Below are 134787 nucleotides of genomic sequence, written 5' to 3' on the forward strand. Positions count from 1 at the left end.
CTATGTGTCTATAAAAGGGTTAGGGTTAGAGGGTTAGAGGGTTAGAGAGCTAGTTCGTTGGTCGGTTGAGCAAACAGGCAACCAGCCAGAGCGGTGGTGGAATATTGTCGGAACCGAGGGAGCAAGGCTGCGTCAGGTGGACTTCAACGGACGACAGCAAGAGTGATGAGGTCGACGGTGAGTCATCCACCATTGAAGCCCGAGGGCCTACGAGGTGAAAAACATGACATTTTGACTGAATATGAAGGCTTCATTCTGGGTAAAAACCCTTCAGTGAAACACATTATCAATACTCGCTCCAGTCTATCCTGAGTACGGGAATTCCTCCACATAATGTCAGAGGGCAAGACCGATGAAGGACTGTGTTCCACGGCTAATTACAGACGTGTGTCTGAGTGGTATAGCCAATGTGAAGGGTGTGGTTTGGCACCATCCACGTAAAAAATGTATCGGGCTGATGTACTAAGTTTTCTGAAGTATCTTCTGCAGTACCGACTGAAAAGTCGGCATGCTAAAGCCGGTGGAATTTGAAGTGTGTTACTCTGCTTGGCAACGATGAACTGGGATTTGCGGCAGACCCAGGCAATGCACAGGGCAAAATTTCGCAACCGCTGTTGAGACGAGGTGCTCAGCGATGAGGAGTTAAGCCGGTTCGTCGAGCTAAGTAGAGGCGATTCCTTCGGTTCTCAATAGACTGGAAGTCCGAGCCACCTGCTCTGACAGGCATAGGTTTGCGGCTCTCATAACCAACCGGTTGGCCATATTTAATGGCACGAGGTGATCCCCAGTCACCATGTTCCATGAGAGGGATTTTATGGAAGTAACCCAGGAAAGTGGGGGTTACCAACTGTGCGTTGCAAGCCACAAAACGAACTATAGCGTCGGGAAGTGCAGAATTGTGATGTTGGAGGAGGAGTACTTGGCTTAAACACTTCCATCAGATCAGGCCTCATCTGAGTGGCTTCAGCTCAGACACGGAGCAGTTCTTTTTCACGTCCTGCGGCAAAACATACGATAGTCTCGGTGAGTATGTTGCCCAGATATTTGCTGAGTTCGGCATTGGAAGTAAAGTGACCTTTGGTACACTTCGACGAAGCGTTGCTACAATTATCTTTAATCAAGAGTTGGTTACAGACCGCGGAGCCATGGCCGACCATATGTCTCACTCTCTGGCTACGCAGGCACGGTATTACCGGTACAATAATTTGTCTCGTAACTCCAGCCTGGCCCGGTCACTAATCGAGGGACATATCAATCCATGATTCACTGATAAATAAAAGTACATTTCTTTGAAATTCACCCTTGTCTGTGTGTGTCATTTGGTCACGGTTGAGAATGTATGGAGGCCTGGGGTTCTGAAGGACCAGGGTGTTATAAAGATACCAGGTGCACCGAGCTGAAGGAGAGCAGGCAGGGCAGAGAGAGTAGGCCCAGAGGCATGGAGGTCTGGAGTTAGCCTGTGGAGGCTCGACACCTGGTAACCCATTCAATCACCAGGTGCATGGCTGGACTTAGTCTCTGGAGCGAAAGTTGAACTGTCATTTTTAGAAGATCTTTTGAAAAACCACAAAAATTACCAGTGGCAGGAACTGGATGGGGGGGGGGGGGGTGCTCCCTACCCGGCCATGGACCTCCAGCACCCCCCTGAAGGCATTTAGAGTTGGGTTACCAGGTGCAAATTTGGGATGGCTCTAAATGCCTTCAGGGGGGCATGGACGGCTGGACTGATTTTTTAAATAATTATAAAAAAATACTTCGAGGGTCTAGAGATTCCAAATCCTGACTCCTACTGTCTCTGGTGATGGGCTACAGTTACCGGGTGGTCAAATATTTTGATTAAAAGGTTTTGATTAGATGGAAATGCGCGTCTAGGTGTGCCCTTTCGTGCAAAAAGTCCTTCCAGATTGGACTTTAACTTTGAGGTATTAACAGTTAAAGACGAAAACGGGGGTTGAGGGATTTGACCCCCGACGGCGGAACACTGAAGCCCTGCGGGTGACAGGTACCGGCGCGATTTCAGAAACCTGGGTTTCGACAAACAGAGAACCTTGTCCTAGAGATCCGGGGACGGTGGCAAACTTCTACACCCATGCGGTTATGTAGAAACGGGCTGTTTCGAGGGTTCTGGGTCCTTCAACGACCGATTGGTGGTTGTTTAGCCCCAGGGAGGGCAAGGCTCTTGAGCCCAGTCACCTGCTTGGTTGCAGGTGGATATTGAGCTCTGCTCTATCCCCACGTTCACCTCACGTCCCCATGGTTCCTCTCTGTTGTCTACCCAGTTTCATTCCTTCTGACCGATTGGCATCCGTTTTTCACCTGGGAGGGCCCCCGTCAACCGGTCACTGGCCAGTGTTCTGACGGACGGTTCCTCCCGCCCCATGTGGATTCACCTCTATCGGTGGAGCCTCTTTCGGAGACGGTTCACCCAGTTTCTCCAATACACTCCAGCCGAGCCCTGCCCGAGCAATACCCAGCCAACCCATCTGACCCAGTGGCCCTACATTGATGTTCCGGTGCGGGGAGTGGCATGCCCCGGCAGCGATGTCTGTAGCAGGGGCCACTCCGCTATGCACCGACGCCAGAGACATGTGTTTCTCAAACCCGGTTGTGCGTTTCCTACTAAACCCTCCAGCTAGACAAAGACCTCTCGAGCGGCGCCCAGCTCCCGTGGTTCCAGCCGCTGGGCGCACGGTGGATTAGACCAGGGCCTCCTCCCCTTAAGGGATAGGACCGTGCCCTGGCCGTTCTCCACTCAGCGTGCCCAGGTACAACCTCTACGTTGCGGGTGGCTACCTGGTTGATCCTGCCAGTAGCATATGCCGTGACGAGTAGAAGGGCCGCTGATGTGAGCATGGAAGCCTAAAGGTACAGAGAGATCCTTGATGAAAACCTGCTCCAGGGCACTCAGGACCTCAGACTGGGGTGAAGGTTCACCTTCCAACAGGACAATGACCCTAAGCACACAGCCAAGACAACGCAGGAGTGGCTTCGGGACAAGTCTCTGAATGTCCTTGAGTGGCCCAGCCAGAGCCCAGACTTGAACCCGATTGAACATCTCTGAAGAGACCTGAAAATAGCTGTGCAGCTACACTCCCCATCCAACTTCACATAGCTTGAGAGGATCTGCAAAGAAGAATGGGAGAAACTCCCCAAATACAGGTGTGCCAAGCTTGTAGCGTCATACTCAAGAAGACTTGAGGCTGTAATCGCTGCCAAAGGTGCCTCAGCAAAGTACTGAGTAAAGGCTCTGAATATTTATGGAAATGTGATATTTCAGTATTTTTTTATACATTTGCAAAAATGTCTTAAAACCTGTTCTTGCTTTGACATTATAGGGTACTGTTTTAGAAGGCTGTAATGGAACAAAATTTGGAGATATTCAATGGGTCTGAATACTTTCCAAATGCACTGTATAAATGCTTATTAATTGTAAAGCTTGTTTATGTATTTATTTTCAATGATAAATGATTACAATTAATGAAATACTAATTTAGTAATAGTTCCCTGTCCTGCAGATGGGAGACACAAATATAAAGTAGAGACAGGATAAAGGAGAGCATTTTATGTAATTGCTGTCAAAGGTCCCTCAACAAAGTTATGAATACTTATGTAAATGTGATATTTCAGTAAATTTGTAAAAATGTCTAAAAAACGGTTTTTGCTTTGTCATTATGGGGTGTTGTGTGTAGACTGAGGGGGGAAAACAATTTAATCAATTTTAGAATAAGGCTGTAATGTAACAAAATGTTGAAAGAGTCAAAGGGTCTGAATAGGTTCTGAATGCACTCCTTTATTTCAGTTGTATTTTTTCTAGTTTTTTTTCAGCAGAATGTGGTACTACAGATTGGGCAGTCTTCCCATACCAGATAGTTGGGATATACTTAAGCCACAGAAGAGACTGCCAGCTGTAGCTCAACCATGGGCCATAAAGTGACCATGGGTCACTAAAGTGAAGTTGAGTTTTCAATTTCAACAACTAATTTCCAAAAAATCCGGGCCGGTAGCATAATGTTTCACAATGGAATGAAAAGGACTAAGTAAGTAAGTAAATAAGTAAAACGATAGATTTCTCTTCACCAGGCTTTAATACCCTTTTTATACTTCTGAGCTGAGGCGAACTGAGCGGAACCAAGCTGCACTAATCACGTATCAACCCTAGTTAACGCAACAGTGCTGGAAAGAACAATACAGTTGAGATCGGCAAATCGTGTGAAAAGTGCATGACTAGATGGCAGAAGAAAGAAGAGAATTGTGGAGTGACAGACAGGTACACAGCACATCAGACCAGAGAACACTTAATGGCATTACCTGGCTAATTAAAGGCTTTTACACACGTTCAAGTAAACATTTTTTAAATATAGATCTGTATTTCATTAAGTAAATATTCAAGGCTAACCCTGACCAACCCGCTACATGTAAGCACTTCCCCCTGACCTCTAACCCCTGCCCGTGTGAACCTCGTCATGGAGCTTCGAGGACACAAGATAGAAATGTCGTGTACAATAGACATAACTCTCTGTGTTAGATATTTGATTTCACAAAATGTACGAGAATGACCGTTATAATGCACTGGAAGGATGCATCATAGCATCCTTTATTGTTGCGAAATTGAATGGTAGATTTTTCCGAGACACTCTCTTACTAGGGCAGTTCACCAAACATGAGGGCTTCTGATTGCAGCCAATATCAACTGATTCCAATTGGTTCACCTCATTGTCTTACATTAGATAGCACAACTCCATCTGCATTTGAAGGAATAGTGTTGCGTTGTAGTGTCTTGTAGTGAAACAACCTTGCAAAGTGCCGACAGGAGCAACTAGAGATAAAGCAGTTACATAGCTTGATTGAACAAGAGTCGAACAGTAACCCGATTAACAAAGGTATCCTGTACCCACCCTGACTTACGAACAGACAGTCTGCAGCACTCTGGAGTGGAGGATGTACAAACAAGGAGTTCTTTAGAAACATATCCCTTCCTTTAACATATCCATTCATTTCAAATTAGTGTTTTTTGGGGGGGGGAATGTGAGGGGAAATCACTGCAGCTGACTTGACATTGTTGATAGTTCAGTTTAAGTGGGGATGAATTATCAAACACCCGTGCACAGATGCACCCACGCACAGAGACACATACAAGCTCACGCACACGCACACACACCCATGTGCATACACACATATGCACAAATTATCCTTTCACAATGAAGCTGACAGCTTAAACACAGTAAACATCAAGCTTTGAAGGCTGTTCATACACACACAGTGAACATCACTCCCAGAGAAACAAATAATCAACTGGACACTAGGAACAAAACAAACAAAGATTTTTTGGCAAAAAAAGCAGTTTTAAAAATGAGAATCTCATTTCAACTTTGTCAACTTCAGAATATGCCAATAACAACAACAGCAGCAGCAACAACTAAAACACAAATAAGCAAGTGGTGAGTGTCCTTACAACCGGTGTCACAGCCAGTCCAGCACTGTCTGTAGGTCCCAGAGGGACATTTGCCCATCTTGTGGTTGGATGCTTTAGGGTGATGTTACCCCTAAGTACAGATCTATGATTAGCTTTCCCTCCCCCAATCTTAACCATTAGTGGGGAAACTAAACCAAGATCAGCGTCTAGGGGCAACGTCACCCTTCTCATGGTTGGATCAACATTGTTAAGTGGCTTTCCTATGTACCCTTTCCTATGTATTCAAACTACTCGCCACCGATCTTTAAGAAATGGGATAGCTATAAGTGATATGGTGGCAAAGCCTATCAGTAGGCTTCAATATTGCTTTCAACAGGTCCAGTGATTTTGCGCAGTAGAACATTGTACATCGGAGAGGAGGCAATTTTTTTTGTATTAAGTTCCCCCACACCTGCTATGAGGTCACAGTGAAGCACCTTCTGTGGATTCATTGTGATGTCAATTTGTCCAATTTGTAAGTCGCTCTGGATAAGAGCGTCTGCTAAATGACTTAAATGTAAATGTAATGTCACAGAGGGTGCTGAGTAGTATCTTTGAGGACCCACAGAAGCCAGTGCACTTCCTGTGAAGCAACAGAGAAAGAGAGCTGAGTCTTAATGGCTCCATCTCAAATGACACCTCATAGGGCACTACTATTTACCAGAGCCACATTGTACTATGTGTATACTATATAGGACATGTAGACCAGAAGCAGTGGTGCTCTCTTGTGGATGCCTTATGTGCCTCAAGGCAAGTAAGTAATATAGGGAATAAGGATGTTATTTGAGATGAAGCCATATTGAATGTTCAATCATTGTGAAGTTTCTGTACTTCCTGTGAGGTCACAGAGGCAGATGAACCCATCCTGTGACGTCACAGCCACGTTTCTGCGCTTCCTGCAAAGTCACAAAGGCAGCTGAACCTATCGTGTGATGTCATAGTGCCTTCAGTGAGAGCCCTGAAGTCAATAGAGGGCTCTGGTTTAAATTGTAAACAGGGCACACAGCGAGGACAGCGACAACACAGTAGCATAGAGAAAGGTGAGGGGATAGACAGTCCCTAGTGGCTCCTCCTCCCCGGCCCCCTACCAAGTCCATCAAACAATAAATAAAATGTGCCTTTGTGCCTCACCGGTGGAGGGTGGGGTGGAGAAAGAGGAAAAATACCCTAACACTGGAATTACACACACATCAGCAGATGACAACATTTCTCTCCACGCACATCCCTCTCCCTCACCTGGAGTTGGTCCTGCTCTACCCACAAACCACTAGTGATCCAGTATCATGTACAAACAAAAGAGAACTAGAAGGGGGAAAAAATCTGATGATTAGTTAGAGGTTATTCTCCTCCTCTTGTTTCTCCATGTAGCTTCCACAGACAGCACCCCCCACTGGTTCTCACAGGCCCTACCACACCACACAGCGGTGACCTGAGTTCATAGGGGAGCCAGTGGGGCACTGGAAGTGCTCAGCAAAGTCTGGCGAGTTGGAGAGGGTGCCGATGACGCGGTATTTTGGGGGGCTGTGGGGGTCCGTCATGAGTCCTTCGTGGGCGCTCTCCGGGGTTCTCACGGAACACCACACCTGAGAGAAGAATGGGCTCTCAATAAGTAAAACAGGCAGTAGCAAAATTATTCTCCTATCGGGCTTCCCAACTGTTGCATATTATACTCACTCTGTTTCCAAAATTGTGTTTTATTTGTTTGTACTCATGTTTGTCCGTCCACTTCTCCTCTCCAACAGTAGATGTAATATTCCAATCTTACTATCACCCTCAAATGCATGTGAATTCACTCTCATTTCACCTTACATCATGATATAGGGCCTGGAGTTCATCCTGAGAGTGTGAACTGACTAGGAAAAACTCTGGCCCCAAGTTTTATAGCTTCTGACATGGTCAGGCAACCCTTAAACATGAGTATTTGATACATGAACTCTATCAGGATGTGTGTAATGCATTTTGTTGACACTCCCATCACCCACCTGTGCAAATCCCACAAAGAATAGTTGGTCATTGGTCAGGTTGACCGCTGGCAGCCTCTTCTCCTCACCGTTCTCCTGCACCCATGCCTGGTACGCCTGAACACAACAGAAAAACCCCATTACTATAGAAATATTAACCACCACTCTGCTACCCCTGAGGTGAATTATAGTAAGAGTATAATATAATAAGAATCATGCTGCCCTAGATCCCACCACTGCCACCATGGGAAGTAACACTGTAATAACTGTAGTAAAAGTAGCAACTATGTAATTGCTTTATAATTACATAGCAATGGATTTGGCAGTAATGGGGTTGAGCAATAACCGCTCAACTGTTACAAAATAACAGAACTATACTACAGCTAATAATTTCTACAGTGATTACTAAGTTACTACAGAGACCGTATGTGACGAACTAAATGTAATGTGTTATCAAGTAGGGAGACTCACTCACATTATAGGCTGCCTTTAGGCCTCCGTTGTCAGCAATGTTCTCTCCCAGCGTCTGCTTGCCATTTATATGCTCCCCATTGATGGTAAACCCGTTGTACTGCTCCACCATGCATTCCGTGCGGTTTTTAAATGCTTCCACAGAGGAATTTTGCCACCATGGCCGAAGGTTCCCGTCTTTGTCGTATTCCCTGCCTGATTAAGGAAAAATCATCTTTAAAAAAAAAAGAACTATCTTGACAAACATGCACACCTAGTAATCAGTGTGTGTTAGTCAATGGGTGTTTTGTGAGGATGCATCCATGAGTTCTGTGGAATCTGTTAAATGCGGACACCAACCCTGGTCATCAAAGGCATGAGTGAGCTCGTGTCCCATCACCACTCCGATCCCCCCGAAGTTCAGTGCTCTGCAGAGAATTTACATGGGGTCAGAACAGCAAGCAAGCAAGCACACACACACACACACACTCACTCACTCACTTGGGGTGATTCTGGGCATAAAAGGGTGCCTGGAGGATTCCAGCTGGAAAGACAATGCCATTCTTGGTGGGCATGTAGTATGCGTTGACTGTGGGAGGGGTCATACTCCATCTAGAAGGAAGGTGGCAGAGACGTGTTTAAAAAAGAAAACGTGTGAAAGTTGTTGAGAGTAGGACTGCTAATTGTCATTTCTGGAATGGGACGAATGGAATGGTATGTGGTTTGATAATGTTCCATTCAAGCCAATAAAATGAGCCAATCCTCCATGACACCAGACACCACTGGAGCAAACAGCATCCCTATTAATGTAGTGTTTGACCAGAGTCAAATTTGAGCACGTTATAGGGAATAGAGTGCAAATTCCGATCGAACGATGATGGTGATAATGATGATGGTGATGTTGATAATGATGGTGATGTTGATAGTGATGGGTGTAGCTGATGAAGACTCACTGGTCTCTGTTGGGCGGCTTGCGGAGCTGATCGGCCATCACCCTGGCGGAGAAGTTGTAGAAGTTGAGTGCGTTCTGGAAGAAGTGGTCTTTCGAGACTTCATACTGTGGAGAGAGAGAGAGACAGGGGCAATAGAGAATTACTCACTGATCAGAAACATTTAAAAAATGCCTTGTTTAAAGAAATCACAGGGTTCAATGTGTGGTTCAATCATGACACAACTCAACAAAAGGCACTAACTCACCCCTTCATAAACATCATCCAGTTCTTTTTGGTCCAGGATGAAGTCAGGAAATCCAATCATGTCATAGATGGCGTCCGCCTGAAAACCAAAGGAGCAAAAACGATAAGAGGTCAAGAAACTTCCTGGTTCCGTTATTTGGAGGTCTGGACAAAGAGGGCTCTCTCAATCTATTCCAACTACTGTATTGTAACCTGTTAACCCATATTACTCCCTCTCCTCTCTCTCTCACACACACATGCACAGGGATGCACACACACGCACAAACACACAGAGATACCCTCTGGCACCCATACATAGCCTATCCAGTAGGTGACAACGTAGGTGACAACATATCTGACCTTGTCCTTGGCTGCCTGACGCGTTTGTTTGTCCATCCACTTGAGGTGATCAAGAGCATATTTGAAGGCAGTACGGATCTCATTGATCATACCCTCTGCCTGATAGTGGGGTGAGAGACAGAAATTAAATGTAAGATGTAGATCCTTCTTTTGCAATTACACTCAGATATGGACTAAATACGAGGCAATCTGAACGGGCCCATCTCTCCCGAATTATGATAAAAACCAAGAAAACTTGCGTGTGACCGTCTATTTCCAACCTGTATAAACTGCCAGTCCTCCCTCTGTGCCTCCTCTCTCTCCCCTTCCACATCTTTCTCTATTTCCCCTCTTTTCTCTACCCAATAACAATCTACCTGTCACGCTTGCTCCCTCTCTTCCCCCCGGTGCTCGAGGGCGCCAGGCTCCCCAGCGTTACGCACTCCTGACACCATCAGTACGCACACCTGCCTTTACCTGTCACGCGCATCAGCGTATTATTGAACTCAATCACCTGTTTATTACCTCCCCTATATTTGTCAGTTCCTCATCTCTGGTCCCCGCTGCTGCGCTGATTGTCGAATGTCGTTGTTTTGCCCGTGTGCTGACGCTGTGCCAGTCTTGTTTCATGTCTGTTCCTTATTAAAATGTTGACGTCGGTCCTTACACTACCGTTTAATGTCCATTTTTTTTGTCTCCTTTATCCAGTCTCTACTTTCTCTATATTGGTCTCTCCCATCTGCAGGACAGGGAACTATTACTAAATGAGTATTTCATTAATTGCAATCATTTATAATAATTGAAAGTAAATATAACATTATAAGCTTTACAATTCATAAGCATTTATACAGAACATTTATACAGTGCATTTGGAAAGCATTGAGACCCCTTGACTTTCTCCACATTTTGTTACATTACAGCCGTATTCTAAAATGGATTAAAAAAAAACAATCCTCATCAATCTAAACACAATATCCTATGATGACAAAACAAAAACAGAATTTTATACATTTTTGCAAATTTATTTAAAAAATAAAAACAGAAATATGACATTTCCATAAGTATTCAGAGCCTTTACTCAGTACTTTGCTGAAGCACCTTTGGCAGTGATTACAGCCTTGAGTCTTCTTGAGTATGACGCTACAAGCTTGGCACACCTGTTTTTGAGAGTTTCTCCATTCTTCTCTGTAGATCCTCTCAAGCTCTGTCAAGTTGGATGGGGAGTGTAGCTGCATAGCTATTTTCAGGTCTCTCCAGAGATGTTCGATCGGGTTCAAGTCTGGGCTCTGGCTGGGCCACTCAAGGACATTCAGAGACTTGTCCCGAAACCACCGAAGTCCTGTTGGAAGGTGAACCTTCACACCAGTCTGAAGTTCTGAGTGCTCTGGAGCAGGTTTTCATCAAGAATTTCTCTGTACTTTGCGCAGTTCATCTTTCCCTCGATCCTGACTAGTCTCCCTGTCCCTGCCACTGAAAAACATCCCCACAGCATGATGCTGCCACCACCATGCTTCACCGTAGGGATGGTGCCAGGTTTCCTCCAGACGTGACGCTTGGCATTCAGGACAAAGAGTTCAATCTTGGTTTCATCAGACCAGAGAATCTCGTTTCTCATGGTTTGAGAGTCCTTTAGGTGCCTTTTGGCAGCAAACTTTAAGCGAGCTGTCATGTGCCTTTTACTGAGGTGTGGCTTGAGACTTGGTGGTTCCAAACTTCTTCAATTTAAGAATGATGGAAGCCACTGTGTTCTTGGGGACCTTCAATGCTGCAGACATTTTTTGGTACCCTTCCCCAGATCTGTGCCTTGACACAATCCTGTTTCGGAGGTCTACAGACAATTTCTTTGACTTGTTTTTTGCTCTGCTTTGCACTGTCAACTGTTGGACTTTATATAGACAGGTGTGTGCCTTTCTAAATCATGTGAAATCAATTGAATTTACCACAGGTGGACTTCAATCAAGTTGTATAAACATCTCAAGGATGATCAATGGAAACAGGATGCACCTGAGCTCAATTTCGAGTCTCATAGCAAAAGGTCGGAATACTTATTTAAATAAGCTATCTGTTTTTCATTTTTTTTAATAAATTTGCTAACATTTCTAAAAACCTGTTTTCTCTTTGTAATTATGGGGTATTGTGTGTAGATTGATGAGGGAAAAAATGTAATTTAATCTATTTTAGAATAAGGCTGTAACGTAACAAAATGGGGAAAAAGTCAAGGGGTTTGAATACTTCCCGAATGCATTGTAGGTCTTCATAAACATTTATAAGCATTTAAAATATCTTATTAATGAAAGTTACAATAATATCTTAGCAAATAGGATCCTCTTATGATGACCTTTCATTAGGCCTACACATGGTAACCACTAGGGGACAGTCATGTATTGTTCACCATGGTAAAACACTACTGAGACTTGAAAAGATGTAAATGCAGTTGTGCGCCATATCATACTCACAATCTCTTTGCTGTGTTTATCAAACGTTGCTTTGACAAAGAGTGCACCCAGGGCAAAGCCGAGCGTGTCATCTGTGTTCCCAATGCAGGTCTGCCATCGAGGTGTGCAGGACTGAGCGAACACACACACACACACAACCGAGATAAGTCTCACCAGCTGTTTATATTTTTGGTTGTGAAAAGTGTGTGTACTGTAAGTGTGCTGAGGTAGCACACATTGCTTGTTATGAGCACTCACGGTCTCACATAAAAATCACCTGACTCCGATCAAGCCTAGTCCTGGACTAAAAGCATGCTCAACAGAGAATATCCATTGAAATATATATATTTTCCAGCATTAATCTGTGTCTGGGAAACCAGCCCTAACAAGGTATTTCCTTAATAAGGGCTAATTAATGACATAAGTAAGAATACGCCTGTGTCCCAAATGACACCCTATTCCCTAGTGCACCAGCCCTAACAAGGTATTTCCTTAAATCAGGGCTAATTAATGACATAAGTAAGAATATGCCTGTGTCCCAAATGACACCCTATTCCCTAGTGCACTAATTTTAACCAGAGCCCTGTGGGGCCCAGTCAAAAGTAGTGCAATACGTAGGGAATAGGGTGCCGTTTAGAACCCAGACTAAAAACACACCTTCTTGGTTCCATACAGGCTCTCTAGCAGCTTGTCCTGGGCGTTCTCAAAGCGCTGGTCCAGACTGGACGCTCCCTTCTGCACCAGGTTCCAGATCATGTAGTTGTTGAGCAGGCTGAGAGACGGCGAGAGACGGGGAGGAAGAGGAAACATGAAGACAAGGATGACGAGGATAAGCAAAGAAACTACAAAGACAGTCAATGGTTGGGGTTTCCTCATGGGCAGAACTGGTCGCAGGGACGTCATTATGACGTATTTCATGAGATTATGGTCAGGTCAGATATTGATTGTATAAGGAATTTTGGTAAAACTTTATGAAGACCATATGCAAAATGCACTATACAGCAATATACAGTTGAAGTCGGAAGTTTACATACACTTAGGTTGGAGTCATTAAAACTCGTTTTCAACCACTCCACAAATTTCTTGTTAACAAACTACAGTTTTGGCAAGTTGGTTAGGACATCTACTTTGTGCATGACACAAGTCATTTTTCCAACAATTGTTCACAGACAGATTATTTCACTGTATCACAATTCCAGTGGGTCAGAAGTTTACATACACTGAGTTGACTGTGCCTTTAAACAGCTTGGAAAACTCCAGATAATTATGTCATGGCTTTAGAAGCTTCTGATAGGCTAATTGACATAATTTGAGTCAATTGGTGTACCTGTGGATGTATTTCAAGGCCTACATTCAAACGCAGTGCCTCTTTGCTTGACATCATGGGAAAATCAAAGGAAATCAGCCAAGACCTTAGAAAAAGAATTGTAGACAAGTCTGGTTCATCCTTGGGAGCAATTTCCAAACGCCTGAAGGTACCACGTTCATCTGTACAAACAATAGTACGCAAGTATAAACACCATGGGACCACGCAGCTGTCATACCGCTCAGGAAGGAGACGCGTTCTGTCTCCTAGAGATGAACGTACTTTGGTGCGAAAAGTGCAAATCAATCCCAGAACAACAGCAAACGACCTTGTGAAGATGCTGGAGGAAACAGGTACAAAAGTATCTATATCCACAGTAAAACGAGTCCTATATCGACATAATCTGAAAGGCCGCTCATCAAGGAAGAAGCCACTGCTACAAAACCGCCATAAAAAAAGCCAGACTATGCATGTGGACAAAGATCGTACTTTTTGTAGAAATGTCCTCTGGTCTGATGAAACAAAAATAGAACGGTTTGGCCATAATGCCCATCATTATGTTTGGAGGAAAAAGGGGGAGGCTTGCAAGCCGAAGAAACACACCCCAACCGTGAAGCATGGGGGTGGCAACATCATGTTGTGGGGGTGCTTTGCTGCAGGATGGACTGGTGCACTTCACAAAATAGATGGCATCATTTTGAGGAAGGAAAATTATGCGGATATATTGAAGCAACATCAGTCAGGAAGTTAATGGGTCTTCCAAATGGACAATGACCCCAAGCATACTTCCAAAGTTGTGGCAAAATGGCTTAAGGACAACAAAGTCAAGGTATTGGAGTGGCCATCACAAAGCCCTGACCTCAATCCTATAGAAAATGTGTGGGCAGAACTGAAAAAGTGTGTGCGAGCAAGGAGGCCTACAAACCTGACTCAGTTACACCAGCTCTGTCAGGAGGAATGGGCCAAAATTCACCCAACTTATTGTGGGAAGCTTGGGGAAGGCTACCCGAAATGTTTAACCCAATTTAAATAATTTAAAGGCAATGCTACTAAATACAAATTGAGTGTATGTAAACTTCTGACCCACTGGGAATGTGATGAAATAAATAAATGCTGAAATAAATCATTCTCTACTATTATTCTGACATTTCACATTCCAAAAATAAAGTGGTGATCCTAACTGACCTATGTCAGGGAATTTTTTACTCTGATTAAATGTCAGGAATTGTGAAAAATTTAGTTTAAATGTATTTGGCTGAGGTGTATGTAAATTCCGACTTCAACTGTACATGTACTCATAATGATGATGATAGAGTACTAAAGCAGTATTTAGTTATACAGTAGACACACATAAAGACTCATATTTCTATATACCAATATTTTAATCATAACCACTTACAACGTACAGCAGCATAGTGCTTCATAATTGCTGGTCACTTTTTCCTCAAGAATCATACAGCAGTATAATGACCATCAATGTAAGGCATTTATAATGTTTATGTCAACGAGCAGCACATTATTACTATATCATAAAAAAAATGTTTTACCCATTTTTCTCCCCAATTTCGTGGTATCCAAATTGGTAGTTACAGTCTTGTCCCATCACCTACATAAGGGACGCAAACAGAATTTGCTGTATGATGGATGAGGATCTCCATATTGCAAATGTACGGTCCCTTACTAGACGTCCGCAAATGATTTTAAAATACGCCGACGGCCTCAGGCCATGCCCCACGGCCAGATCTTCCGGGAAGTCATCAAATAAAGTTTCTCGAACATTTGGTTTCCGTTTTATACAATTTTCAAATTTGTCATTTTTCCGCTGTTCCTGAAGATTACACCAAATGGCGAATGGCTGCTTATTGCAAATGTATAAAACATAACCAAAATGACATGGCCATTTCTCCTAAATGGAAAAGACTTCGAAGACGAAACTTGGTGAGCACAAGTTTGGCCTAATGGGCTGTTTGCCATCTTGTAACTGGGCTTCGCGGTCTCAACGCTTTTTGAGTTAAGGCCATTTTTCTGGGATTAAAGGTCAAAAACGAAAATAGAGCATACATGAACCTACGGTGTCAGGAAAAAAAGAACCAGCCATTTATCTATCGTAATTTACAAGAAATTGTACAATGTACAATTGGTGATGGTCAGATTTTTTTCTTCTTTTTCCTAAAAGTTAGATCCAGTTGCGGCGTGTTCAGATGAATCCGTTAAGGCGGGTTTCGGAGCTCTTTGAGCTCTCTTTTTTTGTCATGTTATAACAAACAGCACATTTCTTATTTGATTGAGCGTCATTTAGGTTAGGTTATTTGATCGGGGAAAGCTGCGTGATGTAAAAAATGTCCGTCTCATTACATTGTCATACATTTTATCTCCAGAAAAGGCCACATACTTTTTCTACCATATCATATATTTGTGACATGATTAATGTTAGATCATTTTTTTGAAGGAACGTTGGTGGAGCACCGCATCGATGAGTCTCTCCAACACCACCCTGGAGAGGCCCACTGGGAATGGACAATCAAAATATTTTGCTCCACAGCCTTTGACAAAGTGGGCACTGCTTATCACAGGGCGGCATCAGCGCTCACCTAAAAAACCCATATGCCACTGGTTGAGAGAAACAAAAACGTCAGAAATGCATCACACTGATGGTCATTATAATGCTGTATGATCCTTGAGGAAAAAGTGACCTGCAGTTATGAAGCACTGTTACATTATAAGTGTGTCTAACTATGCTAATACTGCATTATTCTTTTATCATGGTGTATTATAATGCTGTATAATGCATTATGCATACTGGCTTCATAGAAAGTGTTACCGTAACGGTAGTTAACAACTGTTAGCAACTGGAAAAATGTCTTTATCTGCTTGTGATGTGAATATTTGACCAGATAGCAATAAAAAATTACATTTCCCATGACGTCTTGATCTTGTCATGAAAAATACCTATTTACCTGGTTGTAAAAGAAACCACTTAGTTGTAATCTGGTTATATTATGTCTTGTCTATCAGAAAACCAGTTGACAATCAGAAAATCAAGTCATAAATCTTGGTCACTAAAATCTGATTTTAAACCTAACCTTGTGTAGCAGAAATCGCTCAGTTCTGCCTCCAGGACAAGACAAAAAACTGATAGAGCAGGAGTTCTCTTGTCAGATTATGCGGTCAGGAAAAACCTCTGGCCCTTAACACGGTGCATGGCAGCCCATTCAGCTATGACATAATGTATTACGGGTGGGGCCTGGAGTATTTCCTGACCATGTGACCTGATCTTTGGCTGTCGGGGGATAAGGACAACCAGGTTGAGTTCCATCCAGGTCCTTACCTGCGCTCGGTCTTGTTAATCAGGTCAGACACCTGTTGCAAGTACTCCTTGGCATATAGCACCACTGGCTCTGTATCGTTCAGGTCCAGAGGGGACAGTGCCGAGGACAGGTAGTCCAGCCAGTCCACCGCTGGAGCCAGCAGCTGAGGGCGAGAGAGGTTAGAGGTCACCCTTGTGAAAAAGACAGTTCAACACAAAAACAAAGTTTATAGACATTTTCAGAACTCAAGTTGCCTCATGTTGAAAGGAGTCCATGTCCCACATAACTTCCTCTTTTCACATACAAAATTGTATCTATCTATCCGATTCATGAGACATATTGGTGAACCCACAAAACAGATCAACTTTTTTTTTTTTTTAAGCAGTTGGAATTCCCTCCATATAGATGGTGGACTAACCACTATACCACCCACGCAAGATAATTCGACTGTATTTCACGATAGAAACAGTCTGACAAACGCAGATTTTTTTGTGCGATTTAGGCTACATTACGATTCTATTCCCTTCTCCCGAAATTTGCACTCACAGACTCCCCGTCTTGGATTTAAAAGGAATGGACTGGTGTAAGGAATATGGTGGAAATTCCCTTCAGCCATGCTTGCTCCAATCCAATGCATTAGTGGGAGTAAACAAGTGCACACTTCTGGAGAAGGGTAGAGAATCTGAACGCAACCTTTGATTTGTAAACTACCCCTTCAAACTGGACCAAATTATCCATCATATTTAGACAGAGAGAGAGAGACAAAACAGTAAGAGGAGCCCTCATATTTGCGTTCCAGGTCTCAGACTCAATTAAAGTTGCCCTTATCCTGGAGGGTCTGTAGGGGTATTACAGTAAAACCATCAGCCCTCAGCCCCAGACACTCATCCCGCTGCCTTAATCCAGAGCCGAGCACAGAGCAGGGAGGTAAGGTAGAGAGATGATGGGATAAAAACATGTTCTGGGCTGTTTAAATGTTTGGTCTTTAATGCAAACCAAAGAGACTGCGACAGTTAGTACAGTACATACAGTAGGACTACCTGTTTTTTTCTGACAATCCTTACGATGCTATGTAACATGTTTAAAGATTAGGGTTGTCACGATACCAGAATTTTGACTTTGAGACCGATATATTAACGCCACACCGGCAGTCATGAGTAATGACCGCAGTCAAATTCCACGTGACCGTAACTAAGCATCTCCAAAACTGCGCTCTGACGCTGCTGATGTTCATTAGTGGCCTACCAAACTTGCTAACGGCCAGTCGCTTGTGGCCTGGTACTCAGTGCTCTATTGTCCCTTTAAATCACTATGACATCAATGCAAATGGATTCGAAAATGAAATCAAACACTTCATGAGAGCCATGGCAAGGTTTGAGTTGAATAGGATCACCTTTTGCGCAGCGAGAGCCAGCTTCTCATAGCTGGTTGATGCATGGAATGAAATGTGTTCCTATAAACCCATGGTGACAACATTTCTATGCAATTTTGTGATAAAACAGTTTGATGGCATCTATTAAAAAGAAGATGCCATCAGCTTCTATAGGCTAGGCCTACTATATTTATTTCTCAACATTCCTAATTTAAAAGCACACCTAGCCTAAGATCACCATGTGCAATGCCAAGCGTCAGGTGGAGTGGTGTAAAGCTCGCCGCCATTGGACTCTGGAGCATTGAAAACGTGTTCTATGGAGTGATGAATCACGCTTCACCATCTGGCATCCCGACGGACGAATCTGGGTTTGGCGGATGCCAGGAGAATGCTACCTGCTCAATGCATAGTGCCAACTGTAAAGTTTGGTAGAGGAGGAATAATGGTCTAGGGCTGTTTTTCATGGTTCGGGCTAGGCCCCTTAGTTCCAGTGAAGGGAAATCTTAACGCTACAGCATACAATGACATTCTAGACGATTCTGTGCTTCCAACTTTGTGGCAACAGTTTGGGGAAGGGCCTTTCCTGATTCAGCATGACAATGCCACCACACACAAAGAGAGGTCCATACATAAATGGTTTGTCAAGATCATTGTGGAAGAACTTGACTGGCCTGCACAGTACCCTGATCTCAACCCCATCCAACACCTTTGGGATGAATTGGAACGCCGACTGCGAGCCCGGCCTAATCGCCCACCATCAGTGCCCAACTCACTAATGCTTTTGTGGCTGAATGGAAGCAGATCCCCACAGCAAGGTTCCAACATCTAGTTTAAAGCCTTCCCAGAAGAGTGGAGGCTTTTATAGCAGTAAAGGGAGGACCAAGTACATATTAATGCACATGATTTTGGAATGAGATGTTTGACAAGCAGGTATCCACATACTTTTGGCCATGTAGTGTATATTAGTAGGCTCTATGTAAAGACCAGATTAAATTGAGAATAGTTAGATGGGTGAGAATGTTATCAAGCACTTGTCAAATTGTGAATGAGAGACTAATGATGAATTGTGTGCAACCTGCGCAAGAAACAGAGCAGAGCTCCTTTCATGAAACTTTTTTCAAATCATCATTAGAGTTGCATCATGCAGGCTTAGAATGTATTAGATATCAAAAAATATAGCCTAAGGTTTGCATCACAACTAAAGTTGCATAAATAACTCTAAATTGACCATATAGGAGGACCTGTTATCACTTTGTTAACCACTCAACACTGAATAGCTGCATTGTGCGCACTACCTCGGAAATCGTTTGGGGAAAATATCCTTTCCATTTTATTTCAGCCATGTTCAATTGTACTCTTCGTACTATAAATAATGCCACGCGAATTATAAGCAAATCTTGTCTGCTAAATGAACTATTAGAGCCCACAGGCATATGACATAGCCAGATCAGTGTCACACCCTGATCTGTTTCACCTGTCTTTGTGATTGTCTCCACCCCCTCCAGGTGTCGCCCATCTTCCCTATTATCGCCTGTGTATTTATACCTGTGTTGTCCTTTGCAAGTTTGTTTTGTTTCATCAAGCCTACCAGCATTTTTCCCTCTGTTCCTGTCTCTTGATTGTTCCTGGTTTTCCCGGTTTTGACCTTTTCTGCCTGCCCTGAGCCTGCCTGCCATCCTGTACGGTTGCCCCACTACTCTGCATTATCGACCCCTGCCTGCCTTGACCTGTCGTTCGCCTGCCTCTGTTGCTGTAATAAACATTGTTACTGCGACAGTTTGCATTTGGGTCTTACCTGAAACGTTGATAATCAGGGCCTGAACATAATGACTCAGAATATACTATTCTGTTCTTCTGAAATAGGCTACATTTTCTTCATATAATATTTCTTTAGACCTGCCTAAAATAAATCATGGATTTATTGTGATGGTGTAGGCTATATTAAATGGATTTATTAGACTTTTTAAAATGTAGATGTTCCAAAAGGTCTGCATCAGTGGCTTGTAGGGTACGAGTAGAAGCCCGGAGATACTAAACGTGTTTGTTAATTCAGCATGACCATGAGACCGGCAGTTATTTGCATGTAATTTACTACCTGACAAATTTTCATGATGCCACAGCCCTAATACTCGTGCCACGGCAAAAAAAGAAAGCGGAGAGAACGACTGATTTTTAGGCCTAGTGCAGACAAAAACGTGACTTCCCTGTGTTTTATATACATTTACACACTATGAGGTTGGAATAATACTCTGAAAATGATGATAATGCCCTTTTAGTGTAAGAGCTGTTTAAAAAGATGGAGGTTTGGGATGCCTGGTGACATAGACCAATACTAAAGAGTTCCAAACCTCAGCCAATACCAGCTAGCTTTCAGTTTACCCCTCCCCACTCAGACCACTCTCAGACAGTCCTAGCTAAATTCTTGCTTGAAAAATTGCTCTTGCTAAGAAGTTGTTTCTTTTTTAACTTTTAATTGAAAACAATGACAGTAAGGTACTTAAAGTGGAACTGACATTGTTTTAGCAACATTTCAACATTTAAATCTGTTCATATACACCCCCAGGTAGAATGACACTTTTTTGCTTTACATTTTCTGACAAGCAACCACTTAGATATGGTCATTTTCACGTTTTCATAAATTCATAGAATGTTTGTAAGGCATTTGTGAAAATTCTACAGCAATATAGAGTGGGAAAGCGGCCATGCGTTTAGACAATTGATAGACACTGCAGTAGATAAAACATCTGTCTTGTCCAGGACCGGAGTCTACACAGAGCGGTGCGGCGTAGCCAATCAGAGCTACAGTGGGCCATATGCAAATAAGCCATTTGTTACACGGACCTTTGTCGTTCACTTTGAACTGGACTGTGTGTTTACAGGCAGAAGCAACAGCGCAACTTTAGAACGCATTCGCCAAAAGCCACAAAATACACAATGGATTTCTGCAAATATGTAAATACCACTGGAGTTCTCTTACATTTGGGAACTTCACAGTCCTACTGATCAAACAACTATGAAAAGGTAGGCTATGCACATCAACAACAACAAGATCAACAACTAATGTTAGTCAGAGAGAGATAAGCTAACATCTAAAAAGGGAACATTAGATAAACCTTCTAAAACTAGTTGGCTGTCAAAATTGCACTGAAACAATGGGGAATAGTAGCCTGCTCATCTTTCTGCAGCTCGCCTGCCAATACAGGCTTGTCCCAACCCACGTTTTGACAATTGAATGGGCACTTGCCCTCCTGCTCAATGCCAAATGCATTTGAATGACAACTAAGAGATATGCTAACTGTGGACAACAGTCGTTCAAGTTCAGCATAGCTAGCAAAGTGATTCACATTTCTTGCGAGCTAAGCAAATGACGCCCGCCTCTCTATCTGTAGCCACCGAAAAACAATATGAAGGGAAAAAGTCAGTCACTCACCCACTGTCACGCCCTGGCCTTAGTATTATTTGTTTTATTTATTATTTTAGTTAGGTCAGGGTGTGACATGGGGTATGTGTGTATTTTGGGGTATTATATGGTAGAGGGGGTGTTGGTTGTAGTTTATGGTTTTGTGTTGAGTGTATGTATCTAGCTGTGTCTATGGGTGTGTAGTTTACTAGGAAAGTCTATGGTGGCCGGAATGGGTTCTCAATTAGAGACAGCTGATTTCTGTTGTCTCTAATTGGGAGCCATATTTAAGGCTGCCATAGGCTTTAGCTGTTTGTGGGTCATTGTATATGTATATGTCGACGTAAGTAGTTTGTGTGTGCACTTGCGGTTTAGGTTTCACGATCGTTTGTTGTTTGGTTAGTGTGTTAAGTGTTACGTGTTCATCTTCGTCGTATTAATTAAAGAAGATGTATTCAAGTCATGTTGCGCCTTGGTCCTCTCTTTCACGTCAACACGATCGTGACACCCACTCCTCCAATGACATGGCATTCTCCCAGCAGCTATCTAAATAAATAGATACGCTAGCCCAGGGGTGTCAAACTCAATCAGCATATTAAAAAAACTGCACATTTGCTGTTGGGGCGACCCAAACTAGCCATTGTTTGATTAGAAAAAATATGTCCCTTTATAATGTCCACTTATATACATAGGATGCGGTATATAGCATTTTAATATATTAAAACAAAATATAAACACTATTTGTCCAGCCTTTACTGCTATGCTTGCAGTATGCTGAAAAATATTTAATATCAAAAACATAGCTATAGGTTGTAACATTTAAACGTATTTTTTTTTTTTTTCAATTACACTGTATCACTGGTGCAGTTGAATGTATGATAAACTCAAAATGTAGCTATTGTGGTTGAGTAGCCAGCCTAGGCTACTGCTCAAATGTTGCTGTAATAGGCCTACATGTTATCTCCTTTGCATTTGTTTTTTGGTTATTCATTGTCAAGCTTTAAAAACCGAAGCCAGACTGCAACATTTTAGTAGCACCGCTGCGTGTTGTATATGGGACACTTGAAAGCAGGGCAATTGAAGTTGAATTCACCTATGCGAGCTCATCAGGCTATAATTTCATATAGTAGATGACTCATTTATACTCGCTTGTGTGTCCTATTCGGCCCGCGAGCCTTGTGTTTGACACATGCGCTATCCTATTAGTCACGTTATGACTGACTTGTGATCATTGCCCTTGCTAGTTTTATTGTATTGAAATTCCCAGCCTTTGTCGTCCGTTTTGTGCCATTGAAACAGTGCATCTCGAATGGGTGGCGGCAGAAAACAATGTACCAGGCCAGCTGTGATTTACAACCTGATTACAACCGTATTTTTTGGACTACCAAGAAATGTATTGGTTAAATATATTAATCATGCATTGAACTGCATCCATCTATTCTGCCAACAATGTCTTACTGTACTTCATGGAATTTTGAGTCAAATAGAAACTATTTTTAAAACCTCTTATAAAAGTTGGTTTTTAAGCCTGGGAATTTTATATTTGACTGATATGATTGTCTGTTTGTTCCATATCTGCAAAGTAGTTAAAACGCTGTCAGTTCCACTTTAATTGTTACGCAGAAATTATTTGACATGGAGATAAAATTGGCTGCATTAGGGTCCACTTTTGAAGTCTGGGAAAAATCGAAGAAATTTAGATTTTAATGTAGTGGTTACCGTTTAATTCAAGTGTGCGATCACTTAACTCCATTGTTCGGTTGTCTGTGTTTATAGTCCCGTGTAGCTCAGTTTGTAGCGCATGACACTTACAATGCCAGGGTTGTGGATTTGATTCCCACAGGGAAACAGTATGAAAAAAGTATGCACTCAGTACTGTAAGATAGCTCTGGATAAGAGTGTCTACTCAAATGTAAAATGTTTAGCGCACATGTGATGGAGTTCCCACATCACATGGCCACTGGATTGATACAAATAATCATGATTCTGCCCGGAAGGCTTAGACTACTTTGTAATTAACAAAGTTTTTGGGAAAGCCTGAAGATGGTTATCATTATCATCGCTAATGGCTACACAAAGTGATAAACATGCGCACCACACACACACAGACGGGGATTCCAATACGGTTGCCTCTTCAGAAAGTTGCGGGGAATACAATTCACTGATGCATTCTATTAATGTCTTATGATGAATGTATTTGCCCAAGTTTTTCTCATAAGTTCTATACATTTCGTTGATTTTCAAATGTAAGACACATTTGAAAACTCTGGTACTGAACATGTTTTTCAAGTACTGACGTTTCGGTGTAACGTGCAACACTAGTAAGGGTAGGATCGTAGTAGCTCCCATTCCTTTACGGTATGCCTATGTATTCCAGAGTTGTAGTAGAAAATGTTAGGGGCCTGTCGTGTCATCATTAAAAGCTTTGCTCATCGATCGCTTACTCCCCATTTTTAAGGGGTCATTGGGAACAGGGTCATGTTCAGCACAGAAAACATTTTGCAACAGACAACGACAGCTAGTCCTTCCCTGTTTCAAACCATTTGCTTCTGTTTGGTGCCTAATGAACAGGACCCTAGAGTTTTAATGTAATAATCTAGTGTTTAGAAAAATTAGAAACAGAACAAATTATCTATGGCATTGCCATTCAAAGTCATGCCTCATCAACGCGACTTGTTTTTGCAGGCTTAAGGTTAACATACTGATTTTGTAGATTAATTACATTCAGTTGGTCGGTGGTATACACAATCTACCCATTACCACCTATTTCACGGATTCAATCCATCCTACAAATGCTGACATTCAATTCCTATGAAACAGAGAACCATCTCTGTTTGTTGACAAAAGGCTCCTCGATGTCCTCCAACCACTTGCATTCCCTTCACGATCTCTCTCACGAGTTCTGCTGCTGCCGTGGAGATAGAAGGGCTTAGCAACAGTCACCTTGGCAACCAGGGGAACATTCAAACAAAAAAGAGGACAGCAGGAGATGCAGAATAGAATAGTCCTCAGAGGAGGGATAAAACACAGACAAAGGTGTGAAGAGGCTCAGGGTTTCAGATGGTAGTGGTGAGTTGGTGTGGGAGAGGCTGCGAGAAAAAGCCATGCATGTTTTGAAACTAATGGAGGCAGGAGAAAAAGTGGGAACAGACTGTAATTGAATAAGAGTCAACTCCGAGAGGCTTTAAAGCCTCACAAAAAATCCACATAAAATCCACCTCACATACTGTATGTACCTCTCTTGCCCTTTCTCTCTCTCATACATACTCACGTCCAAGCAACTGCTTGCACATGGAAGCCCACATGCTCTCTCTCTTCGTAACCCCCACCCGACAGACGCACCTGCAGCTCGGCGATGGTGATCTTGTGGTAGATCTTCTCCTCATCTCGACGTTCGTCCTGCGGTACTGTGATATTGGCGAGCGCCGTTTCAAAGTCCAGGATCTGCTGCATCTGGCTTTGTGTGGAGTTCTTATCCCCACCCAACAGCATGCTCAGCTCCACCATGTATTCCAGGTACGCCTTCAACACCTGGGAATGGATACAGGATAAGCTCAGGGTCGTGTTCAGTCACCACCAAATGTAAGACAACGGTCCGAAACAGAGCAAAACGGGTAGGTACCATCTGAACTTGTTCAATGATAAATGCCCTTTTTTGTTTTCCATTCCAAACCCTTCACCTGGATTTTGTTCTAGCCCTGCTCTAATTAGTGTTAACACACCTGATTCTAATCAGCGGCTGCCTTAGAGCCTTGATTAGCTTAATCACAAGTGTCATAGTAGGTCTGGAACAAAAGACTGCACATCTAGTCTCCAAGAGGAGGGTTGGCCACCCCTGGGTAATGCTGCAGACTAGAGTAGGGCCAGGAGTTTTTCTTGACCACATGACCTGATCAGAAAAAACACTGGCTACAGTGACTATAACTATAACTAGGGTGAGTTTTTCCTAGTGAAACACCATTGGTTAGTCAAAGTTGGCTCTACTCTGGTGTGGTACAGTCACAAGAGAATGAGAGCTATCAAAATGAAACACCTGCCGCTGGCTTTATTTCTGCAGAAGGTTTCAGTCTTTCTAGTTCATTGTAAAGTGACCACTACTATTCTCTCAGCCAGTTATGGTAAAATATACCTGGTATGTTTCAGAGCGATTTGTGACAGGCTATGTGGAGGGGAAAGTAGAATGGAACAACAATATATACACGTCAACATTTAGATAAACAGATAACGCATGATGCGAGCTACCCCCGCCACGGAAGCCTGTGCAGATACAGCAGGAGGGGAAGCGGCCATCTTCTACAGACAGTACGACATGATATTTTGTGTTTGAAATTGAAATGCTTGAAATGCCAAACTAAATTCCCAACGCTTGGGATAATAAAGGTGTTGTATTTTACAGTAATCACAGGCGGCCGGTGGCACCTTAATTGGGGAGGACAGGCTCATAGTAATGGCTGGAATGGAATCAACGGAATGTAAACCAACACGTCAAACACATGGTTTCCATGCGTTTGATGCCATTCCATTTATGCCATGCCAGCCGTTATTATGAGCCGTCCTCCCCTCAGCAGCCTCCTGTGACATTAATATATGTTAATTTATTACGGTACCTCATGTTGACAGCCAAAGGTAGGAAAAGACCCGCACCCAGTTGGCTGGCCCGCACCCAGCTCACCCCTTCCAGCCACCAAACTTGACTCACCTTTTCATTGGCTGTCTTGTTGAGGTAATAGTCTCGCGAGGGGAGGAAGAGCCCCGATTGGTCCACCTGGCGGAAATGTATCAACAGGTGAGCAAACACACTAATCATAAGGGAGAATGAATTGCAGTGTGCAGAGTCCATTCACTATCATATTCGACAATATACTCAAAAGAATATGTCCCTTCTAAAACAATTGAATCCCGACAGTTTAGTTTATGACTCAGGAAAGAGCAAAAGGGGAACCATACCACCGTATAAAAAAGATTAAATGTGTCTGTGTGTGTGTGTGTGGGTGGGTCTGTCTGTGTCTATGCATGTTTATGTGTGTGTGTGCTAGTACATGTATTTTCATTTCAAAAGAGCCAGAGCAGCTGACCTGGATGACGTTACTGTTGGAGTTCTTGGGGTCCACGCTGACGCCGATGGTGAAGAAGGGCTGGGCACGGTAGGGGCCCGACACTGTCTTCAGCACCTCCATAAAGTTGTCCTTCTCCCAGGGCCCTGTTATGTTCCAGCCCCCTGTCTGCAAACACACACAGACAAAACAGAGGGACGACAAGCTCAGACAGAGATAAATCTATTATTATTTTTATTGGTATAAGATGAAGTTGCCCCTAGATGCTGTTTTTGGGTCAGTTTTGCATTTCCCCCCACTAATGCTTAAGGTCAGGATTGGGGAAGGGAAGTTGATCCTAGACCTATACCTAGGGAAAAAACGTCACCCCGGAGCATTTTGATATCTCTACATTATAGTATAGCATTTTCTTCCGATTAATGGCACCACTTTTGTCAATTTAAAGACAAAACACACACACATTAAAATAGTATAGTCAGATAAATGGCGTCTTGTCACAGAATCTGAGTAGCAGGATGGGGTGTGAATTTTTCAAGGCCCATCCTAAGCAGAGTTTGGAACAAGGACTTGATGACGCAGTAGCACAAGACTGGAAAAGTGAAAAAGTCCAGACCAGCTATTTCTTCAAATCATAACTGACAAACAGATATGGATTGATGGATGGGATGGATTGCTGCTGACAGCATACACACAGGCAGCAGCAGCCAGTCAGTCCATCACTTCAGTTCTCATCAAAATGCAGATTACAAAGGAGACAGTGAATTTATTGCTATTTCTTTCTTCATTCCTTTCTTCTTACATTTCTTTTAATCACGTTTTTGATTTTTGTAACTTTTTTTAATCATGATTTTTAACGACAATTCCAAAGCCAAAAATAGTGAACATTCAATTGCCAAAACATTAAATATTCTATTGTCTCTGTCAGGTACCTACACAATGGGTAGACATCAATAAAAAATATAATTTCACTTTCCTTAAAGTCATCATCTCACCTCTGCTCAGGCAGTAGCAGCCAAACAGACAGACAATGTTATCTCTGTGCTCCCCATACTGTAATGTCTTGAGTCATCCTATGTAGCTAGGCTAGTCTGCCTAAGCAAGCTGCAGAACTGTCTGACAATCATTTTTACTAGTTCTTCAAAGTAGATAAGGCATAATCTATCTCTCTAATTGTTGTGTTGTGTACATTCCTCTCTCATGCGGTCTATGTGTATCTAACCTAACGTAGAATGTGGCTGGCGTAAAAGTGTATTCATCTCTGAGCCTAAAAAACTGGCGTCATAGTAGTTAATTACCACGTCTATTTGCTTATTGAAAACTACAATTCCCCTCAGCCCAGCGTCTCAAATAGTTATTGACTAGATTTATCTCATGAATGACTTGATTTCTCTCTGGAGAAATGGTGCATTGGATTCAGAAAAAAACTGAACTAAAATGTTGGTTCATCGCTCATTACTACCTTCAAGGCTACATGGAGTGCGTGGTTGGTTGTGTCCCAATAATATCTCCTTCCTCCTGAAGTGTGCTCTTGTTCACTACTCCCCACAAATGGAAAAGCACTGGATAGGTGTAGGCAAGGCCTAGAGCAGTGGTCACCAACCGGTCAATCTCTAACGCATTCCTAGTCGATCACCAAACATTTCCTTAAAACATTTTTTTTTTTTATAAGCCTTGCATTCCTGTTTTTTTTATTTGTTTCGCGCTGTTGGCGGTAGGTACACTTGATTCAGTAGCATTAGCGCCGGGAAGACAAAGTGCTCCCATTTTGAACCATTTCATGTCTCTGAAGGTAGAACTCCGCCTAGAACTCTGCCAGGCCCAGGGAGCAAATTTGAACCATTTCATGTTTCTGAAGGGCGAACTCTGCCTACCCAGCAGGCCCCAGAGAGCAAATCAAGCTGACCTTTGCAATGAGGTCAATGAGAGGCGTGGCTCCCAGCTCCTCGATGTGCTGCTCGTCGAGGCAGGACATGTAGTAGAACTGGGCCTTCTTCTCGGCGTCGCTGCTGGAGTTGAACGTGCCGTTCTCTAAAGAAGGAGGGGAAAAGAGGGGGAGGGAATAAGAGGAAAATATGGATGAGGAGGAGGAGAACAGAGGCTAATGTGATTGTGTGAGGCAGAGACAAGACCTCTCATTCCCTTCTATTATACACTGTAAAAAAAAATATCTAGTTGATTCAACTAATATTTATTTATTAACTGGTTCCACAGCCTTGTTAAGTTTATTCAACTTTTCAGTCAAAGTGTTAACTGAACTTAAAATGTTTAGTTGGCCCAAACTTAGATCCAACTTGAGAAAAGGTAGGTTTTGAGAAAAATTTGATAGGGACAACCACAGTGCGTTTACAATACAATGTTTTCAACATGCATATTTGACACATGCTGACATTGTGCATTCTCATTTATAGAGTCATTATTATTCAATATGTCCATCTGGGATTTGATCTGATCATCCTGCTATTCAACCATGTCTGTGCCAGTAACCATGTCTCTCATCATTGATTTGATTGAGTTATTTTAGGGTTCTGTTTTAATGTTACTCCTTTATCACTATGATAAACACAATTGTTTTTCTTGAGTGTACTTAACAGACCTGAGACTTACTTTGAAGTGCAAAGTGTAGAAATGCAGGTGAAAAAAGTAATAGACACAGTGATACTGGCGTAGCAAGAAGATTGGAATGCTGAGTTCAGGTAACAATGACCGAAAAGTTAAGTAAACTGAAAAAGGCTGTGGAACCAGTTACTAAATAATAATTAATTAAATCAACTTAAAAAAAAAAAAATGTAACAGTGCAAGTGATTTACCATGACAGGAGATGAGAACAGGTTTGAAGCAAATAACAGGACGTCATGGACAGTTAAACCGCTGTTGAACCATGGCTGACTGTTCTGACAGTTAAGGAGCTGGGGGATTGGACCATGACCGCTGTGGGCCGGTTGGGACACGCACACACATACATACAGTATATGACTATGGCCAGTGATGGTGTCTTGTGAACGACTCACGTATGGCCTTGTGTTCATTTCGAAAGGTTGACTAAGTCAGTAGCTCTCAATTCTCTCCTCAGGGACCCCCAGCCGTTCCAGAGCTAGCACACCTGATTCAACTGGTTAATAAACATAATAATGAAACCTATGGAATTGTAACAATATAATATGGCTATTAAACCATTTAGAACCTAATGAGTATGGGTATTTATAGAACCTTCAACAACAAAAAAGGTTCCACATAGCAACAAAAAGGGATCTGCTATGGTTACAAGCCAAAGACCCTTATTTGGCACTATATAGAACCATTTGTTTTTAGTGTGCAGCCTTCATCTGTTTCAATGGAAAAAATAAACACTGAAGATCCATAGAGAAGGAAATGGAGATAGAGACAAAGACAGAGATAGAGGGAGAGAGAGAAAGAGCGAGATGGGAGAGAGTCAGAGAGAGAGAGGGAAAGGGAACGAGACAGAGAGGCAGAGGGAGAGGTAGAGAGAACGGGAAAGACACAGGAAGTTAGGGGTTTGAAGCAGAACGCTTTAGAGTGCTACCAACAGGGGAAATGTAGATGTGAAACAAGTGAGTAAAAAACACGAGGAAAGGTGTTAAGAGAATGAGAGGAGGAGATCGAAGACAGGATAGTTTTGGTAGGATAGTTTTTTTTTAGTCACATGCTCGTCTCCATCTCCACAGCGACGGAAGAAGTCTGTTGTTGTAGCCCCCTCATGCGGTTACGTCGGAAGACCAGTCGTGCTGGATCAGCAGGTGTCCGTGCAGTAAAAGGGTTCAGGCCAATTGGCAAAATAGGAATAGTAGCCAAAGAAATTGACTGATGGACCACTACAGCCAACAGTCCGGTATGCTCTAGATAGCTAGCGGTCCGCGGCTAGCAGATGGGCATTCAGGGGATGTCGCGACGAAGGAGCCAGTTGAAAAAAAACCTCGGGCGGATTACGTTGGTAGTTCAGACAAGTTGGATCGGCGGGGCTCCGTATCGGCAATACAAGGGGTCCAGGCGAATTGGCAAAATAGGTATTGTATCTCAAGGAGTGGCTAATCAAATCAAATTTATTTATATAGCCCTTCTTACATCAGCTGATATCTCAAAGTGCTGTACAGAAACCCAGCCTAAAACCCCAAACAGCAAGCAATGCAGGTGTAGAAGCACGGTGGCTAGGAAAAACTCCCTAGAAAGGCCAAAACCTAGGAAGAAACCTAGAGAGGAACCAGGCTATGAGGGGTGGTCAGTCCTCTTCTGGCTGTGCCGGGTGGAGATTATAATAGAACATGGCCAAGATGTTCAAATGTTCATAAATGACCAGCATGGTCAGCATGGTCAAATAATAATAATCACAGGAGTTGTCGAGGGTGCATTAAGTCAGCACCTCAGGAGTAAATGTCAGTTGGCTTTTCATAGCCGATCATTAAGAGTATCTCTACCGCTCCTGCTGTCTCTAGAGAGTTGAAAACAACAGGTCTGGGACAGGTAGCACGTCCGGTGAACAGGTCAGGGTTCCATAGCCGCAGGCAGAACATGGTCCTCTTCAGCTAGCCGGGAGATGGGCGTAGCATAGGCTAGCTCCAGGCTAATTGGTGCTTGCTTCGGGACAGGGACGTTAGCAGGAGAAGCCAATCGGATAGCAGCTAGCTAGCCACGGTGATCGAGGTGAAGAGGTTCAGAGCTTGCAGTAGGAATTTGGTGGTATGGAGAAAAAGGAGTCCGGTAAGCTCTGGGTTGAAACTCACTGTACAGACAGGAGTTGTCCTGGCTAGAGGTTAGCTGATGACCGCTAGCAGTGGCTAGCTTACTACTAGCTAGTAGTTAGTTAGCTGGCTAGCTTCTGTTGGGGTTTGCGGTTCTGAGGTCAAGAAAATAGCAGATCCATACCACATTGGGTGAGGCGATTTGCAGGAGAGTATGTTGAAGTTGGGGTTAAGAAAAATATGAAAAAATATATAAAATTATATATATAAAGATATACTGTATATACGGGACAAGATGAAGACAAAAGATGTCTGACTGCTACGCCATCTTGGATGTTATATGACCGGCCAATGCTGCAGAACAGATCAACTAATTATCATACAGAAGCTATAACTCATGCCCTTTTGTCAACAATACAAAACATTTTTTTAAATGGGTGTGACCTCAAAGGATGCTCTGGTCCATCTCACAGATGGTTGCAGACATGATTAAATTAAATGACTCAGAGCTGGAATATTCCGCCAGTAAGTTAGCAGCAGAACATACACACAGGCACGTACCCAAGCACGTACGCACGCATGCACATACGCGCAAGCACGCACACGCACTTCACTGAGAGGACAACACACACTTTGCTGAGAAGACAACTCAGGTTACGTCCCAAATGGCACCCTATTCAAAAGTAGTGCACTAAATAGGGAGCAATTTGGGACACGGCATTAGACTGGCACTGCTTCCTGACTGTTGTTGATGAGGGGTAATTCTACACCAGCGCACAGTTAATTTAGTCCTGTTTGTTTTTTCTCTGTGTGGTCGAACAAAAAGACACCGTTGACAAGCTGCATCAAAACAGACTACTGGGAGAAAGCCATATCTCTCTTCTGAATCGCTAACACAATCACATTCGGACAAGCATAATATTGTTAACTGTACGGATATACACACAAGCACAAACAAGTATACACACATGCACGCACACACAAGCATACACACACACACACACACATACACACACATACACACTCCCTCATTAAGCTTCAGTGGCTTTCCTGCTAGTAGGGCAGCTAAAGGGGAACAAACAGGGTCACAGTAACCTCTGGTACACACACACAAGTATACACACAAGCATACACACATGCACGCATGCACATACAAACATACACACACACACACACTTAAACACTTGCTCGTTAAGCTTTAGTGGCTCTCCCGTTAGTAGGGCTGAAGGGGAACAAACAGGGTCACAGTAACCCCTGGTATAGTGGAGTGAGACTGGCATCCCAGTACTGAATAGTTTTAGTTCAACATTCGATGGAGCATAAAGTTCTGCATGCACCGGAAGCAGCAAGGTATTTACCAGAACTGCACTGTGCGTGGCCCTCAGCCCCAGGTCTAGGTTATGTCCATTCCCTTCATAGTGCACAAGGGCCCTGGTAAAAAGTAGTGCACTATAAAGGGAATAGGGTGCCATTTGGAACACATCCCTGGTCTGCCCACTTAGCAAGACAAGCTGATTCAGCTGGCCTCAAAAACCACACAGCACTATAGATGCTGACTAGCCTGGTCCAGTGGTGTAGGTAGAAATTGCTGTGTGGCTGTGCATGAGTAAAAGTGACTGGGACAACATTTTCCAGCAAAAATACCCTGACATATTTAAGTGAAAATTTGTGCAATCACATTGCATAATTTAACACATAACACAGGATAAATGTGACCACAAAGTTCCCTTGGGAAACAAGCCCGTTATTAGGCCTATTGCCAAGTAGGCAGCGCAACTACACAAGTTATAATTACTGTCAACACCACTGAAAGAAACAGGCTGACTGTCCGAGTCCGACAGTAAACAAACATAATGAAATAGGCTACACAACGTCTCACAACGTGAGTTCCATGTTCGGGGAAGCAGCTTAACACCAGCTAGAGGAAAACAGTTTTAGGAGGATTCGGGAAAAAAATGTGGCTTTTATAAACACATTTTGTGCAATTCTACGACACTTTACATGTCTGGAGACACTATCCGAATCTTTAATAATAGGCATTCTACAAAAATAACAGCGTAGTCCTACTCTGCTGATACTGACAAACTGAGATCAAGAAAAACGACCTTGTCTTGAATGCAACCATCTAATCTAGGCCTACAAAAAAGGGAGACACATATTATACAATATGAGGAAATTAGTGTTCTAAACGTTCCAGTGACTGACTCATTCAATGATAAAGACAGTATGTGCATTCTGTCACACCCTGATCTGTTTCACCTGTCCTTATGATTGTCTCCACCCCCTCGAGGTGTCACTTATTATCCCTGGTGTATATATCCCTGTGTTTCCTGTCTCTCTGTGCCAGTTCGTCTTGTTTGCCAAGTCAACCAACAGTTTTCCTTGCTCCTATTTTTCCCCAGTCTCTTTTGGTTCTAGTCCTCCTGGTTTCGACCCTTGCCTGTCCTGACTCCGTACCCGCCTGCTTGACCACTCTGCCTGTTCTGTCTTCAAGCCTGCCTATCCCCTTGTACTGTTTGGACTCTGATCTGGTTACTGAACCCCTGCCTGGCCTGCCCTTGAGACTGCCCTTCATCTGGTACTGTTTTGGACCCGGTTTATGAACTCTCGCCTGTCCCCGACAACACTGTTAACACATTTGGGCTCCTGAGTGGCGCAGTGGTCTAAGGCACTGCATCTCAGTGCTTGAGGTGTCACTACAGACACCCTGGTTCGATTCCAGGCTTTATCACAACCGGCCGTGATGGGTGGCGTACGATTGGCCCAGCGTCATCCGGGTTTGGCCGGTGTAGTCCGTCATTGTAAATAAGAATTGGTTTTAACTGACTTGCCTAGTTAAATAAAAAAATTATAAAAAAAAAAAAATTGCCAACACTCTCTCAACATTGTCATGAAATAGTGTGGTATGTTTACAGTATGCACTGTGTCTGTGTATTGTGTACAAACAACTCACCCAGCAGGTGTTTGAGGAGAGCCTGGTTCTGGTCCCAGATGCTGTTGAAGGTGCTCCAACGAGAGCGTCCGTCAGGGAGAGGGTTCTTGCGTACCCAGCCCCCGCAGGCGTACTGGTAGAAGTCATGGCAGGGGTCAGCGCTGCGGTCCAGGGCCTCTACGATCTTACTGGCCACCGTAATACAGGCCTCAGTCAGACACAGGCTCCGCGCTGGGTCTGGTTACAAGGTAGAAAAACAGAATTCTATGATGCTTTAAAAAGCCTGCTGGTACAGTATAATGCTTTATGATGTGGTTATAATGGAAGTTAACAAGACTTTTTTTCACAAGCATGTATGACTCCATAATGTCTTAATAATCACTCATAACGATAATGCTAAACACCAGCCAGCTGAAATGTTGATACACAGAGAGACATAACATATTATAAGCCTTATTATAAGACATAACACTTGTGTGCTTGTGCGCTTGTGTCCGTGCGTGTAACCAAAGGCCTCGCCTGTGTTGTAGCGCATGCCCAGCGTGACAGCACATCCGAACAGGGCGAGGAGAGAGCAGAGCAGCACACCAGCCAGCACTACCTCCATTTGCGTCCTCCTGCCCAGGGGACCGAGGAGCTGGATGCCGCCCTTCCGAAAGCCAACCTGTGGAAACACATGAGCCAGAGACAGAAGAGAGGATGGGATGACATCACATGTATCACAGACATAGTCAAGTCCATTCGTGCAGAGCTGTGGTGAAGTTCTAACACTCCCGGCACATGTCACATATCCAAATCTCCCCATCGGAGACCGGGGTTCAATCCCTTCCCACCGTTTTTTCCCCACCTGCCTGTATCCCCTTCTGATTTGCATACTGTCTAAATAAATATATCTAGTGCATTCGGAAAGTATTCAGGCCCCTTGACTTCTTCCACATTTTGTTACGTTCAAGTCATATTCTAAAATGGATAAAATAGTTTTTCACCCTCATCAATCCACACACAATACCCCATAATTGGGCGGCATGTAGCCTAGTGCTCGAATCCCCGAGCTGACAAGGTAAAAATCTGTTGTTCTGCCACTGAACAAGGCAGTTAACCCACTGTTCCCCGGTAGGCCGTCATTGTAAATAAGAATTTGTTCTTAACTGACTTGCCTAGTTAAATAAAGGTTACATTTTAATTAAAAAGAGGCGACTCCGGGATGCTGGCCTTCTAGGCAGAGTTCCTCTGTCCAGTGTCTGTGTTCTTTTGCCCATCTTAATCTTTTCTTCTTATTGGGCAGTCTGAGATATGGCTTTTTCTTTGCAACTCTGCCTAGAAGGCCAGCATCCCGGAGTCGCCTCTTCACTGTTGACGTTGAGACTGGTGTTTTGCGGGTACTATTTAATGAAGCTGCCAGTTGAGGACTTGTGGGGTGTCTGTTTCTCAAACTAGACACTCTAATGTACTTGTCCTCTTACTCGGTTGTGCTACGAGGCCTCCCACTCCTCTTCATATTCTGGTTAGAGAAAGTTTGCGCTGTTCTGTGAAGGGAGTAGTACACAGCATTGTACGAGATCATCAGTTTCTTGGCAATTTCTCACATGGAATAGCCTTCATTTCTCAGAACAAGAATAGACTGACGAGTTTCAGAAAAAAGTTATTTGTTTCTGGCCATTTTGAGCCTGTAATCGAACCCACAAATGCTGATGCTCCAGATACTCAACTAGTCTATTTATTGCTTCTTTAGTCAGCACCACAGTTTTCAGATGTGCTAACACAATTGCAAAAGGGTTTTCTAATGATCAATTAGCCTTTTAAAATTATAAACTTGGATTAGCTAACACAAAATGCTATTGGAACACAGGAGTGATGGTTGCTGATAATGGGCCTCTGTACGCCAATGTACAGTTGAAGTCGGAATTTAATACACTTAGGTTGGAGTCATTAAAACTCATTTTTCAACCACTCCACACATTTCTTGTTAACAAACTATAGTCTTGGCAGGTCGGTTAGGACATCTACTTTGTGCATGACACAAGTCATTTTCCCAACCATTGTTTACAGACAGATTATTTCACTTATAATTCACTGTACCACAATTCCAGTGGGTCAGAAGTTTACATACACTGAGTTGACTGTTCTTTTAAACAGCTTGGAAAATTGTACATGTGGATGTATTTCAAGGCCTACCTTCAAACTCAGTGCCTCTTTGCTTGACATCATGGGAAAATCAAAAGAAATCAGCCAAGACCTTAGAAAAAAAGGTCTGGTTCATCTTTGGGAACAATTTCCAAACGCCTGAAGGTACCACGTTCATCTGTACAAACAATAGTACACAAGTATAAACACCATGGGACCACGCAACCACGCTCAGAAAGGAGACGTGTTCTGTCTCCTAGAGATGAACGTACTTTGGTTTGAAAAGTGCAAATCAATCCCAGAACAGCAAAGGACCTTGTGAAGATGCTGGAGGAAACAGGTACAAACGTATCTATATCCACAGTAAAACGAGTTCTGTATCGACATAACCTGAAATGCTGCTCTGCAAGGAAGAAGCCACTGCTCAAAATCCACCATAAAAAAACCAGACAACGGTTTGCAACTGCAAATGGGGACAAAGATCGTACTTTTTGGATAAATGTCCTCTGGTTTGATTAAACAAAATTAGAACTGTTTGGCCATAATGACCTTTGTTATGTTTGGAGGAAAAAGGGGGAGGATTGCAAGCTGAAGAACACCATCCCAACCATGAAGCATGGGGGTGACAGCATCATGTTGTGGGGGTGCTTTGCTGCAGGAGGGACTGGTGAACTTCACAAAATAGATGGCTTCATGAGGGAGGAAAATGATGTGGATATATTGAAGCAACATCTCAAGACATCAGTCAGGAAGTTAAAGCTTGGACGCAAATGGGTCTTCCAAATGGACAATGACCCCAAAGCATACTTCCAAAGTTGTGGCAAAATGGCTTAAGGACAACAAAGTCAAGGTATTCGAGTGGCCATCACAAAGCCCTGACCTCAAACCTATAGACATTTTGTCGGCAGACCTGAAAAAACGTTTGCGAGCAAGGAGGCCTACAAACCTGACTCAGTTACACCAGCTCTGTCAGGAGAAATGGACCAAAATTCACCCAACTTATTGTGGGAAGCTTGTGGAAGGCTACCCGAAATCTTTGACACAAGTAAAACAATTTAAAAGGCAATGCTACCAAATACTAATTGAGTATGTAAACTTCTGACCCACTGGGAATGTGATGAAATAAATAAAAGCTGAAATAAATAATTCTCTCTACTATTATTCTGACATTTCACATTCTTAAAACAAAGTGGTGATCCTAACTGACCTAAGACAGGGAATTCTTACAAGGATTAAATGTCAGGAATTGTGGAAAAACTGAGTTTACATGTATTTGGCTAAGGTGAATGTAAACTTCCGACTTCAACTGTAGATATTCCATAACAAATCAGCCGTTTCCAGCTACAATAGTCATTTACAACATACTTTACAGCACTGCTTATATAGACAGGTGTGTGCCTTTCCAAATCATGTCCAATCAATTGAATTTACCACAGGTGGACTCCAATCAAGTTGCAGAAACATCTCAAGGATGATCAATGGAAACAGAATGCACTTGAACCTAAAAAAAAATAGGGATTTAAAAAAAATCAATTTCAGAATATGACTGTAACGTAACAAAATGTGGAAAAAGTGAATAGGTCTGAATACTTTCCGAATGCACTGTATATATATTTTTAACCCTCCATACCTCTTTCCGAGCGACTTTCTAATGAATGAAATATCACTATAAAGTTCATCTCGAATACAATTGAGAAAGTTCACAGAGAATACAATTTTGCAAGAGCACAGGCCAGCTCTCGATTTGGCAGTCAGTCTTTCATGAGGGACTACTATGAAGTATAGTGTAGTTTAGTGTAGTTTAAGAAAATGTCAAAAGTTTAAAAAAGGACATTGTTTGCACTTAGGAAGGGTGGATGTGGGGATTGAACCCCGGTCTCAGCTGGGGAGTTAAAAATATAAATAAAATTACTAGAACTGGATTTGCAGATAGTAATTACATTATTAAAAAAAAAAAGCTATGACAGAGATATGTAGTTATCCCACCTAACCGTCTTAAGACGAATGCACTAAATGTAAGTCGCTTAAATGGGGGTATTATATGTGACTCAGAGATTGACATTTAAGTCTGAAAGGCAATTCCCAACAGGGCAAACCAGGAATATTTTTTGGTTGCCCGAAGATTATGATAACTTGCTTGAAAATGTAAATTAGCAATTTAACGTACAATCATTGGATAACAAAATAAACAAGCTACGATCACGAATATCCTACCAACGGGATATTAAAAACTGTAACATCTTATATTTCACAGAGTTGTGGCTGAACAATGGCACAGATAAAATACAGCTTATGGGGTTTACGCTGCAACGGCAAGATAGAACAGCTGCCTCCGGTAAGACAAGGGGTGGCGGTCGGTGTATATTTGTAAACAACTACTGGTGCAAAAAATCTAATATTAAGGAAGTCTCGAGGTTTTGCTCGCCTGAGTTAGAGTATCTCATGATAAGCAGTAGACCACACTATTTACCAAGAGAGATTTCATCTATATTTTCCGTAGCTGTCTATTTACCACCACAAACTGATGCTGGCACTAAGTCCACACTCAATGATGTAACGGCAGTCTAGCTCTTCCTCCTCCTCAGACGAGGAGAGGCGAGAAGGATCAGAGGACCAATGTACAGCGTGGTAAGTTTCCATGATTTAATGACAAGAAAACTAGACAAAATACAAAACAACAAACGTACTAACCGTCACAGTCCCGTGTGGCACAAACACTGACACAGGAAACAACCACCCACAAAATCCCAACACAAAACAAATCACCTATATATGATTCTCAATCAGGGACAACGATTGACAGCTGCCTCTGATTGAGAACCATATTAGGCTGAACACAGAAACAGACAAACTAGACACACAACATAGAATGCCCACCCAGCTCACGTCCTGACCAACACTAAAACAAGCACAACACATAAGAACTCTGGTCAGGACGTTACAAATGAGCTGTATAAGGCCATAAGAAAACAGGAAAACGCTCATCCAGAGGCCTGTGCTCCTAGTGGCCGGGGACTTTAATGCTGGGAAACTTAAAATGGGAATCCTTTTTACCTAATTTCTACCAGCATGTTAAATGTGCAACCAGAGGGGAAAAAACTCTAGACCATCTTTACTCCAAACACAGAGACGTGTACAAAGCTCGCCCTCGCCCTCCATTTGGCAAATCTGACCATAATTCTATCCTCCTGATTCCTGCTTACAAGCAAAAACTAAAGCGGGAAGCACCAGTGACTCGTCAATAAAGAAGTGGTCAGATGAAGCAGATGCTAAGCTACAGGACTGTTTTGCTAGCACAGACTGGAATATGTTCCGGGATTCTTCTGATGGCATTGAGGAGTACACCACATCAGTCAATGGCTTCATCAATAAGTGCATCGATGACATCGTCCCCCAGTGAACGTTCGTACATACCCCAACCAGAAACCATGGATTACAGGCAACATCCGCACTGAGGTAAAGGGTAGAGCTGCCGCTTTCAAGGAGCGGGAGACTAATCCGGACGCTTATAAGAAATCCCGCTATGTCCTCAGACGAACCATCAAACAAGCAAAGCGTCAAAACAGGATTAAGATTGAATCCTACTACACCGGCTGTTACGAATCCCTTTGGCCCGACAGTCTAGGGGGGATGGTAACGAGACCCGTAACATAACTCACGCAAAGTGTAACAGTGACAAAGTAACGGTGAGAACGAAATGACACAGACAACTTAATTACCGTCAAACACTCAGGGTTTATTTCTAAACACACGGTAAAGGGGGGCAGGAAAATGGGCTGAGCTGGACCCAAGGAAAGAAATAATAAGTATCCAAAAATACCCCTAAGTTAGACTAGCCTACTTCACCAACAGCTAACTAACTAACCAAAAATACAGTGGGTGGTCCGCCCAGGTCTAACTAGTGTATTTAACAGAGTTTACCTACGGGTAGTGTATGCCCATGGGCGACCTGTCTGGTTACCCCCTTTTCCCACCACAGGTGGGGACAAAATGACATGTATCCTAAACCACACAAGAGATCTACAACATATGGCATTTACAGAGAGATTGAGCTCTAGAGAACACAACTGACAGGGTTTTTAAACCAAGGGAAAGGGACTGTGATTGGGTAAGGGAAAAGGAGCAGGTGTCTTCCGATTAGCGACTGATTGATGACTGATTGGGGAATGATGATTGTCACCTGTGAGTAGGGGAGAAGGAGAGAAAAGAAATACACACAGGATACACACAGAATACCTGTATCCGTAACACCGGCTCTGACGCTCGCCGGATGTGCCAGGACTTGAAAACTATTACGGACTACAAAGGGAAACCCAGATGCGAGCTGCCCAGTGACGCAATCCTACCAGACGAGCTAAATGTATTTTATGCTCGCTTTGAGGCAAGCAACACTGAAGCATGCATAAGAGCACCAGCTGTTCTGGATGATTGTGTGATAATGCTCTCGGTAGCCGATATTAACAAAACCTTTAAACAGATAACATTCACAAAGCAGCTGGGCCAGACGGATTACCAGGACGTGTACTCAAAGCATGCGCGGACCAACTGTCAAGGACTAAACACCTCCCTCTGCATCTGGATCCTGGACTTCCTGACGGGCCACCCCCAGGTAGTAAGAGTAGGCAACAACACATCCGCCACAATGATCCTTAATTAACACAGGGGCCCCTCAGGAGTGTGTACTTAGTCCCCTCCTGTATTCCCTGTTCACCCATGACTGCGTGGCCAAACACGACTCCAACACCATCATTAAGTTTGCTGACGACACAACAGTGGTAGGCCTGATCATCGACAACGATGAGACAGCCTATAGGGAGGAGGTCAGAGACCTGGCCATGTGGTGCCAGGATAACTTTCAACCGGTTTTCCCCATTAAGCAGCGAGTCGGAGTCTGAGGCTGAGCCTTCTCTTGTCTCTACTCCTCCCGTTACGGGGTCTGAGACGCCGAAGCTTCCCACCATTAGCTCTGACAAATTGAAAACCCTAGTCATTGGCGACTCCATTACCCACAGTATTAGACTTAAAACGAATCATCCAGCGATCATACACTGTTTACCAGGGGGCAGGGCTACCGACGTTAAGGCCAATCTGAAGATGGTGCTGGCTAAAGCTAAAACTGGCGAGTGTATAGAGATATTGTTATCCACGTCGGCACCAACAATGTTAGGATGAAACAGTCAGAGGTCACCAACATAGCTTCAGTGTGTAAATGAGCTAGAAAGATGTGTCGGCATCGAGTAATTGTCTCTGGCCCCCTCCCAGTTAGGGGGAGTGATGAGTCTCACAACACAATCGCTGGTTGAAAACTGTTTTCTGCCCCTCCCAAAAGATAGAATTTGTAGATTGGCCCTCTTTCTGGGACTCACCCACAAACAGGACCAAACCTGGCCTGCTGAGGAGTGACGGACTCCATCCTAGCTGGAGGGGTGCTCTCTTCTTATCTACCAACATAGACAGGGCTCTAACTCCTCTAGCTCCACAATGAAATAGGGTGCAGGCCAGGCAGCAGGCTGTTAGCCAGCCTGCCAGCTTAGTGGAGTCTGCCACTAGCACAGTCAGTGTAGTCAGCTCAGCTATCCCCAATGAGACCGTGTCTGTGCCTCGACCTAGGTTGGGCAAAACTAAACATGGCGGTGTTCGCCTTAGCAATCTCACTAGGATAAAGACCTCCTCCATTCCTGCCATTATTGAAAGAGATCGTGATACCTCACATCTCAAAATAGGGCTACGTAATGTTAGATCCCTCACTTCAAAGGCAGTTATAGTCAATGAACTAATCACTGATCATAATCTTGATGTGATTGGCCTGACTGAAACATGGCTTAAGCCTGATGAATTTACTGTTAACTGAGGCCTCACCTCCTCCTATTTACGATAGCAAATTTCAATTTACAAAAAAATAAATATGTTTTTGGTCTTTTGAGCTTCTAGTCATGAAATCTATGCAGCCTACTCAATCACTTTTTATAGCTACTGTTTACAGGCCTCCTGGGCCATATACAGCATTCCTCACTGAGTTCCCTGAATTCCTATCGGACCTTGTAGTCATAGCAGATAATATTCAAATTTTTGGTGATTTTAATATTCACATGGAGAAGTCCACAGACCCACTCCAAAAGGCTTTCGGAGCCATCATCAACTCAGTGGGTTTTGTCCAACATGTCTCTGGACCTACTCACTGTCACAGTCATACTCTGGACCTAGTTTTGTCCCATGGAATAAATGTTGTAGATCATAATGTTTTTCCTCATAATCCTGGACTATCGGACTACCATTTTATTACGTTTGCAATCGCAACCAATAATCTGCTCAGACCCCAACCAAGGAGCATCAAAAGTCGTGCTATAAATTATCAGACAACACAAAAATTCCTTGATGCCCTTCCAGACTCCCTCTGCCTACCCAAGGACGTCAGAGGACAAAAATAAGTTAACCACCTAACTGAGGAACTCAATTTAACCTTAAGCAATACCCTAGATGCAGTTGCACCCCTAAAAACATTTGTCATAAGAAACTAGCTCCCTGGTATACAGAAAATACCCGAGCTCTGAAGCAAGCTTCCAGAAAATTGGAACGGAAATGGCGCCACACCAAACTGGAAGTCTTCCGACTAGCTTTGAAAGATAGTACCGTGCAGTATCGAAGAGCCCTCACTGCTGCTCGATCATCCTATTTTTCCAACTTAATTGAGGAAAATAAGAACAATCCAAAATTTCTTTTTGATACTGTCGCAAAGCTAAGTAAAATGCAGCATTCCCCAAGAGAGGATGGCTTTCTCTTCAGCAGTAATAAATTCATGAACTTCTTTGAGGAAAAGATCATGATCATTAGAAAGCAAATTACGGACTCCTCTTTAAATCTGCGTATTCATCCAAAGCTCAGCTGTCCTGAGTCTGCACAACTCTGCCAGGACCTAGGATCAAGAGAGACACTCAAGTGTCTTAGTACTATATCTCTTGACACAAAGCTGAAAATAATCATGGCCTCTAAACCTTCAAGCTGCATACTGGACCCTATTCCAACTAAACTACTGAAAGAGCTGCTTCCTCTGCTTGGCCCTACTATGTTGAACATAATAAACGGCTCTCTATCCACCGGATGTGTACCAAACTCACTAAAAGTGGCAGTAATAAAGCCTCTCTTGAAAAAGCCAAACCTTGACCCAGAAAATATAAAAAAAACTATTGGCCTATATCGAATCTTCCATTCCTCTCCAAAAAAAAAAAAAAAGCTGTTGCGCAGCAACTCACTGCCTTCCTGAAGACAAACAATGTATACGAAATGCTTCAGTCTGGTTTTAGACCCCATCATAGCACTGAGACTGCACTTGTGAAGGTGGTAAATTACCTTTTAATGGCGTCAGACCGATGCTCTGCATCTGTCCTCGTGCTCCTAGACCTTTGTGCTGCTTTTGATTCCATCGATCACCACATTCTTTTGGAGAGATTGGAAACCCAAATTGGTCTACACGGACAAGTTCTGGCCTGGTTTAGATCTTATCTGTCAGAAAGATATCAGTTTGTCTCTGTGAATGGTTTGTTCTCTGACAAATCAACTGTACATTTCGGTGTTCCTCAAGGTTCCGTTTTAGGACCACTATTGTTTTCACTATATATTTTACCTTTGGGGATGTCATTCGAAAACATTATGTTAACTTTCACTGCTATGCGGATGATACACAGCTGTATATTTCAATGAAACTTGGTGAAGCCCCAACATTTCCCTCGCTAGAAGCCTGTGTTTCAGACATAAGGAAGTGGATAGCTGCAAACGTTCTATTTTTAAACTCGGACAAAACAGAGATGCTTGTTCTAGGTCCCAAGAAACAAAGAGATCTTCTGTTGAATCTGACAATTAATCTTGATGGTTGTAAAGTCGTCTCAAATAAAACTGTGAAGGACCTCAGCGTTACTCTGGACCCTGATCTCTCTTTTGACGAACATATCAAGACTGTTTCAAGGACAGCTTTTTTCCATCTATGTAACATTGCAAAAATCAGAAACTTTCTGTCCAAAAATGATGCAGAAAAATTAATCCATGCTTTTGTTACTTCTAGGTTAGACTACTGCAATGCTCTACTTTCCGGCTACCCGGATAAAGCACTAAATAAACTTCAGTTAGGGCTAAATACGGCTGCTAGAATCCTGACTAGAACCAAAAAATTTGATCATATTACTCCAGTGCTAGCCTCCCTACACTGGCTTCCTGTTAAGGCAATGGCTGATTTCAAGGTTTTACTGCTAACCTACAAAGCATTACATGGGCTTGCTCCTACCTATCTTTCCGATTTGGTCCTGCCGTACATACAGTGGGGCAAAAAAGTATTTAGTCAGCCACCAATTGTGCAAGTTCTCCCACTTAAAAAGATGAGAGAGGCCTGTAATTTTCATCATAGGTACACTTCAACTATGACAGACAAAATGAGAAAAAAAATCCAGAAAATCACATTGTAGGATGTTTTATGAATTTATTTGCAAATTATGGTGGAAAATAAGTATTTGGTCACCTACAAACAAGCAAGATTTCTGGCTCTCACAGACCTGTAACTTCTTCTTTAAGAGGCTCCTCTGTCCTCCCCTCGTTACCTGTATTAATGGCACCTGTTTGAACTTGTTATCAGTATAAAAGACACCTGTCCACAACCTCAAACAGTCACACTCCAAACTCCACTATGGCCAAGACCAAAGAGCTGTCAAAGGACACCAGAAACAAAATTGTAGACCTGCACCAGGCTGGGAAGACTGAATCTGCAATAGGTAAGCAGCTTGGTTTGAAGAAATCAACTGTGGGAGCAATTATTAGGAAATGGAAGACATACAAGACCACTGATAATCTCCCTCGATCTGGGGCTCCACGCAAGATCTCACCCCGTGGGGTCAAAATGATCACAAGAACGGTGAGCAAAAATCCCAGAACCACACCCCCCGTGTGAATGACCTAGTGAATGACCTGCAGAGAGCTGCGACCAAAGTAACAAAGCCTACCATCAGTAACACACTACGCCGCCAGGGACTCAAATCCTGCAGTGCCAGACGTGTCCCCCTGCTTAAGCCAGTACATGTCCAGGCCCGTCTGAAGTTTGCTAGAGAGCATTTGGATGATCCAGAAGAAGATTGGTAGAATGTCATATGGTCAGATGAAACCAAAATAGAACTTTTTGGTAAAAACTAAACTCGTCGTGTTTGGAGGACAAAGAATGCTGAGTTGCATCCAAAGAAAACCATAACTACTGTGAAGCATGGGGGTGGAAACATCATGCTTTGGGGCTGTTTTTCTGCAAAGGGACCAGGACGACTGATCCGTGTAAAGGACAGAATGAATGGGGCCATGTATCGTGAGATTTTGAGTGAAAACCTCCTTCCATCAGCAAGGGCATTGAAGATGAAACGTGGCTGGGTCTTTCAGCATGACAATGATCCCAAACACACCGCCCGGGCAACGAAGGAGTGGCTTCGTAAGAAGCATTTCAAGGTCCTGGAGTGGCTTTAGCCAGTCTCCAGATCTCAACCCCATAGAAAATCTTTGGAGGGAGTTGAAAGTCTGTGTTGCCCAGCAACAGCCCCAAAACATCACTGCTCTAGAGGAGATCTTCATGGAGGAATGGGCCAAAATACCAGCAACAGTGTATGAAAACCTTGTGAATACTTACAGAAAACGTTTGACCTCTGTCATTGCCAACAAAAGGTATATAACAAAGTATTGAGATAAACTTTTGTTATTGACCAAATACTTATTTTCCACCATAATTTGCAAATAAATTCATAAAAAATCCTACAATGTGATTTTCTGGATTTTTTTCTCTCATTTTGTCTGTCATAGTTGAAGTGTACCTATGATGAAAATTACAGGCCTCTCTCATCTTTTTAAGTGGGAGAACTTGCACAATTAGTGGCTGACTAAACACTTTTTTGCCACACTGTACCTACACGTACGCCACGGTCACAAGACGCAGGCCACCTAATTGTCCCTAGAATTTCTAGGCAAACAGCTGGAGGCAGGGCTTTCTCCTATAGAGCTCAACTTTTATGGAATGGTCTGCCTACCCATGTGAGAGACGCAGACTCGGTCTCAACTTTTAAGTCTTTACTGAAGACTCATCTCTTCAGTGGGTCATATGATTGAGTGTAGTCTGGCCCAGGAGTGTGAAGGTGAACGGAAAGGCTCTGGAGCAACGAACCGCCCTTGCTGTCTCTGCCTGGCCGGTTCCCCTCTCTCCACTGGGATTCTCTGCCCCTTGGGTTGTGCCGTGGCGGAGATCTTTGTGGGCTATACTCGGCCTTGTCTCAGGATGGTAAGTTGGTGGTTGAAGATATCCCTCTAGTGGTGTGGGGGCTGTGCTTTGGCAAAGTGGGTGGGGTTATATCCTTCCTGTTTGGCCCTGTCCGGGGGTATCATCGGATGGGGCCACAGTGTCTCCTGACCCTTCCTGTCTCAGCCTCCAGTATTTATGCTGCAGTAGTTTATGTGTCGGGGGGCTAGGGTCAGTTTGTTATATCTGGAGTACTTCTCCTGTCTTATTCTCTCTTTCTCTCTTTCTTTCTCTCTCTCGGAGGACCATGCCTCAGGACTACCTGGCATGATGACTCCTTGCTGTCCCCAGTCCACCCTGCCGTGCTGCTGCTCCAGTTTCAACTGTTCTGCATGCGGCTATGGAACCCGGACCTGTTCACCGGACGTGCTACCTGTCCCAGACCTGCTGTTTTCAACTCTCTAGAGACCGCAGGAGCGGTAGAGATACTCTTAATGATCGGCTATGAAAAGCCAACTGACATTTACTTCTGAGGTGCTGACTTGCTGTACCCTCGACAACTACTGTGATTATTATTATTTGACCATGCTGGTCATTTATGAACATTTGAACATCTTGTCCATGTTCTGTTATAATCTCCACCCGGCACAGCCAGAAGAGGACTGGCCACCCCTCATAGCCTGGTTCCTCTCTAGGTTTCTTCCTAGGTTTTGGCCTTTCTAGGGAGTTTTTCCTAGCCACCGTGCTTCTACACCTGCATTGCTTGCTGTTTGGGGTTTTAAGCTGGGTTTCTGTACAGCACTTTGAGATATCAGCTGATGTAAGAAGGGCTATATAAATACATTTGATTTGATAACAACCTCTCCCTCAACTTGATCAAGACAAAGGAGATGATTGTGGACTACAGGAAAAGGAAGACCAAGCACGCCCCCATTCTCATCGACGGGGCTGTAGTGGAGCAGGTTGAGACCTTCAAGTAATTGGTGTCCACATCACCAACAAACTATCATGGTCCAAACACACCAAGACAGTCGTGAAGAGGGCACGGAAAAGCCTATTTCCCCTCAGGAGACTAAAAAGATTTGGCATGGGTCCTCAGATCCTCAAAATGTTCTACAGCTGCCCCATCGAGAGCATCCTGACTGGTTGCATCACCACCTGGTATGGCACAACTGCTTGGCCTCTGACCGCAAGGCACTACAGAGGGTAGTGCATACCGCCCAGTACATCACTGGGGCCAAGCTTCCTGCCATCAAGGACCTCTATGCCAGGCCCTACAAATGGTCAAAGACTCCAGCCACCCTAGTCATAGACTGTTCTCTCTGCAACCGCACGGCAATCGGTACCGGAAAGGCTTCTTAACAGCTTCTACCCCAAGCCATAAGACTCCTGAACAGCTAATCAAATATCTACCCAGACTATTATTTTACGTTGCTGCTACTCTCTGGTTATTATCTACGCATAGTCACTTTAACTCTACCTACATGTACATATTACCTCAATTACCTCGACTAACCTGTGCCCCCGCACATTGACTCTGTACCGGTACCCCCTGTATATAGCCTCGCTACAGTTATTTTACTGCTGCTCTTTAATTATTTGTTATTTTTATGTCTTACTAATCAATTTTTTACCTAACAGTTATTTTTCTTAAAACTGCGTTGTTGGTTAAGGGCTTGTAAGGAAGCATTTCACTGTAAGGTCTACTACACCTGTTGTATTCGGCGCATGTGACAAATACAATTTGATTTGATTCACCTTGTCAGTCTATGTCGTGGAAAGAGCAGGTGTTCTTGATGTTTTGTACACTCAGTGTATTCCCCTACACATAGGAATTAGACAGAACAGTTCTGGAATTATTTGTATTTTGGTTGTTATCAGTAAAACAATTCTCGGAGCAGGCGCATCTTGCCCAACTGCCATAAATGCCATAAATTAGACAATTTATGGCATTTATGGCAGTTGGGCAAGATGCGCCTGCTCCGAGAATGGGGAGGAATAGTTTTAGGCTATTGGAATTCTTTGCTGTTTGGTTTTCACTTTTTTTATTATCTGCCCAATGTGAAAACCTTGGGCAGAAAACTTGCGCAACTGCTCGGTTCAATTGCTCCAGACAATAGGGCAACCCTTAATGTCAATTCCTGTGACTAGCCAGGAGCGTTACCACTGCTCCACAGGCTCTGCAGACATTACATGTCTAAAGGTAATGTACTACTACTGTTAATCAGCAGGGATATTCGGCTGAACCTTCTACACACTTGTCTTCAGACATATAGAATAGTGTTCTCTCTAAAATCCGTACTGTACATCTATGTGTCACTGGGCGTGTATATGATTACATTTAGTTCTGACAGTTTATGATGACATTTAAAAGACAGCCTATCCTCAGATAACTTTGCAATGCTTCGACCAAATGCAAGAGAACGCGAGAGAAAGGCATGACAAATCCATTGTCTGCTAAATAAAATAACATCATACTTTCTGTTTCTGATCGTTGGGCTAAGCTAACGGCAGCTTAATAAACCCCGATTCTGTGTAATAATGCTCTGGGGTGAAGTACCCCCTAGGTACCTTAACCACTAGTGGGGAAAATGGACCCAGGATCCACGTCAAGGTCAACTTCACCCTAATAACAGACTGACACTGTGTGGAGCCTCCTCCATTTCCATTGACCTCTGGCCCCCCTCCCCTCACATCAACCACTGAGGTCAGACTGACCTCCACACTGTCCGGAGACATGCTCCCATCAGCTGGGTTGTCTGCCGCTTCCTCCTCAAATGTTGCACGCTTGTAGCTGGACATCTGCATGGGGAAGGAAGAAAGGAGAGTTATCACCAGTAAAAAAAATAAGTTGCGCTTTCACCAGATGAAATAGAGAGTAAGCAGTGCAGAGAAGTGACAGGACTTCACATCCGTACCGTCTCTGGAAGGAAGGAATGTATTAGAGAAAACCACCAAGCCACCCATGAGAGAGAGGGAGAAAGGGAGGAGAAAGGAAAAGGGAGAGACACCCCCCTGCGGTTTCTCATCTCTGCCATCCCGTCACACGGCATTACCCTCTCTTCCCACACTAAGGTGTGTGTATGTTTGGTGATGGAGCACAGAACACAGGCGTATGTGTGTGTGTACGGTCTGATCTTGATGTGCTTGGTGAAACGATGATAGTCATTTCTGTTCTTTGTAGCATGGGCATCTTATGAGTAGCCGTGAACTGAGCCAGACAACTCCCACTCAGAACAGAGCAGCAGACTAAATACAGGAGCGCCCGGGGATAGATCCAAATCCCTGTGTTTAATTAACCTTCTCAGGTTATAACATACCACATACACAAGCACTGACAGACGCACCCACCCACCCACATAGTGTTTATTTAACAATGGATAACAATTGATTTACACAGGCAAATATAAATAACTTCCTCATTCATGGCTAGGTTGAAGATAACAAAGATTATTGGACTCTGGAGCGTTCTTCTTTTGAGTGATGAATCCCGCTGCCCCATCTGACAGTCTGTCGGGCGAATACTACCTGCCCGAATGCATAGTGCCAACTTTAAAGTTTAGTGGAGGAGGAATACTGGTCTGGGGCTGTTTTTCATGGTTCGTGCTTAGCCCCTTAGTGAACGGAAATCTTAGTACTACAGCATACAAGGACATTCTAGATGAATCTGTGCTTCCAACATTGTGACAGCAGTTTAGGGAAAGCCCTTTCCTGTTTCAGTATGACAATGCCCCCATGCACAAAGCGACGTCCATACAGAAATGGTTTGTCGAGATTGGTGCGGAAGAACTTGACTGGCCTGCACAGAGCCCTGACCTCAATCCCAGCGAACACCTTTGGGATGAATTGGAACGCCGACTCCGAGCAAGGCCTAATCGCCCAACATCAGTGCCCGACATCACTAATGCTCTTGTGGCTGAATAGAAGCAAGTCCCCGCAGCAATGTTCCAACATCTAGTTTAAAGCCTTCCCAGAAGAGTGGAGGCTGTTACAGCAGCAAAGGGGGGACCAACGCCATATTAATGCCCATGATTTTGGAATGAGATGTTCGACGAGCAGGTGTCCATATACCTCAGCCAGTTAAAAGCACTCTCCTCATCACACAGATAACTCCATAACAGTCTCTGTGTTACATCTGCCCCTGCCACACCCTCTACTGCTCATCCTGTGTCTCCTTGACCTGCCGCCACTCCCCCAGTGCTCTCTCCCTCTCCCTCTCTCTCTGTGTGTGTGATCGTGTGGGTGGAGACAGGTGTGCTGGAGTCAGAGCAGATCTCCACCAGCTGCAACCTGTTCCATAATCAAGACCTCTACAAATACTCAGTCCTGCCACTTCCACACTGCCAGATCGTAATCGCTGCTCAGTCAGTCTACGTTTTTAGACGTTTGTTACTATTTAGATCCTGTTAACCTGTTGTGCCTGTTTTCCTTGCCTGACACGGTTTTCCGCTACAGTTCTGCCCGCTCTGACTCTGGTCCCTGTCTCCAGTCCCACTTCTCCTCATCCTGCTACTCTGCTCTGGATTCCCCACTCCACTGCTCCCTTGGATTCCCCTTCGGACCTGCTTACCCTGTCCCAACCCCTCTCGCTCCAACCTCAGCCTCCGCACCTGGTTTCCTGCAACCCGCCCGAGATTCCCCTGGCCTGCACTCCATCTTCCCCCTGTGTTTCAATAAATACCTTGGTTACTTCATCCCAGTCTCCTCATCTGAGTCTGCTCTTGGGTTTCCCTGTTCCACTCCGCGTAACACTCTGTATGACACTGTCTAAGAAATGCCCCCATGCTGGAAGGACATGTGTGGAAGACGAGCTCAGGGATGACGTTCCAAACAATAAACTTCCCAACTCATCTAAACAACATTCTCTCTAAAGGTAAATGTTAGGTTCCATCTCTGACCTGTTCCTTTAGATCCTAAAGTGGGGAGAGTCGTAATGAGCCATTGTCTCCATGAGAACATTACTCATCAACAAGGTTCAGAAAGGGCACAACTGACATAAGCACAAAGTGTTTCTTCAAAAGGCAGTTTGGAAACACCCTGTAAGAATCATTCCAGCTGGAAAAATGTATGACAACACTTTCTGGTTGTAAACTGGTTTTCCGGTTGAAAATAAACTAAACTCCGCAAAAAAAGAAACGTCCTCTCACTGTCAACTGCATTTATTTTCAGCAAACTATATTTGTATGAACATAACAAGATTCAACAACTGAAACATAAACTGAACAAGTTCCACAGACATGTGACTAACAGAAATGGCATAATATGTCACTGAACACCTATTCAGTCTGTCTACAAACAGGCTCTCAAAGTGCTTGACAGGAAGCCCAATAGCCATCATCACTGTTACATCCTCAGAAAGCATGAGCTCCTGAGTTGGGAAAATCTTGTGCAATACACTGACGCATGTCTTGTATTCAAGATCCTAAATGGCCTGGCTCCCCCTCCACTCAGTATTTTTGTTAAACAGAAAACCCAAACATATGGCAGCAGATCCACAAGGTCTGCCATGAGAGGTGACTGTATAGTTCCCTTAAGGAAAAGCACCTTTAGTAAATCCGCTTTCTCTGTGAGAGCTTCCCATGTCTGGAATACACTGCCATCAGACACACTGCACCACATATCACACTTTCACAAAATGCACGAAGACATGGCTAAAGGTCAATCAGATTTGTGAACATAATCCCTAGCTGTGTATTGCCGCTTTCCATGTTGTCTGTTGTCTGTAGCTTGTGAGGTGTGGAAACACTTTGTTGCTTTTATAAATTTTGTCTTGCTGCTTTTTGTTCTATGTTGCTCTGTCTGTATGCTACGTCTTGCTTGTCCAATGTTGCTCTGTCTGTATGCTATGTCTTGCTTGTCCTATGTTGCTCTGCGTGTGCTCACTGCTCAATGATTGTCTATATTGTAATTGTTTTTAATAACCTGCCCAGGGACTGCGGTTGAAAATTAGCCGGCTGGCTAAAACCGGCACTTTTACTGAAACGTTGATTAATGTGCACTGTCCCTGTAAAAATAAAATAAACTCAAACTCAAACAAAGGGGGGGTCAAAATCAAAATCAAAAGTCAGTATCTGGTGTGGCCACCAGCTGCATTAAGCACTGCAGTGCAACTCCTCCTCATGGACTGCACCAGATTTGCCAGATCTTGCTGTGAGATGTTACCCCCCTCTTCCACCAAGGCACCTGCAAGTTCCAGGACATTTCTGAGGGGAATGGCCCTAGCCCTCACCCTCCGATCCAACAGGTCCCAGATGTGCTCAATCGGACTGAGATCCGGGCTCTTCGCTGGCCATGGCAGAACACTGACATTCCTGTCTTGCAGGAAATCATGCACAGAACGAGCAGTATGGCTGGTGGCATTGTCATGCTGGAGGGTCATGTCAGGATGAGCCTGCAGGAAGGGTACCACATGAGGGAGGAGGATGTCTTCCCTGTAACGCACAGCGTTGAGATTGCCTGTAATGACAACAAGCTCAGTCCGATGATGCTGTGACACACCACCCCAGACCATGACGGACCCTCCACCTCCAAATCGATCCCGCTCCAGACTACAGGCCTCAGTGTAATGCTCATTCCTTCGATGATAAACGCGAATCCGACCATCACCCCTAGTGAGACAAAACCGCGATTCGTCAGTGAAGAACACTTTTTGCCAGTACTGTCTGGTCCAGCGATGGTGGGTTTGTGCCCATAGGCAACGTTGTTGCCGGTGATGTCTGGTGAGGACCTGCCTTACAACAGGACTACAAGCCCTCAGTCCAGCCTCTCTCAGCCTATTGCGGACAGTCTGAGCACTGATGGAGGGATTGTGCGTTCCTGGTGTAACTCGAGCAGTTGTTGTTGCCATCCTGTACCTGTCCCGCAGGTGTGATGTTCGGATGTACCGATCCTGTGCAGGTGTTGTTACACGTGGTCTGCCACTGAGAGGATGATCAGCTGTCCGTCCTGTCTCCCTGTAGCGCTGTCTTAGGCGTCTCACAGTACGGACATTGCTATTTATTGCCCTGGCCACATCTGCAGTCCTCATGCCTCCTTGCAGCATGCCTAAGGCACGTTCACGCAGATGAGCAGGGACCCTGGGCATCTTTTTTTAGTGTTTTTCAGAGTCAGTGGAAAGGCCTCTTTAGTGTCCTAAGTGTTCATAACTGTGACCTTAATTGCCTACCGCCTGTAAGCTGTTAGTGTCTTAACGACTGTTCCACAGGTGCATGTTCATTAATTGTTTATGATTAATTGAACAAGCATGGGAAACAGTGTTTAAACCCTTTAAAATGAAGATCTGTGAAGTTATTTGGATTTTTACGAATTATCTTTGAAAGACAGGGTCCTGAAAAAGAGACGTTTCTTTTTTTGCTGTTTATATAACAGCCAATTAGGTATCTCTAACAACCAGCTTAGGACGTCTGTTTCATTAAGAGATCAAGAACTCATGTGAAATACATTATATTTTGGTTGTTATCAGGTCAGATAACCAGATTACAACCAGAAAAGGATGTTAACAAAACGTCCATATACAACTAGTATCCAATCCAACAGATGACATCATAAAAAATGTAATTGCAACCGATTTTGCACGCTGGGATATTACACTGATTCACCTGACACATTATGTCCCATATCCCCTTTTTTCTTTCTCTTTCTCTCACTTGTGTCATTTTTTTAGGAGACGTTTCTCTTTTTCCGAGAAGAGCTTTTCCTGGGTATTTGATCATTTATGTCTGTTAGCTTCGCACTGTAATCATATTGTACTGTCACATGGCGACCAACCAACAGGAAAACCTTCAGACATCTCTCTCTCTCTCTCTCTCACACACACACACACATGCAACTAGCATCTTCCTCTGCATTGTTCTGGATGTCACCAGCGAGCCCCATCACTTCTAAATAATCGTAACAAAAAACCAACAAATCCCAAACCCGTGTGTAACAAGACAAGACAAACTAAGGGGAGCACACTAGTTAAAAGAGACATAAAACAACAACAGTTCCTCACCAGAAGCAGTCACACACACACTTGCTGTCTGTAGCTATTCTCACTCTGGTCCCCACCTGATGATGTTCCTCCCTTGATCTCCTTCCCACCGCCTGCCTCCCAGCAGAGCCTTCTCACCAGGTTAATAATGAACGGGATGGGAAGAGAAGTTAGTCATAAAGCAGAAGGCTGTACGGGAGGGAGGAGATTCAGTGTATGATGCTGGTGTTGTGGGTGGCTGGAGGGAACCAATACATGACTAACAAAGGGGGAACCGCAATACAGAGTGTATTAGCGGTGCGTAATTGGTGGTGTGTGTGTGTGTCTGTCTGTGTGTGTGCGTGCGAGCATGTATGCGTGCGTGCAAGTACGTGCATGTGTGTGTGTGTGACACAGAGAGAGTGTGTGTGTGCTGTAGATAAGATACAGAGACTGGGTTATAGATAAGACTGGGGTAGTGTTCTTGTTGTAAACTGATGGATGAGGATAACGGCTCAGGCTACTAGGGAAACCAACCAAGTATCTATCGTGACGATGATGGCCTATTGATAATGGTGTGCATGTGTGTGCACCAAGGCAATGGCCACAATACAGAGGAGAAAACAATGGCAACCCATTAAAGCCATCTGCTATTGGCTATTGATTGACCTGATGGGATAAATGGGATGGTGTGGCACTGAGCTTTGTGGATGGCCACAAAGCAAAAAAAAAAAAAAAAACCACTACACTACAGATCTATAAAAAAAACAGACTAGCATCCCTTTTTTCTACAGTGAATGGCGCTACACGCATGTACGCACACACACACACACACACACACACACACACACACACACACACACACACACACACACACACACACACACACACACACACACACACACACACACACACACACACACACACACACACACACACACACACACACACACACACACAGATTTGTTCTGGCTCTCTCTCTTTCTTTATGACAACACCCACATCCTCAAAATAGTACATCTGAATCAAGAACTGGTTCCTTATAGAGTACTTTTACGAAAATGCCCTGAGGCACATCTACACACACACTTGCACGCAAAGTACTCTCTGTATGACCTTTCTAATAGGTTACAAAACCTTCCTTTCATCCGCCCACATCACACCCATTGACCATGTTCCTCTCTCATCTCTTCTCCTCTTCTCTTCTCTCCTTCCCTCCCCTCACAACTCATCCCCTCCTATCCAATCCATAGCGATCCTCACAAAACAGACTATCGTCCTAGGCTGTACATACATACAGAGTAGGGAATCATGTCAGCTCTATTCATGGCATTATTATAATATTTTTGTTGTTGTTGTACTTTTACTCATTTTTCTCCCCAATTTCGTGATGTCCAATTGGATACGGACTCGGAAGAGGCGAAGGTCAAGAGCCATGCGTCCTCCGAAACATAACCCTGCCAAGCCGCACTGCTTCTTGACATACTGCTTGCTGAAAACTTCTTCAGCCTAGGGTCTATTTTTCTCTACTTCCTGTCTGACTGACGTGCCCAAAGTAAACTGCCTGTTACTCAAGCCCAGAAGCCAGGATATGCATATAATTGGTAGCATTGGATAGAAAACACTTTGAAGTTTGTAGAAATGTTCAAATAATGCATGAGACTATATGGTAGGAGAAAATCCAAAGAAAAACCAACCAGAATTTTGTTTTTGAGATCCCATGCTCTTCCATTACAACGTATAGAGACAATTCTTAGCGCTAGGGGTCAGAAATAAAAAAATTCTTCAAAATACGTACCCAACGTAAACGTAAATTTTCTCTGGCCCAGATCGTAGAATATGCATATAATTTACAGATTAGGATAGAAAACAATCCAAAGTTTCCAAAACTGTCAAAATGTTGTCTGTGAGAAAAATAATATCTATTCAGCAAGCGAAATCGTGAGAAAAAGTAACCCAGAAGTGATATATATATATATATTTTTTTTAAACGTTGTTTCCTGGCCTGTCTAACCTCCATTTAAAGGGGTATCAACCAGATTCTTTTTCCAATTGCTTCCTCGGGCTGTGACCAGGCTTTAGAGATAGTTTCAGGCTTTTATTTTGAAAAATTAGCGAGATGTTTCAAAACAGGTCAGGTGTCCTCCGAATATTTCCTGTGCGCGAGAGAGGGGCTCTCCATTTTCTTTTTCTCTCTTATTGAATAGGTTATGCTCCGGTTGAAATATTATCGATTATGTTTGTTAAAGACAACCTGAGGTTTGATTATAAAAAACATTTGGAATGTTTCTACGACCATTTCGGATACTTTTGGGGATTTGTCGAACGGAACAAGGCTTTTGTTTCCGCAAAACATTGCGCAAACCAAATGGCGGTGTTTTGTGATAAAAGTAAATTTATCGAACAAAAATAACATTTGTTGTGTAACTGGGAGTCTCGTGAGTGGAACCACCAGAAGACTATCAAAGGTAAGCGATTAATTTGATTGCTTTTCTTACTTTCGTGACCATGCTAGCCAAGATAATATAAGGCTAAACTGTTATAGCATAGAAAGCTACACTCACAAAAGCTTGGATTTCTTTCGCTGTAAAATATATTTTCAAAATCTGACACGATAGGTGGATTAACAACAAGCTAAGCTGTGTTTTGGTATATTTCACTTGTGATTGCATGATTATAAATATTTTTAGTAATATTTTTGAATCTGATACGTTTGGGAAATTTCCGTCTTCCTTTCAGGACCGGAACGAAGCTGTGGTTTTCTGAACATAACGTGCAACCCAAATGGCGTTTTTTTGTTATAAAAGTAATATTTATCGAACAAAAATAAAATGTATTGTGTAACTGGGAGTCTCGTGAGTGCAAACATCCGAAGATTATCAAAGGTAAGCGATTCATTTTATTGCTTTTCTGACTTTCGTGACCATGCTAATTTGGGGCTAGCTGTTCTAGCATTGATTGATACACTCACAAAAGCTTGGATTGCTTTCGCTGTAAACGCATATTTTCAAAATCTGACACGATAGGTGGATTTACAACAAGCTAAGCTGTGTTTTGGTATATTTCACTTGTGATTGTATGATTATAAATATTTCTAGTGATATTTGGCGCCCTGCAATTCAGCGGTTGTTTAGGAAAATGATCCCGCTAAAGGGATCCGTAGCGCAGAGAGGTTAATCACCCACGTGGGTATATGCTCCTAAAAACCAATGTGGAGATGGCTCCTGAAAACCAATGAGGAGATGGGAGAGGCCGGACTTGAAGCACGTTGAGCGTCACAAATAGAATCAATTTCTATTTTAGCGCCTGGCCACGCACACGCTCACTGACGCCCGCATTTGCGACGCAAGCGGTGTGGTTAGCATGGTAGACCGCTGCGCCACTCGGGAGGCCTTATTCATGGTATGCCTGGTAAACCTTAGTCTCTTCCAAAAGCCACTGCATCTTACACAGTAAGAGCCTATGAGTCCATCAACAAAACCCCATACTATAGATACTGAGCACACTTCATTGCCTAGGTAGTGGGTGTATTGTTATAAGATCTTAAACTGTGGCCTGTTATAAGACCCAGGCTGCGTGCCAAATTACACCCTATTTCCTATTTAGTGCACTACTTTAGCCCAGAGCCCTACAAAAGTAGTGCACCATGTAGGATAGAGGTTACCATTTTGAAAGCAACCACAAACAAAGCAATGCAGTACATCTCCACAGCCATTTGTAGTGAATAGTGATCCTGTTGTTTTATGATTATTATTACCACCATCATTTACTTTCTGGAGATGGGTCCATGGCCAAGGAGGACAGGCAGTCCCTTCATGAGGCCTAAATATGAATCAATCAGTCTGTTACTGTGAAAGACAAGCTAATGATGACAAAGGCTCTTCTCCTCCTTTCTGTCAAATTATGCGCCCTCTCTGTGGAACTCGAATTCAAACAACTGTGACCCCCGGCGCACCGTCGCCACGGAAACCACCAGAAGAGCCGGTCACGTGACATCAGGCACTTGATGAAAAATTAAAGCAATGTGTTCTGGGGCCGTCTCCAGGGCAGTCTCATTGGCTACCGGGTGGTCCAAAACAGCTGTGGAGCACCAATCACAAAGGCTATTGTGGGAACAACTGGAGTGTTCAGGCTTGGTCAGAGGAACGGGGATGACGCTGAACATGTGGGGCTGCTTTACTGGAAATGAGACCGCAATGGTGCCAGTAGGACAGTGCCTGCAAAACAATTCCCCAGAACTCTGTATGAGACGTAAACAGTTTCTAAACATTTGACGAACCCTGTATGTGGAATAACTACGTAGTTGACTAGCATCCTGTCCAGGGGGATACTTGTATATGAAGCTACCTCACGCTACAGAAACAGGAGATAAGCTCTTGCCCTATAAACCGTTCCGGCCACTTACTTACTAGTGGAATGTACAGTATGTATAGAATACATTTAAGTTGTAAAAGCCAATAATTGTTATTTTATGCCTTATTCTTAGCATATTTTGTAATAACAGTTCAATTTTGATGACAATATCCCTGAGATGAATGTTATACATAACGCCCTATGGGCAATTCTGGCTCAGACAAGGAATCAACTAACTCTAATCTACTGTATGAGGAGAAACCAGTACACAGACCCGAAACTCAGTGATGTGAAGTTAGGCTGGGTAACAGTGGAGGCTGTTGAGGGGAAGATGGCTTATAATAATGGCTGAAACACATGTGTTTGATACAATTCCATTTACTCCATTCCGGCTATTATTATGAGCCGTCCTCCACTCAGCAGCCTCCACTGTTACCCAGCCCAGGAGTGCAGGGGTCTGGGTTGGAGTACAGTTGAAGTCGGAAGTTTAAAACTCGTTTTACAACCACTCCACACATTTCTTGTTAACAAACTATAGTTTTGGCAAGTCGGTTAGGACATCTACTTTGTGCATGACACAAGTCATTTTCCCAACCATTGTTTACAGACAGATTATTTCACTTATAATCCACTGTATCACAATTCTAGTGGGTCAGAAGTTTACATACACTGAGTTGACTGTGCCTTTAAACAGCTTGGAAAATGCCAGAAAATGATATCATGGCTTTAGAAGCTTTTGATAGGCTAATTGACATAATTTGAGTCAATTGGAGGTGTACCTGGGGATGAATTTCAATGCCTACCTTCAAACTCAGTGCCTCTTTGCTTGACATCATGGGAAAATTAAAAGAAATCAGCCAAGACCTCAGAAAATTGTAGACCTCCACAAGCCTGGTTCGTCCTTGGTAGCAATTTCCAAATGCCTGAAGTTACCACGCTCATCGGTACAAACAATAGTACGCAAGTATAAACACCATGGGACCACACAGCCGTCATACCGCTCAGGAAGGAGACGCGTTCTGTCTCCTAGAGATGAACGTACTTTGGTGCAAAAAGTGCAAATCAGTCCCAGAACAACAGCAAAGGACCTCGTGAAGATGCTGTAGGAAGCATATACAAAAGTATCTATATCCACAGTTAAACGAGTCCTATATCGACAGAACCTGAAAGGCCATTCAGCAAGTTAGAAGCCACTGCTCCAAAACCGCGATAAAGCCAGACTACAGTTTGCAACTGCACATGTGGACAAAGATCGTACTTTTTGGAGAAATGTCCTCTGGTCTGATGAAACAAAAATAGAATTGTTTGGCCATAATGGCCATCCTTATGTTTGGAAGAATAAGGCGGAGGCTTGCAAGCCGAACAACACCATCCCAACCGTGAAGCATGGGGGTGGCAGCATCATGTTGTGGGGGTGCTTTGCTGCAGGAGGGACTGGTGCACTTCACAAAATAGATGGCATCATTTTGAGGAAGGAAAATTATGCGGATATATTGAAGCAACATCAGTCAAGAAGTTAAAGCTTGGTCGCAAATGGGTCTTCCAAATGGACAATGACCCCAAGCATACTTCCAAAGTTGTGGCAAAATGGCTTAAGGACAACAAAGTCAAGGTATTGGAATGGCCATCGCAAAGCCCTGACCTCAATCCTATAGAAAATTTGTGGGCAGAACTGAAAAAGCGTGTGCGAGCGAGGAGGCCTACAAACCTGACTCAGTTACACCAGCTCTGTCAGGAGGAATGGGCCAAAATTCACCCAACTTACTGTGGGAAGCTTGTGGAAGGCAACCCGAAACGTTTGACCCAAGTTAAACAATTTAAAGGCAATGCCATCAAATACTAATTGAGTGTATGTAAACTTCTGACCCACTGGGAATGTGATGAAAGAAATAACAGCTGAAATAAATCATTCTCTCTACTATCATTCTGACATGTCACATTCTTAAAATATAGTGGTGATCCTAACTGACCTAAGTCAGGGAATTTTTACTTGGAATAAATGTCAGGAATTGTGAAAAACTGAGTTTAAATGTATTTGGCTAAGGTGAATGTAAACTTCTGACTGTATATGCAACAACTTGCATATACAGACACACACACACACGCAATGTTCAGACACACGCACACACACACACACACACACACACACACACACACACACACACACACACACACACACACACACACACACACACACACACACACACACACACACACACACACACACACAAAAGTAAGCCTACTCCTTGGGGCTAAATCCACAGGGTGTTCTTCCACCTACAGTGCATTCGGAAAGTATTCAGACCCGTTTACTTTTTCCACATCTTCTTACGTTACAGCCTTATTCTAAAATGGAATTTAAAAAAAAATCCTTATCAATCTACACACAATACCCCATAATGACCAAGCGAAAACAGGTTTATCGAAATAAAAAATAAAAAACAGAAATACTTTATTTACATAAGTATTCAGACCCTTTGCTATGAGACTAGAAATTGAGCTCAAGTGCATCCTGTTTACATTGATCATCCTTGAGGTGTTTCTACAACTTGATTGGAGTCCACCTGTGGTAAATTCTACCACAGTTGACAGTGCATGTCAGAGCAAAAAACAAGCCATAAGGTCGAAGGAATTGTCCGTACAGCTTCGAGACAGGAATGTGTCGAGGCACAGATCTGGGGAAGGGTACCAAAAATGTCTGCAGCATTGAAGGTCACCAAGAACACAGTGGCCTCCATCATTCTTAAATCGAAGAAGTTTGGAACCACCAAGACTCTTCCTAGAGCTGGTTGCCCGGCCAAACTGAGCGATTAGGGGAGAAGGGCCTTGGTCAGGGAGGTGACCAAGAACCCGATGGTCACTCTGACAGAGTTCCTCTGTTGAGATGGGAGAACCTTCCCGAAGGACAACCATCTCAGGACCTCAAACTAGGGTGAAGGTTCACCTTCCAAATGGACAATGATCCTAAGCACACAGCCAAGACAACGCAGGAGTGGCTTCGGGACAAGTCTCTGAATGTCCTTTAATGGCCCAGCCAGAGCCTGGACTTGAACCCGATCTAACATCTCTGGAGAGACCTGAAAATAGCTGTACAGCGACACTCCCCATCCAACCTGACAGAGCTTGAGAGGATCTGCAGAGAATAATGGGAGAAACTCCCCAAATACAGGTGTGCCAAGCTTTTAGCGTCATACCAAAAAAGACTTGAGTCTGTAATCGCTGCCAAAAGGGCTTCAACAAAGTACTGAGTAAAGGGTCTGAATACTTTATGTAAACGTGATATTTCAGGGGGGTTTTCTTATACATTTGCAAAAAAATGTGTGTGTGTGTGTGCGTGTGTGTGTGTGTGTGTGTGTGTGTGTGTGTGTGTGTCTGAGAGTGAGTGAGAGAGAGAGAGAGAGTAATGCTGAGGGAGGCGAAGGGAAGGGAGAGGTTTTCCCGAGCTGCAGGAGTGGTGTGTAACTTTCACTGTGCGGAATGTGATTGTTTGAAGTGGTTTCCTGTGGAGTGTTTTTGAAGGAAAGCGGCGTTGGTGGAGTTCACCCTGGCACAGCCCAGCCTTCTGCCCCAAGAGCTGGAAATACAGTCACCCTTCACCCCCCAACTCACCTCGGCACCGTATTGCCACAGAGGTCACCACAGTCCCCCACACACATATGCATGCATGCACGCAGGTACATACATACGGTTATCATGTTATATACCTACTTTCACGCACATGCACACATATTGTAAACATACATACATACAGACATGTTTTGACAAACTCGTGTTTTGACACACAGGCAAAGAGAGCGAAGGAAACAAAACCTGCTGTGACTGGGTGAGATAAGGAGGACTTGCTGACTGGAATACTGAGCAGGAGAAAATTAGTGAGGGACTGAGTGAGAGAGACAGAGAGATAGGGAGGACTATGGGAGAGAGGGTGACATATAAAGAGAGTAGTATAGAAAGGGAGAGAGGGACAGACAGAAAGAGAGAAAGAGGGGGGACAGAGAGAGAAGGAGAGGAAGGGGGCAGTTTACTCCAGGACCCTGATCTTCCCTGAGTGAAGGTGCTCAGACACACAGACGTCATGAGACATGGGCGAGGTCCAATTCACTAAACACAAATAATCCCCAGCATCACTCTCAAACACGCACGCACGCACGCACGCACGCACGCACGCACGCACGCACGCACGCACGCACGCACGCACGCACGCACGCACGCACGCACGCACGCACGCACGCACGCACGCACGCACGCACGCACGCACGCACGCACGCACGCACGCGCACACACACACACACACACACACACACACACACACACACACACACACACACACACCTGGGTTCAAACGCTAGTTTTTTCAAATACTAAAGCTGTGACTGGGAAAGCTGTGACTGGGAAAATGGAACCACTAAAATAGTCACAAGTCTTAAATGTAACTAAATGTAATGGAAAATGTAATCTAATGGAAAAGGTCTCGATCAAAACGTCTGCCCCCATCGCTGTGAACGTCTCACAGAGATCTAACTAGTTCCTGAACTCGTTAAGAACTCCCCTTTCGACTTAATCTTGTCTGTCTATGACAAATAGAAAATATTTTTTGTTTAAAATCTATGAATTATTTTAAATTATGGGCTATAAATCGAACTCTGACTGTGCTACAGCACTGAAACCCCTCTCTCCTGCTGCGTTACGATGTTAGGATTCCAGGCATATGCGTTGTTAGTAGCTGTGACATAGGGATCAGCCAGGAGTTGATGGACAGTCAGAAGAGCGAATGAAATGGTAGGCGGGACAACCCAGCTTCAAGTGGTGTCAGATTTCACATCCTGCTTCGCACAGGCAAAAGAGACATTCTTCTGAGCGTGAGAATCAGAACTATTGCTCAATACAAGCCGTTTCGATCTAGCCAGCTGTGGGCCGGTGTTGTCCTTAGAAGCAGTAAGTAAATAACGGCCCTCTCTTTGCTTACATCTCAGAGCTAACACACTCCCTGTCCCTCTCTCACCACTTCAGTGTTTGACCTTCACAGACACTCACACTGGACCCTCAAATGGTAGTGTGCGTCTGTGTGTGTGTGTGTGTGTGTGTGTGTGTGCGCACATGCGTGTGTGTGCATGAGGATCCATGTCCTTTACCATTTCAAACCCCTCTATCAGCCCACTGCATCCTGGACTTGAGGGCAGAGTCCTGCTCACACACACGCACACGCACACACACATCAAATGCTGCTCACTAGCGACACAGAAACAGAAGTCAGGGTTCAGCAATCTCCCTTTCCTCTTTTCTTCAATTCGTGACCTTTCTCTCTTCTCTCTGAAAATGAGCCCAAGCCAGAGAGTCACACCAACTCCCTCCCACACACACAGACACCGGCACATTCACACACACACTTTTTTTTATTGCCCCTAGCAACAGCCTGACACACACCCCCGGCACAGCACAGCTGTCAACAGGTGGTTTATGGGCAATAAGCTTATTCTCTCAGGTTAGAACAATCATAGGAGAGAAGTAGGGAGATGGAAGGAGAGAGCGAGAGAGAGAAAGAGAGAGAGAGAGAGATGGAGGGATAAATGAGAACATTTCTGCTTTACTTACCTTTAATAAAGTATTCAAGAGTTTGTCCTTACACTTCTTCTCTCTGTCTCCCTCTCTTTCTTTCTTTCTTTGTCTCTCACTCTCTCCCTCTATGCAGAGTTAGTGAAGGACTATAAACACTGAGCACAAAGCAATTGAAGAGCGAGGGAGGGTGAAAGGAAGGCAGTGGGAGTGAAAGAGGGCGAGTTACAGAGTAAGAGAAAGCAGACAAACAGCATGAGCTGGGGGTTGAGAAGAAAAGAGAGAGAGAGAGAATGAAAGACAGACACAGCGAGAGAGGGCGAAGGAAGAGAGGCGGAAATCTGCTAAGGAGGTGGGGGATGGGAGGACAAAGAAAGATAGAAATATAGAAAGATAGAAAGAAAAGAAGGGATAGGGATTGAAACAGTGTGAGATTAGTAACAACTGATTTTGATATACTTCTTAGAAAAGGAGAGGAAAAAGTGCCAGAAAAGGGAAAATACACAGAACAAGCACACGAGCATTGTCAATGAGATAGAGAGGTGAAGTAGAGGAAGCAGAGAAAAATGGATGAGTAATTTTACCCCATAGAGGGGAAAGGGAGGGGGGTCCATTTTCTTTGGCAAGCTTGCTTCTGTGTGCATTATTATAAAAAAAGGACAGACAATTCCAAGAGAACGAAAGCCACATTCCTCAAAGTGAGAAAGACTGACAGGTAGAGAGAGAGAGAGAGAGAGAGAGAGAGAGAGAGAGAGAGAGAGAGAGAGAGAGAGAGAGAGAGAGAGAGAGAGAGAGAGAGAGAGAGAGAGAGAGAGAGAGAGAGAGAGAGAGAGAGAGAGAGCAAAAGACAGACAGCCTTTCTCTTGCCATGCTCGTGTTTCTATTTCATCGTTTCATCACAGCGCTTTTCTGTTCTTGCAATCATTTTACAACTTGTGGCACGTATTAAACCTAGATTTTGGTATCTGTACTGACAATAATAACATGCACATTCATGCATGGAGCTCTACACTCTTAGAAACAAAGGTGCTATCTAGAACCTAAAAGGGTTCTTCGGCTGTCCCCATAGAACCATTTGAATAACCGTTTTTGGAGACCTTGTAGAGACCTTTTATTAATGTTCCACATGAAACCAAAAAGGGTTCTACGTGGAACCAAAAATGGTTCTCCTATGTGGACAGCCGAAGAACCATTTTGGAATCCTTTTTTTCCCCGAATAGTGTACCAAACCATTCATCTGTTCAGTGACCACTGTCATTATGCACTTCCATACCTCTACCCCTAGAGGGCGTCCCCCGCCCCCTTCCCCTCCCTGGTTAGTCAGCCACCACAGAGAGGTTCCAAATGGAACGCTATTCCCTATATAGGGCACTACTTTTAGCCAGAGCCTGCATGACTGTTGTTGTTGTTCGAGCACAGAAAGGACATTCTCTTCTCTGCCGACAACAAAATGCTGCCCTAATGAGGTTAGCCACTTGAGCGCACATCACAAGAGCACACTGCGAACGCTGTAAATGAACAAGCACAACAAACAAAACTGGGGAGGCTGCCGCTACTCTGTTATGTAAACCTTACATAAGCAACATTAGTCCAGTGTTGTTGAAACACTAAGCTTACCTTGCTTTAATTGATGTGCATCTGTGAAAGGCTGACGAATTGGGTACGTATACACACACACGCACACACACACACACACAGAGACACACGCTCAAACAAACAAACCTAAAAATCTCTTCCCTTTGCTGTCTCAGTCCAACAAACACACATTACAGATGTCATTCCTCTGTTTGCTAGTGTGTGTACACTGAAAAAATGACTCGTTCTCTCTCTCTCTCTCCTGTTTCTCTCCTCCCCTGACCCCTACTCGTCCCCTTCAGTGCGTCATCAATTAAAGAGAACAGCAGAGAGAGGGAGTAAAAGAGAGGGTGGGGCAGACGGGGAGAAGGAGGGAGACAGTAGAGTCCTCCCCAGGGAGAGAGAATGACGTCACTGATCTAGGCATCAAGGCTACCCCTCTCTCTATCTCTACCGAAAGGAAGGAGGGAAGACGACAGGGAGGAAGGAGAGAAGACTGGAGGAAAGAGAGAAAGAAAGACAGAGGGGGGAGGACAAAATAAGAATAGTCCAGATAAGAAAAAGGACAATGTCCGTCTCTTCAGAAAATAACAGACGCTTCGAGGATATACCCGCTTTTGGCTCCTTTAATAGGACAAGTGTTACTTAAGTCGTTTTTGGGGGTATCTGCATTTTACTTTACTGTTTATATTTTTGAAATGTTTTACTCCATTAAATTCCTAAAGAAAATATATACTTTTTACCCCCATAGACTTTCCCTGACATGCAAAAGTACTCGTTACATTTCAAATGCTCAGGCACCACAGAATTATAGTCCAATTCACGAACCTATCAATATAACGTGTTGCAATCCCTACTGCCTCTGACCTGGCGTACTCACTAAACACAAATACTGCGTTTGTAAATTATGTCTGAGTGTGCCCATGTCTGTCCATAAAAAGTATTAAATAGATAAAATTGTCCCGTGAGTTTATTTATTAAAAATGTATGTGAATTATTTTCTATTAAGGTATCTTTACTTTTACTCAAGTACAACAATTGAGTACTTTTCCCACCACTGCATGAGAGTAATAACCGTGTTTAATTCTCCAAGTGTCTCGTACAAACACACACTCACATACACACACACACACACACACAGTCCCCAAGTCTACACACAGTATAAAGATTTCAAGGGAACTACACTGATATGAACATGCATTTGCATAAAATACTCAGTAATACGTATAGTACATATTGGATGACAACACACATAGGTGAAAAGGGGATTTTTCTTTTCTTTTACAAAGTGGAATTCCCACTCTAGTATGTTTTAGGTATTCTATTGCACAGGCAGGGTAGTGTAGGTAGACAGAGAAGTGAGGAGACATTTGTGAGACAAAGTTGCAGAGGGACGAGGATTCCATCCCATGCAGACTCTGGCAGATAAGTGCTGAAGGGAGGTGATGTTATCCAGTAGAACAAACGCAGGGCACAAAAAAATTACTTCTTAATTAACCTCATTTCTATAGGGCCCTGAGTTTTCCCTAACCATGTGACCGTACAGGGGCCTAAGGTTATAACTGGGGCCCAGAGTTTTTCCTGGTCAGTTCATATGGTCATATCCACAAACTACCTCCTCATGCCTATCCACCCCTCCTCTCCTCCTGTTTTGTCCATCTCAGGTGATTCAGTGCACAATTGTGAAACAACCAGATCAGGAAAGACACAAAGAGGGGAGGGAGAGTGAGAGAGAGAGAGGGTGGGTGGGTGGGTGAAACAGATGGAGAGAGAGAGGGAGAAACATTGTCAAGCAACCAAGGAGTTAGAGAGAAAGATTTGCCAGGAGAGATGTTATGGAGGAATAGAGGGAAGTAGAAGGAAGAGGAGGGAGGACTTAAAATATGTCAGAGAGCATTTAAATAAAAAGCAGTAAACGAAGGAAAAACACAGACCGCATCCCACTTTAGGATACACAGGCTAAAACGGATGACAGTTCGTGACAAATGGCAGTGGTGAGGGTTTTACACGATCTTAACAAATCAGCTCATTGTCTCAAGTCTTGATGATGAGCCTGCATAGGGTTATTCATAAATTAGTCAAATCTCAAATGATGGCACCCTCTCTAGATACACTATTGCACTATGTTTGGCCAGCCCTTTGTAGGAAATAGGGTGCTATTTAGGATATAGCCGTTGACCTCTCCAGCCCTGCCGATGGTGCCAGGACAGATGGAGAGTCTTGCTTCAGACAGGAAGGGGCTCACCCCACCGCCCTAAGGCAGGACACACACGCACACACAGGATACCCAGCCCTGATAAACCCCGGGTTCAGGTCACTCAAGGGCCTCCTTCTCCAGCCGTCACTCAGTCTTGGCCTTTCCCATCACTCCCTCAACTGGCCACAGCAAAGCAACTGCTAACACTTTACTTGAGGCTGAGGCCACCCAGATGACGTATGCCAATGTATAAAAACGCATATGCATTTTGCTTAAAAAACATGGTTACAAAAATATAATGTTGATCTCATGACATGGATGGTCAGTCCTTGCATCTATATCTCTGTCTATGAATTTCAGAGTTGTTACATTTCTACAGCCCCCTCAGCTGTTTAACAAAACAAGTGGCGAGGTGAAGGCTTTGTTGCTTTTTCGAATTCTGGATTGCCCCTTTAATGCTTTTTGACGCATTTCCTCCACATTGTAAGTATGTATAGCAATGTATAGTATAGCATCATCTCATAATGATCCTGGATTTAAGACATATTATTATCATCATGTGCCTTATAATAAGTTACATATGTGCTCGTACATGCTTATAACAAGTGATAACGCATTATTCCTGTTCACTTCAAGTAAAGTGTTACCGTTACCGAGCAACCACTTCAGGGCGGCATGTCTGTGCGTCATTGCTGCTTCCTTGAAATAATCCTGTTTGGCTCAATTGGTAGAGTGTGGTGCTTGCAATGCCAGGCTTGCGGGTTTGATTCCTCCTGGGATCACTAATATGAAATTGTATGTCTGCACTGTAAATCACTTTGGGTATTTTGTATTTATTATGGATCCCCATTAGCTGCTGCTTCCTGGGGTCCAGCAAAATGAAGGCAGTTAATCAAAAGAGAAGTTGACCTAAATATGGAAATGGATCTCTGTATATAAAAGTATGTCACTCACGCCTGTTCGAGTAAGTGTATCATGACACACACACACGTGCATGCTACTATCCGGGACAGACCTGAGGTGCTTTGATGCCCTGCATGCTAAAGTGTGATGAGATCGGCCCTTTGAGGCAGTGTACATACGATTGGTCTTCTTAACACAGGTACTGGGAACAGTAGAGGCCTTGTAACAGTTTGTTGAGTTAGTGCACAGTGTGTCTAGCGGGCGACAGCCTGCTCGACTGTGGCCCGGTGTACAGATTGCGTTATTAATGATGTTCATTAGAGAGATAATGAACATATTCAGAAATGCCCCCGGGGACTACAGGCTACTAATTGATTCACGGCATATTGGGCAGTGGTCGGGGACTGCTCTTCCAGCTCCTTAGGCCTACATTACAGACAGGTCTATACAGAACCATAAGCCTGAAGCAGAGCCCATGCAGTAGGCCTACTTCGCCTGCTCTCAGTTTGATGGTTGACAGACAAAACACACAGAAATAAACACACGCGGAAATAAACACGCACACACACAGGGACCTATCAAGCCCAAATTGTAACCAGATAGCCTTATCTGTTGTGACATTTCACGCCTCACTTTGGTATCATAATACTGTTCCAATACTGAACAGATGTTCATTGTCGTGCATTTTTACATCCCATAATATTTAGGTGACAACGACACAATGCAACAGCGCCATAGCAACAACAGGTACAGCCTGTCGGACTGGAATCTCAACATAACAAAACAAAAATGCCTGTCCCGTGGGACCAGTCAACAGCTGTGTGTTGGTTATCATAGTAAAATACATGGCTTTGCTCCAGTTCCATATCATGTCCTTATGTCTACTTTAGCCAACATAGGCAACAGTGTCTGGGCAAGGCACACCGAGTCAACAAAATACAAGACCTGAAGGAAGCCTTTTAGTGAGATTAAAGGGCTATATATTATATTCAAAACCCGAGGACAAATGAAAAAGCAAAATGGAGAAGTTCAAAATAAACAAGTCAGGCCTAAATCTGTTATATGCTAGTGTAACCTACCGTTCAAACTGAGTGTCTCCTAAGCTCCACAACTGTGTGAGCCAAAACCAAAGCCCATGCACGCGAGTGAGATAGAGAGAGCACAATGCAACTCAACCATAGGCTGTGTGGCCCTTAAAGAGATGACAATGAATAAAACCTCAGCCTCTCTATGAATATTTACTGGTGTGGGCCTAAGCAACTTCTCTCTAACAACTTCAAATAAATACAATCAAATTATTACATGTAGGCCTGTGCTGGAAAAACGTGTTTCTGGATTTATGCATGAGTGTCTGAGGCTGCTCTTTCTCTTATGAACGTATTTTGATAAATTATGAAAAGGTACCGACGTTTGTATGGCGAGAGCGAGCGCACTATTTCCATCATGGGCAGTGAGCGCCGAACACAGTATTTTAAGGATGGATATGAGGACCAAAGCCTACCTGGGAATCTGCTCGAGCATTATTGTCCGCATAGCCTACAACATGTGCAGAATATAAACAAGTCATATTCGAATCATGATTGCGAAATGGTTTAGCAGTAAGAAACCCAACAAAATAAATATGGTGATTGATTGCAATGGGTTTCGATCACATACGAGTCCGCGGGGCTCTGTCTCCTCATAAATTATGAGAAGAGTAGCATCACGTTTGAGAAGATTATCAAATCATTACAAGACTTACGTTGTTCCGCAAATCTTGCAGAGCTACGCTCATCGTGCAACAGACAGCAAAATCGACCGCGGGGCGAGTGCAAGAGACACTCTACCTCTGCTGCTGACGATTCCAGTGGCTGGATCGCGAAGCCATCTCTCTCGCTCTATCAAATCCTGTGGAACAACAAACAACAAAAGGACATGTACTAAACCCACACATGTCAATCTATCCGTATTGATCTAGGACCGCAATGGACTGTGCGCGCTAGAGCATAACATTACCTAATCCCAAAACGAGTGTCTCTCGAATGCAAGCAGAATAGACCTACAGCAGAATGTTTCCATGTTGGGAGAAAAAGCCTTTTCACGCATGTAGTCGGCTAACCCTGGGATGAACAAGAAGGAAGATTGCAATCACACCGCTGACTACACCCCGCCCACCCTCTACCCCTTCCCCTCTCGCTCACTCTCTCTCTCTCTCTCTCTCTCTCTCTCACTCACTCACTCACTCATGGACACATATCCCTTCCCTTGCCAATACCATTTTTTTTAAATTGTAGGCTAGGCATCGGGTTGGGGTGCTGAGGGGTAATTCTAGGAAAGAGAATTGCGGTGAGATAGGCTACACAGTGAAGGGCAACAGCTGTGTGTCAAGGGAATTAAATACTGACTTCACCATAATATTTCAAATACTAACAGAAATGCACCTGGTTACACATCCTGTAGAAAAAGTAGATTTTACTGGGGCAGTTATTCACTCAAGTAGGTACATATCCATTTAGTGTAGGCTACACTGTATCAGAGGTGTCTGTATGTTCATTTGTGTGTATGCATGTTCGCTTGTTTATGTGTGTGTCTGTCTATAACACATTTTAGCATTGTTCACTTAAACAGTGGAAGTCGGAAGTTTACATACACCTTAGCCAAATTCATTTAAACTCAGTTTTTCACAATTCCTGACATTTAATCCTAGTAACAATTCGCTGTCTTAGGTCAGTTAGGATCACCACTTAATTCTAAGAATGTGAAATGTCAGAGTAATAGCAGAGAGAATTATTTACTTCAGCTTTATTTCTTTCATCACATTCCCAGTGGGTCAGAAGTTTCATACACTCAATTAGTATTTGGTAGCATTGCCTTTAAATAGCTTAACTTGGGTCAAACGTTTCGGGTAGCCTTCCACAATAAGTTGGGTGAATTTTGGCCCATTCCTCCTGACAGAGCTGATGTAACTGAGCCAGGTTTGTAGGCCTCCTTGCTCGCACACGCTTTTTCAGTTCTGCCCACAAATTTTCTATAGGATTGAGGTCAGGGCTTTGTGATGGCCACTCCAATACCTTGACTTTGTTGTCCTTAAGCCATTTTCCACAACTTTGGAAGTATGCTTTGGGTCATTGTCCATTTAGAAGACCCATTTGTGACCAAGCTTTAACTTCCTGACTTAAGTCTTGAGATGTTACTTCAATATATCCACATCATTTTCCTACTTCATGATGCCATCTATTTTGTGAAGTGCACCAGTCCCTCCTGCAGCAAAGCACCCCCACAACATGATGCTGCCACCCCCGTGGTTCACGGTTGAGATGGTGTTCTTCGGCTTCCCCTTTTTTCCTCCAAACAAAACGATGGTCATTATGGCCAAACAGTTCTATTTTTGCTTCATCAGACCAGAGGACATTTCTCCAAAAAGTACGATATTTGTCCACATGTGCAGTTGCAAACCGTAGTCTGGCTTTTTTATCGCGGTTTTGGAGCAGTGGCTTCTTCCTTGCTGAGCGGCCTTTCAGGTTATGTCGATATAGGACTCGTTTTACTGTGGATATAGATACTTTTGTACCTGTGTCCTCCAGCATCTTCACATGGTCCTTTGCTGTTGTTCTGGGATTTATTTACACTTTTCGCACCAAAGTACGTTCATCTCTAGGAGACAGAACGCGTCTCCTTCCTGAGCGGTATGATGGCTGTGTGGTCCCATGGTATTTATACTTGCGTACTATTGTTTGTACAGATGAACGTGGTACCTTCAGGCATTTGGAAATTGTTCCCAAGGATGAACCAGACTTGTGGATGTCTACAATTTTTTTCTGAGTTCTTGGCTGATTTCTTTTGATTTTCCCATGATGTCAAACAAAGAGGCACTGAGTTTGAAGGTAGGCTTGAAATACATCCCCAGGTACACCTTCAATTCACTCAAATTATGTCAATTAGCCTATCAGAAGCTTCTAAAGCCATGACATAATTTTCAGGAATTTTCCAAGCTGTTTAAAGGCACAGTCAACTTAGTGTATGTAAACTTCTGACCCACTGGAATTGTGATACAGTGAATTATAAGTGAAATAATCTGTCTGTAAACAATTGTTGGAAAAATTACTTGTGTCATGCCCAAAGTAGATGTCCTAACCGACTTGCCAAAACTATAGTTTGTTAACAAGAAATGTGTGGAGTGGTTGAAAAACGAGTTTAAATGACTCCAACCTAAGTGTATGTAAACTTCCGACTTCAACTATACGTTGCATCAATCAAATATTGTAATTGGCTGGCCAGTAATTGAATAATGTTGCAATGGCTACAAACCAAAATGAAAATGCGTTGACTGGCTTCAGACCAGCACACTTGTGCAGTGATTTGAAGAACCTCTGAAATTGCAGCAGTTCTTTTGTCCAGAAATAATGCATTGGGTGACAAGTCACAGATGACCAACATTTGGAGGTCATTAGATAGATATACGGGTGTACCGCATTAATAAAAAACAATCTGCATCCCAAATGGCTCCTTATCCACTGTAGTGCACTACTTTTGACCAGGGCCCATAGGCCACACAGACACAAACACAAAGTGTTATGCTGATTAATGCGGACCCAAAAGCGACTTAAAGAAACAGAGTCTTTATTCCAGGCAAAAACACGACAGGGCGGAACAAGGACACAGGACAGCAAACATCAAACAAGAATCCGACAAGGACAGAAGCGGAAAACAGAGGGAGAAATAGGGACTCTAATCAGAGGGCAAAATAGGGGACAGGTGTGAAAGAGTAAATGAGGTCGTTAGGAGAATGAGAAACAGCTGGGAGCAGGAACGGAACGATAGAGAGAGAGAGCGGGAGAGGGAGAGAGGGAGGAGGAGAGAGAGAGAGAGAAAGAGGGAAAGAACCTAATAAGACCAGCAGAGGGAAGCACAGGGACAAGACATGAAAATAAATGACAAAACATGACAGTACCCCCCCACTCACCGAGCGCCTCCTGGCGCACTCGAGGAGGAACCCTGGCGGCAACGGAGGAAATCATCAATCAACGAACGGTCCAGCACGTCCCGAGATGGAACCCAACTCCTCTCCTCAGGACCGTAACCCTCCCAATCCACTAAGTACTGGTGACCACGTCCCCGAGAACGCATATCCATGATCTTCCGTACCTTGTAAATAGGTGCGCCCTCGACAAGGACGGGGGGGGGGGGAGGGAAGACGAACGGGGGCGCGAAGAAAAGGCTTGACACAGGAGACATGGAAGACAGGGTGGACGCGACGAAGATGTCGCGGAAGAAGCAGTCGCACAGCGACAGGATTGACGACCTGAGAGACACGGAACGGACCAATGAACCGCGGAGTCAACTTGCGAGAAGCTGTCGTAAGGGGGAGGTTGCGAGTGGAAAGCCACACTCTCTGACCGCGACAATACCTAGGACTCCTTATCCTACGTTTATTGGCGGCTCTCACAGTCTGCGCCCTGTAACGGCAAAGTGCAGACCTGACCCTCCTCCAGGTGCGCTCACAACGTTGGACAAAAGCCTGAGCGGAGGGAACGCTGGACTCGGCGAGCTGGGACGAGAACAGAGGAGGCTGGTACCCAAGACTACTCTGAAACGGAGATAGCCCGGTAGCAGACGAAGGAAGCGAGTTATGAGCGTACTCAGCCCAGGGGAGCTGTTCTGCCCAAGACGCAGGGTTTCGAAACGAAAGGCTGCGTAATATGCGACCAATCGACTGATTGGCCCTTTCTGCTTGACCGTTAGATTGGGGATGAAACCCGGAAGAGAGACTGACGGAAGCACCGATCAAACGACAGAACTCCCTCCAAAACTGTGACGTGAATTGCGGACCTCTGTCTGAAACGGCGTCTAACGGGAGGCCATGAATTCTGAACACATTCTCAATGATGATCTGTGCCGTCTCCTTAGCGGAAGGAAGCTTAGCGAGGGGAATGAAATGTGCCGCCTTAGAGAACCTATCGATAACCGTAAGAATCACAGTCTTCCCCGCAGACGAAGGCAGACCGGTAATAAAGTCTAAGGCGATGTGAGACCATGGTCGAGAAGGAATGGGAAGCGGTCTGAGACGACCGGCAGGAGGAGAGTTACCTGACTTAGTCTGCGCGCAGTCCGAACAAGCAGCCACGAAACGGCGCGTGTCACGCTCCTGAGTAGGCCACCAAAACCGCTGGCGAATAGAAGCAAGCGTACCCCGAACGCCGGGGTGGCCAGCTAACTTGGCAGAGTGAGCCCACTGAAGAACAGCCAGACGAGTAGAGACAGGAACGAACAGAAGGTTACTAGGACAAGCGCGCGGCGACGCAGTGTGGGTGAGTGCTTGCTTTACCTGTCTCTCAATTCCCCAGACAGTCAACCCGACAACACGCCCTTCAGGGAGAATCCCCTCGGGGTCGGTAGAAGCCACAGAAGAACTAAAGAGACGAGATAAGGCATCAGGCTTGGTGTTCTTATTTCCCGGGCGATAGGAAATCACGAACTCGAAACGAGCGAAAAACAACGCCCAACGAGCTTGACGTGCATTAAGTCGTTTGGCCGAACGGATGTACTCAAGGTTCTTATGGTCAGTCCAAACGACAAAAGGGACGGTCGCCCCCTCCAACCACTGTCGCCATTCGCCTATGGCTAAGCGGATGGCGAGCAGTTCGCGGTTACCCACATCATAGTTGCGTTCCGATGGCGACAGGCGATGAGAAAAGTAAGCGCAAGGATGGACCTTATCGTCAGAATGGAAGCGCTGGGACAGAATGGCTCCCACGCCCACCTCTGAAGCGTCAACCTCGACAATGAATTGTTTAGTGACGTCAGGAGTAACAAGGATAGGGGCGGATGTAAAACGCTTCTTGAGGAGATCAAAAGCTCCCTGGGCGGAACCGGACCACTTAAAGCAAGACTTGACAGAAGTCAGAGCTGTGAGAGGGGCAGCCACTTGACCGAAATTACGAATGAAACGCCGATAGAAATTAGCGAAACCGAGAAAGCGCTGCAACTCGACACGTGACTTAGGAACGGGCCAATCGCTGACAGCCTGGACCTTAGCGGGATCCATCTGAATGCCTTCAGCGGAAATAACAGAACCGAGAAATGTGACAGAGGAGACATGAAAGGCGCACTTCTCAGCCTTCACGTAGAGACAATTCTCTAAAAGGCGCTGGAGTACACGTCGAACGTGCTGAACATGAATCTCGAGTGACGGTGAAAAAATCAGGATATCGTCAAGGTAAACGAAAACAAAAATGTTCAGCATGTCTCTCAGTACATCATTAACTAATGCCTGAAAGACAGCTGGAGCATTAGCGAGACCGAACGGCAGAACCCGGTATTCAAAATGCCCTAACGGAGTGTTAAACGCCGTTTTCCACTCGTCCCCCTCTCTGATGCGTACGAGATGGTAAGCGTTACGAAGGTCCAACTTAGTAAAGAACCTGGCTCCCTGCAAAATCTCGAAGGCTGACGACATAAGGGGAAGCGGATAACGATTCTTAACCGTTATGTCATTCAGCCCTCGATAATCCACGCAGGGGCGCAGAGTACCGTCCTTCTTCTTAACAAAGAAAAACCCCGCTCCGGCGGGAGAGGAAGAAGGCACCACGGTACCGGCGTCGAGAGAAACAGACAGATAATCCTCGAGAGCCTTACGTTCGGGAGCCGACAGAGAGTATAGTCTACCCCGAGGGGGAGTGGTCCCCGGAAGGAGATCAATACAACAATCATACGACCGGTGAGGAGGAAGGGAGTTGGCTCTGGACCGACTGAAGACCGTGCGCAGATCATGATATTCCTCCGGCACTCCTGTCAAATCACCAGGTTCCTCCTGAGTAGAGGGGACAGAAGAAACAGGAGGGATAGCAGACATTAAACACTTCACATGACAAGAAACGTTCCAGGATAGGATAGAATTACTAGTCCAATTAATAGAAGGATTATGACATACTAGCCAGGGATGACCCAAAACAACAGGTGTAAAAGGTGAACGAAAAATCAAAAATGAAATAGTCTCACTGTGATTACCAGATACTGTGAGGGTTAAAGGTAGTGTCTCACATCTGATACTGGGAAGAGGACTACCATCTAAGGCGAACATGGGCGTGGATTTCCCTAACTGTCTGAGAGGAATGTCATGTTTCCGAGCCCATGCTTCGTCCATAAAACAACCCTCAGCCCCAGAGTCTATCAAGGCACTGCAGGAAGCAGCCGAACCGGTCCAGCGTAGATGGACCGACAAGGTAGTACAGGATCTTGATGGAGAGACTTGAGTAGTAGCGCTCACCAGTAGCCCTCCGCTTACTGATGAGCTCTGGCCTCTTACTGGACATGACATGACAAAATGTCCAGCAGAACCGCAATAGAGGCAAAGGCGGTTGGTGATTCTCCGTTCCCTCTCCTTAGTCGAGATGCGAATACCTCCCAGCTGCATGGGCTCAGTCTCTGAGCCGGGGGGAGGAGATGGTTGAGATGCGGAGAGGGGAAACACCGTTAACGCGAGCTCTCTTCCACGAGCTCGGTGACGAAGATCTACCCGTCGTTCTATACGGATGGCGAGTGCAATCAAAGAGTCCACGCTGGAAGGAACCTCCCGGGAGAGAATCTCATCCTTAACCTCAGCGTGGAGTCCCTCCAGAAAACAAGCGAGCAACGCCGGCTCGTTCCAGTCACTGGAGGCAGCAAGAGTGCGAAACTCTATAGAGTAATCTGTTATGGATCGATCACCTTGACATAGGGAAGCCAGGACCCTGGAAGCCTCCTTCCCAAAAACTGAACGATCAAAAACCTGTATCATCTCCTCTTTAAAGCTCAGATAATCGATAGAACACTCAGCCCTTGCCTCCCAGATGGCTGTGCCCCACTCCCGAGCCCGACCAGTAAGGAGTGATATGACGTAAGCGATCCGAGCTCTCTCTCTTGAGTACGTGTTGGGCTGGAGAGAGAACACAATATCACACTGGGTGAGAAAGGAGCGACACTCAGTGGGCTGCCCAGAGTAACAAGGTGGGTTATTAACCCTAGGTTCCGGAGACTTGGAAGACCAGGAAGTATCTGGTGGCACGAGACGAAGACTCTGAAACTGTCCAGAGAGATCGGAGACCTGAGCGGCCAGGGTTTCAACGGCATGACGAGCAGCAAACAATTCCTGCTCGTGTCTGCCGAGCATTGCTCCCTGGAACTCGACGGCAGTGTTGCGAGAATCCGTAGTCGCTGGGTCCATTCTTGGTCGGATTCTTCTGTTATGCTGATTAATGCGGACCCAAAAGCGACTTAAAGAAACAGAGTCTTTATTCCAGGCAAAAACACGACAGGGCGGAACAAGGACACAGGACAGCAAACATCAAACAAGAATCCGACAAGGACAGAAGCGGAAAACAGAGGGAGAAATAGGGACTCTAATCAGAGGGCAAAATAGGGGACAGGTGTGAAAGAGTAAATGAGGTCGTTAGGAGAATGAGAAACAGCTGGGAGCAGGAACGGAACGATAGAGAGAGAGAGCGGGAGAGGGAGAGAGGGAGGAGGAGAGAGAGAGAGAGAAAGAGGGAAAGAACCTAATAAGACCAGCAGAGGGAAGCACAGGGACAAGACATGAAAATAAATGACAAAACATGACACAAAGGGATGGATGATTTGTGAGCTTCTGGTATTGTGTTAATTCAAAGCATTTATTCATTTTTTTTCAGGTACTTGTTATGAAATTCCGTCCCCAGTGCGTCTCCAAGCACCTTCATTTGAGAGCCATTCAGTGATCAATACACCAAGGCTGTACTGTCAGCTCTGAGACACATGGAGGTTGTTTTTAACATTCTAAAAGGAAAACAAGGTCACTGGATAGTGGAAAGACACGGTTGTTGATAGGTCTGTCTTTTGAAATCAGCATCTCTCAGGCCTACCTGTACCACAACAATAACTGAGATTCACTCTATGGGTGAACACACGCACAAACACATACAGTGGCTTGCGAAAGTATTCACCCCCCTTGGCATTTTTCCTATTTTGTTGCCTTACAACCTGGAATTAAAATAGATTTTTTTGGGGGGGGGTTGTATCATTTGATTTACACAACATGTCTACCACTTTGAAGATGCAAAATATTTTTTATTGTGAAACAAACAAGAAACAAGACAAAAAAAATGAAAACTTGAGCGTGCATAACTGTTCACTCCCCCCAAAGTCAATACTTTGTAGAGCCACCTTTTGCAGCAATTACAGCTGCAAGTCTCTTGGGGTATGTATCTATAAGCTTGGCTCATCGAGCCACTGGGATTTTTTCCCATTCTTCAAGGCAAAACTGCTCCAGCTCCTTCAAGCTGGATGGGTTCCGCTGGTTTACAGCAATCTTTAAGTCATACCACAGATTCTCAATTGGATTGAAGTCTGTGCTTTGACTAGGCCATTCCAAGACATTATAATGTTTCCCCTTAAACCACTCGAGTGTTGCTTTAGCAGTATGCTTAGGGTCATTGTCCTACTGGAAGGTGAACCTCCATCCCAGTCTCAAATCTCTGGAAGACTGCAACAGGTTTCCCTCAAGAATTTCCCTGTATTTAGCGCCATCCTTCAATTCTGACCAGTTTCCCAGTCCCTGCCGATGAAAACATCCTCACACCATGATGCTGCCACCACCATGCTTCACTGTGGGGATGAGGTTCTCGGGGTGATGAGAGGTGTTGGGTTTGTGCCAGACATAGCGTTTTACTTGATGCCCAAAAAGCTACATTTTAGTCTCATCTGACCAGAGAGTACCTTCTTCCATATGTTTGGGGAGTCTCCCACATACCTTTTGGCTAACACCAAACGTGTTTGCTTATTTTTTTCTCTGTGGAGCGCTGTGTGTATGGCTTAAAGTGGTCCTATGGACAGATACTCTAATCTCCGCTGTGAAGCTTTGCAGCTCCTTCAGGGTCTTCATGGTGCCGCTTGCAAATTAATTACTTAAAAATCATACAATGTGATTTTCTGGATTTTTGTTTTAGATTCCGTCTCTCACAGTTGAGGTGTACCTATGATAAAAAATTACAGACCTCTACATGCTTTGTAAGTAGGAAAACCTGCAAAATCGGCAGTGTATCAAATACTTGTTCTCCCCACTGTAATTGCCACGGGACTCGGGTATGTGCAATTACAATTTATTTACCGTCTGGACCCGATTGGACCCATCCTCTATTAATTTAATTAGTGAGGTGAGAAGAAAACTGGGCAAGCTTGTTATCTGTGTCAGCCAATTGAAACTGGTTCCGGTCTCTCACATATCGTGCGCCTGTTGCTGAGGAGAGTGAGATGAAGAGAGAGGAGCCTTGGCCGAATGTTCCTGTTGATTGCGAAGATGGAAGTAAAATGAAAGTTAGAGGAGAAAGAGTAGCCTATAGTGAAAAGAAGCAGAGAAGGGGAATGCCCTCTTTAGGGCCAAGTTTTGCTTTTAGTGGACAAGTCACTATTCAGGTTTGATACAATTAAAAAACTTAAATGTATTTATTTTTGCATTTATTACGATTAGATTTATCATTATTATTATTATATATCATTATTATTATTGTATGCATATTTATCCTAATCAAAACCAGTTCTTTAAAGTGTTTGTTTCATTCTGTTGATGTCTCGCCTGCTCCCGCTCTCCCTCCCTGGCGCTCGAGGGTGCCAGCCTGCTCAACATTACGCAATCCTGCCACCATCATTACGAACACCTGCTTCCCTCGTCACGCGCAACAGCGATTCATTGGACTCACCTAGACTCAATCACCTGTGTTATTACCTCCCCTATATCTGTCTGTTCCCCAGCTCTGTTCCCCGCTTCAGCATTAATTGTCATATGTCGTTGTGTTACCCGGTTTTGATGCTGTTCCTGTCCTGTTCCATGTCTGTGCAATATTACATGTTCACTCTCCGTACCTGCTTCTCTAATCCAGCGTAGGTTCTTACAGAGTGCTGAAGCCACCAAATTAAGCATCGGGGAGGGCTGGCTTATCAGTTAGTGGTGACGTCGGGTCCGGGGGCCGCCGCCAATGGAACCGAGGGTGCCTCAGCTGGCTCGTCGGGCGTCCGCGCCATTGCTGGCTTGAGATGTTTCCTTGCCCCGGTTGGCTCGGCAGGCGCCCATCGCACATCAGGCCTCAGCCGGATCGTCAGATTTTTAAGCCTCAGCTGGCTCGTCAGGCGTCTACGCCTTAGCCGGCTCATCGGGCTCCCACGAATCAGCAGGACCGACAGTCTTTCACGCCTCCGCCAGATTGCCAAGCTCCCACGCCTCTGCCGGTTCGTCGGAATGTTACGCCCAGCCGGCTTGTCCCGTGCCTGTGCCTCAGCCAGCCCGTCAGGCTCGCCCAGGTGGGACGCCGGGTGGCGCTCTAGTGGGAGGGGGTACTGTCACGTCCTCCCTCCCTGGCGCTCGAGGGCGCAAGGCTGGCCAGCATTACGTACTCCTGCCACCATCATTACGCACACCTGCTTTCCTCGTCACGCGCATCAGCGATTCATTGGACTCACCTGGACTCAATCACCTGTGTTATTACCACCCTTATATCTGTCTGTTGCCCAGCTCTGTTCCCCGCTTCAGCATTAATTGTCGTATGTCGTTGTATTACCCGGTTCTGATGCTGTTCCTGTCCTGTTCCACGTCTGTGCAATATTACATGTTCACTCTCCGTGGAACCTGCTTCTCTGCTCCAGCGTTGGATCTTACAGTTGAGACATTTTCATTGGCTAAATTATGTTGCAACTGTAGGCTAATCCTACTGTTATCTGCAACATTTTACGATAGCCTGTTCGTATTTTCCCTATAAAAAACGTCTTGACTTACGTTTCATAATACCCTTAAACGTTTGGAAACATTTGTAAAGGTGTGAAAAACTGTCATCAAGGCAAAGGGTGGCTACTTTGAAGAATCTAAAATCTAAAATATATTTTGATTTGTTTGAAACCTCTTTGGGCTAGGGGGCAGTATTTTGACGTCCGGATGAAAAGCGTGCCCAAAGTAAACTGCCTGTTACTCAGGCCCAGAAGCTAGGATATGCATATAATTACATTTGGATAGACAACACTCTAAAGTTTCTAAAACTGTTAAAATAATGTCTGTGAGTATAACAGAACTGATATGGCAGGCGAAACCCTGAGGACAAACCATCCCCCCCAAAAAAATTCAGCCTACCACTGTTTTCAATGGCTGTCACTTTTATTATAAGGCGAAAACCTCCCAATTTGCAATTCCTAGGGCTTCCACTCGATGTCAACAGTCTTTAGAAAGAGTTTCAGGTGGGTTTTTGGAAAAACTTGCTTGAAGTTGTAGTTTTTCTAAGTGGCTCCCATCTTGGCTGTAGTGTTTCCATGCGCGTGGAGGAAAGCGCGTTCTTTGTTATTTATCTCCGGTAATGAACATACTAGTCTCTGTCTTAAATTGTATCGTTAATTTACGTATTAGGGTACCTAAGGTTTGATTATAAACGTTGTTTGACTTGTTTGGATAAGTTTATTGGTAACGTTTGGGATTCATTTTGTATGCATTTTGAAGGAGGGAAACCGGTGGATTATTGACTGAAGCGAGCCAGCTAAACTGAGTTTTTATGGATATAAAGAAGGACTTTATCGAACAAAAAGACCATTTGTGATGTAACTGGGACCTTTTTGAGTGGCAACAGAAGAAGATCTTCAAAGGTAGGCATTTATTATATCGCTATTTCTGACTTTTGTGTCGCACCTGCCTGGTTGAAAAATGTTTTTCATGTTTTTGTATGCGGGGCGCTGTCCTCAGATAATCGCATGGTGTGCTTTCGCCGTAAAGACTTTTTAAAATCTGACACAGCGGCTGGATTAACAAGAATTTAAGTTTTGTTTTAATGTATTACACATGTATTTTCATGAATGTTAAATATTTATATTTCTGTAGTTTGAATTTCGCGCTCTGCAATTTCACCGGATGTTGTCGAGGTGGGTCACTAGCGGAACGCTTGCGCTAGAAAGGTTAACACTTTTTTTGGTTAGTACATGAGCCTCCCTTATGTGTTATTTCATATTTTTGATGTCTTCACTATTATTATACAATGTAGAAAATTGTAAAAATAAAGAAAAACCCTAGAATTAGTAGATTTTGACTGGTACTGTAAATATATGTATAATTTTTTTTATACCTAAGCTTCTCTTCATTTATATTTATTTTCTGCATATTAAAGGGACATATTTAAAATGTCTAACTTCATATGTATCATCTCCAGCACCACCCCAACATTTACATATGTCATGGTTGTGTGGAGAGACAGACCAATGCGCAGCGTGATTAAAGTTCCACATATTTATTTAGACGCCGTGCCTGGACTGGGCACCGGCGCAGAGGAAGGCTCTGGCCCTGGAGCTGGACTGGACACCGTGCCTGGATTGGGCACCGGCGCAGAGGGAGGCTCCTGCCCTGGAGCGGGACTGGGCGCCGTGCCCGGACTGGACATCGGCGCAGAGGAAGGCTCTGGCCCTGGAGCTGGACTGGACACCGTGCCTGGATTGGGCACCGGCGCAGAGGGAGGCTCCTGCCCTGGAGCGGGACTGGGCGCCGTGCCCGGACTGGACATCGGCGCAGAGGAAGGCTTCTGCCATGGAGCGGGACTGGCCGCCGTGCCTGGACTGGCCATCGGCGCAGAGGAAGACTCCTGCCATGGAGCGGGACTGGACGCCATGCCCGGACTGGGCACCAGCGCAGAGGAAGTCTCCGGCCTTGGAGCGGGACTGGATGCCATGCCTGGACTGGGCACCGGCGCAGAGGAAGGCTCCGGCCTTGGAGCTGGACTGGACACCGTGCCTGGACTGGACACCGGCGTAGAGGGAGGCTCCTGCCCTGGAGCGGGACTGGACACCGTGCCTGGACTGGACACCGGCGCAGAGGAAGGCTCCTGCCCTGGAGCTGGACTGGCCGTCTTGCCTGGAAGCTCCGGACCGTGGACCGTCGCTGGAGGTTCCGGACCGTGAACCGTCGCAGGAGGTTCCGGTCTGTGGACCGTCGCAGGAGGTTCCGGAATGTGGACCGTCGCAGGAGGTTCCGGACTGTGGACCGCCGTAGGAGGTTCCGGACTGTGGACCGCCGTAGGAGGTTCCGGACTGTGGACCGCCGTAGGAGGTTCTGGACTGTGGACCGTCGTAGGAGGTTCTGGACTGTGGACCATCGTAGGAGGATCAGGACTGTCGACCGTCGCAGGAGGTTCCGGAGTGTGGACCGTCGCAGGAGGTTCCGGACTGTGAACCGTCGCCGGAAACTCTGGATTGGGGACCGTCGCCGGAAGCTCTGGACTGGGGATCGTCGCCGAAAGCTCTGAACTGTGAACCGTCGCCGGAAGCCTGGTGCGTGGAGCCGGCACAGGTGGCACCGGACTGGTGACACGCACTTCAGGGCGAGTGCGAGGAGCAGGCACAGGACATACCGGACTGGGGAGGCGCACTGGAGGCCTAGTGCGTGGAGCAGGCACCGGTGGTAACGGACTGGTGACACACACTTCAGGGCAAGTGCGAGGAGCAGGCATAGGACGTACCGGACTGGGAAGGTGCACTGGGAGCCTGGTGCGTGGAGCCGGCACAGGCGGCACCGGACTGGTGACACACACTTCAGGGCCGGTGCTGGGAGCAGACACCTGACCTCTTCACCGGATGTGCTACCTGTCCCAGACCTGCTGTTTTCAACTCTCTAGAGACAGCAGGAGCGGTAGAGATACTCTCAATGATCGGCACTCATGAGGTGCTGACCTGTTGCACCCTCGACAACTACTGTGATTATTATTATTTGACCATGCTGGTCATTTATGAACATTTGAACATCTTGGCCATGTTCTGTTATAATCTCCACCGGCACAGCCAGAAGAGGACTGGCCACCCCTCATAACCTGGTTCTTCTCTAGGTTTTGGCCTTTCTAGAGAGTTTTTCCTAGCCACCGTGCTCCTACCCCTGCATTGCTTGCTGTTTGGGGTTTTAGGCTGGGTTTCTGTACAGCACTTTGAGATATCAGCTGATGTAAGAAGGGCTATATAAATACATTTGATTTTATTTGATATTGGAGGGCCAGTATGAGGCACTCTTTGCTTTGGTACAAAAAATAAATATGCCAATGCCCCAGGGCAGTGATTGGGGACATTGTGTAGGGTGCTGTCTTCCCGATTGGACATTAAACAGGTGTCCAGACTCTCTGCGGTCACTAAAGATCCCATAGTGTTGTTAACCCCGGTGTCCAGGCTAAATTCTCAATCTGGCCCTCATACCATCATGGCTACCTAATCATCTCCAACTTCCAACTGGCAAATTTTTTATTTATTTTTTATTTCACCTTTATTTAACCAGGTAGGCCAGTTGAGAACAAGTTCTCGTTTACAACTGGGACCTGGCCAAGCAAAAATAAAGCAAAGCAGTGCGACACAAACAACAACACAGAGTTACACATGGAACAAACAAACATACTGTCAATAATACAATAGAAAAAGTATATATACAGTGTGTGCAAATGAGGTAGGATAAGGGAGGTAAGGCAATAAATAGGCCATAGTTGCGAAATTATTACAATAAAGCAATTAAACACTGGAGTGATAGATGTGCAGAAGATGAGTGTGCAAGTAGAGATACTGGGGTGCAAAGGAGCAAAAATATTAAATAAATAACAGTATGGGGATGAGGAAGTTGGATGGGCTATTTACAGATGGGCTATGTACAGGTTCAGTGATCTGTAAACTGCTCTGACAACTGGTGCTTAAAGTTAGTGAGGGAGATATGAGTCTCCAGCTTCAGTGATTTCTGCAGTTCGTTCCAGTCATTGGCAGCAGAGAACTGGAAGGAAAGGTGGCCAAATGAGGAATTGGCTTTGGAGGTTACCAGTGAAATATACCTGCTGGAGCGCGTGCTACGGGAGGGTGCTGCTATGGTGACCAGTGAGCTGAGATAAGGCGGGGCTTTACCTAGCAAAGACGTATAGATGACCTGGAGCCAGTGGGTTTGGCAACGAATATGAAGTGACGGCGAGGTAACGAGAGCATTAAAGTCGCAGTGTTTGGTAGTATATGGGGCTTTGGTGACAAAAAGGATGGCACTGTGATTAGAGTGATGGAGGCTATTTTGTAAATGACATCGCCGAAGTCAAGGATCGCTAGGATAGTCAGGTTTATGAGGGTATGTTTGGCAGCATAAGTGAAGGATGCTTTGTCGCGAATTAGGAAGCCGATTCTAGATTTAATTTTGGATTGGAGATGCTTAATGTGAGTCTGGAAGGAGAGTTTAAAGTCTAACCAGACACCTAGGTATTTGTAGTTGTCCACAAGTCAGAACCGTCCAGAGTAGTGATGCTGGACGGGTGGGCAGAAACCAAGGCTGTTGAGTCTGCCGATAAGAATGTGGTGATTGACAGAGTCGAACGCCTTGGCCAGGTCGATGAATACAGCTGCACAGTATTGTCTCTTATCGATGGCGGTTATGATATCGTTTAGGACCTTGAGCGTGGCTGAGGTGCACCCATGACCAGCTCGGAAACCAGATTGCATAGTGGAGAAGGTATGGTGGGATTTGAAATGGTCGGTGATCTGTTTGTTAACTTGGCTTTTGAAGACCTTAGAAAGGCAGGGTAGGATAGATATAGGTCTGTAGCAGTTTGGGTCTAGAGTTTCCCCCTTTGAAGAGGGGGATGACCGCGGCAGCTTTCCAATCTTTGGGGATCTCAGACGATACGAAAGACAGGTTGAACAGGCTAGTAATAGGGATTGCAACAATTTCGGCGGATAATTTTAGAAAGAGAGGGTCCAGCTTATCTAGCCCGGCTGATTTGTAGGGGTCCAGATTTTGCAGCTTTTTCAGAACATCAGCTGTCTGGATTTGGGTGAAGGAGAAATGGGGGAGGCTTGGGCAAGTTGCTGTGGGGGGCGCAGGGCTTTTGCCTGGGGTAGGGGTGGTCAGGTGGAAAGCATGGCCAGCCGTAGAAAAATGCTTATTGAAATGCTCAATCATCTGGATTTATCAGTGGTGACAGTGTTTCCTAGCCTCAGTGCAGTGGGCAGCTGGGTGGAGGTGCTCTTATTCTCCATGGACTTTACAGTGTCCCAGACCTTTTTGGAGTTTGTTCTACAGGATGAAAATGTCTGTTTGAAAGAGCTAGCCTTTGCTGTCCTAACTGCCTGTGTATATTGGTCCCTAACTTCCCTGAAAGTTGCATATCGTGGGGGCTATTTGATGCTAATGCAGTACGCCACAGGATGTTTTTGTGCTGGTCAAGGGCAGTCGGGTCTGGAGTGAACCAAGAACTATATCTGTTCCTGGTTAAAACAACATTGAATGGGGCATGCTTATTTAAAGAATAACCAGGCATCCTCTACTGACGGAATGAGGTCAATATCCTTCCAGGATACCCGGGCCAGGTTGATTAGAAAGGCCTGCTCACTGAAGTGTTTTAGGGAGCGTTTGACAGTGAGTGGTCGTTTGACCGAAGAATCATTACGGACGCAAGCAATGAGACAGTGATCGCGGAGATCCTGGTTGAAAATAGCAAAGGTGTATTTGGAGGGCAGGTTGGTTAGGATGATATCTATGAGGGTGTCCGTGTTTACGGATTTGAGGTTGTACCTGGTAGGTTCATTGATAACTTTTTAGGGATAGGAAGTCTGTTGTAGGCCCCTCGTGCTGTTACATCAGCAGACCAGTCGTGATGGATCAGCAGGGCTCTGTGTGGTAAAAGGGTCCAGGCCAAATGGCAAAATAGCTCGCAGTCCGATATGCTCTAGACAGCTAGCAGGCTAGCAGATGGGCATTCAGGCGACGTCGTGACGGAGAAGCCAGTTGAAAAAACCCCACGGGCAGATTACGTCGGTAGTCCAGTTGTGATGGATCGGCGGGGCTCCATGTCGGCAGTAAAAGGGGTCCAGGCCAATTGGCAAAATATGTATTGTAGCCCAAGGAGTGGCTGATGGACCTCTTTGGCTAGCCGGGAGATGGGCCTAGCAATGGCTAGCTCCAGGCTAATTAGTTCTTGCTTCGGGACAGAGACGTTAGCCAGGAGTAGCCACTCGGATAGCAGCTAGCTAGCTTCGATGATCCAGGTGAAAAGGTTCAGAGCTTGCGGTAGGAATCCAGAGATATGGAGAAAAATATGTCCGATTTTCTCTGGTTTGAATCACGCTGTGCAGACTGGCAAGAGTTGTCCGGGCTAAAGGTTAGCTGATGACCTGCTAGCTGACTACTAGCTAGTAGCTAGTTAGCTGGCTAGCTTCTGTAGGGGGTTCTGGTTCAAAAGTAAAGAAAACAGTAGATCCATAACACATTGGGTGAGGCGGATTGCAAGAGAGTATGTTGAAGTTGAGGTTAACTTCTTTATGATAGGGGGCAGAATTTTCACTTTTGGATGAATTTCGTGCCCATAGGGAACTGCCTCCTACTCTGTCCCAGATGCTAATATATGCATATTATTATTACTATTGGATAAAAAACACTCTGAATTTTCTAAAACTGTTTGAATGATGTCTGTGAGTATAACAGAACTCATATGGCAGGCAAAAACCTGAGAAAAAATCAAAACAGGAAGTGAAAATTCTGAGAGTGGGCGTTGTGAAAGTTATCGCCTATTCAAATCCCTGTAATTTATGGATCTGTTTGCACTTCATACGCCTTCCACTAGATGTCAACAGTCAGTAGAACGTGGAATGAAGCTTATGCTGTGTTGTGGGACCGGATGGGAGGGGAATGAGTCAGTGGTCTGGCAGATGGCAGATGGCCAGTTCCTGGTCATGCGCTTTCCTCATCGTGTCGTCTTGCATTCCATTACTTATAGAGACTGAAAAGAATTCTCCGGTTGGAACGTTATTGGATATAAATGATAACAACATCCTGAAGATTGATTCTCTAATTAATTTGACCAGTTTATTCGACTTGTAATATAACTTTTTGAAGTTTTCGTCCGACGTTTGCCTGCATCTGCGCGAGTGTTTGGACACTGTTCTACACATGGTAGCAAAATTAGCTAATTGGACATAAGTAATGGACATTATCGAACAAAACAACGATTTATTGTGGAACTAGGATTCCTGGCACTGCATTCTGATGAAGATAATCAAAGGTAAGGGAATATTTATGATGTAATTTCGTATTTCTGTTGACTCCAACATGGCGGCTAATTTGGCTATTGTTCTGAGCTCCGTCTCAGATTATTGCATGGTGTGCTTTTTTGTAAAGTTTTTTAAAAATCTGACACCGCAGTTGCATTAACAAGAAGTGTATCTTTAATTATATGTAAAACATGTATCTTTCATCAAAGTTTATGATGAGTATTTCTGTTATTTGACGTGGCTCTCTGTAATTACTACGGATATTTTGGAGGCATTTCTGAACATGGCGCCAATGTAAACCGAGATTTGTGGATATAAATATGCACATTATCGAACAAAACATAAATGTATTGTGTAACATGATGTCATATGAGTGTCATCTGATGAAGATGTTCAAATTTTATCTCTATTTCTGGTTTTTGTGAAAGCTATCTTTTGCTTGGGAAAATGTCTGTGTTTTTCTGTGGCTATGTACTGAGCTAACATAATTGTTTGGTGTGCTTTCCCCGTAAATCCTTTTTGAAATCAGACATGTTGGCTGGATGTGTAGCTTTAATTTGGTGTCTTTCATGTGTGATTTCATGAAAGATAGATTTTTATAGTAATATATTTGAATTTGGCGCGCTACATTTTTTCTGGATTTTGCCCAATATGGGAGGGACGCTACCGTCCCACATATCCTAGAGAAGTTAAGAAAAACATAAAAAATATATATGGAAAGAAAAAAGATATATACACGGGACACGACAAGATGTAGACAAAGACGTCTGACTGCTACGCCATCTTGGAAAATACATCCCCGTCCTCTCCAAAGTAACTATGGTTAGATGATACAATCACAATTGATCACGATGCACAACGATGATGTCATTTGAAACACATCTTCCTCTATCTTTTTTACTACAAAACAAAGAAACACACCATTTTCACAGATGTTGATGTTGGGGTGGTGCTGGAGATTTTTTATTTTTTATTTTATTTTTATTTCACCTTTATTTAACCAGGTAGGCTAGTTGAGAACAAGTTCTCATTTGCAACTGCGACCTGGCCAAGATAAAGCATAGCAGTGTGAACAGACAACACAGAGTTACACATGGAGTAAACAATAAACAAGTCAATAACATGGTAGAAAAAAAAAGAGAATCTATATACAATGTGTGCAAAAGGCATGAGGTAGGCAATAAATCGAATAATTACAATTTAGCAGATTAACACTGGAGTGATAAATCATCAGATGATCATGTGCAAGAAGAGATACTGGTGTGCAAAAGAGCAGAAAAGTAAATAAATAAAAGCAGTATGGGGGGTGAGGTAGGTAAATTGGGTGGGTAGTTTACAGATGGACTATGTACAGCTGCAGCGATCGGTTAGCTGCTCGGATAGCAGATTTTTAAAGTTGTTGAGGGAGATAAAAGTCTCCAACTTCAGAGATTTTTGCAATTCGTTCCAGTCGCAGGCAGCAGAGAACTGGAAGGAAAGGCGTCCAAATGAGGTTTTGGCTTGATGATGAATATGATGTTGAAAAATGGTGAAGTTTCCCTTTAATATCATACAGTGGAAGCCTAGTCCTATGCAAGCAAATCCCTGATGCATTTTCCCCCAAGTGTTTTTATGAATATTGGTAGCAACAACAGAATAAACACATTTTGAATTACATCCCTACAGTAGAAAAGAGGTGAATATCTTCTTTCTAATGATGTCAACTTTATTTATCAAATGACACTCGTTGCAGCCAATTACGCTCACTGGAGTATCTGACATAGGCTTTGAAACAAAAGAGGACCATGGTGAATGTACCAAATGCTATAGTAATATTTAGAATCATATCAATATGTGTGTGTCTGGATGGAAGTGTGGCTCCATCCACCATTGGCCCCATCCTCTTGAGTGAAGTAGGACTAATTATCAAACCAATAACAGCAGTATGCATAATCAAAACAAATCTGTGCGGTGCTTTCCAAGCTGCTATTTACTGCGGCAGACAGGCCCACAATCTGCAGTCTGTGCACCATATGCGTCGGTGTATGTCTTAAAACTAGATAAAAGCCCAAAGCTGGCACTTCTAATCAGACCCATACCAGATGCAGAGCACACGATGCTTAGCCTTGAGCTGCAGTGGTCATCATAGCATCACCATAGAGACGAGTTAAGGCGTTGTCATAGTATTGCCATAGCAACTGTCTCCAGCGATTTAGGGCGTTTTCCCATGCCATGCTGCCGTCTGTAATGTTTGTTCACCTGACCTACACGTAACACAAATCAGAAGGAATCATGGTCCAAAATAATTCTAGACTAGAAATAGACTGTATGGTACTTGAACCTACTTGGAGGTTCAAGTTCAAGATCATCTTTACTTCCTGTAAGAGAGATAGCAGTGTTTTCAGTGATCCTTTGTACTATTAATCCTTTATAAGAGCTTTTGATCATGGCATCGACAGCAAAACTGAAAGCGACCAAGACAAGCCGTACTTCTTAGGACAGTATACCAGCAGGCAATGGAGAGACCTTGTTCACAGCTGTCTACACACGGACCCTGCAAGAGGGTATATGGAAGCCAAGAGGCTCCTAAAGGAAAACAGTTACAGTTAAATGCTTACTTACAAGCCCTTAAACAACAATGTAGTTTTTTTAAAATATAACAAATACAAAAATAAAATAACAGTAGCGGGGCTATATACAGGGGGTTCCGGTACAGAGTCAATGTGCGGGGGCACCGGTTAGTCGAGGTAATTGAGGTAATATGTATATGTAGCTAGAGGAAAAGTGACTATACACCAGTGGTGGGCCGTCAGGGCCTGCAAGGCCTTCTCTGCTGGCCTAAACATCATCAGAATATAATTTTTTTTTAAATATATTTTCCCACAAATATGTATTAAATTATTCCCCAGAGTAAGAGTTATACTCTTCATTTCATAGCTTTCCTCTTGGTTGTACTGCTTCCAGCCCCAGGTTGAGATTTGGAGGGCTGGTCTTTATGTTAGATCTTTTATCCAATCATATTCAGCCATCATGTGTTGCCAGGGGTCTAAAATCTGCTCTCAGGCCTTCAGAATCAACAGTGCGGGCGCTTGTAGCTTAAAGTGAATGGAAATTAAAATTTTGTGTCAACCAATCAGCTTTAGAGTTGGCTATTGTACGCCTGCTGGCTGGCTCCAGTGTTACACAGGAGCCAGCTAGCAGGCCTAGGGCGTCCACGTCTTTTGATTGGATTACCAATATTGAGAGGCAGGTCCTATGGGCAGGTCTATGCAGATCTAGGAAACTCTACTAAGCTGTTTTTTGAACCCACAATGGCGGAAGGAGGAGAAGATATCGATTTCGTCGAGGATATAATTATAACGCCATTCTCAAGACGAACTTTTCAAGAAAAGTTAGACATTGTAAGGAGAGGTCGCCCGACGCCACAAAGCCTGTCACAGGCGGGAAAGGGGTTCGTTCGCTCGCCACTTTCAAAGTTTCAACTACGAGCGCTGTCAATGGCTCAAAGGCTCCGAGAAGCACTGCAAACTGTACTGCTGGGAATGCCTATTATTAGCAAGTGATCGATTTGGTGTTTGGAGCCACACTGGCTTTGCAAACTTGAGTTGTCTGTTAAACACTGTTTACCCAAAAATTTCAATTTGTCAATTTCAAGGTGACGCAACGCCTGGTTATACTGCGTTTCTGTCTAAATGTATAGTGTCTAGAGCCATGGCATAATTGATGATAATAAGAGGTGGATTAATTCGGGTGGGACTGTGTAGTACCTCACTGAAGGCCTAGGCCCCAGGCCCACGGCACGCCACTGCTATACACGGATAATAAACAGAGAGTAGCAGCAGCGTAAAAATGGGGGGTGTGGTGAGGACAATGCAAATAGTCCGGGCAGCCATTTGATAAACTGTTCAAGAGTCTTATGGCTTGGGGGTAGAGGCTATTAACAAGCCTTTTTGACCTAGACTTGGCGCTCCAGTACCGCTTGCCGTGCGGTAGCACAGAGAACTGGGTGGCTGGAGTCCTGGGCAATTTTTTGGGCCTTCCTCTGACACCGCCTGGTATAGAGGTCCTGGATTGCAGGGAGTTTGGACTCAGTGTCACGCCCTGACCATAGAGAGCCCTCGGTTCTCTATGGTGTTTAGGTCAGAGCGTGACTGGGGGGGTTATCTAGTTTATAGATTTCTAGGTTGGTGGTTTGTGTGGTTGGTAATCGTGTGGCTGGTAATCGTTGCCTCTAATTGGGGATCATATTTAGGTAGGCTTTTTCCCCACCTGCATTTGTGGGATGTTGTTTTGTGTTTGTGCCTGTGCACCACGTAGTCACGTTTAGTTGTTCGTTTATTGTTTTATTAGTTTTTTTGCTTTAGTTTCACTTTTCAATAAATATGTGGAACTCAACATCCGCTGCGCCTTGGTCCCGTTCTTACGACAACCGTGACACTCAGTGATGTACTGGGCCATACGCACTACCCTCTGTAGTGCCTTGCGGTCGGAGGCCGAGAAGATGCCATACCAGGCGATGATGCAACCAGTCACAATGCTCTCGATTGTGCAGCTGTAGTACTGTTTGAGGGTCTGAGGACCAATGTCAAATATTTTTGGTCTGTTATTCAATTGTCATTTGATTAGCTATTTAGTAGTCTTGTTTAGAAGTCTTATGGCTTGGGGGTAGAAGCTGTTCAGAGTCCTGTTGGTTCCAGACTTGGTGCATTGGTACCGCTATAGGGCTGCAATAGTGCTGCATGCTCTGCTTCAGCTCTTACCCAGGAGGTGGTTGAGGATACTATGCTCCTGGCAGAGCCATTTGATCTTTGTGATACATGTGAAACATTGTTGTACATTTACAAGCATTTTGCTACACTCGCATTACCATCTGCTAACCATGTGTATGTGACCAATAAAATTCGATTTGATTTACATCTTCAGGGAACTCAGTATGACTTAAACCTGCCCATTTCCATGTATGTACATATTCAAGAAATGTGTGCGTACTGGTAGCGAAGTCAGGTGCAGGAGAGCAGAGAGTTGTGAACAGGCGCACACTTTATTTAGGCAGGAGAAACCAACAGACGGACGCAACTGCGTCAAAAACCTCCAGCCATAGGCAAAAGTGCAAAACGCGCAAAAACAGTCACAATAATATATGTTTAACAATAAACATCTTCGTGAACAACACGGTAAAGCACACCAGTCTGGCGCGTCAACAATAACACGTAACACAAACAATTACCCACAAAGACATGAGGGGGAACAGAGGAATAAATACATGCAGTGTGATTGGGGAATGAAAACCAGGTGTGCAGGGAACAAGACAAAACAAATGGATCAATGAAAAAATGGAGCAGCGATGGCTAGAAAGCCGGTGACGTCGACCGCTGAACGCCGCCCAAACAAGGAGAGGAGCCGACTCCGGTGGAAATCGTGACAGAACCCCCCCCCCAGCGGCCCCAGCGGCGCACCGGCACCGGCCTCGGGGACGACCCGGAGGGCGAGGCGCAGGGCGATCCGGCCGGCGACGGTGGAACTCCCGCAGCAGTTCAGGGTCCAACACGTCTGCCACCGGAACCCAGCACCTCTCCTCCGGACCGTACCCCTCCCACTCCACGAGGTACTGAAGGCCCCTCGCCTGACGCCTCAAATCCAGGAGGGGGCGGAGGAACCTCCCGCACCTCAGACTCCATGAGCAGACCAACCATCACCGGCCTGAGGAGAGACACATGGAAGGAGGGGTTAATATGGTAATCGAGGGGAAGCTGTAACCTGTAACATACCTCGTTCACTCTCCTCAGGACTTTAAATGGCCCCACAAACCGCGGGCCCAGTTTCCGGCAGGGCAGGCGGAGGGGCAGGTTTCGGGTCGAGAACACTGGGGCCTCACTGCGGCGACGGTCCGCGCTGGACATTTGGCGCAGCACGGCCTGCTGGAGGTGACCATGGGCGGCTTCCCATGTCTCCTCCGCGCGCCTGAACCAATCGTCCACTGCAGGAGCCTCGGTCTGACTCTGATGCCACGGTGCCAGAACCGGCTGGTACCCCAAAACACTATCCAAGATGGCGTAGCAGTGTAGACGTGTTTGTTTAGTCCTCTCGTGTACGTTTGTATTTCTCGTATTTCTTGTATATAATTTTATCTTAAAAATTCTATCTCTTTTCGATTTTTAATTCGATTATACCTTCCGGTAACCTACCTCACCCAATGTGATACGGAATCGCTATTATTTTTTAACTTTGGAACACATTCAAGAACCCCCAGTAGCTAACCAGCTAATCAGCTACAAGCTATTTAGCCATTTTTAGCCGCTGCTAGCAGCTTTTACCTTCTGCACAGACACCAGCCCTGTTATTAGCCTGGATATTACTCACCAATTTACCAGCATCGGACTGCATCGGACTGCATCGGACTGTCTCTCGACAACAACGCCGGATTCCTGCCGTAATCCCTGAGCCACTACTTCTGATCCTCACAGCTAGCTTGCAGCTAGCGCAGCTAGCGCAGCTAGCGCAGCTACCGCCACTGCCACGAAGCTAGCACCAGTTAGCAAACACAATTCTACAATCACAACCTCTCTTTCGCCATCGCCATCCGGCTTGGATTCTCTGTCGACACGACCACGTCTGGTCTGCAGACGAATACCCCATCCGCTGTGCCCTCAACCGGCCTCCGTCTGAGCAGACCCCCTCCGTCTGAGCAGACCACCCCCCGGGCTACTAACTTTAAACGCCGCGTGCTAGCTTAGTGGCGGCTTCCCTGCTCCATCTACGGCTGCCCCCTGGACACTATGATCACTTGGCTACATAGTAGATCACTTGGCTACATAATTCACGGTACTCCATTCTGTTTATTTGTGTTTTATCTGTCGGCTCTGTGTTTTAACTCAGGCTCTGTGTGTAGTTAATCCGACCCTCTCTGCCTAGTCGTCGCCATTTTTACCTGCTGTTGCTGTGTTAGCTGACTAGCTGCTGTTATCTCACCTGTTGTTTTAGCTAGCTCTCCCAATCAAGACCTGCAATCACTTTATGCCTTACTGTATGTCTCTCTCAAATATCAATATGCCTTGTATACTGTTGTTCAGGCTAGTTATCATTGTTTTGGTTTGCAATGGACCCCGTAGTTCCACTCTCCGTACCTCTGATACCTCCTTTGTCCCACCTCCCACACATGCGGTGACCTCACCCATTGAGACCAGCATGTCCAGAGATACAACCTCTCTTATCATCACCCAGTGCCTGGGCTTGCCTCCGCTGTACCCGTGCCCCACCATACCCCTGTCTGCACATTATGCCCAGAATCTATTCTACCACTGCCATAAATCTGCTCCTTTTATTCCTTGTCCCCAACGCTCTAGGCGACCAGTTTAGATAGCCTTTAGCCGCACCCTCATCCTACTACTCCTCTGTTCCTCGGGTGATGTGGAGGTAAACCCAGGCCCTGCATGTCCCCAGGCACCCTCATTTGTTGACTTCTGTGATCGAAAAAGCCTTGGCCTCATGCATGTCAACATCAGAAGCCTCCTCCCTAAGATTGTCTTACTCACCGCTTTAGCACACTCTGCCAACCCTGATGTCCTTGCCGTGTCTGAATCTTGGCTTAGGAAGGCCACCAAAAATTCGGAGATTTCCATACCCAACTATAACACTTTCCGTCAAGATAGACCTGCCAAAGGGGGAGGAGTTGCAATCTACTGCAGAGATAGCCTGCAAAGTTCTGTCATACTTTCCAGGTCTATGCCCAAACAGTTCGAACTTCTAATTTTAAAAATTAATCTCTCCAGAAATAAGTCTCTCACTGTTGCCTCCTGCTACCGACCCCCCTCAGCTCCCAGCTGTGCCCTGGACACCATCTGTGAATTGATCGCTCCCCATCTAGCTTCAGAGTTTGTTCTGTTAGGTGACCTAAACTGGGATATGCTTAACACCCCGGCAGTCCTACAATCTAAGCTAGATGCCCTCAATGCCCTAGATGCCCTAGATGCCCTCACACAAATCATCAAGGAACCCACCAGGTACAACCCTAAATCCGTAAACATGGGCACCCTAATAGACATTATCCTGACCAACTTGCCCTCCAAATACACCTCTGCTGTCTTCAATCAAGATCTCAGCGATCACTGCCTCATTGCCTGTATCCGCTACGGGTCCGCGGTCAAACGACCACCCCTCATCACTGTCAAACGCTCCCTAAAACACTTCTGCGAAGAGGCCTTTCTATTCGACCTGGCCCGGGTACCCTGGAAGGATATTGACCTCATCCCGTCAGTTGAGGATGCCTGGTCATTCTTTAAAAGTTACTTCCTCACCATATTAGACAAGCATGCTCCGTTCAAAAAATGCAGAACTAAGAACAGATATAGCCCTTGGTTCACTCCAGACCTGACTGCCCTCGACCAGCACAAAAACATCCTGTGGCGAACTGCAATAGCATCGAAGAGCCCCCGCGATATGCAACTGTTCAGGGAAGTCAGGAACCAATACACGCAGTCAGTCAGGAAAGCAAAGGCCAGCTTTTTCAAGCAGAAATTTGCATCCTGTAGCTCTAACTCCAAAAAGTTCTGGGATACTGTAAAGTCCATGGAGAACAAGAGCACCTCCTCCCAGCTGCCCACTGCACTGAGGCTAGGTAACACGGTCACCACCGATAAATCCGTGATAATCGAAGACTTCAACAAGCATTTCTCAATGGCTGGCCATGCCTTCCTCCTGGCGACTCCAACCTTGGCCAACAGCCCCCCCCCCCCCCCCCCCCCCCCGCTGCTACTCGCCCAAGCCTCCCCAGCTTCTCCTTTACCCAAATCCAGATAGCAGATGTTCTGAAAGAGCTGGAAAACCTGGACCCATACAAATCAGCTGGGCTTGACAATCTGGACCCCCTATTTCTGAAACTGTCCGCCGCCATTGTCGCACCCCCTATTACCAGCCTGTTCAACCTCTCCTTCGTATCATCTGAGATCCCCAAGGATTGGAAAGTTGCCGCGGTCATCCCCCTCTTCAAAGGGGGAGACACCCTGGACCCAAACTGTTACAGACCTATATCTATCCTGCCCTGCCTATCTAAGGTCTTCGAAAGCCAAGTCAACAAACAGATCACTGACCATCTCGAATCCCACCGTACCTTCTCCGCTGTGCAATCCGGTTTCCGAGCCGGTCACGGGTGCACCTCAGCCACGCTCAAGGTACTAAACGATATCGGCTGGCCCTCGCTACATGTTCGTCGTCAGACCCACTGGCTCCAGGTCATCTACAAGGCTATGCTAGGTAAAGTGCCGCCTTATCTCAGTTCACTGGTCACGATGGCTACACCCACCCGTAGCACGCGCTCCAGCAGGTGTATCTCACTGATCATCCCTAAAGCCAAAACCTCATTTGGACGCCTTTCCTTCCAGTTCTCTGCTGCCTGCGACTGGAACGAATTGCAAAAATCTCTGAAGTTGGAGACTTTTATCTCCCTCAACAACTTTAAACATCTGCTATCCGAGCAGCTAACCGATCGCTGCAGCTGTACATAGTCCATCGGTATATAGCCCACCCAATTTACCTACCTCACCCCCCATACTGCTTTTATTTATTTACTTTTCTGCTCTTTTGCACACCAGTATCTCTACTTGCACATGATCATCTGATGATTTATCACTCCAGTGTTAATCTGCTAAATTGTAATTATTCGATTTATTGCCTACCTCCTCATGCCTTTTGCACACATTGTATATAGATTCTCTTTTTTCTACCATGTTACTGACTTGTTTATTGTTTACTCCATGTGTAACTCTGTGTTGTTGTCTGTTCACACTGCTATGCTTTATCTTGGCCAGGTCGCAGTTGCAAATGAGAACTTGTTCTCAACTAGCCTACCTGGTTAAATAAAGGTGAAATAAAAATAAAATAAAAAAACACACTGAAAGGGGGAGAGGTTAGTGGAAGAGTGGCGGAGCGAGTTCTGCGCCATCTCTGCCCAGGGCACGAACGCCGCTCACTCCCCCGGCCAGTCTTGGCAATAGGACCGCAGAAACCTGCCCACATCCTGGTTCACTCTTTCCACCTGCCCATTACTCTCGGGGTGGAAACCTGAGGTGAGGCTGATCGAGACCCCCAGACGTTCCATGAACGACCTCCAGACTCTCAAAGTGAACTGGGGACCTCGATCAGACACGATATCCTCAGGCACCCCGTAGTGTCGGAAGACGTGTGTAAACAGGGCCTCTGCAGTTTCTAGGGCCGTAGGGAGACCGGGCAGAGGGAGGAGACGACAGGACTTAGAGAAATGATCCACAATGACCAGGATCGTGGTGTTTCCCTGTGAGGGAGGAAGATCCGTCAGAAAATCCACCGACAGGTGTGACCAAGGCCGTTGTGGAACGGGTAAGGGATGTAGCTTACCTCTGGGCAGGTGTCTAGTAGCCTTACACTGGGCGCACACCGAGCAGGAGGAAACATAAACCCTCACGTCCTTAGCCAAGGTGGGCCACCAGTACTTCCCAGTCAGACAGCGCACCGTCCGACCAATCCCCGGATGACCAGAGGAGGGTGACGCGTGGGCCCAATAGATCAACTGGTCACGGACAGCAGACGGAACGTACTGGCGCCCGACGGGACACTGGAGGGGAGGGGACTCTGTACGCAACGCCTGCTCAATATCCGCGTCCAGCTCCCACACGACCGGCGCTACCAGGCAGGAGGCCGGGAGAATGGGAGTCTGATCCATGGGCCGCTTCTCTGTGTCATACAGCCCGCACAGTGCGTCTGCCTTTATATGCTGGGCACCTGGTCTGTAGGACAGGGTAAACACAAAACGGGTAAAGAACATGGTCCAGCTTGCCTGACTAGGATTCAGTCTCCTCGCTGCCCGGATGTACTCCAGGTTGCGGTGGTTAGTCCAGATGAGGAAAGGGTGTTTAGCTCCCTCAAGCCAATGTCTCCACGCCTTCAAAGCTTTAACCACAGCCAACAGCTCCCGGTCCCCCACATCATAGTTCCGCTCCACCGGGCTGAGCTTCTTCGAGAAGAAAGCACAGGGGCGGAGCTTCGGTGGCGTACCCGAGCGCTGAGAGAGCACGGCTCCTATCCCAGCCTCGGACGCGTCCACCTCCACTATGAACGCCAAAGAGGGATCTGGATGGGCCAGCACGGGAGCCAAGGTAAACAGAGCTCTGAGGTGCCCAAAAGCCCTGTCCGCCTCAAAAGACCACTGCAGACGTACAGGACCCCCCTTCAGCAGTGAGGTAATTGGAGCAGCCACTTGGCCAAAACCCCGGATAAATCTCCAGTAGTAATGGGCAAACCCTAAAAATCGCTGCACCTCTTTTACCGTGGTGGGAGTTGGCCAATTATGCACGGCTGAAATGCGGTCACTCTCCATTTCCACCCCTGATGTGGAAATGCGACACCCTAGGAAGGAGACGGCCTGCTGAAGGAACAGTCATTTCTCAGCCTTGACATACAGATCATGCTCCAACAGTCGTCCAAGTACCCTGCGCACCAAGGACACATGCTCGGCACGTGTAGAGGAGTATATCAGAATGTCATCGCTATACATCACTACACCCTGCCCGTGCAGGTCCCTGAAAATCTCGTCTACAAAGGATTGGAAGACTGATGGAGCATTCCTCAACCCATACGGCATGACGAGGTGGTACTAAACGGCGTCTTCCATTCGTCTCCCTCCCGGATACGCACCAGGTTGTACGCACTCCTGAGATCCAGTTTAGTGAAGAAGCGCGCCCCGTGCATTGACTCAATCGCCATGGCGATAAGAGGTAGCGGGTAACTGTTCCTCACCGTGATTTGATTGAGACCTCTATAGTCAATGCACGGGTGCAGACTTCCATCCTTCTTCTTCACAAAAAAGAAACTCGAGGAGGCGGGTGAGGTGGAGGAACGAATGTACCCCTCACGCAGGGATTTGGAGACATATGTCTCCATAGCCGCCGTCTCCGCTTGCGACAGGGGATACACGTGACTCCTGGGAAGTGCAGCGTCTACCAGGAGATTTATCGCACAATCCCCCCATCGATGGGGTGGTAATTGAGTCGCCTTCTTTTTACAGAAGGCGAGAGCCAAATCGGCATATTCTGGGGGGATGCATACGGTGGAGACCTGGTCTGGGCTTTCCACCGTGGTAGCACCAACGGAAACCCCTACACACCTCCCCGAACACTCTCGCAACAACCCCATGAGAGCCCTCTGTTGCCATGAAATGGTGGGGTCATGATGAGCTAACCAGGGAAGGCCTAGTACCACGGGAAACGCAGGAGACTCAATGACTAAGCGACTTATTCTCTCCTCGTGACCCCCCTGCGTCACCATGGCCAGGGAGATGGTGGCTTCCCTGATTATCCCAGATCCTAATGGTCGACTATCCAGAGCGTGTACCGGGAAAGGTCTAACCACAGGAATAATGGGGATCCCTAAACTAAGGGCGAGCGCTCTGTCAATAAAATTCCCAGCCGCGCCTGAATCGACGAGCGCCTTATGCTGGGAATGCGGGGAAAACTCAGGAAAACAAACAGGTATAAACATTTGGACAACAGAGGACTCTGGATGAGGGTGGTGCAGACTCACCTGGGGTGACGCCAGAGAGCCCTGCCTGCTGCCTCGACTCCCAGAGGGGCCAACCCGACACCGACCGGCAGTGTGCCCTCTGCAGCCACAGATGGTGTACGTGAAGGCCCCTCCTCTGGCCTCCCTACGTGCAGCGCCTCCCAGCGCCATTTGCTCCGGAGCAGGGGTGCTGGAAGATGGAACCGACAGAGCCCTCTCTGGACGTCCGCTAGTGACCAGCAGGTTATCCAACCGGATGGACAGATCCACCAGTTGGTCAAAAGTGATGGTGGCATCCCTGCAGGCCAACACTCGTCGGACGTCCTCGCGCAGGTTGCATTGGTAGTGGTCGATAAGGGCCCTGCCGTTCCATCCTGCTCCGGCGGCCAAGGTCCAGAATTCCAGGGCGACCTCCTGGGCGCTCCTCGTCCCCTGCCTCAAGTGGAAGAGCCGTTCCCCCGCCGCTCTACCTTCGGGTGGATGGTCGAAGACGGCCTGGAAGCGGCGGGTGAACTCCTTGAAGTGGTCCAAGGGCAGGTGTCGCTCCCGTTAGCTAGCAGTACTCCGGTAGGCAGGTGCGGAAAAACACAGACAATACTTTTACTTTTTAATGGGGGGGGGGGGGGGGGTTATTCATGCAGGAACCAATGCCTTGGGTGCCTTGGGTTGTGGGGGGACCATTAACTTGTCCAGTGAAAAATGAATTTGTCAATTGCCTGGTACGGCCAGGTAAAGACAGTGATGTAAGAAAGCCGTAATTCCTGAATGTCCATTTCTGCCTAGCCCAACGCTTGTACTTGCACAGACGTGTATGTTGGGACATTGTCTGAGGCAACCTGTCTGCCTAAGGAGACTATTAGTTTCATTCAGAGGAGGCTGGTTTGAGGAGCAATAGGAGGACAGGCTCATTGTAATGTCTGGAATGGAATCAGTAGAACAGAGTCAAACATGTTTCCATGTGTTTGATGTATTTTTTACCATTTTATTGATTCCATTGCAGCCATTCCATTGATTCCATTTCAGCCATTCCATTGATTCCATTCCAGCAATTACAATGAGCCCGTCCTCCTACAGTTCTTGCCACTAGCCCACTCTGGTTCAAATTGATAATACGTTGTCATGCTGCAAGCCCTGAGTTGGTGAATATTGCTGGCCTCCTTGGTCTATTGTATAGAATGGAACTACTCTCAGCCCAAGCCTGTGTGCATTCCCTGAGGCTGACCACCCAACATCCTGCTGGGTGGACCTGACAGGAAATCCTTTACTTGCTGATTCCTGAGATGGCTCTGTGGAAAGATTAGGTCTCGGAGGGATGTGTCTTATCATTTTTTATCTAGGGCAAGGCCTAAGCTTCTCTTCCTTTATATACACTGCTCCAAAAAATAAAGGGAACACTAAAATAACACATCCTAGATCTGAATGAATGAAATATTCTTATTAAATACTTTTTTCTTTACATAGTTGAATGTGCTGACAACAAAATCACACAAAAATTATCAATGGAAATCAAATTTATCAACCCATGAAGGTCTGGATTTGGAGTCACACTCAAAATTAAAGTGGAAAACCACACTACAGGCTGATCCAACTTTGATGTAATGTCCTTAAAACAAGTCAAAATGAGGCTCAGTGGTGTGTGTGGCCTCCACGTGCCTGTATGACCTCCCTACAACGCCTGGGCATGCTCCTGATGAGGTGGCGGATGGTCTCCTGAGGGATCTCCTCCCAGACCTGGACTAAAGCATCCGCCAACTCCTGGACAGTCTGTGGTGCAACGTGGCGTTGGTGGAAGGAGGAACCCAGGGCCAACCGCACCAGCATATGGTCTCACAAGGGGTCTGAGGATCTCATCTCGGTACCTAATGGCAGTCAGGCTACCTCTGGCGAGCACATGGGGGGGGTTGTGCGGCCCCCCAAAGAAATGCCACCCCACACCATGACTGACCCACCGCCAAACCGGTCATGCTGGAGGATGTTGCAGGCAGCAGAACGTTCTCCACGGCGTCTCCAGACTCTGTCACGTCTGTCACATGTGCTCAGTGAACCTGCTTTCATCTGTGAAGAGCACAGGGCGCCAGTGGCGAATTTGCCAATCTTGGTGTTCTCTGGCAAATGCCAAACGTCCTGCACGGTGTTGGGCTGTAAGCACAACCCCCACCTGTGGACGTCGGGCCCTCATACCCTCATGGAGTCTGTTTCTGACCGTTTGAGCAGACACATGCACATTTGTGGCCTGCTGGAGGTCATTTTGCAGGGCTCTGGCAGTGCTCCTCCTGCTCCTCCTTGCACAAAGGCGGAGGTAGCGGTCCTGCTGCTGGGTTGTTTCCCTCCTACAGCCTCCTCCACGTCTCCTGATGTACTGGCCTGTCTCCTGGTAGCGCCTCCATGCTCTGGACACTACGCTGACAGACACAGCAAACCTTCTTGCCACAGCTCGCATTGATGTGCCATCCTGGATGAGCTGCACTACCTGAGCCACTTGTGTGGGTTGTAGACTCCGTCTCATGCTACCACTAGAGTGAAAGCACCGCTAGCATTCAAAAGTGACCAAAACATCAGCCAGGAAGCATAGGAACTGAGAAGTGGTCTGTGGTCACCACCTGCAAAACCACTCCTTTATTGGGGGTGTCTTGCTAATTGCCTATAATTTCCACCTGTTGTCTATTCCATTTGCACAACAGCATGTGAAATGTATTGTCAATCAGTGTTGCTTCCTAAGTGGACAGTTTGATTTCACAGAAGTGTGATTGACTTGGAGTTACATTGTGTTGTTTAACTGTTCCCTTAATTTTTTTGAGCAGTGTATCTAAAAAATGTCATGGCATGGGGCCCCAATTGATTTTGTTATAATGTTTGAGTCACTCAGATAGCATAAAACAAGGTACTGTATATACAGTACCAGCCCAAAATTTGGACACATCTACTCAATCAAGGATTTTTCTTTATTTTTACTATTTTCTACATTGTAGAATAATAGTGAAGCCATCATAAATGACAAATAACACATATGGAATATTGTAGTAATTAAAAAAGTGTTAAACAAATCAAAATATATTTAATATTTTAGATTCTTCATAGTAGCCACCCTTTGCCTTGATGACAGCTTTCCAGACTCTTGGCATTCTCTCAACCAGCTTCATGAGGAATGCCTTTCCAACAGTCTTGAAGGAGTTCCCACATATGCTGAGCACTTGTTGGCTGCTTTTCCTTCACTCTGCGGTTCAACTCATCCCAAACCATCTCACTTGGTTTGAGGTAGGGTGATTGTGGAGGCCAGGTCATCTGATGCAGCACTACATCGCTCTCCTTGGTAAAATAGTGCTTACATAGCCTGGAGTTATGTTTTCAGTCATTGTCCTGAAGAGAAAAATAATTGATAGTCCCACTAAGTGCAAACCAGATGGGATGGCGTATCGCTGCAGAATGCTGTGGTAGCCATGCAGGTTAAGTGTGCCTTGAATTCTAAATAAATCACAGACAGTATCACCAGCAAAGCACCACCACACCATCACAGCCCCTCCTCCATGCTACATGGCGGGAACCACACATGCGGAGATCATCCATTCACCTACTCTACGTCTCACAAGGACACGGCAGTTGGAACCAAAAATCTCAAATTTGGACTCATCAGACCAAAGGACAGCTTTCCAACGATCTAATGTCCATTGCTCGTGTTTTTTGACCCAAGCAAGTCTCTTATTATTATTGGTGTCTCTTAGTACTAGTTTCTTTGCAGCAAATCGACCATGGCCTGATTCACGCAGTCTCCTCTGAACAGTTGATGTTGAGATGTGTTTGTTTCTTGAACTCGGTGAAGCATTTATTTGGGCTGCAATTTCTGAGGCTGGTATAACTGTAATGAAGATATCCTCTGAAGCAAAGGTAACCCTGGGTCTTCCTTTCCTTTCCTCATAGCGCTTGATGGTTTGGCGACTGCACTTGAAGAAACTTTCAAAGTTCTTGAAATGTTCCGGATTGACTGACCTTCGTGTCTTAAAGTAATGATGGACTGTCGTTTCTCTTTGCTTATTTGAGCTGTTCTTGCCATAATATGGACTTTTGTAACGGGTGTCGTCCTCCTCTTCCTCGGACGAGGAGAGGAGAGAAGGATCGGTAGACCAATGCTCAGCGAGGTGTGATGACATAATGATTTATTGGAAAAAAACAGACGATCACTGACACGAACTATACTTTAGAAATACAAAATAACAAACGGACAACGTAGACGAAACCTGAACATGGAACTTACATAAAAGACACGAAGAACTCACGAGCAGGAAACAGACTACATAAACGAAATAACACGCCGAAACAATCCCGTGTGGTGCGCAGACACAAACACAGGAGACAATCACCCACAAACAAACAGTGTGAACAGCCAGCCTATATATGGTTCCCAATCAGAGGAAAACGTAAACCACCTGTCTCTGATTGAGAACCATATAAGGCTGATTAACAGTGATCTAAACACAAAACATACAATGCCCACCCCAACTCACGCCCTGACCAACTAAACATATACAAAAATAACATAAAATAGGTCAGGAACGTGACATAACCCCCCCCTCAAGGTGCGTACTCCGAACGCACCACCAAAAGTCTAGGGGAGGGTCTGGGTGGGCATCTGACCACGGTGGTGGCTTAGGCTCCGGGCGTGGTTCCCACCCCACCATAATCAATCCCCGCTTCTGTATCCCCCTCACAATGCCCACCCTCCAAATAACCCCACCTACATTAAGGGGCATCATCAGGATAAGGAGCAGCACCGGAATGAGGGGCAACACCGGAATGAGTGGCAACCCCAGAATGAGGGGCAACACCAGAATGAGGGGCAACACCAGAATGACTGGCGGATCCTGGCTGGCTGGCTCTGGACGCTCTTGGCTGGTTGACGGCTCTGGACGGTCATGGCTGGCTGACGGCTCTGGACGGTCATGGCTCGCTGACGGCTCTGGACGGTCATGGCTCGCTGACGGCTCTGGACGGTCATGGCTCGCTGACGGCTCTGGACGGTCATGGCTCGCTGACGGCTCTGGACGGTCATGGCTCGCTGACGGCTCTGGACGGTCATGGCTCGCTGACGGCTCTGGACGGTCATGGCTGGCTGACGGCTCTGGACGGTCATGGCTCGCTGACGGCTCTGGACGGTCATGGCTCGCTGACGGCTCTGGACGGTCATGGCTCGCTGACGGCTCTGGACGGTCATGGCTGGCGGAAGGCTCTGGCTGATCCGGTCTGGCGGAAGGCTCTGGCTGATCCGGTCTGGCGGAAGGCTCTGGCTGATCCGGTCTGGCGGAAGGCTCTGGCTGATCCGGTCTGGCGGAAGGCTCTGGCTGATCCGGTCTGGCGGAAGGCTCTGGCTGATCCGGTCTGGCGGAAGGCTCTGGCTGATCCGGTCTGGCGGAAGGCTCTAGCGGCTCCTGTCTGGCGGACGGCTCTAGCGGCTCCTGTCTGGCGGACGGCTCTGTAGGCTCATGGCAGACGGGCGGCTTTGCAGGCTCATGGCAGACGGGCGGCTTTGCAGGCTCATGGCAGACGGACAGTTCAGACGGCGTATGGCAGACGGGCAGTTCAGGCGCCGCTGGGCAGACGGGCAGTTCAGGCGCCGCTGGGCAGACGGGCAGTTCAGGCGCCGCTGGGCAGACGGGCAGTTCAGGCGCCGCTGGGCAGACGGGCAGTTCAGGCGCCGCTGGGCAGATGGGCAGTTCAGGCGCCGCTGGGCAGACGGGCAGTTCAGGCGCCGCTGGGCAGACGGCAGACTCTGGCCGGCTAAGGCGCACTGTAGACCTGATGCGTGGTGCCGGAACTGGAGGTACCGGGCTAAGGACACGCACTTTCAGGCTAGTGCGGGGAGCAGGAACAGGGCACACTGGACTCTCAAAGCGTACTCTGTGCCTGGTGCATGGTACCGGCACTGGTGGCACCGGGCTGAGTGCACGCACATCAGGACTAGTACGGGGAGAAGTAACAGTGTGTCCAGGACTCAGGAGACGCACAGGTGGCTTCGTGCGTTGTGCCGGAACTGGAGGCACTGGGCTGGAGACACGCACCACAGGGAGAGTGCGTGCACACGTACAGGAGACACCGTGCAGCTCTACTGCGTAACACGGTGTCTGCCCGTACTTCCGCTCTCCACGGTTAGCCTGGGAAGTGGGCGCAGGTCTCCTACCTGCCCTTGGCCCACTACCTCTTAGCCCCCCCCAAGAAATTTTTGGGTAGTACTCACGGGCTTTTCAGGCTTCCAGCCACGTCTCCTTGCTGCCTCCTCATACCACCGCTGTTGGGCTCTCGCTGCCTCCATCTCCTCACGAGCGCGGCGATATTCCCCAATGTGCGCCCAGTGTCCTTTTCCTTCCATGATTTGTTCCCAAGTCCACGAGTCCTGATTGCTCTGTTGAGCTCTCCCCCGCCGCTTGGTCCTCGGTTGGTGGGTGATTCTGTAACGGGTGTCGTCCTCCTCTTCCTCGGACGAGGAGAGGAGAGAAGGATCGGTAGACCAATGCGCAGCGAGGTGTGATGACATAATGATTTATTGGAAAAAAACAGACGATCACTGACACGAACTATACTTTAGAAATACAAAATAACAAACGGACAACGTAGACGAAACCTGAACATGGAACTTACATAAAAGACACGAAGAACTCACGAGCAGGAAACAGACTACATAAACGAAATAACACGCCGAAACAATCCCGTGTGGTGCGCAGACACAAACACAGGAGACAAACAAACAGTGTGAACAGCCAGCCTATATATGGTTCCCAATCAGAGGAAAACGTAAACCACCTGTCTCTGATTGAGAACCATATAAGGCTGATTAACAGTGATCTAAACACAAAACATACAATGCCCACCCCAACTCACGCCCTGACCAACTAAACATATACAAAAATAACATAAAATAGGTCAGGAACGTGACAACTTTTTACCAAATAGGGCTATCTTCTGTATACCACCCCTGCCTTGTAACAACACAACTGATTGGCTCAAACGCATTAAGAAGGAAAGAAATTCCACAAATTAACTTTTAACAAGGCACACCTGTTAATTGAAATGCATTCCAGGTGACTACCTCATGAAGCTGGTTGAGAGAATGCCAAGAGTGTGCAAAGCTGTCATCAAGGCAAAGGGTGGTTACTACAGGATTCCATGCCTGTTATTTCATAATTTTGATGTCTTCACTATTATTCTACAATGTAGAAAATTGTAAAAATAAAGAAAAACCCTGGAATGAGTAGGTGTGTCCAAACTTTTGACTGGTACTGTATATGTTTTTTTTAACTGTCGAAAGTATTTTAAAACTTTACTGTCAGGGAAGACATTTTGTTTTGTTTTTGTTTTTACAATTAGTGTTATTATGCATAGTGGCTAAAGCGAAACACCATCAGTTATTGTGCCCAGGATAGTGAATGTGACCTCTATTTTATGTCTATTTTGGGTCAAGAGTTTGAGTCTGTTATTATTGAATAGAGGCAGACTTGGAAAAGTGGTATGATTGTTTTCTAAAAAACCTCAAACATGAAAGCACAAGTGTAAAAATGATATTTACGATATCTTAAAAATAAATGTTACTTAAGATGCTACAGTTAGCCTACATTTGATTCTGCTTTGAATTCTCACGTGTGGTCTGTGAACACCTTCCCACGGGTCAGGAGTGCAGGTATGTGTTCGACTACAGCTGCCTGTATGTTCTGTGAACCGTCTTTCCTCTCGGCGTACTTATCAGAGCGCATCGTCTGCCCAGAACGAGCTCTGAGATGAACGATATGTTGATATTCTCATATGATTATAGTATAGCAGACTTTGAGTGAAGGAACAGATCCAAACGTCAGTTTGTGCCGTTTGCATTTTAAGTGTGTCTTTCAGCTCACTGACATAGTTTAGATGTTTTTTAGTAGGCCTATTGGAATATAAGTGTATCACTGGAAACCAATTATTTATATATACACTAGACGACTGACAGGGGGTGCTGTTTTGAAGCCACCACAATTATTTTGCTCAGAAAAACTTGCCTTCAGAAAGTATTCAAACCCTTCAACTTTTTCCACATTTTGTTGTGTTACAGCCTGAATTTAAAATGGATTAAATGTAAATGTTTTGTCACTGGCTTATACACAATGCCCTATAATGTCAAAGTGGAATTGTGTTTAAATTTTGTATTTTTTTTTTTACAAATTAATAAAAACATTAAAAGCTGAAAGAAATGTCATGTGCGATGTGCAACCACAGTGCCAGCAGGCCTTGATATTGGTCGGCATAGGTCATCCTCTGTCGCTCCTGGGGAACCTAGATTTACGTTTACATTTTAGTGATTTCGCAGATACTCTTATCCAGAGCAACTTACAGTAGTGAGTGCATACAACTCTGTACTGGTCCCCTGTGGGAATCAAACCCACAACCCTAGCTTTGCAAGTGCCATGCTCTAACAACTGAGACATACGGGACCAGTCTGTGTCCTCCGTCGCGTCACCGTTGCTACTGTAGAATACCCTGTAGATGCTTTGCTGCTTTGGTATGTCTCCCTCTGATGTGGCTTCCTCGCTGCCAGATACTGCATCTTGGTCCGCAACTGTGCAATGCTCTCACACAATGACTCGAACATCTCTTATGGAACTCTGACATTGTCTCCAGCTGGAGGCAGAGTAACCTTGCTTGTCCCACACATGTTCACTTTGTATTGTGCAGTGTCTTTGCTTTCCAGCAAGTCTAGCTGCCTTATCTGATCAAGAGCTGAAGCAATGCTGATTGCCACTCTTCCAACGTATTTTGGTACTGCCATCCGCAGGTGCATACGAAGATCACTGCACCCAATGTGTGTAATAAAATGGTTTCGTGCCAGTGAATCACGTGTGCTCGTGCTATAATCTGGATAAGACCTTGAAGCTATCCTGCTTAAATCATGCACAAAGCCATGAATGCACTCACTCACTTTACGTATTTTGTCCTGAAAAAAAGCACGATCCCAGTCAGCATGTTCCGGTGGTTCAAAATGCTTCTGCAAAGCAACTTTCACTCTGTTGTAATCGTTCTTGGTATCCTGAGGTAAAGTACTAAAAAATCTCTGCACATTTCCCCTCAGCAACAGCATGAGAAAGTTCAAACGATCTGCCGTGCACCATCCATTCACTTGCGCTGCTAGCGGTCCATTCAACTTTTTTCCCTCTAAAGATTCTGGCAGTAATACCGGCCAGTCAATCCGCCTGTCCATGGCACCCGGTTGATCCACCACCGTCTGTCGGTCAGCTGGGTGTTGTTTGATTGCTGTTCCCGGGTTGTTCGACTTCTCCCTCCATTTTCCCATGCAGCTAACCATCTAAAGTTAGCAAATCGCTGTTCGCTAGTTAAGATGCTGATCCCACCGCTGTCCCACCGCTGTCCCCAATTTGTAACGATTTTGTGTGACTCAAAACTCTAACCGCTGAACTACCTGCCACCCTGTACTGTTGTCAGTAACTCAAATGGTCTCTGATCTGCCTAATACCATCAGTATTTGAGTGTAAACATTTCCCTTTCCTGGGGTTCAGAGTTTGATGTGAGGGTCTTCCTTTCCATTTGTCATTCATTTAGGGGTGTTGAGTACCTTGATTTGACTGAGGTCCTGTCCTGTTACTTAAAGGAGCCTCTTAACCCATAGAAGCCAGGACCCAGTTTTCCTTGCATGTAAACTGAGGCCAGGCCGAAATTATATTTTTGCATCTACCTATCAATTTTGAGATTTGTTGGTATTTTGGTCCATTTAATAGTTGTATCTTCAAAAAGTAAACATAAAAATGTCAAACCTTGAAGGAAATAAACATTTTCCTTAGTTTATCATACATTTTTATGAATTTTACCATTTTAAAATGGACATACATCAATAATTTCAAAGCTCAATACATTAAATTACACATGATTTAAAAGTCTATTTCATAGAGGGTGTTACAAACAGAACTATATTTTGTAACTTACTTTGAAGAGATGGTGATTGGGTCTAAATAGGCGTTTGGTAGTCTAAATTCAGTGTACTTTAATTTCGCCAAAGTCTGAGCTTCAGAAGCAACTGCATTGACCAAATTGTGTGTGTTTATCCTTAGATATATTCCCCAGACTTGCCCAGGGAATTGTTGATATGCTGTCAATGTTAATAAATTCCAGATAAGATTGTTTGGGGAAAAATGCATTTTACGTACACGTCTTCAGTATTTTACAGATATATATTTTTAAAGTATTTATTTACAATCATACTAGCGTATACCCATAGACTTCAAGTCATTGCGCTAATGCTAGCTAGCATTGGCTCACTAAACTACCTATAACGTCCTTCATACTGGACACAGAGACATAAAAATGGTATCAATGAGTTCATCTGACTCTAGGGAAGTAGATAAAGGGCAATTGCCAAAATCCCAAAGTATCCCTTTAAGCAGTGATTAGGACTGCCCAAGGAGACCCAAATAACATATTTCTGTGGGGGGAAAAAACTAGCTATACAATGTAACATCGGACATAAAGGGGTGCAAAACACTCAATTTCAACGATGTATTTCTGCATTGTGAAAGGCTTGCACTAAACGTAAACCCAATTTATAAAAGCAGCATCCTACCGTATATACAGTAACAGTCAAAAGTTTGGACACAGCAACTCATTCAAGGGTTTTTCTTAATTTTTTACTATTTTCTACGTTGTAAAATAATACTGAAGACATCAACACTATGAAATAACACATATGGAATCATGTAGTAACCAAAAAAGTGTTAAACAAATCAAAATATACATTAGATTTTAGATTCTTCAAAGTATTTGCCTTGATGACAGCTTTGCACACTCTTGGCATTCTCTCAACCAACCTTTTTTGCACATGCAAATTGGAGCCCATAGGCAGTTAACATTCAAATATACTAAACAAAAATATAAATACAACATGTTGGTCCCATGTTTCATGAGCGGAAATAAAATATCCCCGAAATTTTACATACACACAAAAAGCTTCTTTTTCTCAAATGTTGTGCACAAATTTGTTTACATCCCTGTTAGTGAGCATTTCTCCTTCACCAAGATAATCCACCCACCTGACAGGTGTGGTAAATCAAGAAGCTGATTAAACAGCATGATCATTACACAGGTGCACCTTGGGCTGGGGGAAATAAAAGGCCACTCCAAAATGTGCAGTTATGTCACACAACACAATGCCACAGATGTCTGAAGTTTTGATGGAGTGTGCAATTGTTATGCTGACTGCAGGAATGTTCACCAGAGCTATTGCCAGAGAATTGAATGTTCATTTCTCTACCATAAGCCGCCTCCAACATTGTTTTAGAGAATTTGTCAGTAAGTCCAACCGGCCTCACAACAGCAGACCACGTGTAACCACGTAGCCCAGGACCTCCACATCCAGCTTCTTCACCTGCGCGATCGTCTGAGACCAGCCACCCAGACAGCTGATGAAAGCACAACCAAAGAATTTCTTCACAAACTGTCAGAAACTCATCTGCGTACTCGTTGTCCTCACCATGGTCTTGACCTGACTGCAGTTCGGCGTCGCAACCAACTTCAGCGGACAAATGCTCACCTTCGATGGCCACTGGTACGCTGGAGAAGTGTGCTCTTCACAGATTAATCCCGGTTTCAACTGTGCCGGGCAGATGGCTGACAGCATGTATGGCGTTGTGTGGGCACATGGTTTGCTGATATCAATGTTGTGAACGGAATGCCCCATGGTGGCGGTGGGGTTATGGTATGGGCAGGCATAAGCTACGGACAACCAAGACAGTTGCATTTTATCGATAGCAATTTGAATGCACAGTGATTCCTTGACGAGATCCTGAGGCCCATTGTTGTGCCACACATACGCCGCCATCACCTCATGTTTCAGCATGATAATGCACGGACCCCTTGACTTTTTTCTGATCCACGCCCCTACCTTTTTTTTAAAAGTTATCTGTGACCAACAGTCATGTGAAATCCATAGATTAGGGCCTAATGAATTCATTTAAATTGACAGATTTCCTTATATAAACTGTAACTCAGTAAACTCTTTGAAATTGTTGCATGTTGCTTTTATATTTTTGTTCAGTGTATACTGTATGTTAAATAAAGAGATCTGTAAGTTTTCATTATTTGACGTGATATATAAACATTCTCATTGTATATAAAGCATCATAAAATGTGTGGTTTACCTCACTTAACACCCAAAGTTAAATACGTGCAACCTGAATTTTTCGAGTGCCTATAATATTTTTTGGGAACATTTATTCAGGCATCTCTGGACATCTAATGAGCATTTTTCATGCATTGAATTTCAGAAATGCACCTTTTTAAAAACGTACGAGACTGGTTTGGAGTGGCAAATCTTCTGTGGTAATAAGCTGCTGAGGCGTGCCATTTAGTAACTATTTCCGGTTTGGTAATTACAAAGATCAGCCACAAGATGGAGTCAAAAGTGTCAAAAGTGTTTATTAGGATCTCATCTAGAATCGTTTACTTTTTTATTTAACCTTTATTTAACTAGGCAAGTCAGTTTAGAACACATTCTTATTTACTATGACGGCCTACCAAAAGACAAAAGGCCTCCCGCGGGGACAGGGGCTGGGATTAAAAAATATAGGACAAAACACACATCACGACAACAGAGACACCACAACACTACATAAAGAGAGACCTAAGACAACAACATAGCATGGCAGCAACACATGAAAACACAGCATGGTAGCAACACAACATGACAACAACATGGTAGCAACACAACATGGCAGCAGCACAACATGGTAGCAGCACAAAACATAGTGCAAACATTATTGGGCACAGACAACACTGCAAAGGGCAAGAAGGTAGAGACAACAATACTTCACGTGAAGCAGCCACAACTGTCAGTAAGTGTCCATGATTGAGTCTTTGAATGAAGAGATTGAGATAAAACTGTCCAGTTTGAGTGTTATTTTGCAGCTCGTTCCAGTTGCTAGCTGCAGCGAACTGAAAAGAGGAGCGACCCAGGGATGTGTGTGCTTTGTGGACCTTTAACAGAATGTGACTGGCAGAACCGGTGTTGTATGTGGAGGTCTCTCAGATAGGGAGGAGTGAGGCCTAAGAGGGTTTTATAAGCATCAACCAGTGGGTCTTCCGGCAGGTATACAGAGATGACCAGTTTATAAAGTTGTATGGAGTGCAGTGATGTGTCCTATAAGGAGCATTGGTGGCAAATCTGATGGCCGAATGGTAAAGAACATCTAGCCGCTCGAGAGAATCCTTACCTGCCGATCTATAAATTACATCTCCATAATCTAGCATGGGTAGGATGGTCATCTGAATCAGGGTTAGCGAGGCAGTTAACCCACTGTTCCTAGGCCGTGATTGAAAAAAAATATTTGTTCTTAACTGACTTGCCTAGTTTAATAAAGGTTAAATATATATATATTTTTTTATAAATAACAATAGCAGCTGGGGTGAAAGAGGAGCGATTACAATACAGGAAACCAAGTCTAGAGTTAACCTTAGCTTGCAGATTTGATATGTGCTGAGAGAAGGATAGTGTACCATCTATCCATACTTCCAAGTACTTGTATGAGGTGACTACCTCCAAGCTCTAAACCCTTAGAGGTAGTAATCACACCGGTAGGGAGAGTGGAATTCTTCTTACCTAACCACATGACCTTTGTTTTGGAGGTGTTCAGAACAAAGTTAAGGGCAGAGAAAGCTTGTTGGACACTAAGACAGATTTGTTGTAGAGCGTTTAATACAGAATCCGGGGAGGGGCCAGGTGAGTATAAGACTATATCATCTGAATATAAATGGATGAGAGAACTTCCTGCTGCTTGAGCTATGTTGTTGATGTAAATTCAGGAGAGCGTGAGGCTTAGGATCGAGCCTTGGGGTACTCCATTGGTCACAAGCAGTGGCTGAGACAAATAAAATAAAATGTTATTTGTCACATGCGCCGAATACAACAGGTGCATGTGACAAATAATACAACAGTGAAATGCTTACTCACAAGCCCTTTTTCACCAACAATGCAGTTTTAAGAAAACAAAAACAAAAAAAAATGTAACAAATCATTAAAGAGCAGCAGTAAAATAACAATAGCAAGGCTATATACAGGGGGAAACCGGTATAGAGTCAATGTGCTGGGGCAGCGGTTAGTCGAGGTAATATATACATGTGGGTAGAGTTATTAAAGTGACTTATGCATAGATAATAACAGAGAGTAGCAGCAGCGTAAAAGGGGGGGGGGGGGGCAATGCAAGTAGTCTGGGTAGGCCTGGGGGTAGAAGCTGTTTAGAAGCCTCTTGGACCGAGACTTGGCGCTCCGGTACCACATGTCGTGCGGTAGCAGAGAGAACACTCTATGACTAGCAGCAGATGTTCTGACTTTATACACTGCACTCTTTGATATACTCCTTAGCAGGCCCACAAAAATGGAATGGTCTACCATATCAAAAGCTTTGGCCAAGTCAATAAATATTGCTGCACAACATTGCTTAGAATCAAGGGCATAATTTAGGACCTTTACGGTTGCAGTGACACATCCATAACCTGAGCGGAAACCCGATTGCATACTATAGAGAATTCTATAGAGATCAAGAAAGCCAGTCAGTTGATTATTCACAAGTTTTTCAAACACTTTTGATTAACAGGGCAAAATAGAAATTGGCTTATAACAGTTAGGATCTGCTTGATCTCCTCCTTTAAATAAAGGACGCACCGTGGCTGCCTTCCAATCAATGGGAACCTCCCCAGACAGGAGAGACAGGTTAAGGTCAGAGATAGGCTTGGTGATGATAGGGGCAGCAACCTTAAAAAAGAAAGGGTCTAAACCATATGACCCAGATGTTTTTTGGGGGGCAAGTTTAAGTAGCTCCTTCAGCATCTTGGACTCGGTGACGGCCTGCAGGAAGAAAATGTGTAGCGAGGCAGGAGAAAATGAGGGAGGAGCATCGGGGATAGTCGCATTAGAAGAGGTGGGAGATGAGGAAATGTTGGACGGACAAGGAGGAATGGCTGAGTCAAATAGGAATCCTGACTTAATGAAGTGGTGATTAAAGAGCTCAGCCATGTGCTGGTGTTATTTTATTTTTTGATCACGTACAGACACGTTTACCAGATGTTTAACAGTGGGCGTTAAAGTGTTACGTTTCCATCATCTCATCAGAGGGAGGGAGAGATGGGAGAGAGAGATTGAGAGTTGAGGAATACAGAGAGAGAGAGACACCTCCAGCCACTTTAAAGCTTCTCTGGTTCCTGAATAGGCTCTCTCCATGTTTGACAAAAACCCATTATGTGGAGTGCCGCCTGGGGCCCACAGGGGAGCTATTGTGGGGCCGGGATGTGGGCGGCACCACCCTTCTCTCTAGTATTGATCCTTTGAATGGAGCCTGCCTCTCCTGCCTTTCTAGGCTCACCAACTGTACGCTTCTTCACAGGCCTCCCAGTGTCCTCAACGGGCTCTGACTACAAATGCACTCTCGCCACACTCGGAGAACGACGCCTGTAGAGAACGACGCCTTTTTTAAGAACGATGCCTGCCGCGCGCATCCCGACTGGAAATTATACTGTAAGGTCTGTGTTAATGACACCTAGCTAGGTAGGATGCATCCAAAATGGAACCATTCCATCTAGGCTAGAGCACTATTTTTGACCAAAGCTCTATGAAAGTAGATAATAATGCTGACTCGGGCAGGTCTCCATCACTCTCTCCCTCTATGCGACATGGATGCAGAAATGCAAAGCATAAGCTACTATGGTTGGGCGGTATCAAGATGTTCATACCTTCCTACTGTTCCTGTACCATACCGGGGTATACGGTATTACTGGCAGTGCTACAAGGGGGTGCTACTGCTTTCCAAATGTAAAAAAGGCTAAGAAATGCTTACCAATTACTAGTGAATTCCCATAGTGGATGCTAGCTAAATGCTAACATGCACAAGCAAACATAAACTAACTGCAACCAAGAAGCTTGATCTTGCAAGCTAGCCGCTAGCAAGTTAGCAACCCAAATGCATAGCTGGAGCCCTGAAATGGAGAGAATGCTTTACGCCCATCTTAAATAGTTAAGCTTATGGTCAGTTATAAGATATTTAGCTGGCAAACAGTAGTGAAAGTCTAATATTTCTGGGAGCGTGCAAATGGCATGCTGACCTCAGTAATGTCCACCAGAGCTGTTGCCAGAGAATGATTGGCTGGGCTCCCCAGTGGGTGGGTGGGCCTATGCCCCCCCAGGCCGACCCATGGTTGCGTGCCTGCCCATCATGTGAAATCCGAATTAATGAATTTAAATTGACTGATTTCCTTTATATGAACTGTAAAATCTGTGAAATGTTTTGCCTGTTGTCTTTATATTTTTGTTCAATATAGTTACAGTATTGAATTCACAACTAAATGTTTGCCAGCTAGATATCTTAAAACTTCTTATGGCTGAAGTCCCGTTAACGGGATCGATATGACAACAGCCAGTCGAAGTGCAGGGCGCCAAATTCAAAAAACAGAAATCTCATAATTAAAATTCCTCAGAGATTCATGTGTCTTATATCATTTTAAAGGTAATCTTGTTGTTAACCCCACCAAAGGGTCCGATTTCAAATAGGCTTTTCAGCGAAAGCACTACAAACGATTATGTTAGGTCACCACAAAACCACAATAATCACAGCCATTTTTTCCAGCTAAAGATAGCTTCACAAAAACCAGAATAGAGATAAAATTAATCACTAACCTTCGATTATTTGAATCAGATGACACTCATAGGACTTCATGTTACACAATACATGCATGTTTTGTTTGATTAAATTCATATTTATATAAAAACATCAGAGTTTACATTGAGGCGACTAGATTCACTAGTTGCAAAAACATCAAGACTTTGCATAGCCACATCGTTTCAACAGAAATACTCATAAATATAGATGATAATACAAGTTATACACATGGAATTATAGATATACCTCTCCTTAATGCAACCGCTGTGTCAGATTTCAAAAAAACTTTACGGAAAAAGAAACCCACGCTATAATCTGAGACGGCGTTCAAAAGTAAAACACCACAGCCGCAAAGATGGCGTCAACATAAACAAGAAAATATATGATAAATATTCCCTTACCTTTGATGATCTACATCAGAAAGCACACCAGGAATCCCAGGTCCACAATAAATGTTTGTTTTGGTCGAAAAAATCCGTTATTTATGTCCAAATACCTTCTTTTGTTAGCGCGTCTGGTTTACATATGCAAATGCTAATTCTGGTCAGCGTTATATCGGACAAAAACTTCAAAAAGTGATATTACCGGTCGAAGAAACATTTCAAATTAAGTACATAATCAATCATTAGGATGTTTTTAACATACATCTTGAATAATGTTCCAACCGGAGAACTACATCGACTTCAATTGAGAGATGGAACAGAGCTGCCCCTCACGTGAACGCGCCTGTTGAATGCATGGTCACCTCATGGCACCTCATACTAAATTCTGTCTCCTTCGACCCCCCTTCACATTAGAGTCATCAGACTTAGTTCTATTGACTGCTGACATCTAGTGGAAGCCGTAGGAAGTGAAAACTCATCCATATGTCTCTGTATTTTGAATAGAGCTTGGTTGAAAATATGGCACCCCCAGAAGAAATACAAACAGGAAGTGGAACTTCTCAGGTTTTAGCCAGCCATATGAGTTCTGTTAATCTCACAGACTTAATTCAAACAGTTTCAGAAACTTTAGAGTGTTTTCTATCCAATACTACTAATAATATGCATATATTAGCAACTGAGACTGAGGAGCTGGCCGTTTACAATGGGCACCTTTCATCCAAGCTACTCAATACTTCCCCTTCAGCCATAAGAAGTTTTAACTTCCTCTAAAATGTAAAGTCCCCATATTTGGGGACCCTATTAGATTTTTTATTCAATTCAGTCTGGTATGAGAACGGTATACGATATCTGCTGCAAAAGCAGGGTGTCTGCAGAAACCTGAGAATCTTGGCTATTGATTTGTGCCTTCAACTTACTACCAAATATGGGCATACGAATGTATAAGGGAAGGCCGAGCCAATTAACTAATTTCAAGATGGTACTACATTCCGGTTATCGTTGTGAAGCATAAACGAAATAAACATGCAATACGTTGATAGACACCGAAAGCCGGGACTCCACAAATCATGAGAATATCTTATTTGTCTGCCTGTGACCTACCGTTATTGATCACCAGCCCAGAGAGTCAAAATGTTTATTTTACACAACATTTTCACCAAACAGCAAACATCTTACAAGGTAAGCTTCAATTTGGTATGTGTTTGAGCAATAGCTACATGGGGGGTATCAAATGAATCCTTAGGTTGGTAGGAACAAATCTAGCCCATTGTTATCTGATGATGTATGACTTAATACGCATCAAAAATATGATGTTGCCTGCTTACGCGCTGTAGGCATCCATTATACAGGGGATTGGCTACTATGGCACATTGACAGTCTCGTAGCCAATGAGATATGCAGTTGACCTGGGTGGGACAAAGCAAGGCCTATAACCTTTTATGCATAATGCAAACTATTGCTACCTGGTTAAGAGGTCGGAAACGTCCCGTAACCACACCTAACACCACTTACTAAAACATTTTTTTAGGTCAGGTTTTTGCTTGTCAGAATCATGTAATTACACATGAATAGCTGTTACTTTTGGGTATATCTATTTAGGCAGAAAACTTAACCTCTTAAATGTAATGGCAAAATCTAGTTAACGGTCTAAAATGCACTAAATGCTCTGCAGTTGTGCATTTGGTTTGTTAACTTTGTAGCTACTTAATCAAATACATTTTTATTGGTCGCGTACACATACAGTATTTTGCAGATGTTATAGCGGGGTACCGATATGCTTATGTTCCTAGCTCCAAAAGTGGAGTAATACCTAACAATACAAAACAATACACGCAAATCCCAAAAAGAAAAGAAAGGAATTAAGAACTATTAGAACGAGCAATGTCAGAGTGTGGAATGTAAATGTATGTGTACAGTGCATTCGGAAAGTATTCAGACCGCTTTACTTTTTCCACATTTTGATACGTTATAGCCTTATTAAAAAATTGATTCATTCGTTTTTTTCTCATCAATCTACACACAATACCCCATAATGACAAAGTAAAAACAGGTTTTTAGAATTTTTTGCAAATGTGTAAAAAAATACAAACCGGAAGTACAACATTTACATATGTATTCAGACCCTTTATCAATACTTTGTTGAAGCACCTTTGGCAGCAATTACATCCTTGAGTCTTCTTGGGTATGACGGTAAAAGCTTGGCAAACCCTGTATTTGGGCAGTTTTTCCCATTTTTCTCTGCAGATCCTCTCAAGGTCTGTCAGGTTGGATGGGGAGCATCGCTGTACAGCTATTTTCAGGTCTCTCCAGAGATGTTCAATCGGGTTGAAGTCTGGGCTCTGGCTGAGCCACTCAAGGATATGCAGAGACTTGTCCCGAAGCCACTCCTGCATTGTCTTGGCTGTGTGCTTAGGATCATTGTCCATTTTGAAGGTGAACCTTCACCCCAGTCTGAGGTCCTGAGCGGTCTGGAGCAGGTTTTCATCAAAGATCTTTCTTTGCTCCATTCATCTTTCCCTCGATCCTGACTAGTCTCCCAGTACCTGTCGCTGAAAACAACCCTACAGCATGATATTGCCACCACCATGCTTCAACGTAGGGATGGTGCCAGGTTCCCTCCAGACGTGTCGCTTGGCATTCAGGCCAAAGAGTTCAATCTTGGTTTCATCAGACCAGAGAATCTTGTTTCTTATGGTCTCAGAGTCCTTTAGGTGCCTCTTGGCAAACTTCAAGTGGGCTGTCATGTGCCTTTTACAGAGGAGTGGCTTCTGTCTGGCAACCCTGCCAAAAAGGCTTGATTGGTGGTGTGCTGCAAAGATGGTTGTCCTTCTGGAAGGTTCTCGCATCTCCACAGAGGAACTCTGGAGCTCTGTCAGAGTGACCAGCAGGTTCTTAGTCACCTCCCTGACGAAAGCCCTTCTCCCTCAATTGCTCAGTTTGGCCAGGCGGCCAGCTTTAGGAAAAGCCTTGGTGGTTCCAAACTTCTTCCATTTAATAAGGATGGAGACCACTGTGTTCTTGGGGACCTTCAATGCTTCAGAAATGTTTTGGTACTCTTCCCCAGATCTGTGCCTCGACACAATCCTGTCTCGGAGCTCCACGGACAATTATTTTGACTTCATTAATTGGTTTTTGCTATGACATGAACTGTCAACTGTGGGACCTTATATAGACAGGTGTGTCTTTCCAAATCATGTCCAATCAATTAAATATACCTCAGGTGGACTCCAATCAAGTTGTAGATACATCTCAATCATGATCAATTGAAACAGGATGCACCTGAGCTCAATTTTGAGTCTCATAGCAAAGGGTCTGAATACTTATTTCTGTTTTTTTATTTTTAACACATTTGCTAAACTTTCTAAAAACCTGTTTTCGCTTAGTCATTATGGGGTATTGTGTGTAGATTGAGGGGGAAAAAATTTGAATCTATTTTAGAAAAAAGCTGTAATGTAACAAGATGTGGAAAATGTCAAGGGTTCTGAATACTTTCCGAATGCACTGTATATAAGAGCCGAAGCTCCCCCATTTAAAAAAATAAAATAAAAAAAGGATGATTGTGCCTTGTGTACATAGCCTACTGCATATTACGCAAAGGATAATTTTTTTTTTTTTAAGACAAAAGTTGGGTATATAATTAGTATAGGTTATTCCCCAAAATTAAACAAGTTCTAGTAATTGCTTTTGGGTGTGCTGTATTATTACGCATTCTGGATTGTCTGGTTACCTTACGCTAAGCTCCAAACTTTCTATCCATTAGTCTGGAGGAGAACGTATAGGCCTAGGCGATGCTGTGGGTTCATTGATAATGCAGGGCAGCGTACAGAGTTGCCCTACAATTATAGTGGATTTGTATTTGATTTTGAATAGCCTAGTAATAGGGATTTTGTTATATTTTCATAATTAATAGGCTGACACATTACCTTCAGCTACAGAATATGTCACCCACCATGTGTTTCCATCTCTTTTCCCCTCCATTCCTTTCTCAAGCGCACAGACATAGGGGTTGTCAACAGTTTAATGAAATATCTTTAGTTGTGAAAACATGTGTAGAGTTGAAGATGTGCGTGGCCACAGGGGAGTACAGGATGGGCTAAGCATGAACCCTTGTGGGGACCCTGTGTGGTTACCATCTTGCATTCAAACTCCTCTTGGTAACAGCAGAGAATCTCCTTCTGGATCAAGAGCCTTGCTGTCTAATATTTGTTTTGTGCGTACAGCAAACTGAGTAGCATTTTTGAGTTACTTGTATATCTAACTTTTATGGGCTGGGATGTCTGTCCTGCAAATAGCTTGTCAGAGACTGTATAAAATTTGCATGCATTCGTTAGCATTTAGCTAACATTCACTATGGGAATTTGCATGTACTTGTTAGCATTGCTAATCTTCGGATTGAAATAGCACCCCTTGTGTTCAGTTACTGAATATCCCGGGATGGCACAAGATCGGTATGACAATCTGGTTACCGCCCAAGCCTAAAACAAACATATCATGTGCCTGGCTCAATCAGCTGCTTGGGGGAATGGCTTCATAATGAAAAAAATGCAACAGGCAAAATGAAGAACACAATCTGCTTTATCTCTTAACCTAGTGCACAAGTTGACTGCAGATATTTATTTAAAAATAACAAATATTTAAAATATTTCGGGGGTATTAAATCATACCGTTGGTATTTCAAAATACGCTCTATTACAGTATACTTCCCAAGCCTCTAAACTACTTTATAAGTTGTTTAGCTTAGCTATGCTTGTACACCAGAAATAGCCAAGACATAAAGATTAAAAAGATTAAGTAACGCAAGACTCATTTCCCTAACGTGCGGCTGATGTAGTACGCTTTATTGATCGTTTCAACTGCGACAGATTTTTTCAGGGTAATAGCCGAGTTCTTGTGTTTTTTGGGGGGAGTGTACAGACAAGGAAGTTAAGAGAGAGGTGTGCACCACAACTGCAGTGGGATCGAGATGCGCCAGGCCATCTAGGCTAGTTGTAGTGGTAGGTGCGTCTCCATTAGTGGTGACGTTGACACAGGAAGCTAGGGAATGATCAATAAAGCGAACTACATCAGCCACAGAAACCACACGTCAGGGAAGTGAGTCTTGCAAGTCTGATGTAGCCGAGTCTATTTGTTTATTTGACAATGTTTTTGTTGTGAATGCCAAGAAATAAGTGTTGTCAGCTTTCCATCACGCCGTGTGTGTGTATGACAGAGAGAGTGGACTGCGCTGACCTGTGCTAAGTGAGGATGAACATGATGAGTTTAACACGCTCCTCTAATGGGGGGATGGTCGGGAGACTGCAGTCAGAGAAGTGACTGGGGGTGGGGTGGGAATTCTCCTCCAAAATGCAAAATGCATCCTTCCTTACTTTCCTTGATGTAAGCCTAATCATTGGTTTGACATGGCTACATACGTGACAGCAAGGATCCTGTCACATTGATGTACCCTATCCAGCCATGTCAGAATAGCCTACCTAAAGGAGGAGAGGAGGGAAAAATCTATTTCAGAACAGGGCCTACTTGTTCCCTGAGCCCTCATGTCCGGTGTCTTCAACATGGCATGGCCTAGGGTGGTCTAGCGGACTAAGCCGCTGCCTATCCATATCCACAATCCTTCCTTTGCATCATACTGTGTTTTCCACAAGTACATAGAGTAGCCAGCCAAATGGAAAAAGTAGCCAGCCAGGCACCTCCCCATTTTTGCCGAAGGCTCTCTATTTTGGTGGCCTCTGGTACTTTCTAATGCCATCCAAAATACACAGCGAAATTATTGAGTACTTTATCGAGGTTATCTCACAGATTGGAAAAATGTGTTGTGGTATTCTGTTGCAAAAAAAGACATGACTGAACATTTATGAGCTCAATGTCTCTTAAGATTAAAGTCTTGTTCATGGTTTTACTGCAAGATATTAATTGTCACAATGATGTTTGTACTTCAAATTATGTATTTTATTAAAATATAAATTCACTAAATATCTCACATTAACTTGAAAAATCCATCAAAAGTTACAAAAAAATAAAAGGGTTATCAGTCTTAAGTATTATATATAAATTAATACAAAAATATATAATTAGGTAAGGCCCTATAAAATACTTTTTTTTTGTTGTTGCCTGATTCCGTTTTGTTCCTTCCTAAATTCCCTTTTGTCCCAAATTTTTTTCACAGGTTTGCATTTTTTTCTTCAGATTTTCAAGCTCAAAATCACACTTTAATTTTTTTTTAAATAACATCCAATTTTGTAGTTTAAGTCCACAACAATACTAAGCCACATCAGGATACCACTTTTGAGTTTGGGAAAAATCTGAGAAATATATTGTTGGGATGTACAGTAGTAACATCCCAAAAATAAGAGGCTGTTGTTAAGCTATGTTTTTGGAGCGCACATGTGATGTTAGAGTTTGCAAAACAAATACCCTCTAAATTGATGAAAGTCATCATGATATCATTCTGCCAGGTAAGCATAGTCTACTTTGTAGTTAACATTTATTAATTGAGAAGGTTTTTGGGGAAGCCTTTCCATCTACCAGAAGACTGTTTTCATTAGCATCATCGCTAATGGCTACACAAAGTGGTAGATTCGTGCACCACACACACACAGACAGGGGCATTCTCGTTGCCTCTTCAGAAAGTTGCAGGAAATATTCATCACAGACACATTCTGTTCATATCTTATAAACAAATTGATTTATTTAATACATTTAGTTGATTTCCTACTAAGGTCAATACATTTTTTTTTATATTGTTGAGTTCCATTTTAATGCCTGGATAACGCGAGGGCCTGAATGATCATATTTGGACCAGAATGAGGCTCCCCACTACCTATTGTTTCACCGTCTTCATCGAATGTTTTCAGAATTTATCTGCAGATAATCGCCAAAAGGCCTAAACCTACCAGTAGCCTATGCAAATTAGGGAGCCAAATGAATGTCTCTCTCACCGGTGTTATTCGGAAGGCTACACTGACTGACTGACCAGACCTGTCACTCACTTTAGCATCACTGTCTGGCAAGCCCTAGGAAAAGAAACTTAGGAAATCCTAGTTGGTTTAATTGACCCGACGCGATACCATGGACATATAACCACGTTGCATGATTTATGAATGGCAAAGGGATATAGGAGATCGACTTTATTCAGTCCGACACCTTTTATAACCTAGTTGACACTTGCTGTACAGTTGTCAATCAAAGCACAATAAATAGCCTATGCACTACAACTCTTTTTCTTTTCTTTTAACCTTTATTTAACTTGGCAGGTCAGTTAAGAACAAATAATTTTTTACAATGATGGCCTACCTCGGCCAAACCCGGACGACGCTGGACCAATTGTGCGCCGCCCTATGGGACTCCCAATCACGGCCGGTTGTGATACAGCCTGGAATCGAACCAGGGTCTGTAGTGACTTCTGTAGCACTGAGATGCAGTGCCTTAGGTCGCTGCGCTACTCGGGAGCCCTTTCTGGCTGGCTATATGAAATTTGAAAGTAAATAAATAAATATACCAGAACCATAATTAGGTTAGCTAAGAGGATTTCGACTTATTGTTACAACTTACTTTACATGGGACGTGCGAAGCACAAGCATCATTCTCTCTCCCTCCTCTGCATAGAGAAATTGGACTGCAATCAACAACAGCGCGCACAAATTTCACCGGGAGGCGGGAACAGACCGCGTACTGCGTTTCCCTGCAATCGTTTGTGATTGACAGGCAGTGGTGTAAAATACTTAGGTAAAAATACTTTAATGTACTACTTAAGTAGTTTTTTGGGGGTATCTGTACTTTACTTTACTATTGATATTTTTGACAACTTGTACTTTTACTCCACTACATTCCCAAATAAAATAATGTTATTTGTACTCCTTACATTTTCCCTGACACCCAAAAGTACTAGTTACATTTTGAATGCTTAGCAGGACAGGAAAATTGTATAATTTACGTACTTATCAAGGGAACATCCCCGGTCATCCCTACTACCTCTGATCTGGCAGACTCACTAAACACAAATGCTTTGTTTGTAAATTATGTATGTGTGTTGAAGTGAGTGTTGAAGTGGGTGTTGAAGTGGGCCCCTGGCTATCCGTAAATAAAAAAATCCAGAAAATTGTGCCGTCTGGTTTTCTTACAGTTTTTTTTACAATCGCTAGGACCCATTTCTCAATACTTAGGTCACTTTTTCAAAACTCTTCACACAGTTCTCCTAACCAACTTTCAGCTTGGCACAGCAGTTCATTTCACATCCAAAATCCACTAAAACTAACAAAACACTTCATACATGTCTCAAATCAACTCATTCTTCCATAACACTAGCAAAGGTTGTCACCCAACAAGCACACCTTGTCACTCTTATATGAATCCAAGATAGCATAGCAGTCAGACGTCTTTGTCTTGTCTCGTCCTATGTATATTTTTCTTCGCATTCTTTTTAATATTTTTCCTAAACCTGAACTTCAAAATACTCTCCTGCAACCCGCCTCACCCAATGTGGTGTGGATCTGTTTTTTTTCTAAAGTACCTCTATTTACCTCCAAACTGGAATACCTCAACTGAAGCTAGCTAACTAGCTACCAGCTATCAGTCAGCTAATCACTGCTAGCGGTCATCAGCTAACCTTTAGCTCGGAAAGCTCTCGCCAGTTCGTACAACGCGTTTCAAACCAGAGCATAACCGGACCTATTTTTCTCTCCATATCCCCGGATTCCTACCGCAAACTCTGAAACCTTTCATCTAGATCATAGCAGCTAGCTAACCGCAACCCGGGTTGACTACTCCCGGCTAATGTTTCCGTCCCGGAGCAAGCACCAACTAGACTGGGGCTAGCCCATGCTAGACCCATTTCCCAGCTAGGGCTCATGGGCTACTCCTGAAGCCCACTCCTCGGCTACAATATCCGGACCCCTTCTACTGCAGGTACGGGGCACGGAACCCCACCGATCCTTCACGACTGGAATACCAACATAATCTGCCTGAGGATCCCAACAGGCCCCTCCGGCGCGATGTCCCCTGAAGGCCCATTCTGCTAACCGTGTCCTGCTAGCTATCTATATTAGACTGTTAGCTGATCCACCGGCCAGTTTCTTGGACCACTATACCCATTTTGCCAATTGGACTTGGACCCCTCTCCCCTCTGCTACTTGGAACCCTACTAATTCCACGACTGGTCTATCGACGTCACCGCACGAGGAGGAAAAAACAGACTTTCCCCCATCGCGACGTCCCTCTAAGGCCCTTATGCTAGCTTGCTAGCCCCGGCCTGCTAACTGCTAGCTTGCTATCCCCGGCCTGCTAACTGTCTGAATCGCCGTGTCCCCAGCCAGCACAATCACTCACTGGACCCACACGATCACTTGGCTACGTATGCCTCTCCCTAATATCAATATGCCTTGTCCATTACTGTCCTGGTTAGTGATTACTGTCTTATTTCACTGTAGAGCCTCTAGCCAAATCAAATCAAATCAAATTTATTTATATAGCCCTTCGTACATCAGCTGATATCTCAAAGTGCTGTACAGAAACCCAGCTTAAAACCCCAAACAGCAAGCAATGCAGGTGTAGAAGCACGGTGGCTAGGAAAAACTCCCTAGAAAGGCCAAAACCTAGGAAGAAACCTAGAGGGGAACCAGGCTATGAGGGGTGGCCAGTCCTCTTCTGGCTGTGCCGGGTGGAGATTATAACAGAACATGGACAAGATGTTCAAATGTTCATAAATGACCAGCATGGTCAAATAATAATAATCACAGTAGTTGTCGAGAGTGCAGCAAGTCAGCACCTCAGAAGTAAATGTCAGTTGGCTTTTCATAGCCGATCATTAAGAGTATCTCTACCACTCCTGCGGTCTCTAGAGAGTTGAAAACAGCAGGTCTGGGACAGGTAGCACGTCCGGTGAACAGGTCAGGGTTCCATAGCCGCAGGCAGAACAGTTATAACTGGAGCAGCAGCACGGCCAGGTGGACTGGGGACAGCAAGGAGTCATCATGCCAGGTAGTCCTGACGCATGGTCCTAGGGCTCAGGTCCTCTGAGAGAGAGAAAGAAAGAGAAAGAGAGAATTAGAGAGAGCATACTTAAATTCACACAGGACACCGGATAAGACAGGAGAAGTACTCCAGATATAACAAACTGACCCTAGCCCCCCGACACATAAACTACTGCAGCATAAATACTGGAGGCTGAGATAGGAGGGGTCAGGAGACACTGTGGCCCCATCCGATGATACCCCCGGACAGGTCCAAACAGGAAGGATATAACCCCACCCACTTTGCCAAAGCACAGCCCCCACACCACTAGAGGGATATCTTCAACCACCAACTTACCATCCTGAGACAAGGCCGAGTATAGCCCACAAAGATCTCCGCCACGGCACAACCCAAGGAGGGGCGCCAACCCTGCTCTGCTCAATATGCCTTAACCAACCATGTTGTTCCACCTCCCACATATGCAATGACATCACCTGGTTTAAACGTCTCTAGAGACTATATCTCTCCATTACTCAATGCCTAGGTTTACCTCCAATGTATTCTCTTCCTACCATACCTTTGTCTGTACATTATGCCTTGAATCTATGCTATCGTGCCCAGAAACCTGCTCCTTTTACTAGACGGCCAGTTCTTATAGCCTTTAGCCGTACCCTTATCCTACTTCTCCTCTGTTCCTCTGGTGATGTAGAGGTTAATCCAGGACCTGCAGTGCCTAGCACCACTACTACTCCCCAGGTGCATTTGTTGACTTCTGTAACCGTAAAAGCCTTGGTTTCATGCATGTTAACATTAGAAGCCTACTCCCTAAGTTTGCTTTATTCACTGCTTTAGCACATTCTGCCAACCCAGATTTCTTAGCCGTGTCTGAATCCTGGCTTAGGAAAACCCTGAAATTTCCATCCCTAACTATAACATTTTACGCCAAGATAAAACTGCCAAAGGGGGCGGTGTTGCAATCTGATGCAGAGTTCTATCTTACTATCCAGGTCTGTACCAAAACAATTCGAGCTTCTACTTCTAAAAATTCACCTTTCCAGAAACAAGTCTCTCACCGTTGCCGCTTGCTATAGACCACCCTCTGGCCCCAGCTGTGCCGTGGACACCATATGTGAATTGATTGCCCCCCATCTATCTTCTGAGCTCGTGCTGCTAGGTGACCTAAACTGGGACATGCTTAACACCCCGGCCATCCTACAATCTAAGCTTGATGCTCTCAATCTCACACAAATTATCAATGAACCTTCCAGGTACAACCCCAAATCCGTAAACACGGGCAACCTCAGATATCATCCTAACTAACTCGCCTTCCAAATACACCTCTGCTGTTTTCAACCAAGATCTCAGCGATCACTGCCTCATTGCCTGCATCCGTAATGGGTCTGCGGTCAAATGACCACCCCTCATCACTGTCAAACGCTCCCTAAAACACTTCTGTGAACAGGCCTATCTAATTGACCTGGCCGGGGTATCCTGGAATGACATTGACCTCATCCCGTCAGTAGAGGATGCCTGGTAATTCTTTAAAAGTGCCTTCCTCACCATCTTAAATAAGCATGCTCCATTCAAAAAATGTAGAACTAGGAATAGATATAGCCCTTGGTTCACTCCAGACCTGTCTGCCCTTGACCAGCACAAAACATCCTGTGGCGTTCTGCATTAGCATCGAATAGCCCCCGTGATATGCAACTTTTCAGGGAAGTTAGGAACCAATATACACAGGCAGTTAGGAAAGCTAAGGCTAGCTTTTTCTAACAGAAATTTGCATCCTGTAGTACAAACTCAAAAAAGTTCCGGGACAGTGTAAAGTCCATGGATAATAAGAGCACCTCCTCCCAGTACTGAGGCTAGGAAACACTGTCTCTACCGATAAATCCACAATAATTGAGAATTTCAATAAGCATTTTTCTACGGCTGGCTGTGCTTTCCACCTGGCTACCCCTACCCCAGTCAACAGCCCTGCGCTCCCCACAGCAACACGCCCAAACCTCCCCCACTTCTCCTCCACCCAAATCCAGATAGCTGATGTTCTGAAAGAGCTGCAAAATCTGGACCCCTACAAATCAGCTGGGCTAGACAATCTGGACCCTCTCTTTCTAAAATTATCTGCCGAAATTATTGCAACCCCTATTACTAGCCTGTTCAACCTCTCTTTCGTATCCTCTGAGATTGGAAAGCTGCCACGGTCACCCCCCTCTTCAAAGGGGAAGACACTATAGACCCAAACTGCTACAGACCTTAATCTATCCTACCCTGCCTTTCTAAGGTCTTTGAAAGCCAAGTTAACAAACAGATTACCGACCATTTCGAATCTCACCGTACCTTCTCCGCTATGCAATCTGGTTTCAGAGCTGGTCATGGGTGCACCTCAGCCACGCTCAAGGTCCTAAACGATATCATAACCACCATCGATGAGAGACATTACTGTGCAGTTGTATTCATCGACCTGGCTAAGGCTTTCGACTCTGTCAATCACAACATTCTTATTGGCAGACTCAACAGCCTTGGTTTCTCAAATGATTGCCTCGCTTGGTTCTCCAACTACTTCTCAGATAGTGTTCAGTATATCAAATCGGAGGGCCTGTTGTCCGGACCTCTGGCAGTCTCTATGGAGGTGCCACAGGGTTCAATTCTCAGGCCGACTCTCTTCTCTGTATACATCAATGATGTCGCTCTCGCTGCTGGTGATTCTTTGATTCACCTCTACGCAGACGACACCATAATGTATACCTCTGGCCCTTCGTTGGACACTGTGTTATCTAACCTCCAGATGAGCTTCAATGCCATACAACTCTCCTTCCATGGCCTCCAACTGCTCTTAAATGCTAGTAAAACTAAATGCATGCTCTTCAACCGATCGCTGCCTGCACCTGCCCGCCCTTCCAGCATCACTACTCTGGATGGTTCTGACTTAGAATATGTGGACAACTACAAATACCTAGGTGTCTGGTTAGACTGTAAACTCTCCTTCCAGACTCACATTAATCATCTCCAATCCAAAATTAAATCTAGAATCGGCTTCGTATTTCGGAAACAAAGCATCCTTCACTCATGCTGCCAAACATACCCTCGTAAAACTGACCATCCTACCGATCCTCGACTTCGGCGATATCATTTACAAAATAGCCTCCAACACTCTACTCAACAAATTGGATGCAGTCTATCACAGTGCCATCCATTTTGTCACCAAAGCCCCATATACTACCCACCACTGCGACCTGTATGATCTCGTTGGCTGGCCCTCGCTTTATATTCGTCACCAAACCCACTGGCTCCAGGTCATCTACAAGTCTCTGCTAGGTAAAGCCCCGCCTTATCTCAGCTCACTGGTCACCATCGCAGCACCCACCCATAGCACACGCTCCAGCAGGTATATCTTACTGGTCACCCCCAAAGCCAATTCTTCCTTTGGTCACCTCTCCTGCCAATGAGTGGAACGAACTGCAAAAATCTCTGAAGCTGGAGACTCATATCTCCCTCACTAGCTTTAAGCACCAGCTGTCATAGCAGCTCACAGATCACTGCACCTGTACATAGCTCATCTGTAAATAGCCCATCCAATCTACCTCATCCCCATACTGTATTTATCTTGCTCCTTTGCACCCCAGTATCTCAACTTGCACATTTATCTTCTGCACATCCTACCATTCCAGTGTTTAATTGCTATATGTAATTACTTTGCCACCATGGTCTATTTATTGCCTTACCTCTCTTATCCTACCTCATTTGCAAATGCTGTATATAGATTTTACTACTGTATTATTGATTGTATGTTTGTTTACTCCATGTGTAACTCTGTGTTGTTGTATGTGTCGAACTGCTTTGCTTTATCTTGGCCAGGTCGCAGTTGCAAATGAGAACTTGTTCTCAACTAGCCTACCTGGTTAAATAAAGGTGAAATAAAAAATAAAACTCATAAAACAACGACCTAAAAAACACTAACAGGTAGCATTACACATTGTTTTATTTTGTAACATTTCTTTACAAAACAAGAATGACACCTCTCAACTGTTTAGAATTCAATGCAGTATATGTAACAGGAATGAATCAGACATGATGCAATATGCTTCAGTATTTTTTATGTAATTTTTTGTCATTGAGTGATTCCAAAATACAAGAATTTGTATATACACCATCTACTGTGTGGCAGACCAGGGGGTTGGGTCAAAACGTTTACACAGATCAGACACGGACCAAGTAGGATTAGCTCAGTTTCAAAGGTGTTTATTAAACTAATAGTCCAAAAGAAAATAGGTCTTCCCCAAGAGACCCTCTCCGGGATACCGTCTTCTGGGTCTTGCTGTATCCTGTGGGGATCAAAAACTGAACTCCCTCTGGTACCGTCCCCAACTATACGGGAGACCTTTCCTCCCCCAGTCTCTCCCCTGTGTGCTGCCCTTCTGGCAGCTTTATGGAGGTTGTACAGCTGGTGAGCAATCAGCCCTTGATTACTCACCAATCCCCAATTTGTCCTGGCCGGAGAGCCCGTCGAGACCTGGCATGTCCAGCAGATGGAGCCATCGCCTCGTGATGTATACACCGTCTGTCACCAGGCCTCGACGAGCCTCCCCCTGGTGGCTGACCTGCTGTACGCCACAACCGATACAGATACAGTAGCAATGCTAGTCAACCCTGTCTTCTGCATTTGGCCACAGGTTCTCATCCACATCACATCTTATGTCATCTTGGGCAATACATCTAGGAAAGAATCTTTTGGCATGCCTGGTCCATCCCTGGCAATCTTCTGCAGATATGTCCAGGAATTCAGCATTCATTGCGTCCAGGAGGGACATTTAATCATGTGGATTGTGGTCATAAACCTTCCACCTCCATGAGGACAATAATTCCTCTATGGGGTTGAGGAAGGTGGGAGAAAATGTGACACTGCACGGGAGTGGTGAAATGCCACATTGTCCCATACAATTAGAAACGTTGGCTGATTTCGCCTCACTGCAACCCTTTCCTCACCTGGCACAACCCTTCCATAGAGGTCATCCAGGAATGAAATGAGACGATCGGTGTTGAATGGCCCAATTAGCGGTTTGTGTAACAGCAATCCGTCAGAGGATATTGCTGCACACATTGTGATGTTGGCACCCCTCTGGCCCGGGACATCCACTGTGGCACTTTTCCCAATTACATTCCTTCCTCGCCGCCATGTTTTGGCCAAGTTGAAACCAGCCTCATCCACAAAGATGAATATGTGGGGTGTTTGCCTGGTTTCAATCTAAATGACTTTCTAAAATAAATCCACAAGGCAACATAAGATATGTATTGGGATATGTTGTCGGAATCGGTTCAGCCACCGGGCTTCTCCATGCATCGCGCTGACAGAGATAAACACCTCTCTGGTAAGAGGAAGGGCGGGGTGTATGCTTTATGATTAACAACTCATGGTGTAATCATAACAACATACAGGAACTCAAGTCCTTCTGCTCACCCGACCTATAATTCCTTACAATCAAATGCTGGCCATTCTACCTACTAAGAGAATTCTTGTCAGTTATAGTCACAGCTGTGTACCCCCCCCCCCCCCTTCAAGCGAACACCAAGACGGCCCTTCAAGGAACTTCACTGGACTCTGTGTAAACTGGAAACTATATATCCGGAGGCTGCATTTATTGTAGCTGGGGATTTTAACAAAGCAAATTTGAGAACAATGCTACCTAAATTCTATCAGCATATTGATTGCACAACACGTAGAGCTAATACTCTTGACCACTGCTACTCTAACTTCCACGATGCATACAAAGTCCTCGCCCGCCTGTCCCCAGTCCACCTGGCCGTGCTGCTGCACCAGTTTCAACTGAAACTGTCAACTGTTCTGCCTGCTGCTATGGAACCCTGACCTGTTCACCGGACGTGCTACCTGTCCCAGACCTGCTGTTTTCAACTCTCTAGAGACAGCAGGAGCGGTAGAGATACTCTTAATGATCGGCTATGAAAAGCCAACTGACATTTACTCCTGAGGTGTTGACCTGTTGCACCCTCGACATCGACTGTGATTATTATTATTTGACCCTGCTGGTCATCTATGAACATTTGAACATCTTGGCCATGTTCTGTTATAATCTCCACCCGGCACAGCCAGAAGAGGACTGGCCACCCCTCATAGCCTGGTTCCTCTCTAGGTTTCTTCCTAGATTCTGTCCTTTCTAGGGAGTTTTTCCTAGCCACCGTGCTTCTACACCTGCATTGCTTGCTGTTTGGGGTTTTAGGCTGGGTTTCTGTACAGCACTTTGAGATATCAGCTGATGTAAGAAGGGCTTTATAAATACATTTGATTAGGTCTACACACACCAACATGGCTGTGAAGATGGCATGACAACGCCTCTTCCCTCTTCCATCACTCCGATGCGGGCAGTACTGGAGCATCATCCAAAATGCATATTTTGGAATATTTGTATTCTGTACAGGCTTCCTTCTTTTCACTCTGTCAATAAGCTTAGTATTGTGGAGTAACTACAATGTTGTTGTTCCATCCTCAGT

General features: G+C 44.8%; 1 protein-coding gene across 5 annotated transcripts; it reads right to left on the bottom strand.

The window, feature by feature from the left end:
* Nucleotides 1-3770: 3770 nt before the first annotated feature.
* Nucleotides 3771-70923, bottom strand: ece2b (endothelin converting enzyme 2b). Of its 5 annotated transcripts, none has more exons than XR_011669549.1 (20): nucleotides 70779-70923; nucleotides 70525-70670; nucleotides 48970-49053; nucleotides 34398-34542; nucleotides 33900-34115; nucleotides 28156-28280; nucleotides 26274-26420; nucleotides 25898-25963; nucleotides 24541-24729; nucleotides 16447-16589; nucleotides 12470-12584; nucleotides 11834-11944; nucleotides 9399-9497; nucleotides 9061-9138; nucleotides 8817-8920; nucleotides 8365-8475; nucleotides 8224-8291; nucleotides 7885-8079; nucleotides 7435-7530; nucleotides 3771-7035 (listed from the first exon to the last, which is right to left on the bottom strand). XR_011669549.1 is itself a non-coding variant. In XM_071356500.1 (20 exons), the coding sequence occupies exons 2-20, from the start codon at nucleotides 70555-70557 to the stop codon at nucleotides 6859-6861; spliced, it is 2298 nt and encodes a 765-aa protein (XP_071212601.1). In that variant the 5' UTR covers nucleotides 70558-70670; nucleotides 70779-70923; the 3' UTR covers nucleotides 3771-6858. The 5 variants fall into 5 exon arrangements, 4 of the variants coding, with proteins under 4 accessions (XP_071212601.1, XP_071212603.1, XP_071212602.1 ...); XM_071356500.1 differs by having other exon boundaries at nucleotides 7889-8079; XM_071356502.1 differs by lacking the exons at nucleotides 70525-70670; nucleotides 70779-70923 and adding an exon at nucleotides 65726-65913 and having other exon boundaries at nucleotides 7889-8079.
* Between the last annotated feature and the right edge of the window lie 63864 nt (nucleotides 70924-134787).

Source organism: Salvelinus alpinus, chromosome 21, assembly GCF_045679555.1.
Source record: "Salvelinus alpinus chromosome 21, SLU_Salpinus.1, whole genome shotgun sequence".
NCBI classification, from domain to species: Eukaryota; Metazoa; Chordata; class Actinopteri; order Salmoniformes; family Salmonidae; genus Salvelinus; species Salvelinus alpinus.

Excerpts from the sequence above, each read along its gene's own strand:
- ece2b (XM_071356500.1), bottom strand. The coding sequence starts at position 70,557 with ATGAGCGTAGCTCTGCAAGATTTGCGGAACAAC. Across the intron at positions 11,945-12,469 it reads GCCTGTATGGAACCAAGAAG|TCCTGCACACCTCGATGGCA; the intron begins GTGTGTTTTTAG and ends GTGTTCGCTCAG. Across the intron at positions 9,498-11,833 it reads ATAAACACAGCAAAGAGATT|GCAGAGGGTATGATCAATGA; the intron begins GTGAGTATGATA and ends CCCCACTATCAG.